Source organism: Haliotis cracherodii, unplaced genomic scaffold, assembly GCF_022045235.1.
Source record: "Haliotis cracherodii isolate W230 unplaced genomic scaffold, xgHalCrac1.p SCAF_11, whole genome shotgun sequence".
Taxonomy (NCBI): domain Eukaryota; kingdom Metazoa; phylum Mollusca; class Gastropoda; order Lepetellida; family Haliotidae; genus Haliotis; species Haliotis cracherodii.
In genome coordinates this window covers 19,199,686-19,343,864 of record NW_027266266.1, presented here as the reverse complement: position 1 = coordinate 19,343,864, position 144,179 = coordinate 19,199,686, and the positions used below count along the sequence as shown (strand labels likewise).

General features: G+C 40.7%; 4 protein-coding genes and 2 pseudogenes across 5 annotated transcripts; 5 read left to right on the top strand and 1 right to left on the bottom strand.

Annotated features, from left to right (window-relative positions):
* The first annotated feature begins 9,772 nt into the window (after positions 1-9,772).
* Positions 9,773-13,092, top strand: LOC139456298 (zinc finger protein 16-like). Of its 2 annotated transcripts, none has more exons than XM_071237926.1 (2): positions 9,773-9,795; positions 11,395-13,092. In XM_071237926.1, exon 2 carries the CDS (start codon positions 11,503-11,505, stop codon positions 12,733-12,735), a length of 1,233 nt encoding a protein of 410 aa, XP_071094027.1. In that variant the 5' UTR covers positions 9,773-9,795; positions 11,395-11,502; the 3' UTR covers positions 12,736-13,092. The 2 variants fall into 2 exon arrangements, with proteins under 2 accessions (XP_071094027.1, XP_071094026.1); XM_071237925.1 differs by having other exon boundaries at positions 9,779-9,881.
* Positions 13,093-20,254: 7,162 nt separating this feature from the next.
* Positions 20,255-41,494, top strand: LOC139456303 (zinc finger protein 585A-like). The gene is made up of 4 exons (XM_071237929.1): positions 20,255-20,287; positions 23,881-24,665; positions 38,776-39,244; positions 39,362-41,494. Exons 2-4 carry the CDS (start codon positions 23,906-23,908, stop codon positions 41,184-41,186), a joined length of 3,054 nt encoding a protein of 1,017 aa, XP_071094030.1. The 5' UTR covers positions 20,255-20,287; positions 23,881-23,905; the 3' UTR covers positions 41,187-41,494.
* Positions 32,138-52,223, top strand: LOC139454912 (zinc finger protein 721-like). The gene is made up of 4 exons (XM_071236516.1): positions 32,138-32,258; positions 44,260-46,139; positions 46,482-46,485; positions 49,896-52,223. Exons 2-4 carry the CDS (start codon positions 44,342-44,344, stop codon positions 52,096-52,098), a joined length of 4,005 nt encoding a protein of 1,334 aa, XP_071092617.1. The 5' UTR covers positions 32,138-32,258; positions 44,260-44,341; the 3' UTR covers positions 52,099-52,223.
* A 10,307-nt stretch (positions 52,224-62,530) lies between these two features.
* On the top strand, positions 62,531-128,756 carry LOC139454911 (zinc finger protein 721-like). The gene is made up of 7 exons (XM_071236515.1): positions 62,531-62,616; positions 69,177-70,713; positions 77,961-79,400; positions 80,394-80,412; positions 127,616-127,712; positions 127,902-128,199; positions 128,339-128,756. Exons 2-7 carry the CDS (start codon positions 69,203-69,205, stop codon positions 128,754-128,756), a joined length of 3,783 nt encoding a protein of 1,260 aa, XP_071092616.1. The 5' UTR covers positions 62,531-62,616; positions 69,177-69,202.
* On the top strand, positions 111,130-113,603 carry LOC139456302 (hemagglutinin/amebocyte aggregation factor-like; annotated as a pseudogene).
* Positions 128,757-129,475: 719 nt separating the features above from the next.
* LOC139454910 (uncharacterized) lies at positions 129,476-136,753 on the bottom strand (annotated as a pseudogene).
* Positions 136,754-144,179: the final 7,426 nt, after the last annotated feature.

Genomic DNA, 144,179 nt, shown 5'->3' with positions numbered 1-144,179 from the left:
GAACACTGATACAATGGCAGCCAAATTACCCGGTAGAATGTTACTTCTGCCAATTTCTCAGACATTTCTGCATTTTTTTATTATGTCATGTGCATTTATTATGTGGAGTTTAATATATTATCACTTTGTTATGTTATTTATATTTGGCACAACTGCTAACTTGGTTAACATAATTTTGGCCTCCATGGACAGAAATACTTGTAATCGTATGTAACTTAATGATCATGTATTGAGTGTGTCTGTTGTCTTATAGTTTTATTATATTCTTTTTTTATCCTTCTCTTATCTTTCAGATGTCATTAAATATTCCACAATAGTTTTAATGAGCCTTTTGCAGTCTCATTAGAATCAGACCTTAGTGCTCGCTTCTGCCTTACTGATCTGAGCTACACATCATGACCTTTCATGAAGCTTTGACTGACCAATGAAATTACGAAAAGAAGAAGTCTAAATTAGCAAATCAGAAAGCAGTTTTCTCCGGTTTTCAAACTGGCACCTTCGATTACAGACCATGCAAAATTTGAAAACTAAACAAAATTTGGAATGTCTAATAGATGGCCGAGATTGTATAGCAGCACTTCCCATGAGCTAGGGAAAGTCTATTCTGTTTCAAATGTGCATCCCATGTAAGAGGGATTTTGACGGAATCAGTTGAACAACCTGTAACTGCTGTTTGGAATACCCGATGTTAACCTGATTACAAAACACATTCTGACACTCACTTTCCCTGTCTGGTAAGCAACACTCGATTGGTCAGATGAAAGGTTGTTCTGACATGATATCCTCAAATCTTTGTTTAGCGGTAGCAAGTACAAAGATCTGATTCAGTGAGATTGAGCTTTTTGCTGTATTCTAGCATGTACATTTTATACACAAATTCATTCATTGTTATACTTATACCACTACAGCAGGGATGGAAATTAGCCCCACCAACCTAGCCCAGACCAGTCAATGTTAGAGGTATCCTAAGGGCTAGTAGAAGTTTATTTGTTTGTTTGTTTGTTGTTTTAACACCGCACTCAGCAATATTCCAGCTATATGACAGCAGTCTGTAAAATAATAGAGTTAGGGCCAGACAATCCAGTGATTGACATCATGAGCATCGATCCACGCAATTGGGATCGATGACATGTATCAACCAAGTCAGCGAGCCTGACCACCCGATCCCGTAAGTGCATTTTATGACAAGCATTGGCCTTTTACGGCAAGCATGTGTTGCTGAAGACCTATTCAGACCCAGAATCTTCATGGGTCTCATAGTTGAAGTTAAAACATTATGGGAGGGTATTGCTGTGATTACACTATCAATATTCAGACCAGTAGTTCTTGGTTTATTTCCATCCCTTCTACATGTAGAAGAAGTAAATGTTGAATGATCTTTTTGTGGACAATAGATGCATATATTTTAGAGGAACCCCATGGGAACTCTGGTTCTTTTTTTTGTTTTGTTTAACAGCACAGTATTCCAACCATATGACCATGGTCTTGACATCATTAGGATCAGTGGGAATTGATGTTATGCATCACATGACCACTTGATCCTGTTAGTCTCCTCTCATGACAAGCATGGGTTGCTGAAAACCAATTCTCACCCAGTTCTTCAAGGGGCTTGGGGAACTCGGGTAAGCAGGTCCCCAGCAGTGGATGCGTGACCTAAGAGACGACTAAGTAGGATTAGGTGGCCACGATTGGTGACTTGGTTGATTTTGTGCCCTCTTACTCCGATGGCATGATATCAATTTCTTACTGGATGCCATCATTTAGGGACAGACCTTTTGATATTCTTGGGGGTCCTTGGAATTTATTAAAAAATAAAGATTGTCCCCCGAAAATTCTTGAAAAAGATCATCATGCTTCAGACTGTTGAAAAAACAAAGAAATTGTCTGCCACAAGAATTACATTGTTGCAAGGTATTTTTCTTTTTATAAAATCAGCTTCATAGTTTATAATACCAAAATATCTGGTTTTGTAGCTAAACCCCACCGAATATCAAATTGTCTGCCCTTGAAAGAGGAATCAAATGGTGAATGGTCTATTTGTGGTAGATGTGTGCCTTTGATAGTAATATGAAAACGTGAATAATGTTTTATCAATAGGCAATGACTTGTCTATCTTGCTTCCACTTTACAAGTTGTGATGTGTTTCTCTATCAGATCTATCTTTTTCATTCATTGTACATTGTATTTAGATAATGTTTGTTTCTGATGTTTTATCATAACTCACTTTACATATATTGTATTGCATAATTTAAAGATAGAATAAAAAATTTTATACTTTGATCACTTTCTTGGTCTTTGTCAAAATCAAGTGTGCTTTGTTCAGGAAACAAAGAGTTAGTAATGGTAGCTTTGAAAAAGCTGTCAGTACTTGGTTTCCTATTCCATGGGAATGGGTTGTATCCATTGATGTGCTATGATCTGCAGATTGCAAAGTGACAATAATGGTGTCATCCTAGGTGGGAACTTGAGTCAGCTCAGCTTAAAGTGACCACAGCTACAAAACCATGTCTGGCCAAGTTGTTGATTGCTTGTTTGATAACTGTACAAGTGACAAGGTTATTTGTATTGCAGGCCTCATGGCCCAAAGAACTGCATATGCAAAACTTGTACAGTGCGCTATGATACACCAAAAAATTTAAGTTTATGGACACATTTCATGTCATAATGCTACCCAATAATTATATTGGTAAATTCAGGATACGATCACCTTTTCGCTAACACCTTGTATCATTACTAACTGATAGTGATTCTTAAACCATGGCTCCTTTGTCTTTGACCTTGGTCTAACTAACTGAATTTAAGGCCATCCAACAAAAGCCAAACTCATTCTCAAATGAAAGGAAAATTGAAATTGCTATCTCACCTCAGACTGGTCACAAAAAGCACTATGACAAGATTTGTTCATCTTGCAATCAGGCTGAAACAACTGCTCATGTGTTACTAGAATGTCAAGACCATGCCCCAGCCCTGGCTAGGTTAAAACAAGAATTGCAGTTAGATCCGCTATCTGTCAGCCAAGAGATGCAACAGCGAAGGCCAAACTAACTCTATTTCTGAGAGATGGACAGCTACTCGAACTTATATAAATAGAGCATCCAAGGATAAAAATGAAATCATATCAATATAAGAAAATAGAAATCATATCAATACAAAAACAGAAATTATGTGAATACCAAACTCACAATAGTTATGTGTACCCTACTCACACACAGGAGTCCCAAAGAGGGACAGGTCAGTCAAAATTTCTTTGGCAGAAGGCGACTTCTTAAACACTTAATGCAACAACACTGAAGGCTAACGAACGTAGTCTTCTGCCAACGCGACATGGGAGAAATGGTATAAAAATTAACAACTAAATATTTACTTACATCAGTACCAATTGCTTATCCGTTTATGAACTGCTAAATGTGTTTTATTTTATTTTTTATACAATATGTTACTCTATGCATTCTTGTAATTGTACGGTACTTGTGATTTTATAGCTTTTCGGATAGAAAAGAAATTACTTTTTTCTCGATCAGGGCTATATTTGCTCATAATAGGCCCATCAACATGGACAAGTTATATTTAGGTGATTGATAAATGTGCTCGAGTTGGTCCAAAATGAATGGTATACTTGCCCCGGGACATGCATTTCATAACCCAACTCGGCAAAGGGAGAGGTGCACGTGCGAAATCCTCGGGGAACACATTTCACGTGCTTCACGCTGAGCCGACTCACACAGTGTTTTCACAGTTGAACAATGTTTCTTTAAGCATTTTAGGTGCCATAAATGTTGGACATGGTTTAAGTAAGTTAGACCACTCGGACAGCTGCGCGCCTCGTCGTTTAATTAACCATTTCAACGATTAGACACTGGGCCCTCGTGGTCTAACCTATACATAAACCCATGCCCATGAGTCGGAATCGCAGTCGACTCTGCTCAGTGCAGAGATTTTTTATTGGATATGGAAAGGGTTTTGTCACTTTATTTTATAGATATAAGGAAAAGCTTTTAACGAGACAAGATTTTGTTGCTGACAAGCTGCAAAAATTGTCTCTAATAGGCTAATAGGTATAATAATAAAGTGGTGTAAGTTTTCTCTGATTGACTTATAATGCGGACATATCAGGAGGGAATTGAACTCGTCTTCAATACAATTTCTATTACAATGTGTGCATAACAAATTTTCGGATCAATCTACAATCGTTTCTGTTGTTTTTTCAACCTATGGGATGAGGAACGAAACATACAAAATAATCGGAATACATCGTTACAATTAAATAATTAAGTTACATATTTTTCAACTTCTAGCACAGACTTATACCCACTATACAAATTTCAAAAAGGAAGATCTTGAAATCTTATCATGCAAATATTTTAACTCTATATCCCTAGACATTTCTGGTGTCCCCCGCCGTGATGTTGCTGGAATATTTTGCTAAAAGCGACGTGAAGCCATACTCACTATATCCTCACATCTCTGCTGTATCATATTAAGAAAGATTATAACATTACCACAATCTTGAGTAATCTAGACATATGAAAACCCATCTCGGACCGTAATTTACGTATATGACGGACCCAGTTTATTCTCCCATTATCATCAAAGCGTTGCAGCATCTCACAACATGACTTTGGGTATCTATGCTTTTTCATTAGTACACCAATAAGTCTACACCAATAATCCATGAATGGACACAATAATGACTCCTCCCAATGTCCCGAATAACGACACTACTTGACCTGCGTTTAGAAACACCTAGACACCGGGATCTTAAAGAAATCACTTTGCCACATTTCTAAGGCCTCCCTAAAAGTGAATCCCCAGATGCCTGCTCCATACACTAATATTAGTAAAGCATAGAAAGGTAAATTTTGATAACTCCTCAATTATCTATGGATACCAGTGCTTGCCTTTCTGGCTTGAGTTAATTCACAAGCTTTTGACCACACTAATCTGGATGATTATACAATATTATTCCAATATTTACCCGTACTTTAATCATGATGACTCCTGAAATAGAAGCCGACCTCGGCAATGTCAGACGAGTCCATTTTATGCACAGGTGAGTATTTCTCGCATTTTCTCACAATCCTCAGTGAAGGACCATGTTACATCACCTGGTGTACGGCCATTAACAATATGCATACACCAGACCTTACATAACACTAGCAGATCGATTCCGAACGTGTTTGTTCTGTGCTGCATGTGCTGCACGTGCTTCACGAAATGTCGCTTTTATAGATGTCACAAGGCTGAAATTGGTCACTCCCGGACTCCTGATCGACAATAAAGTCTTCATTACACCTACTCCGTGCGTTGAAGTCACCAAATAACATAAGTTATATTTCAGACCCATATTCAGATATAATAACTGCAATGCGAGAGACAAGTTCATGTATACCGTTGTTATCATGAAAGCCGTACAGAGTGGATTTTTCGGGTGGAAGGTCAACAAAACGCACGATGAACGGAGTCGTGTTGCAAGCTAACGTCGAGACTTGAAACAACATACAACATGTTTTCTCTTAAACCAGTGTGAGAAGAATGTATACGGCAATTCCCTCGGAATAAGGCCCCCTTGTCTGTAGCAGTCTTGCCAAAGAAGTAAAACACGTCAAGTCTGGTATCAGGCTGTGGATATCAGTGCATTATCGCTATGCATGGTTTCATACAATCCTATCACATTGAGAAGATATAAAATCAACGAATGCTCATTCATGACAATGGATTCCTTGCATATTTCAACTATATATTAATGTTCCAATCACGGCGTCCAATGTTACTTACATTACATGGTAAAGTGTTTCCAACAAGGCGGTAGCCACGCAGTTTGTCGCCTTCTCGCTGTGCATATCCTGGTCTGTGTCCGCCCTCTGTTTTCTCTGTTAATCCTGTACTGCTTTTGGTTCCGATTTGGGCCTATCACTTTAATGTCATGCCCATTGTTCTTCAGGTTTTTGTTGACCTTGTCCTCGATAACCAATAAAAAGTTGTCTTTGCCATTCTCCCTGGTTGTAATCATGTTTGAGCTCACTTCTTAACTGACGAGCTCTCTGTGTGTATTCGTATGCAACACGTGGCCTTTCTCTGTTGTTCTCTGTTGTTCAGTTTCTCTTTCTCTGACTTGATTGATGCATGTCATCGATCCCTGTTGCATGAATCGATGCGCATGATGGCAATCACTGCATTGTCTGGTCCAGACTCGATTATTTACATACCGCCGTCATATAGATGGAATATTGCTGAGTGCGACGTTAAACAAACAAACAATACTATGAATTTTCACATTATTTCAGCGGTCTTGGGCATCTGTAACAAACCAGAAATGTTGCAGGGAAGGAATAAAAAAAGTTGAAATCAATGTCAACTCTTCTATTCACTGATACTAATGCTTCTAAAATGACACTCAAAATATTATTTTCTTCTCATCTCTGTGCTAAAAGGCTTTGTTCTAGACACAATGAAGATTCAGGCATGAGTATCGGGCTTCATTGATACTGGACGGTAAACTAAAGAAAGCTATTTCCAAATAGAGTGTCGGATGCAAGTGATTATAATTTGAGAAACTGCTCACAGCTGCAAACCACAAAGTGTAAATCAAATAATTATGCCAAATCATTTATTCCAGATAAGTTAATATTTGGAACTCACTACATATTGAATACACTAATGCCAGCAGCTTAGGAAGTTTTAAAAGGTTTATAAAAAGCAATGATAGGAATGGTATATACTTTGATACAAATTATGGATCAAGATTCTGTCAGGTTATACACTCCCGTCTCAGGCTTGGCTGCAGTGATCTAAACGCCGACAAATTTGCCAGATTTATATCCGACAGCCCGAGATGTTGTTATGGCTATCATACGGAAGACGCACTTCATTTCTTTCTTACGTGTCCCTTAAACAGTACAGTAAGGCAAAACATGTATTATTAAGTGAAAGGCTACGATTTAAATTCAATTCTAAATGGTAATTCAAATTTAACGACAGTAACAAATCTTGAAATTTTGAAATCGGTGCACAGTTTTATTCTATCTTCTTGCCGATTTAGAGATTTTGTCTGAGATGTTGGCTTTGCTATATATGATACTGCGATGTTGTTGTGCTGAATGTAAATAATAATGTAACTGTAGTTAAGGAAGATAATCCAGTAATTAAACACTTACAGAACAATACTTACCTTTAATGCCAATTATACAATGTATGCTATTTCTCATGTCACTTTCAATACATTGCTATTTGTATATGTATCATGTTTGGTAGAGGCATTCAGATAAGCAAAATTTGCTTGTTTGCCAATCCCTCCACGTTATGGAAATAAATATGTTTATATCCGAGGGGGAATTGGATATCCTTTAATTCACACCCGACAGAGGCCACCAACTCCCTTTGGTACGCATGATTCAGGGGTCTTTTGAGAGAGTATTCGGGACTTGGCAGTTTGGTACGCAGAACATAAATAAAATCGTACTTGGTACACCGATTCAACATTTGAAAACAATAATGGTGTACACTAATATGCCTTTATTCATCTTATTTATTCGATATTCTTTCTGTAATTTAACTTCCGATCGCACCCTTTTCTAAATGCTTTTGAGATTTATGTTAAGTTGAATTAAGGAAACGGGTGACCTATGAGGTGGGGTTTGCATCCTTCTGACACATTTCCTCCCTGTGTTCTTTCTTAGGAGAAAGGGGGCACGGGTGGCCCAGTCGTCTAAGGCGCCGCGATTCGCTGTGCAGAGTTGCGTCCCTTGGGCACGCCTGAAACCTATGATTGTGGGTTCGAATCCCGGTTCGCCCCGATAATGTTTCTAGGTTTTTCAGCTTCATACCCGTGCTCGTGGGTTTCACCGAAGTGGTAAACGTCTAAGACCTGCGTCACTTCGGGCTTTCCTCCCACATTAAGCTGACACGCCGCGATATAACTGGAATACTGTTAAAAGCGGCGTTAAATCCAACTCACTCACTCACTCACTCACTCACTCTTAGCAGAAAATTGAATGAAATGAAGGAATGGAAATGTTCAATCAATTCAGAATGGTACCGGTATACAACATCAACTGAATCACTAAACGGTTGTGTCAATATTAGTTTTGGTTTAAATTAATAGTTGATCTTTGCTTCATGTTATAGATGTATCGGAAATGAGTGTTGGTTTTTGTTCATTTGTTGTTTCATGCCGCACTCAGCAATATTCCCGTCATATGATGGCAGTCTGGAGATAATCAAGTCTGGGCCAGACAACCCAGTTAGTGGCGTCATGAGCATAGTTAAACGCAATTGGGATACAAGGACATTCATCAATCAAGTCAGCAAACTTGACCGCTCGATCCTGTAAATCACCCATCACGAAAAGCAAGGTTTGCTGAAGATCAATTTTAACCCGGATCTTCATGGGTGAGCATGATGCCGGAAAACATGCTCATCCCGACACAAAACACAGTTGCAGTGTGCCAGAGGGACATATGGGCGATGTCCTTCTGAAACATTATTTTCACACAAAAATATTTTACCCCAAGCCAATATTAAAAGCAAGCTGCCCCTAAACCCTGTACATTTCCAAATACGAAGTTCGTCTTTATACATTCAGATATGTCCTTTGGAGAATATCACCAAGTCCAGCGCGAGGTGAGGTGAGGTGAAATGGGGTTTAACGTGCACTTATACAGCGACATGCATGTACGTGTTTGTGTGGCTGCTTGTACTAGTCCGGACTGATGCCGATTTATAGTGCTAGCTCACTGAAATACCATGCTGCAGTTTAACATGAATAAACCACTCAGACACAGTATACTGACTCCGAGCTGACCAGTCCTTGTTTTAGCCCCTTAATGCCGAGCGCCAGACAGGGTAACAACAAGTACCATATTTTAACGTCGTTTGGTATGACGCGGTCGGGGATCGAACCCCGGACCTTCCGCTTTCCGGGCGGACGCTCTACCACTAGACCACGGAGGCGGTCTCCGGCGCGAGCAAGGTTGTGTGTGCCCAGCAGAAATCCGTCGATCCTTACTAGTCTGGCAGATGTCAAAACCACGCAGAATTTATTTGGTTGGTGAACTCTGCAGGGATGTTAATGGACCAGTAGTTTGTTTATTGTTTCTTTGTTTATTTGATGTTTAACGCCAAATTCAGCATTATTCCAGCTATATGACGGCGGTCTGTACATAATCGAGTCTGGACCAGACAATCCAGTGACTGACATCGTGAGCATCGATCCATGCATCAACCAAGTCAGTGAGCCTGACCACCCGATCCCGTTAGTCGCCTTTTACAAGCATAGTCGCCTTTTACGGCAACCATTGGTTGCTGAAGACCTGTTCTACCCCGGATCTTCACGGGTCCAGTGTTTTGTAATTTAGTGGACTGTACTGTGGCAATTATGCCCTTAAAAAGAGTGAATGATATAAGTGACTGTGACAGTGATAATCTTTTTTTGAAAGATGTGCTACATGTATTCTTTGTTAACAGCGAATATGTCTTGCCACAGTATACATTACTATATAAATCGTTCTTTTGTTTTCATAAATATTTGTTGCCGTTTTCACCAGATGGCAAATGGTCCCGTTTTGCAGAGGTGCCGTTTCAGCCTACACCCGTATAGGATAACAATAATGTGTTTATATATCTGAGTATTTGTAGGGTACGACACGTGTAGTTGACATTAGCATTTCCAAAAGTGCTAAATACAGCAAGTGTTTAAACCTTATGGTCAAATTACATCCCGATCCCCGAGACCTCAGCTTTTTTCCTTTTATCGATTAGTATTGCTTCCGGTTGTGGAAGGTCGGATTATTATTTTTGGTTAGTTTTCACAATGTCTGAACTAGGCTTAGTTATCAATATTAACGGCGAAGAATTTCTGTTCACAACACCATGTTACACACGGGGTAAGAGTGATGTAATTGTAACATTTGTTATGGATTTGAGGGTACTTCGGAAATTCCTGGGTTTTGTCCGATCGCTGTGATGTTTTATGTCCGTTTACGATATTCTTGGAATATCAACATTTTCATTGTCGACTAGATCTAGATCTACAATCTTGTGAAGCTTTACTGGTGTGTGTGGGCCCGATCTCAAATTTTTGTGGTGAACGTTTGTTCCTCTGCATTCTGAAGTTAGATTTCGGTGAACAAGTAATTAAAACGGCACCGCATCAAAACTGCCCCATATGTGGATCGCGGAAACGGCCTGTTTGTGCAACTACTGCATAATATAATCTACATCAACATGATATAGTCAGCATTTGAAGAAGTAATGTGTCATTCAAGTGTGTCACTCTCACAACCAGCGTAGGTGTATTTCTTTTTTTTCTAAGGTGTTTGTGAAAAAGAAAAGAAAAACACTTTTGAATATTTATTGTCCTGACATTTTGCTACCTCCAATCATGTACCTGTACTTAATTTTATCAGCTTTACTGGGCACTTTCAATTTTAAAAACTCAAATCCACCACAACAACAATATGCACACAGCCTTCTAATTAACCTGATGTTCATACAGTATCACTGTCAGTGAAAATAAAACCTGTTTACACTTGGTCTTGTCACTATTTCATCAACTCAAAATGGCTAGAATGTTGTAATGTAAAATGTAACATGCCTTATCATTGATCGTGCAAACTAGGTTTTGTACCAGTACTGTAAGATCAGGGTTGTATCAATCGGCATATTATAAGCATGTATTTATAAATCACTGTCACATAGTGGTGACACAGGTGTTAAAAACACATGCAAAGACCAGTCAATTGTTCACCTGAAAAAAACATGGGAACATATGGTACAAGTCAAAAAAGGAAATGCATCAGACATTTGTTTTGTCACAGATGTGTCTAATTTTGAAATGTCCTCATCCTGTCTACCATAAACCTTTTGAAAAGCTTTACTAAGGACCTGAATGTTGCAATCTCATTCAAATCAGATCTTAGTTCTCACTGACGCTAAACAAAGATCTGAGGACATCCCATTACAGGTCACGTCAGACAGTAATGTTTAGCGGTAGTGAGATCTAAGATCTGATTTCAATGAGATTGTGAATGTTGTAACCCTTATCAAACATCTTTTGAGCAAAGAGTCAGATTTCAATCTATGGCTGAAATCTTGCCGATGTGACATAAAGCACTCACTCACTCACTCACTCACTCACTCACTCACTCACTCACTCTGTTACACAACATTTTGCCATTCAGCTTCACCAAAGTGGTAAACATCTGAGACCTGCATCACTTCGGGCTTTCCTCCCACATTAAGCTGACATGACGTGATATAACTGGAATACTGTTAAGAGTGGCTTTAAACCCAACTCACTCACTCACCCACTCAGGCTTTGGTCTAGTGGACAAAGTGGCAGAATGCTGGTGTAAAACAACTTAACTTTTTCAAATTTCATTTGTATTTTGATTGCAGTGCTTCCTTGGCCTTGATCTGTGTTTTTCTGATGGAAACATGAAGAGCTGACAGATATTTAATCTTTATGGTTAACAGCCAAGGAATTATTGAATCAAGTATCCAAGTATGGAAGTACAGAACGAAATGCATGAGAATAACCATGACCTTATTAAAGAAGATCTGAACACTGGAGATGCTCGAGGTGAGATAGCAGCAAGTACCAGTGATAGCAATGTGTGTTACAGTGTGGTCAAACTGTTTCCATGTATCGAATGTGGGATAACATTTACAGACCTTGGCGACCTGCAGGCACACATGAGACGTCAGAATGGTGCCAAGCCCTATCAGTGTGGCGAGTGTGGGAAAGCATTTACTGAATCAGGTGATCTGCAGACACACATGGAACATCACAGTGGCGGAAAGCCATATACGTGTGGTGAGTGTGGGAAAACATATGCAACATCTAACAGTTTGCAGAGGCATATAAGGCTTCATAGTGGAAACAGGCCTTTTAATTGTGGCGAGTGTGGAAAATCTTTCACAAATTCAAGTGACCTGAAGAGACACATGATGGCTCACAGTGGAATTAAACCTTTTAAGTGCAGTGAGTGTGGGAAGGCGTTCACTACATCCAACTATCTGCAGACCCACATGAGATATCACAATGGTGAGAAGCCCTACCCATGTGGCGAGTGTGACAAAGCTTTTACAACGTCAAGTCACCTGCAGACCCATATGAAGTGTCACACGGGGGACCAGCCTTATCAGTGCAGTGAGTGCATGAGTACATTTACCACGTCCAGTTACTTAATGACTCACATGAGATGTTCTCACAAGATACTCAAGCCGCACCAGTGTAGCGTGTGTGAGAAAGCATTTAAACGTTCAAGTGACCTGCAGACACACATGAGGAGCCACACCGGAATCAAGCCCTATCAGTGCACTGAATGTGGAAAAACATTCACACAGTCAAATCACCTTCAGGCACACCTGAGGTCTCACAGTGGAGCCAAGCCTTACCAATGCAGTGAGTGTGGGAAGGCATTTTCAACGTCAAGTAACATGAATGCACACATGATGTGTCACACTGGAGTGCGGCCTCATCAGTGTTTAGAGTGTGGGAAGGCGTTTGCAACGTCCAGTCAACTGCGGACACACATGAGAGGTCACAGTGGAGTGAGGCCTTATTCATGTACCAAGTGTGAGAAGTCATTTATAACGTCAGGTCACCTGAAGAGGCACATGACCTGTCACAGTGGGGCCAGGCCTTATCAGTGCAGTGAGTGTGAGAGAGCGTTTTCACAGAAGGGTCATCTTCAGACACATATGAAATGTCACCGTGGGGTCAAGCCTGTTTAGCATTGTTTTCTGTATGTCTTTGGTGATGCAGCTAAAGAACTTAATTACTGACAAAGTCTTGTTCTAGCAGAGACCATAAGATGTTATTTTATGGTCTCTGGTTCTAGTAAGAAGCTTAGGATGTGACCCAAAAGGATGCAGACAGCCTGTGCTTCTCAGCAATGAAAATACCTTGAAAGTTCATTGGTAATTCACAAGAACATACATCAGCGTTCATGTCTGTATGTTGCATCCATTGGCATGACATTTGTTTTGGAAATAGCATGAGGACACACAGGTATAATCACAAATTAACTTGTTAAGGAATTCTATCTTGGGTGAAAGGATTCACAAAGAACCAAGTTTCGGAAATCAGTGACAGTCATTTCTGGTGATGGTTCTGTTGTTCATCCAAATAAATATATCCTTTCTCAAGCATGTCAAATGTGTTTTTGTTGTCATTGTGTTTGCGTTCTATACTCCTTGTTGGGATTCCTGAGTGAATATTGTCCCCAGTCACCTACTACATGACAGCAGTAGTGACCTATTGGTGTCATTGGAGTTACCTTGTGTGGATCAGGTTGCCCGATTGACTTGGCTGACATGTTGCTGCTGGTGTGGATTGTTGCCCAAACATTCACAAAGGTTTGTCTGATCCAGCTTTTCCAGAAGGGTGCAGGGATGTACGTCATCTTTTCACCTACATCCATGAAAGCACAAGAGGGTAACATGTGCCCAGTGTACATGAACTCGTTATTAGTCAGTTACAGTAATATATACGGTCGGGTACAGTATTAGACACTCATTTCACACTGTCACGTGGTTGTATGTTACACAAACCGACCAATAACAAGTTCCTGTGCTGAATGTGGGTAATAAGTGGATACCATTAAAACATTTTAAACCAAACTACAATCACATCATTTTGAGATATCAGCCATGTACAATTTTCACTTTGATGACTGATTGAAGTTACTTTCAAACGTACGAGGGGTGTTCATTAAAGATTTCCCCTTAACCACTTAGGGTTATCATATTTGGTTGAAATTTCACATGTGTAATGATACATAGAGGTTATCACACGAGTGTGTTTGGGGATATCCAAATATCCTGCATTAGGAATAAACATTGTATTTAGCGAGCCTTGGCGAGCTAAATACATAGTGTTTATTCCTAATACAGGATATGTACCATCCCCAAACACACAAGCGTGATAACCTCTTTATCATATAATGTCATTATTTAATTCTATGCTTGAAAATCGCTTTCCCTCTCTCACAAACATTACCGAAACATTGCGAGTTTTACTGCAATGCGCACATTAATATTTATGACGTCAGAGGGTAAGTGACGTTTCAGTCGGACAGTGACAGTAGCCAATATAGTTCCAACTGAAATCGATTTCTTATACAGTGGCGAAGCAACATAAACGCAAAACATCAATTGTTTTTAATTGCCTTTTGCGGCAATCCATCGGTCTGTTCGCTAGAGTAACTGCCCTTTGTCAAAGGGAAGCTACTCTAACCCTAGTCTCTGAGACGTCACGGCCATGGTCAGACCTTGTTGACAGTCGGTCTGTCCTGTCATAACGTTAAGAAGTGTAGTTCGATGTACACACAGCGACAAAACGAAACAAGGTAACAATTCACATATATTTCGGCCAAATCCAACTATTTTAATTTGTGGAGAAGGTTTCAAGCCGCAGAGATCTACAAGCACAGATATGGCTACTGATCCCGCTTGGCTAGGCCTCGTGCCCTCGCAAAATTGTTTCGAAATTTATATCTCCAAAGTTGCCAAAACTTATAAAAGCCTTATCTACGTCACAGTTAGACAATGATTTTCAGTATATAAGACTGTTCTTAATAATGAAAGCAATTATCTCTATAGTTTATCCAGATTCCCGATGGTTAGTTCTGACTCGATCCCCGAATGACGAGGGCGACGCCATGTTTGTTTATAAACAGTGAAAGTAGTCCCTACTTGACCTTTGATATTTGCATCTCTATCCGCATATGCTCACACCTTTCCAAAAGCAGGAACGAGTCAATTGCTCAAAGGATCTTTTGGACATGTGCCAAAAAAAACCCAGGCAAACGTTTTTAGCAGACTTATCACACAGGATGAAACATGGGTCCATCACTATGATCCTGAGACTTAAGTTCAGTCGATGCAATGGAAGCATGTGGAGTCACCACCCCCAAAGAAGGCACGTTTCCAACCCTCTGCAGGCAAGGTCATGCTCACGGTGTTTTGGGACCAACACGAAGTAGTGATGATGGATTTCTTGGCAATTGGTACCACAATTACAGGAGCTTATTATGCTTCACTGCTGCGGAAATTGCGGGACGCTATCAAGCTTAAGAATCGTGGCATGCTGACCAAGGGTGTCCGTCTCCTGCAAGACAATGCTCCAGTACACAACTCTCATGTTGCCCAGACAGAAGCGCGGTCCCGTGGCTATGGAATCCTTCCACACCCTCCTTACTCTCCTGACCTTGCACCATCTGACTTCCACCTCTTTCCAACCATGAAGGCATTTTTGAAGGGAAAACGTTTCACAGATGATGAAACACTGATTTCTGAAGTCAAGTCCTGGTTTGAGACGCAAAATGAGGGCTTTTACAAGCGAGGTCTCCATAGTTGCATAAAAAGATGGGAGAAGTGTGTAACTCTCAGTGGTTTCTATGTGGAGAAAGACTGTTACCTATGCCAAGTTTCATTCCACTAGGTCCATCGGAAGTGGGTCAGGGGAAATCTTTAATGACCACCCCTCGTATATCTGGTCATATTTTGGAAACAAACTGATAACCTTTCATGTTTTGTACATAACTTTTTGTGAGTGTTTGTGAAATGAGAGTATTTACACAGGTAATTCATATTATAAATGTTTGGCTAAAAACGGCACAACCCCGCCCTAAATATTTCACCATCGTGTTCTGCTACTTATACCCTCACCACGCATCATACTTCACCAGGAAACGTACAAAGCATGCAGTGGTTGGCATGGTAACACCACAGCTGGAATAAACCTTGCAGTTTCACGTTTTCGGCCATATGGTTTCCGGGGAGATGTAAATGTAAAGTTAACCACAGGCGGACAACGGACGATGGATAGAGCCAATAATTGTCTTCAACCCACGAGCCGCGAATAGCTGCAATACTGCTGGTGGGCTGAAGGAATATGCACTCACTCTTCAGCTCAGTTGAACTGAACGTTTAGATTGACTAAATCGCCGCGTGCTCACGAGGCATATCCAAACAAAACATCAATGCAAGTTGAAAGTTAGAACGAACTGGCGGATATAACGAACTGTGTTTTTTGGTCCCGACAATTTGTTTTATATTTTATCATATAATATATGGATATAACGAACACGTTTGTAACGAAATATTGTGATTGAGTATGGTTTTACGCCGCTTTTAGCAATATTCCAGCAATATCACGGCGGGGGAAACCCGAAATGGGCTTCACACATTGTACCCATGTCGGGAATCCCGGGTCTTCGGCGAGATGAGCGAACGCTTTAACCACTAGGCTACCCGATGTAACGAAATACGGACATAGCGAACTCATTATGTGGTCCGTGTTTACTCTGTCAATACGTTTAAATACAAAATATCTAGTAGCAAGGGTGCATATACATCGATCATTTTCATCTTTTGCTTTTAATGAGTGAGTGAGTTTGATTTTACGCCGCTTTTAGCGATATTCCCTCAATATCACGGAGGGGGATACCAGAAATGTTGTTTTTAATGAAGGTTATTTTATGCCATTAACGGTAGCGTAAGCATTGCTTCCCACAAGCCTAATAAGCCTTGCCCCATCTCTGCCATCACCAGTCTGTCGACCACCCACATACACTTAGTGGAAAACCGTTCATGGCGACGTCGGAAAACCTTGGCTCTCTCATCAGATCGATGCAGCATAAATCCTGTCCTAACGGGGTCGTTAACACACTGTCTGGTGAGATCTACATCACAATCCTGGAATTGCTGGTGTAGTGGATGCCGCGAGGTCAACCTGTTGAGACCAACACATTGATTGAGGGACACATTGCATTGAATACCTAGGCTTCAGCCGGCTGCGATTCTCACGCTTCCCCCAAAAGCACGCACAAACAGCCTTATTAAATTAAAAGAAAAAGTAGTTTGTTTATCTAACGTTGGTTGGTTGGGTTGTTGTTTAACGCCGCACTCAGCAACATTCCAGCTATATGACGGTGGTCTGTAAATAATCGAATCTGGACCAGACAATCCAGTGATTGACATCATGAGCATCGATCCACCCAATTGGGATACGATGACATGCATCAACCATGTCAGCCAGCCTGACCACCCGATCCCGTTAGTCGCCTCTTACGACAAGCTAGTCGCCGTTTATCTAACGATAAATATACTCACCAACTACTGGTGCTGATTGCGTCTTAGCTGATTCAATTAATCAACGCCTATGTCATAACCCAGACTCGATTATTTACAGACCGCCGTCATATAGCTGGAATATTACTGAGTGCGGCGTTAAACAACAAACCAATCAACAAGCGGTATGTCATGGCATGTTGAGATTTAGTGAGTTCTCACAAGTCAGAATGTTTCGAGAATCATAAAGTAATTATTTAGTTGCTTACCAATCTCAGAAAATTGTATGTTTGTATGAAATACATGCGAACGGTAATTGGTGTTTGTTGTCCTCACAAATTTTATTTCTATATAAAAAAAAAAAGGTGGTGTCGTTTTCGTTAAAGAAGTCTGGATCCCTTTGTCGACAGGTGCCGTTTTTGTTGATCCCGTCGCCAAACGACCTGGGTTTGTCCATTTATCGATTATATTGATTCCAGTTGAGAAAGGCAACTACAGTCGGGAGAATAATGCTGATCTACTTTGACATCTTGTTTCACCATGATTAAAGAAGTACTAAGCAGGTGCTTTCTCAGGTGACATAATAAATTATGTCTTTTATGTGAGAGAAAAGTATATCAATTTCAGAAAAAATGTAATGATTGATTAGGACAGAGACCAAATACCGGTTTATGGTCTCTGATTAGAGGTATTGTTTATGTAGATTATATTACTTTATCGATACTCGGAAATGTTGGATTGACCTATACTTCGTTGTTTTGTGTGCTCATGTGTTGACCAACTCTTGAATTATGGAGTTAACGTTTCTGCACATTTTTCATACGAAGTCCTAAGATTTCGGGGATCGTGCTAAAACGGAATCTCGTCAAAACGGAATTCTTCCTGGCCAGAATGGCTTCGGCATCCCGGCGAAAGCAACGCGGTATATTGTTAGTCAGTTGGGTTTAAAGCCGTTTTGAGAGTTCTAGTAATGTTACGGCGTGCCAGCATAATGTGGGAGGAAAGCCCGAAGTAACGAAGGTTTGGCTAGCCATGTCCACTATCCCACCGTTCGAATCTTCAGTTGTAGGAGATGTTGTTGCCCTCTATTCCACGGTGGAACATTTGGTTGGTTGATTGGTTGGTTTGTTTTTGTTGTTTAACGCCGAACTCAGCAATATTCCAGCAATATGACGGCGGTCTGTAAAATAATCGAGTCTGGACCAGACAATCCAGTGATTGACATCATAAGCATCGATCCAGGCAATTGGGATCGATGACATGTATCAACCAAGTCAGCGAACCTGACCAACCGACCCCGGTAGTCGCCTTTTACGACAAGCATAGTCGCCTTTTACGGCAAGTATAGGTTTGCTGAAGACCTATCCTACCCCGGAATCTTCACGGGTCTGATATTTGGTAACTGACGTCGCACATTTCAAGGATTTCCGGCGGATAACACTGCTAACGCCGCCCTCCATCTCAGCAGATATGCTCTATAATAAAGTGTAAACAAGTAAATTTTCAATGTTCTTTTTCTGCATATTTAGATCAAAATATATCCAATCAAAAAAGAGGACATAAGTTGATAATATGACAGCCGATAAACAATATCCAGAGGCAATGAAATAGACATTTATGGCCTCTGCAAGTATGAACAAAATCTACACGCTATGAATGAAATTAATATTTTTCACTACATATATACATATATACAACAAGGCAATTCGAAATTATATCAATCACCTTTTTTCTTATTGTCGAAAAATAATAAAGAAATTCTTGCTTTCAACTTGAAATGGTTTCTAGCAGTATATAGTATGTATCTACCCTGTGGCTACGAATCACTTGTGTTTTGTGGCCAGTTCCTTATACTATTAGCCGTCCACCAAGGCCGGAATCATAGAGCATGGTCGCCTCCGTCGCCCACAAGAAATGATTACTGAAGAAACCTTGAAATCCCCCTTGCAGATAGAACACCTTGCCTGAAATACAGGAAGTTACGTAGTCAATACTTTGCAAAAGAACTCACAAAAAACACTCCCTTCCTTCGCTATAATTATTCAATGTTATAAATCATATATTCATTCCATACATATCACTTTATCAAGACAGACATACAGATGACAGAACGCCAGACATATCGACAGTTCTGAGATACGAGGGCAAACATATCGTGGTTCATAAAAATAATTTATCATCCAAAACTGGCTCCCACAGCAGAGATCAAGCGATATGTACATTATCGATATCGCTGCAATGAAATTGCATCACAATGCTTCGCAGACCATTGTGACGTCATTGGTTACCATGACATCACTAATGACTCTGCTACTGAAGCTGTTTAGCAGTACTTTTTACACTTAAGACACTGCTTATTACTGTCTACAAAAAAAGTGGATGATGAATGATGTTAGATGATAAAAAGAATCTCACCCGAGTGTCTTTTGATATCAAATATATCAACACTCGTTAATAACAGAGGAAAAAAACTCATCGGCAAGCCTCGGGTTTTGTCTACTTTTATCAACTCCTGCTGATATATTTGATATCAAAAGACACTTGGTGAGATTCTCCATATGTGCCCTCGGACCATATCACGTCCGGAGACTACAGTGTATTGTTTCCGTTAGCCGGACGGCATTGTTGACGTCATTCGGATCTTATTGTGACGTTAGTCGGAATGACGTCACACCTAAAACGACGTCATAGCCGGATTGCTGACGTCGTTCGACAAATTGTAGTTCCGTCGCTGTTGCGACTTGCTGTAATCACTAAAATTCGTCTCTGTGTGTAGACAGATTCTTCGGTAATAAATAGAACATATTCGCTCTCGCCAGGGAAATACCGGAATTTAGACACATCAACACTTATATAATAGCCTCTATATATCCAGCATACAACATATTTTGTCTTGGCATCCAAATAATAACTCTTTAAATCATATCAATATACTTAAGTGGTAGACCTATTCTACCCTGGAATCTTCACGGATCGCAATAATCTTGGACGCGACTTTCAACCCCATTTCACCTAATATTCCCCTTAGTTGTTCTCCAATGGTTTTATGCGCACTCGTGACCATTCTGGCCAATGTGTCCGTTTTAACTTCGTGCGCACTAACTGTTTGCTACAAATGCCGTTTCGCGTGTGGTCAGCTCCAGAACAATTCGCCCTCATGCATATGTAGCACGCGAAGCCGGGAGGTCGCACACAAAGGAGACACTGGAATGTAAGTAATTGCAACAGATTACTAGAATACATCGCAAGCTACTTCGAAGGTAGACCATCAGATAACGTCTGCTTTCAGAGTTGCGTCACATTTGGTAGTGATACCAGCCATTTATACGTTTTATTGCACTGAACGAATCTCTATTTTTTAGTCCTGGGTGACGACCAGATATCGCCGAGGATTAGGTATCACTAAGGGTTATGGCTAAAACCGCACCGCGCCAAATCGGCTTGTAGCGGAAACTGAATCTTGACCTGTTGAAACTTGATATCATGTGTATACGGTTTTATAGTTATAAATATAAAACATTAGGTATGTCATTCACTGGAGTGATAGAGTAAAATAATGTTTTTTAAGGTATTGGAAATATTGGGAAACAACATGTTTTGCCATAGTGTGTTTTCACAAGGTTACCTGTACTGTTGATTTCGAGGTATATTCAGTTCATAAACAAACCTTTTCATACAAAACCTTGCATGTGAAACATTAATCTATCAGTAGCCAAATATGCATAGTTGCATTATTATAATGCCCCAAATCCATCCCCTTAAGCATGCTCAAAGTGCTACATTATTACCCAGGTCAATGGATCAGTGTGTGCTCGATTTTCATTCTCAACTCCCTGGGGAGTGTACTACCCAAACTGCCTGTGAGGTGCTAGCAGGTCATCATTCACATTACCACATTAGAGTGTGGCGTTAAACAACAAACATTGCCACATTTCCATCCCTTCCTACTGGGTATCCATTGAATGCTTGGTGAACAGAGGCGTATTTGGAACAATGTTGATGCATATGGCTATATATGACTGCCCATAACCCATTAGATATATGTTGCGCTGTCCTTGTTGTCGTAAAGTAAGCAGTGAATGCATAAGGAGTAATGCAGGATAAGTATGCAAATGTAAAAAATATTTAGATTTGACTAAATACACATTCTAGGGCTGAGACGAGTCCAATTTACTATCCAGGTACCCAATCCCCTATTATCCTGCGCTTCCCTGGTGTCTGCTGTAGGTCTCAAGAGATGGGTACAAAATGTCTGATTGGGAATAGATTGACTCGCCTTGGCAAAATGTGTTTAGATACACGTATAGAACAATCTGGTCATTCATACACTGAAGTTGACTGAAGCTTTATCTTTATTCAAAAATATAGAAGTCAGAAGGAAAGTGTGCATTGTGAGAAACTGCAAAGGTATATTTGGTAATGAGTCAGTTAATGATATTTGCAGTTGTTTACCTGTGATATTGTGAATGCAAGTGGCACTGTTGTTACAGAAACAAGGCTGACTGTGTAGCAAGCATTTTTGACAAATATGGTACAAAAAGCAAATTCAGAACTGACAAATATTATTGTATTTTACAAAGAAGGAGTTATCAAACAAACCAGAAAGTGATGGTTCAAAGGTGAGAACTTCAAATTGTATACAAATACTTGGGAATATATTTCACCCCAAAGATTTTTAGGGATATGGTGAGAAGTACTTTAGCACAACCTGATCAGGTGTGTGCATTTAGAAAACGGTCCAATCAGTTGCACACTAAGATCCTTAGAAAGTTATTGTCTGTAAACACAAGTGGAAGTAAGGCAGCTGTTTATGTAACCAACATTTTTAATGTGATAAATACTGGATGAAATTGTTATATGAATAACGCCAAGCATCATGTTATACCAGTCTGATGAATCTGGCAAAACCACATGGGCCACTTGTGTAGAATACCTGCTGTACACCCAGAGACCATATACCAGTATACTGTCTCTGGTGACAACTAAGGTTTTGGCTTGGCCTGGATAGAGCAAGATGTGGGTGATCAACCCTGTTCTCTCTCCATTGTTGGACGGAGAATGGAAGATTGATGGAGTCAGACATGATCTGAAAATGTAAACATTAGCAGCAAACTTGAATATTATAACCTTAGAAAATCTGCATCTGGAAAAATATCAGTCATGTATATATAATAAAAAGTTATGGTGTTCTTCAATAGGTGCCAATGTGGAAATCTCAAGCTATGTATGCATACTACTACTAGAGGCTGAGCAGGAGGAGATCTGTGTTGTCACATTTGTAAATGTTGTCAAAGTGGTTCGACCGCCTCCGTGGTCTAGTGGTAGAGCGTCCTCCCGGAAAGCGGAAGGTCCAGGGTTCAATCCCGGGGCGCGTCATACAAAAAGACGTTTAAAGATTGTACTTGTTGTTACCCTGTCTGGTGCTCGGCATTAAGGGGCTAAAACAAGGACTGGTCGGCTTGGAGTCAGTATACTGTGTCTGAGTGGGGTATTCATGTTAAACTGCGGTATGGTATCTCAGTGAGCTAGCACTATAAATCGGCATCAGTCCGGACTAGTACAAGCAGCCACACACACACATACACACATACACGTGCATGCACGTCGCTATATAAGTGCAATAATCTTGGACGCGACGTTAAACCCAATTTCACCTCACCAAAGTGAGTTTCAGTATGCAGTTGTAGAAGATTAAGTACATTAAAAGTGACCCGATTGTATGTCCACTTATATGAATATATGAGATGCAAGCTGTTGCCATGGACATCATGGATAAACAGACAAGCATCTAATGAAAATCACTTCCTCAGGGCTATGACAGATATTCACTTTGTAGATATGACTGCTGAATACATTATAAAGTGTACAAGGATCCGAAATTTTCCATGTACATAAAGAGAGTTAATATATGCATATTGTACTATTGATGCTGTGTGTCAGATGAGTCTGGTGAAAGGGGGAAATATTTTTGAGTTTCTTTGTTTAACATTTATACTATATTCTTTTATACTCCAAGTATGTTTACAGTGTTACACATAAAGTGAGTGTATAGTATGTTATATGAGGGTTTATACATTGTCGATCAGCCACTAGATCGGGATCATTGTGGATCAGGGTGGTCAGACTCGCTGACTTGGTTGATGCATGTCATCGTATCCCTATTGCGTGGATCGATGCTCATAATATCAATCACTTGATTGTCTGGTCCACACTTGATTATTTATAGACTGCTGTCATATAGCTGAAATATTGCTGAGTGTGGCGTTAAACAACAAACCAACCAACCAACCAACCCAATAAATGAAAGCGCAAAAACCTCTCCATATTCATAAGAAATCGCTGCTAAAAGTAGAGTCGATTGTACGATTCCCACTCTACCATGGACATGAGTTTATGAACCACTTAGACAATCCAGTGATTAATATGACGAGCATCGATCCACGCAATTGGGATCAATGACATGCATCAACTAAGTCAGCCAGCCTGACCACCCGATCCCTTTAGTTGCCTTTTACGGCAAGCATGGGTTGATGAAGACCTATTCTACCCCAGAATCTTCACTGGTCTATTTACTGGTTAACTGATACCAAGATCCATCACAAAAAATTTCAGTGTTTGACTGTCCTTTCTAAATCATCAGCTGGTTTCAATCTATTTGCAAATTAATAAGTATTTTTTGCCATGATACATATATCATATTATTATGTATGGTCCCAGCTGTAGTTATTTGTGGTGTTATGGTGGAAACATCTTCAGGAAAAGCATTAACATGATAGCGTTAAGTGACATCTCTTTTGTTTTCAGTGAACACCATCACGTCCACAAATTGATGATGGAAGCAGAAAGCCAACCCCAGAATCCTGACTCTGTTCCTGAAACATATGTAATCACAGACTACGATGAAGCATTGCTGGAAACAGGTGATTTTCAGAAACAATCTGTTACAGACACATTGGAAAGTAGTGATTTCCAGAACCACTTTTTGGCTGACACAAGTGGAAACACAGAATGTGATGAATCGTTGCTTGAAACAGGGAATGTCAAGAAACGCAGACGCCGTGGGAGGTCACCAAAACAGCCTCACATGTGTCGGGAATGTGGGAGAACATTTGTCCAATCAGGAGACATGAAAAGACACATGCTTCGCCACAGTGGAGTGAAGCCATATCAGTGTGGAGAGTGTGGAAAATCGTTTACGCAGTCAGGTAGCCTGCACACTCATTTGAGGATTCACAGTGGAGTCAAGCCGTATCAGTGTGTTGAATGTGGGAAAGAATTTACACAGTCATGTAACCTGCAGTCACACATGAGGAGCCACAATGGAATCAAGCCTTATCAGTGTACCGAATGTGGGAAAGAATTTACACAATCATGTAACCTGCAGTCCCACATGAGGAGCCACAGTGGAATCAAACCTTATCAGTGCACCGAATGTGGGAAAGAATTTACACAATCAAGTAACCTGCAGTCACACATGAGAAGTCACAGTGGAATCAAACCTTATCAGTGCAATGAGTGTGAGAAAACATTTACACGCTCAAGCCACCTTCAGGCCCATCTGAGAATTCACAGTGGCATCAAGCCGTATATGTGTCGGGAATGTGGGAGAACATTTACTCAATTGGGTGACATGAAAAGGCACATGATTTGCCACAGTGGATTGAAGCCTTTTCAGTGTGGCGAGTGTGGGAAAACATTTACACGCTCCGTTTACCTGCAGACACATATGCTTTGTCACACTGGATTGACGTCTCAATAAGTAATGAGTGCGAGAAAACTTTTTTTAATGTATGCACCACAACTGATAAATGATAAATCAATGACTGTGTTAGTTAATCCTTGGAAGACAGAATGTTACGTGTTTTTGTCATGCATGGGCTTTTGACACCAAGAGATGTGTGTATTCAATTTACTCCTTATAGTAATCTCATTAAAATCAGATCCTAGTTCTCGCTATCGCTAAACAAAGATCTGAGGACATCCTGTTACGGGTCACGTCAGAACGACCTTTCATCCGACCAATCAAAGCGTCGCATACCAGTTCATGAAAGTGACAGTCGGAATGTGTTTTCTAATCATGCAACCTCGAAAATGTTAACAGGGTGTATTCCCGACAGTTACGGCCCTTACGACTGATTCCGTCAAAATTATCATCTATCTCTCGCTTCCGTGGGATAAATATAAGAACGGAAAAGGCATTGCACAGTACGTGGGAAGCACTGCCATACAATCTCAACCGTATATTAGACATTCAAGAATGTTCGTTCGTTCAGTTTTCTAAAATTTAATTGAGAACTGTGTCAACATATATTTGAAGTGTAGTCTGAAATGAAAGTCGCCAGGATGAAACAAGTGCTGTAAAAGTCGAGAAAGCTGCTGTCTAATTGGCTGACATCTTGTTAGTCATTTCAGTGGTCGAGCAAAGTTCGCGAAAGTTCGTTCTGAGGTGACCCGTAATGGGATTTCCTCAGATCTTTAACGGCAGCAAGAACTTAGATCTGATTTTAATGAGAATGCTCTATATAAATACATATGTTGAAGAGTCCATATAAGACTTATTGCCTATATTTATGTTATTATTATCTTTAAAATGTTCATCCCAAAGGAGATTATCCATTACAAAGACATTTTTTAACAAGTTGTTACTCTATTTTGATTCAGAATCTTTGATTGTCATGCCAAAGGGAAATGGTTGCGAAAATCACACTAATTTGTACAAGTGTATCAAAGTTTGTTGAAATTAGTATTTATTTCAATACATGTATGTATAATATATACGTAAAATATTTTCCCTGATCATAAGGGGCCGGCTTTGGGCCATAATTTGGTCCGTTTCAGCCATAAACCTGCCCCAACTGCACGATGATGTCGGTAGAAACATTTCACTAAAATGTGACTTAAGTTAGAGTTTGTAGTTTTGTTTTTTCATGATTTTTCAGACTTGACGCATTTGCCAGGCTTTTGTGATACATGGCTCTATTCAAACTTGCATGGGGGGCACGGGTGGCCCAGTCGTCTCGCTGTGCAGAGTTGCGTCCCCTGGGCATGCCAGAAACCTATGGTTGTGGGTTCGAATCCCGGTTCGCCCCAATTATGTTTCTAGGTTTGTCAGCACCATACCCGTGCTCGTGGGTTTCACCGAAGTGGTAAATGTCTGAGACCTGCATCACTTCGGGCTTTCCTCCCACATTAAGCTGACACGCTGTGATATAACTGGAATAATGTTAAAAGCTGCGTTAACCCCAACTCACTCACTCACTCACTCAAACTTGCAAGGGTAAACCCTGAAGTGATAGGTGGAAGGAACTTAGTGGTGGGTGTCGTCAATACCCATGAGTTTGTATACACTACAATGAAGGAATGTACCGTGGAAACTTGACATTTATACCTGTAATCCAGTAACCTTAGAGTGAGTGAGTATGGTTTTACGCCGCATTTAGCAATATTCTAGCAATATCACGGCAGGGGACACCAGAAATGAGCTTCACACATTTTCCCCATGTGGGGAATCGAACCTGGGTTTTTCGGCATGATGTGGGAACACTTTAACCGCTAGGCCACCCCGCCACCAGTACCCTTTATGACATATAGGCATGTGTATGTTATACCATGAAGAATGGATGATAACTTAGTGATTGTTGTTATGTACTTGTCTGATAATTTCCAATGTATTTGCCTGAAACAAGAGCCATTTCTGGTATTGAGTGTATGAACTGAACTTTATTCTCTGGCGTTGACCTTCTGAATTTCATGTTACTAATTCTTCCTGAATAAAAAATGGTTGAAATTATAATGAAATGAAGTTTGAGAATGTAGAATATAGATGTATGGAACTTGATATCACATTCAAATGTGATAATAATGTAAACATGAAATATAAGAGGATATCAAAACGTAGAATATTATTGTGCATATTTCATGCATGCAGAGGTATTTCTTGTTGACAACGAATATAAAATAAATGGTATCATTTTTCCATGTACCGGTAGAAAAGCTGCAGTCACAGCTTGAATGTCAACAGGTGGTCAATGAAGTGCATGACAAATTTACTGACTTCCGCCCCAAGAAGCATTTGATCAGTCACCCTCTGGGAGCGAGCACAGGTGACTGGGAGCATGGGTGGCCCAGTTGTCTAAGGTGACGCTTTTCGCTGTGCAGAGTTGTGTCCCTTGGAAATGCCAGAAACCTATGATTGTGGGTTTCAAGGTGTCTGACTCCGGATCCCAAATGCTCAAGGTTCATCCTTTCTCAGAAGAATTTATATCGTTTTGAATCGGACCTACCTGATTTTGATAAACAATTTGTAACCATGAACGAGTCATGGGTCAATCGCTATCAGTCAGAGACTAAACAATAGTAAGTTTAGTTGTGGAGACATCTAACGTCTCCTCTGAAGAAGAGGGTGCTGTCGCGTAGCCTAGTGGTTAAGGCGTACGCTCGTCACGACGAGGACCCGGGTTCGATTCCCGACATGGGTACAATGTGTAAAGCCCATTTCTAGTGTCCCCCACCATGGTATTGCTGGAATATTGCTATAAGCGGCGTAAAACCAAAATCACTCATTCACTGTGAAGAACGCTTAGTCTGTTCCACCAGTTGACAAGGCGATGACCGTGTTTTGGATTCCAACAGAATCCCACCTTCGGAAAGGTCAGATCATTAATGGGAAACATTATGATAATATGCTCAGGCAAATGCACGAGAACATCCAGGCTAAACGTTGTGGAAAACTGGAGCTTAAAGACAATGCACCTGTCTACAAGTCTGTTGTCTAACTAATTGAACTTACTCCGTATTCAAGAGACCCAAGCATGTTTTCTCATGTTATACCGTCAGATGAGACCCCTGAAGATCCGGGGTAGAATGGGTCTTCAGAAACCCAAGCTTGCCGTAAAAGGCGACTATGCTTGTCGTAAGAGGCGACTAACGGGATCGGGTGGCCAGCCTCGCTGATATGGTTGGTGCATATCATCGATCCCAATTGCCTGGATCGATGCTCATGATATCAATCACTGGATTGTCTGGCCCAGACTCGATTATTTACATTCATGGGTCGATCACGATGTATGAAGAGAGGTCAACATATCGAATTGTATAGTAACAGCGCCTAGTATGCTTCTGCGGAGCCGTTCAGAAGTTGACCAGAAAAAATAAAAGACTTCGAGAAGGACACAAGTTCTAGACAAATTTCGTGGAAAGGAATGTCATACAGCTAATTTTTACGTATGTATATTTAATATGTGCATACAGATTTCTATAACTCATAAGCATAAAGAAATATAAAGTCAGAAGTGAAATCATTAAAGTAAACTCTTTATCGTCAAGCACAGTTGACACACTAATGTGAGTTAGTTGGATTTAACGCCAGTTATATCGCGGCATGTCAGCTTAATGTGGGAGGAAAGCCCGAAGTGATGCAGGTCTCAGACGTTTACCACTTCGGTGAAACCCACGAGCACGGCTATGCTGCTGACAAACCTAGAAACATAATCGGGGCGAACCGAGATTTGATCCCACAATCATAGGTTTCTGGCGTGCCCAAGGGACGCAACTCTGCACAGCGAATCGCGGCGCCTTAGACGACTGGGCCACCCGTGCTCCCTGGCGCGCTAAAGATGTTATCAGATAATTAAGAGGCACAGCTTCTAGCTTGAGAAACAGTCGGCCATAGCAGGACTGCAATGTTGTGCTGCCTCAAAAAGTATGTTGCACGTGCACGTGCTTTTAGGGCGATGATTGTCGTAAGCCAGTGTTAAGGTATGAGAGTTACGATCACCTTAGCGCTAAGATGGCTTTGTGGAACGGGGCCCTGAACATTTTCAGAATGTGTAAGGATGTCAAAAACAGAGTGAATGCTTTAAGCATTATTCGTTTTTCTTCTGAAGCCCTAACTTCTAATGACAGTGGACAAACGAACACGTGTTCTAGATTGCCCATTGTCTCGCTATCAGGAAAATGGACCATCGGCCTTTGTGCATGTACTGTCAAATATATATAGTGTATTTTCAAATGAGAGTGAATTTATAAAGAATGTTTGTTTCACACTGTCTGTTTGTTTGTTTGTTTGTTTGTTGTTTAACGCCGCACTGACCAATATTCCAGCTATATGACGGCGGTCTGTAAATAATCGAGTCTTGGAGCAGACAATCCAGTGATTGACATTATGAGCATCGATCCACGCAACTGGGATACGATGACATGCATCAACCAAGTCACCGAGCCTGACAACCCGATCCCGTTAGTCGCCTCTTACAACAAGCATAGTCGCCTTTTACGGCAAGCATGGTTTGGTGAAGACCTATTCTGATCTGGTTCTTCACGGGTACTTTCAGTTTGGAAGTCGATATGTACAGTTAAAAAAAGTTGAAATTTCGTGTTTCGTTGTGTCATAAACACCGAGTCAACAGTCCGTCAATATGGGAAAAATGTATGAGTTTTCACGTACACATCCCTAGTCCTAAAACAATTTATGAACCCTCCAAAAGACTGACAAGTCTTGTTGCTAGGACTGTATTTCGCATGTTTAAGCTGAGACCAACATAAGGGCTCAAATTAGATAAGATAAATTCATATCAACACGAAGTGTAGGCCTACCTTTAGAATACGGTACCACAAACTTTTCAAACACGTGATAATACACTATGGCGTAATTTGTAGTATTTTGTTGCCAGTCACACCGGCGAAACAATGCCCTGTGACGTCAGGGGTCATTGGGTGTGCATAAGCTCCTCCCAGTGATCTATCATCTCTACATGAAATGCCATTGAATACGCCAAGCAGTGTGGAGAGTTTTGAATATGTGTTTACTAAATATAGCCTGCGCCGGTGCATTTTATAGCAAGCGCTAGTTTACGAAAGCACTTTTATTTTTTATATATTTTTTATTTCGTTTTTCTCGTAATGCAAGTGGCTAAAATGGTTATAAATGGGAACTAATATACTTATATTATTTTTTCGGTTCATTAATTTTCATTATTATGCACAAGAACGCAGTTTATTAGGGATATTATATTGGCGCTGAACACATCCAAATATCGCTAGTGTTAGGGTAGGTTACCCCGAACTCTATCCTTAGCCCTTGGATCCCCTTTACGATCAATCGCCCCTTTACGATCATTAGGGTTAGGTACCCGTCTAGTGGCCATTAGATTACTCAAACTGTCCTTAGCCCTTGGATCCCCTTTACGGTCAATCATCCCTTTACGATCATTAGGGTTAGGTAAATCTACCCGTTTAGTGGCTACTGTAGATTCTATAGTGGCTCCTAATATTCTTCACACAAAAATGTCGAGTAAAAAGTATGAAATGGTTTCGTGTCGAATACTTTGGCTACTGGAAACTGTCCTGGAGCATTCACACAAGCCACTTTCACCGGCTACATTTTTTCAGTACTGATTCAAAAGCGAACTCACCGTTGTGTCGTCACTAGTCATGCTTATTCCTCCCTCTTTCCTTACTATTATCCACAACATCCTTACAGTGTTCCCTACCACACTTTTCTGTCACAAAAATCACCATATCATTCATGCGTACTCGCGAGTTCGACGTCTGACGTCTGACGCCTGGAGCCGTTTTCAGTTCGCGGCATATCGGCTCATTCCTCACCACTCGGTATCTTGTAGATTACGGAATGGGACGAGTGTGCCAAATGGCATCGGGATCATTCGTAAGTGTCCGTAGACTAAAGTCACGAGACACCATGCCTACCCGTAACCTTCGTAAGTGTCCGTCACCTATTCGACCCTTTTCGTTCAGTTCCGTAACGTCATAGGCATGACTAGGTAAATTTGCACTAAGTTTAATGGTGTGGACGTAGCTCAGTCGGTTAGCTGTCAGGCTAACAATCCGAAGGTCGTTGGTTCGCGTCCGACGGATTCTTACAAAAACTGGTTGCTTGTCTTGAGACATGTGACCTACGGCGGAGATCGTCCTCACGAGATGATGTGGTACTGCATTCTGAAGGTGCTCCACCTCAAAGCCACCTCATGATAAACATATATATGTTTATATACTGTAAATGAAAATAAATAGAGGTTATTACGCAAGTGTGTTTGGGGATATTTACCATCCCTAAATACACAAGCGTGATAACCTCTTTATCATATAGGCCTAATGTCATTCTTCAAGTCTGTGCTTGAATGCGCGCATTGATATTTATTGGGTCACAGGGTAAGTGATGTGTCAGTCGGACAGTGACAGTAGCCAATATAGTTCCAACTGAAATCTGTTTCTTATACAGTGTCGAAGCAACATATACGCAAAACAACAATTGTTTTTACTTGCCTTTCGCGACAATCCATCGGTCTGTCCGCTAGAGTAGCTGACCTTTGTCAAAGGGAAGCTACTCTAACCCTAGTCTATGAGACGTCGCGGCCACGTTCAGACGTTGTTGACAGTCGGCCTGTCCTGTCATAACGTTAAGTGCAGTCAGACGTTCACACAGCGACAAAACGAAACAAGGTAACAATTCAAACATATTTCGGCCAAATCCAACTATTTTAATTTGCGGAAAAGATTTCAATCACAGATATGGCTTCTGATCCCGCTTGGCTAGGCCTATAATGCCCTCGCAAAATTGTTTCGAAATTTATATCTCCAAAGTTGCCAAAACTTATAAACTGCCTTAGCTACGCCACAGTTAGACACTGATTTTAAGTACATTAGACTGTTCAATGTTTGAAGCCCATTTCTGGTGTTCCTCACCGTAATATTTATGGAATATTGCTAAATGCGGCGTAAAACCATACTCAGTCACCCACCCTCTGAAAGAAAAGCAGATTGAAATATTGGCATCCGCCAACCAGATAACATTTGATTTCATCCAGTGTACTGCACTGCGGCATTCGGGATTCCACCAGCAATTGGACTCAGCATCCAACGTATCAAAAGAGGGTTGTCACCCTCCCTATGTTCCCCTAAACTGTTCTCAAACAATTTCAACGCTCACTCTTGACCATTCTGTTCATAGTGTGTCCGGTTTGACTAACTGCGCACTAACCGTTTGCTACAAATGCCGTTTCCAATGTCATCAGCTCCAATGTCAACAGAGGGCGCTGGTCATTTGGCATTGCCAGCCATTTTTCCTGGCCTGACGAATCTGAGATATCTGCTGCTATTGCACCAAGAGTTTATTTGTTATATGAAGAAAGTCGGGATTTCCTGCATAAAAGCAATACTCGAATGTAAGTAATTACTACATATATTTACATCGTGAAATGACATCGTAGGTGCACCAGTATAGATCACCCCCAGTCGCCCCCTGAAGAAGAATAGTGATCGTCTGTTTCGTTTAATTAAATGGAAATGTGCGCATGTCATGTTCACAATACCTCCCCCACATTGCTCTGCAGTATTTTTTTCAGCTTAGCCAGTGAAAATTTCGCGAATGTGTAGTCATTTAATTTGAAAGGTGTCTGAAATACAGATTTAGAAGAAAGACTGTTTGAAAGGTATGTTTCGTTAAAGGGGCACTGATCTAACGCAATTCCCCGGGACTGGTTGTTGCCTTTGTTATTGTTTTTTCCCAGTGAGTACCCGGATGTAGAGCAGAAATCTAGACTAGCTCGCGACCTCTGTTGCGCCATTCGTAAGCGCATTAGTCACTTTTATGGATACTGGTAGTAATAAGAGCGTATGGTCACATTGATCAACAAAATGAAATACAGTTTTCGAGATAATAAGGAAATGTAGGCATCTTTGTGGGTAGCATCGGTAATGGTGACGAAGTTTTGATAAGTCACTTGCTTGGTAATTTTGCGATTTTCGTTTACACTATTTTGACTTGCAACACAAAGTAAATATTTCACTTGAGCATTGCTTTTTTTTTAGTGTGTATATTTTTTTACTGTCAAAATGTGTAACATATTTATTAAACGTCTAAATATTCAGTTATTTTACAAAGTGACTGAAAAACATTTCCATCTGTATTATTATGATAACGAATTCCAAACATTTTGATGTTTAATGTCATCACCAAGAGACTGAAAATGTTACGTTGAAAAGTACATTTCTATGTTGTTTGGCTTCTAATCCTACATAATAATCTGTTGTGATGTTTGTAGGCCCTTTTGATCGTCTTAATCAATCTGGACAGATTTTTTAGTCAAAATGACTGAAATATTTACACATTTTAAAAATTGACTGAGAGAATCACATTTTACAAATTGACGGTAATCTATACACGCTTACAAAGGAAATGACCTGTGAAAACAACGTCTATCGCGCATTGAAGAATTTCCCAACCAAGACGTAGAAAAACAAGAACGAATCGGTTCAAATGAAGGAAAACAAAATGGAAATACCATAATTACAACTTACCAAATTTATGTGTATAAATAGGCAGCTTCCTTATTCGAGGAATGTATCCGTGAATATCAACACAAAGGAATAATATCCCACTCGTCTGCAGCTATACAAAATAACTTATTTGATGTCACGTGTCTCTGTAACTATCAAATATTCTAAAAGATATATATCATTACGGGTGTCAAGTCTCAAGGGTCGGCTGAGAAAGGCCACGTGACAACTATTTTCATTACGTCGACGGTTCCTAAAAAATCCATTGAGTTTGATAACAATGAGCAACCAATCAACGTATTATCAGTTAACCCTTTGAACAAATTGTATGTTGTTTTTACATCGGCACTTCACGCCATGATATGAGTGTATTCCCTTTGTTTTAGAAAACCTAGACATGTAAACACTCACTTTTGACATATCCACTGTGCAAGATAACAGTGATTAATCAATCAACGTATTTTCTGTTAATCCTTTGATGACTAGGAACGATCCGTTGATTTACCAAAAAAAGTAAATCAACTGATCATTCATCTCTTGCTGGGCTGCCACGTGCATATTACATAACCTCACTTCAAACCTGGATTTAGATTGAATAATTACCCCAGACACAATAAATGCCAAATGAGAACCTTTGTCAGGTAATCTAAGTGGTGCTACCACTAATTGTACCTGTAATAAATTCATTAACTGAGCATCAAGTGAATGACGACAAATACACAAGTGTAGGGTTATACGAGAAAACGTGTATGACAACAAGGGAGTAGAAATCGTATTACACAATCCGAAATCCGAAAATGCTTTCACTGCATGGATACTTTTTTTAGTATTAAACTATAACCATCTGGGGTATTTCCAAATGACGACTTCCGATGAGCTCCGCCGTTCTTTTTGTCTGTTTGTTTAGGCTGAAGAAATTATTTAACATGCGCCCTTTGCCGAATCTTTATAGATCACAGTTAACCAATTAGTGTTTATGCAAAAATGCGTAAAACAAATATTGCCTCCAGCCTCCAAGTTTATTTAGCTGTCCTTGCAGACGGTAGCCCAGTCTCTGGTCACGCTCAGTTGCGTTGTGTATCATCCGGGTACTCACGGGGGAAAAACAATAACAAAGGCAACAACCAGTCCGGGGAATGGCGTTAGATCAGTGCCCCTTTAATAACTTTAAAAACACTAGAAGAGAGACATAATGTGAATAGTTTATCTGAAGATGCAGTAAAAGTTTGATTTTAATGCAGCAGAATATACCCTCCCATAAACTGTTTTGTGGTGTCTTTATTGCAGTATTTCTTTCGATACATCAAAGACATAGCACCACCGACAAGTTTCCTTTGATGTTGAGTTGTCCACTATTATGAGAGGCACAAAATGCAGAGAATTGTGGATATTGTAGTCCTTTTAGTTGTTTACATCTTGTGTGGTACAGTTTCCCGCAATATCTAAAGTACACATTATCTCGTTACGTCATATGATGACGTCATGTATGGATGCGATGTCTGAGTAAACTATGATGGCTTCCTTCCATGTTCTGTTGTGTTTGGCATGCACACGAGCGTGCATACTCCTGGGTATAAATGAGATATCGATGTCAGTTTACCTTAAAACTACTGAAAACAACACAATTAATGTCTTGTGCTAATGCACTTTTGATAGAGTTCAAATATCAATACAATCAAAGATATAAGTAAGGAACAAGTCTCCTGTCGTTGTCTGCAAGCAGAAATTCCCCAGATTAAATATCACGTGATGACTCTGGAATGTTGCTGACATACTTTTAAAAGTATGGAAACCTTTTCGGGCCATCTCATATTTATTCATTGCTTTCTGCACAAATTAGTACCCCAAATACACGTTTGATACCATCAATAAAGCATTCAGTGAGGTAGTTGACAATGAAACTTATGTCTTCAAGGCTGCACAAATGTATGCAGTGCCTGGACAGACTCTGAGATATCTGAGATATATTTCGACAACCAAGTCGGACCCCACCCCTCTTTTGAAACAGTTTGGGGAAAGTCAGCTGTCTGATCATATTTCTTTCATGGCCTCAATTGGTTATGGATACACACGATCAGAAGCTATCAGTCTTGCTGCAGACTGTCAACAAGTTTGAACAATAAACTCAATGATACATCATTGTCCATGCGTTGGTTTCACGGTTTTCTTGGACGTTGTCCAGAAGGTGACAAAGCAAAGATCACTGTCTGAGTTGCATGCTGATGCAACATGTGAAGAACAGATCCCAAATTACTTAAAAGTTTAGTATCTGATTCAGGATGGTCGATTTCAGAACATTTTTATTTAATGTTGTTTAAAACAGCATTTCTTAAGATGGGCGAATGGCAGACATGCTGGGAAGATTTGCTTCTTTATGATGGTCACAGGTCACACACATCCTTGAACTTGATTGAATAGGCGATATGATATAGCATAATCTTGTTTGTTCTTCCACCACACACTTCCCACAGACTTCAGCCAATGGACGTTGGTTGTTTTGGCCCATTCTCCAAGATTTTCACAGGGAAATGTCACAAGTGGCAGAAACCTAATAGGAGGGTTGTAAATTGCTACAACATATGTTCTCTTACATGTAAGGCTCACACTTTGGCACTTTCATCTAACATCTTAAGAAGCTTTCCAAAAGTCTGGAATATTCCCGTTTGACCTGTCGGCAATTGAGACGACTTACCTCCGTCTTCCTAATATGCCAAGTCTTCCGATACTGAAGATAATGGCAAATGTACACAAGACCAGGAAGGAACGACAGCAGCTGGAATCAGTGATATCAGGCCTCTTGCTTTTACTACGAGCTTTGCAAACCACAGCAAATCATCAGCAGACCACAGACATCAGGTTACTGTTTCACAGCTAAACAGCCAGATAAAAACCTTCAGAGAGAAGATCTATACCTAGAATCGTAGGTGTCAAGGCTGTTACTGAATCTGAAGTTTCTGCGGGTGTGTCTGACTATCTGGAGGCTACAAAACGGCCAACTGAAAAAAGAAACTGAAAGGAACACCCATAAAAAAAACCCTTTGAAATCACAGCCGAGAAAAATGCATCAGGAAAACCATAAAACCATGAATGCATGAAAGAAAAGCCAGTGAAGTAACCCTAGCACCCAGATTAAATTCTTCTCAGCTTGGTCCTTCTTGCCTTGACATCCTGCTTGTCTGTGACGACAATATCGGCAATGGAAATGAAATTCAAGATGAAGACAAATGTTGTCAATGTCATTGTTTTCAGCAACGAGAGCTTAGAAACTGTGTAGGGGCGGTCGGGTAGCCTAGAGGTTAAAGCGTTAGCTCATCACGCCGAAGATCCGGGTTCGATTCCCGACATGGGTTCAATGTGTGAAGCCCATTTCTGGTGTCCCCTGCCGTGATGTTGCTGGAATATTGCTAAAAGCGGCGTAAAACCATACTCACTCACTCACTCGAAACTGTGTACACCTTATGTTCACAGAATGGGGAGTGTATGTTTGAAGGATTGGTCCATCTAAAATACTGTTGTAATGTTCTGTGTCGCCATGACAGATTTTATTGTCCATGTCATGGCTTACCATGCAGACCAGAAGAATGAACGACTGACCACAGACCTGAAACTTTCTGTACCACAATATACGATTTGAAAAATTAAACATGTTTTCAACTAAGGCTTTGTTTTGTGTTTCATATAATAACACATGAGTAGTTAATTCATCAACAGTTTAAACTTCTTGTTACACTGTCCGACTTCCAAGAACCAAGTATCTTAAAATTAAATACTAAATCAACAATATGTCAACACGGCCGATTGAGTTGACTCAATTTGTTGATCCCAATGTTACTTGTATGTTTAAGTGGGAATGGCCTTTTAGTAGTCATTCATTGTCACTTTGCATTGATTGTTCATTCACCACTTATGAATGAATGTTTGAAATGTAAAATGAATTTTTGAAATTTACAATGAATGTTTGAAGTGTAAAATGACCAAATTTTGGAAATGTATTGGTGCTATCAATAAATTGTTGTGAAAGTGCATGTCAGAATATATGCATTTTTAGTGCTGAATAAATTATTAGAAACATGTTTGTTTTTGTTTTTTACGCTTCATACCATGTATACCAGTAAAAGCAAGCATGTTTCAAACATCATGCTTTAAGAAATAAATGGGTACGAGTCATTCAACTTTGGGTACAAGTCATCCAAAGTTTGGGGCAGGTCCTTCAAATCTTGGAACTGGACAGACAAAAAGGGTACTATTACTATGGCAATGATGAAATAGAGGCTTGTTTTCATAGGAATTATCAAACAGTAGCTATCATTGTTAATAATTTATAGAGTACTACCTCTATTACATGAGTAATTCCATCTGCATCTTTGTTGCTGATGTTGGAAAGAACTGAGGTTTTCATGCCTCACACATGCATAAGAGGCTTGGCAAGGGAAATACTATTAGTATCTCAACTAGTTATGGATAGTTGACAGTGACGATGATGTCAGTTGAAAAACTGAAGATTAATATTGTGTGGTGACATCCTAAATACAGGATAATGGCAATGACATATTGCAGAGCTATGATTTTCTCCATGTGGATTCATTTTCTTTGTGACATGATTTTGATAATGCGTTTTCAATGTTATGTAATATTTGGCAAAATGGCCCAAAAAATAAATTTAAATTGCTCTGTGTATTCAGGCATGAGATAATCAATGTCGTCGTTCAAGTTAAATTTCATTCAGTGTGTTTCAAGATAGTGAGTGAGTGAGTGAGTTAGGTTTAACGTCACTTTTAACATTATTCCAGTTATATCACAGCTTGTCAGCTTAATGTGGGAGGAAAGTCCGAAGTGTTGCAGGTCTCAGACGTTTACCACTTTGGTGAAACCCACGAGCACGAGTATGGTGCTGACAAACCTAGAAACAATTGGGGTGAACCGGGATTCGAACCCACAATCATAGGTTTCTGGCGTGACCAGGGGACGCAACTCTGCACAGCGAATCGTGGCGCCTTAGACGACTGAGCCACCCGTGGCCCCGTTTCAAGATAGACTTGAGCACAGAAACTCATCATGTCACATCAGTTGATTTTCATTGTGCATGGTGCCAACCCTAGCTGTTATTGGTGGTGTTCTTGTGGAAAAATCTTTAGGAAATGCATTAACAAGATAAAGTTAAGTGACAACTCTTTTGTTTTCAGTGAACACCATAACGTCCACAAATTGATATGGAAATACAAGAGCAAACTCAGAATCCTGGCTCTGAAACAAATTTAATCATGGACTGTGAGAGAGCAAGAAATCTCAAGAAAGAACCTGTTACTGACTCAGGTGGTAACACTGACTCTCAGAGAGCATTGCTGGAAACAGATAATCTAAAAAAACGCAAAGATTGTGAGGTTCCGGGAATTAACCCTTATCAGTGCACTGAATGTGGGAAAGAATTTACACAATCCAGTAACCTGCAGTCACACATGAGGATTCACACTGGAGTCAAGCCTTATCAGTGTACCGTATGTGGGAAAGAATTTACACAATCGGGTCACCTGAGGACACACATGAAGAGTCATAGTGGAATCAAGCCTTATGAGTGCATTGTGTGTGAGAAAAGATATAAACTACCAGATCATCTGCAGAAACACATGCGTGTTCACAGTGGAATCAGGCCTTATCAGTGTGGTGAGTGTAAGAAAACGTTTACACACTCAAGTGTCCTGCGCGATCATTTGAGGATTCACAGTGGTATTAAGCCTTATCGGTGTGCTGAATGTGGGAAAGAATTTACACAGTCATCTACCCTGCAGAAACACGTGAGGATTCACAGTGGAATCAAGCCTTATCGTTGTGCTGAATGTGGGAAAGAATTTACGCAATCATCTACCCTGCAGAGGCACATGAGTAGTCACAGTGTTGTCACCAGAACACTGCTGGATACAGATCGTGCAAAGCCGTCTCATGAGTGTGGTGAGTGCGGGAAGACATTTAATCGATCAGGAGACTTGAAAAGACACATGCTTTGTCACAGTGGCATTAAGCCTTATCAGTGCGATGAGTGTGGGAAAACATTTACACGATCAGGTAGCCTGAACATTCATTTGAGGATTCACAGTGAAGCGAAGCCTTATCAGTGTACTGAATGTGGGAAAGAATTTACCCAATTGGGTAGCCTGAAGATACACATGAGCAGTCACAGTGGAATTAAGCCTCATCAGTGTGGTGAGTGTAAGAAAACGTTTTCACACTCAAGTCACCTGCACACTCATTTGAAGATTCACAGTGGAGTGAAGCCTTATCAGTGTGATGAGTGTGGGAAAACGTTTACACGATCAGGTAGCCTGAACATTCATTTGAGAATTCACAGTGGAGTGAAGCCTTATCAGTGTACTACATGTAAGAAAGAATTTTCACAATCAGGTCAGCTGAAGATACACATGAGCAGCCACAGTGGAATCAAGCCTTATCAATGTGGAGAGTGTGAGAAAAGATATAAACTACCCGGTGATCTGCGGACACATATGCGGGTTCACAGTGGAATCGAGCCTTATCAGTGTGGCGAGTGTAAGAAAACGTTTACACACTCAAGTGGCCTGCACGCACATTTGAAGATTCACACTGGAATCAAGCCTTATCGTTGTGCTGAATGTGGGAAAGAATTTTCACAATCATCTAACATGGAGAGACACATGAGGAGTCACAGTGGAATGAAGCCTTATCAGTGTACCGAATGTGGGAAAGAATTTACAGAATCGAGTAACCTGCAGTCACACATGAGGATTCACACTGGAGTCAAGCCTTATCAGTGTACCGTATGTGGGAAAGAATTTACACAATCGGGTCACCTGAGGACACACATGAAGAGTCACAGTGGAATCAAGCCTTATGAGTGCATTGTGTGTGAGAAAAGATATAAACTACCAGATCATTTGCAGAAACACATGAGGGTTCACAGTGGAATCAGGCCTTATCAGTGTGGTGAGTGTAAGAAAACGTTTACACACTCAAGTGGCCTGCACGATCATTTGAGGATTCATACAGGCATCAAGCCTTATCGGTGTGCTGAATGTGGGAAAGAATTTACACAATCATCTGCCCTTCAGAGACACATGAGGATTCACAGTGGAATCAAGCCATATCGGTGTGATGAATGTGGGAAAGAATTTACACAGTCAGGTAGCCTGAAGTACCACATGAGGAGTCACAGAGGTGTCACCAGGGCATTGCTGGAAACCAAGAACCAATCTGTCACTGACACAGATGGAAACACTGGCAGTGACAGAGCATTGTTGATAACAGGGGATCTCAAGCAACAACCTGTTACTGACACAGATGGAAGCATCGGCTGTGAGGGAGCATTGCTGGAAACAGGGGATCTCAAGCAAGAACCTGTTACTGACACAGATGGAAACACTGGCTGTGAGAGAGCATTGCTGGAAACAGGGGATCTCAAGCAAGAACCTGTTACTGACACAGATGGAAACACTGGCTGTGAGAGAGCATTGCTGGAAACAGGGGATCTCAAGCAACAACCTGTTACTGACACAGATGGAAGCATCGGCTGTGAGAGAGCATTGCTGGAAACAGGGGATCTCAAGCAAGAACCTGTCACTGACACAGATGGAAACACTGGCAGTGACAGAGCATTGCTGGAAACAGGGGATCTCAAGCAAGAACCTGTTACTGACACAGATGGAAACACTGACCCTGTGAGACCATTGCTGGAAACAGATGATTTCAAGCCACAACCTCTAACTGACACAGGTGAAAACATGGTTTTCGTTGTGGTCCGTACAGGGAAAAACTTAGACATTCGTGTAACCTGCAAAGACAAATGAAGAACCAATATAGAATCTAGCCTCAAGTATTATGTGCCGTAAAAATGTACATCAAATTGCTGCAGGTGAACAAACTTGAGATAACAAACTTGGTCTTGCCAGATGAAGGAAGATCGCTAAAATCTACATGTGATTCAGTGGAGAAATACCCTGCACAATAACTTTTATAACGATGAAGAAAACTATCAGTTCATATTTAATTGTCAAACAGTAACAAATGTAACTTATGGCATTTACAATTTTTGTATCCTTTCTCCGTCAACTAAGCTTTGTTTAAAGGTGTTGATAATTGTAATATCTGATCATGGTTGCATTAAATTGGTGTGACTTGGTGCAGTCTGCCAGTCTGTTCTCACACGATTTCGCTGAAATTAATGTGAAGAATATTGAATAAAATTAATGAAATAGATTTCAGACAATCCAGTGATTGATGTCATGAGCATCGATCCATGCAATTGGGATACGATGACATGCATCACCCGATCCCGTTTGTTGCCTCTTACGACAAGCATAGTCACCATATTCGGCAAGCATGGGTTGGTGAAGACCTATTCTAACCCGTATCTTCATGGGTCCTTCCTGCATGTAAACATATACACAATTTATTATTTGTGTGATTTTTATTTTCCAAGGACATGGGTAATTACGAATCTAAAACTGTCCGTGAATCATGAAGACACTTTTTAATAACTTGTTACTCTATTGTTTTTCAAGTCTTTGGTTGTCTGCTCACCAGGAACAGCGGTGAAGGTACATCCAGCTAAGTTAGTTATTTCAATATAAGGGGCGATGGGGTAAAACCAGAGTTTGATTGCCTACATGAGTACAATGTGTGAAGCCCATTTCTGGTTTACCCCAGCCATGATATTGCTGGAATATTGCTAAATGCAGCGTAAACCAAACTCACTCACTATTTCAATAAATAATCTCCAAAATCATTATAGAATCATAAAATATTTATGCTGTGATCGTTCGGCAGGAAAAAGATAGCTTTTGAAAAATGACTGCAAAAAAAATTAGAATGTTTTCAGACATGTTCAGAACCACAACACACGAGAGGCTTTGTGTGTGGACCATGCAGTTCATCCATGTAGGTAGGGGTGTCATTGTTGATATTTGACTATTGCACTCTGAGCAATTAGAATTGTTCATTTTCCTTCTCCACAGTAACCATGGTAACAGGTAAGATCTCTACTCTTGCTTTAATGCAGTGTTTGTTATCAGATTGGGAGTGCATCATCTGCAATGTGATGAACACCTTGAACGGTTGTCACATGTTAAGATTCATTTCATGCCACCTACAAGACACTATAACCCATGCTGTTATCACCCAATCATTCAAATCCCTGTGGTCTAGTGGTAGAGCGGAATGTCCGGGGTTCGATTCCCGGCTGTGTCATACCAAAAGATATGTAAAGATGATACTTGTTGTTACCCTGTCTGGCTATAGGGGCTAAAACAAGGACTGGTGGGCTCAGAGTCAGTTTATTGTGTCTGAGTGGGCTATTCATGTTACACTGCGGCATGGTATCTCAGTGAGCTAGCACTATAAATCGGCATCAGTCCAGACTAGAACAAGCAGCCACACAAACACACACATGTACATGCACGTCGCTACATGAGTACAATAATCTTGGATGCGACGTTAAACCCCATTTCACCACATTCAAATCCCTGTACCGTAAACTCCAGCTTGATCATCTGATAGACTATATTGACAATATACTACCCCATATGAAGATTATGCAAGCACATCATGGAGGTGATGAGGAGTCTTGAGGCACCAGCAATTCCACAAGATGGGACTTTTGAGCAGTGCTCATACTTGATTGACACTAGAAGACTTGTTTCAAATGCTTCTTTTTAAAATTAAAATTGTCCACATTTGACCCCAGAGTTGGCAATGTATATGTTGAAGTCTTTGTGAACAAATACCTTGGCTTGAATGGAAGTGTCTTGGTTCTTATTTAATCTTCTATATATGTCAGTAAGGTCTGGTTTTGACCTCCCTGGATATAATTATAATGCCATATCTTCTACAGGACAAAAGGTGGCAATTTCAGAAAGGAGGACTGTACAAGCCCACGGTCAATTAATCAGAAACCAGGCTTCTAGAATTCTAGTCCAAACAACTAATCAAAACTCTGTTTACTTGTGCCAGGCCACTGGAGTTCAAGTCTCTGACCACACAATCAGAAATTGTCTACATGCTTGGGGACCAGATGTTGTATGACTGTTAACAAATTGAATCATTTTTGCCTGAAGCCAATGATGAGGGCATGACCAATTATTGATCAAATCATTTCAAACATTCATTATTTTACCACACAACTTGTCATCTTTCTTGGTTGTTTGCACCCCTGACAATACACTGATTCAGTTGAAGTTCATTGCATTGTATTTGGACAATGATAAGTTGTCAAGAATGTAGTACTATTTAATGTGAGCAGTGGTCAGGAAGTTATTATTTTTAGATGCCGGAATTATCTGTAAACTTCCGGAATAGCATGGATGTCAAGTATTATGGAAACATGTGGAAAGTGCTGGAAGTGGACTATAGAAGTGGAGCGTGCACATGTCTGTCCCGTCTCACATTTCATCTGCCATTACATCAAGACCAGCTCTCTTGTCATTATCTCTTTTTACCCTGGTGTTCAGCTTAGGCCTGTCTTGGATGCTTGACCGCTGTTGCAGATATGTGAATTTTATTATCACTGAAAGTTTGGCTATCATCACTGCATCATAGTGAGTAAGTTAAACTTTAACATCGCATCAGCATAATTCAGCAATACATCATATCTTGTATTTGATACTGCAATTGAATATTGTACCACCACTTTGTTGCATACTGCCATTGTAATTGCTGTGAAGTAATTTGTATTGATTTGTAAACCTAGTTAAGTTTGTAATACAATTGTTGATTGTATACCACTTGTTGGTTGTTTGTTGGTTTCACACTAAATTCTTTTACATACAGATTTCTGGGTTAACATATTGTTTCAGTTTGGGAAACCAAACGTAACAAAATGCATTAACATGATAGAGGAAAGTAAAAACTCTTTTATGTTTTCAGTTAAACCATAACAACCACAAGTTGATTATGGAAATACAAAGCCAACCACAGAATCCTGACTGCTACTGAAACAAATGTAATCATGGACTGTGAGAGAGCATTGCTGGAAACAGGGAATCTCAAGGAAGAACCGGTTTCTGACACGGGTGAAAACATTGACTCTCAGAGAGCATTGCTGGAAACAGGGGATCTCAAGGAAGAAGCTGTTTCTGGCACAGGTGAAAACATTGACTCTCAGAGAGCATTGCTGGAAACAGGGGATCTCAAGGAAGAAGCTGTTTCTGGCAGAGGTGAAAACATTGACTCTCACAGAGCATTGCTGGAAACAGGGGATCTCAAGGAAGAAGCTGTTTCTGGCACAGGTGAAAACATTGACTTCCAGAGAGCATTGCTGGAAACAGGGGATCTCAAGAAACACAAAGATTGTGACTTTCCAGCAAAGAAGTCTCATAAGTGTAATGAGTGTGGGAAAACGTTTCCCCGCTTGGATGCCCTGAACACTCATTTAAAGATTCACAGTGGAGTGAAGCCCTATCAGTGTACTGAATGTCGGAAAGAATTTACACAATCAGGTCAGCTGAAGATACACATGAGCAGCCACAGTGGAAGCAAGCCTTATCAGTGTGGTGAGTGTAAGAAAACATTCACTCACTCAAGTCACCTGCATGCTCATTTGAGGATTCACACTGGAATCAAGCCTTATCGATGTGATGAATGTGGAAAAGAATTTACACATTCATCCAACATGAAGAAACACATGCAGATTCATAGTGAAAACAAGCCATATCAGTGTACTGAATGTGGGAAAGAATTTAAACAACCATCTTCCCTGCAGAGACACATGAGGAATCGCATCTGTGTCACCAGAGCACTGCTGGATAAAGTTCGTGCACAGCCTTCTCATATGTGTGGTGAGTGCGGGAAGATATTTAATCATTCAAGCAACTTGAAAAGACACATGCTTTGTCACAGTGGCATTAAGCCTTATCAGTGCGATGAGTGTGGGAGAGCATTTACACAATCAGGTAGCCTGAAGACTCATTTGAGGATTCACAGTGAAGTGAAGCCTTATCAGTGTACTAAATGTGGGAAAGAATATACAAGTTCAGATCAGCTGAAGACACACATGAGCAGTCACAGTGGAATTAAGCCTTATCAATGTGGTGAGTGTGAGAAAACATTTACATACTCAAGTTGCCTGAAGTCTCATTTGAGGATTCACACTGGAATCAAGCCTTATCGGTGTGCTGAATGTGGGAAGGAATATACAAATTCATGTCAGCTGAAGACACACATGAGCAGTCACAGTGGAATCAAGTCTTATCAATGTGGTGAGTGTGAGAAAACATTTACACGCTCAAATGCCCTGCATGTTCATTTGAGGATTCACATTGGTATTAAGCCTTATCTGTGTGCTGAATGTGGAAAAGAATTTTCACAATCATCTAATATGGAGAGACACATGAGAATACATAGTAGAATCAAGCCTTATCGGTGTACTGAATGTGGGAAAGAATTTACACAGTCAAGTAGCCTAAAGTACCACATGAGGAGTCACAGAGGTGTCACCAGGGCATTGCTGGAAACCAAGAACCAATCTGTCACTGACACAGATGGAAACACTGGCTTTGACAGAACATTGTTGATAACAGGTAATTTCAAGCAACAACCTGTTACTGACACAGATGGAAACACTGGCTTTGACAGAGCATTGTTGATAACAGGTAATTTCAAGCAACAACCTGTTACTGACCCAGATGGAAACACTGGAGGGGCACTGCTGGAAACAGGGGATCTCAAGCAAGAACCTGTTACTCCTACAGATGGAAACATTGACTGTGAGAGAGCACTGCTGGAAACGGGATCTCAAGAACCACTCTGTCACTGACACAGAAGGAAAATTTACTGTGAGAGAGCATTGCTGGAAACAGGGGATTTCCAGCAACAATCCGTACTGACACAGATATGAACACTGACTTTGAGAGAGTATTGCTGTAAACGAGATTTCAAGAATCACTCCTGTTGCTGACACAGGTGAAAACATGGTTTTCATGAACACCTGGTGTCATCACTGATTTTCAGTGGTTGCAGTAACAAGCTACATTGTATTGCTTCGGGTGAATAAACTTGAGATAACAAACTTGGTCAAGAAAATGTGAAATTTGAAATAAGTCAACATGGTCAACTGCAGATTTACCATTTATATTGTATTTCTTGTACAGCTAGGTATTTAATATGCACAGATTAAGACTACAGTAACCATGATCTGATATTATCACACCTTGAAACAAAACTTAGTTGACAGAGAAAGGATACATATATCATAAATGCTATAATTTGAAAAAGGAAAAGATGTCAACTTCTTTATTGTGAGGAACACGACATTTCGGAGTACCAGTATATACTTACTACGAAAGTAAGTGTGGAATCATGAAATATTTATGTTATGATCAATCTTCTGAAAACTTATCGTTCGTCAGTAAAAAGATAGTTTTGAAAAATCACTGCCAGAGATAGAATGATTTCTGCTGACACAAAATGTTAATCCTTGGCCCCACACAGTGAGCCCTAGTCAATACAGCTTTACCTGGTTATTATTCCATCCAGGTTATATTGCCATGTTTTCCTTAGAACAGAGTCCTGCCGTGCAATATTCCCTGATTATAATGCCACACTTGTTATGATGCAAATGCCAATGTTTTTTTGTTTTTTTTCAGAATGTTCCAATTGCCTGGTTGTAATGCCAATTACTGTTTAATTTTGACAACAAAATGGCTGTGTAGTTAATCTCTTGGAAATAATTCCCTCCTTATTATAAACAAACTAATTGAATTAATGTGGGTTGTTTTCACAGCTAATCCTTACACGAAGAAGTTCTAATCCCAGATACATTTCCTGCAACCTACAAGACACCTACAACCCTTGATGCTGTTATCATCCAATCATTCAAATCCTGTAGTGTAAACTCCAATTTAATCATCTGATAAACTGTATTGACAATAAACTACCCCAAATGAAGATTATGTGATATGTTTTTTCCCCACCATTAACATCATCATCATGACACGGGCACGGGTAACCCAGTCGTCTTTGGCGCCTTGATTTGCTATGCAGAGTTGTGTTCCTTGGGCACGCCAGAAACAAATGATTGTGGGTTCGAATCCAGGTTTGCCCCAATTATGTTCGTAGGTTTGTCAGCACCATACCCATGCTCGTGGGTGTAGAACTTGATTCTGGTAGACAATGTATGTGATGTAAATGGAACTCGTCTTAATGAGGCAATGGAACATTAAAGCCACAGCATGAATTGTACAACTCGCAAGTCACGATTATCAACAGTGTCTAAGTGCATGGTCAGTTTACTGACATGATCAGCACCATGTAATGCATTCTCGACAATCAGGATTGATAACAAGGCCACTGGAAATGATGGCATCACTACCGTAAGTTTTGTCATGGACATCTTGGTCATGGTAAGACTAAGCTGTTGAGTTAGGAATTTGATGTAAATATTATTGTAGTTCTATGGACTTTTACATCATATTTGCTTATGTCCTCCACATTTTTTCCAAAATGAGGCCTATTGATGTGATTCGCTCCTATGTATACCTCATACTGATCAAAACAAAGGAAATGGAGTCAGTGTTCATGGTGTTGGAACCATTAGATGGCCCAAATGAATGATTTTATGATAGAAATACCCAAAAATGAGAGTTTGGCTTAAAGTTGTTGTGAACTTTCCAGGATGTCACAAGATGTCAGAACCGACCATTCCGTCTGGTATACTTTGTCGATGATGTGATGGAGGTTTTGTTTTCATAGTGTTATGCGTCTTTTCCAAATTGAAGACCGCCACCATGGTCTTGTGGTAGAGCGTTCCCCCGGAGAGCGGAAGGTCTGGGGTTCAATCCCCGGACGCGTCGTACCAAAAAGACGTTTAAAGATGGTACTTGTTGTTACCCTGTCTGGCGTTCGGCATTAAGGGGCTAAAACAAGGACTGGTCGGCGCAGAGTCAGTATACTGTGTCTGAGTGGGGTACAAATATATCCATACAAATTACTGCACTCAATTACAATGGCAGTAGACAATAGAATGGTAGTACAATATTCAATGGCAATACGTATGTTGACAGTTGTCAGTATCAAATACAAAAATACAGTGGTGATAGCAAAAGAGTGATAATAATATATTCACCCAGCAGCGACAGTGGTCAAGCTTCCAAGATGGGCCAAGGCAAGGAATCCAGGATGATCAGTGATCCTCACACGAAAGCTGGTCTTGATGTGATGAAATATGAGATGATGTGCGAGAGATGCAAGAGGCATGCTCTTTGCCCCTTATATACAATCTCACTAGCTTCTAGAATATTTCCTAATGCTCCATACTAGTCAACAGTATTCCGGAAGTTAACACATCACACTGGCACCTAAATATAGTTGGGGGCGGTCGTGTAGCCTAGTGGTTAAAGCGTTCACTTGTCACGCCAGAGTTTGATTTCCGACATTGGTACAGTGTGTGAAGCCCATTTCTGGTGTCCCCGGCTGTGATATTGCTGGAATACTGCTAAAAGCGGTGTAAAATCAAACTCACTCACTCACTCTAAATATACTTACCTCCTCACTGCTGATTACATGAAAAAGTACTTCATTCCTTACAACTAATCATTGTCCAAATACAATGAGGTTAAGTTTGACTGATTCTCAACAGAAACAATATAATACAGTTGCTATCATTGTATAACAATAGGAATTATCAAACAATAGTTATTGTTATAATGTACAGAATACTACCTCCATTACATTGCACCCTCCCCCAATAATCTGCATCAAGGTTGCTGATGTTTGAAAGAAGTGAGATTTTCCTATTTCATTCATTCGCAAAAGGCATGAAAAAGGGAAATACTATCAGTATCTGAACTAGGTATGGATAGTTGAAAGTGACGAGGACTTCAGTTGAAAAATCCGAAGATTATTATTGTGTGTTGACAACCTGAATACAGGATCCCTGGCAATGATGTAATTCTTGGAATTAATTATGATAATTATTGTTTGATTTTTCAATATTTGACTTTGCCCCCAATTATTTTGAACTATGAATTTTCATCTTCCATGATCACTAGCTGGTTTCTGCTTGCAATAAGTCACTTGAAAACACATATTCCATTTTGTGTGATATGTGGCAAAATGGCCACAACTTTGTTGTGGTTAGGGTTCGATACACATTCAATGTGTTTCAAAATGGACTTGAGCACAATAGCACGTCTTGCCTGATGTGTGTTAAAGTTTATGATGCATTATCATTGTGTATCAGTAAATCCTATCATCAAACTCTGCATGGTCCCAACCCAAGCTGTTATTGGTGGTGTTCTTGTGGAAACATCTTTAGGAAATGCATTAACATGATAAAGTTAAGTAAAAACTCTTTTATGTTTTCGGGGGCACAGGTGGCCCAGTCGTCTTCAACGCTGTGATTCACTGTGCAGAGTTGCGTCCCTTGGGCACGCCAGAAACCTATGATTGTGGGGTCCAATTCCGGTTTGCCCCAATTATGTTTCCATATTTGTACCACAATATGACTAGAATACTGTTAAAAGCGGCGTTAAACCCAACTCACTCACTCACTTTTATGTTTTCAGTGGACACCAGTTGATAATGGAAACACAAGACCAACCTCAGAATCCTGACTCTGCAACTGAAACAAATGTTCTCATGGACTGTGAGAGAGAATTGCTGGAAACCGATGATGTCAAGAAACACAAAGATTGTGATTTTCCAACAAAGAAGTCTCATAAGTGCAGTGAGTGTGGGACAACGTTTCCCCGCTTGGATGCCCTGAACACTCATTTGAGGATTCACACTGGAGTAAAGCCTTATCAGTGTACTAAATGTGAGAAAAAGTTTACACAATCATGTCACCTGAAGTCACACATGAAGAGTCACAGTGGAATCAAGCCTTACGAGTGCATAGTGTGTGAGAAAAGATACAAACTACCAGGTGATCTGCGGACACACATGAGGGTTCACAGTGGAATAAAGCCTTATCAGTGTGGTGAGTGTAAGAAAACATTTACACACTCAAGCGCCCTGCACACTCATTCAAGAATTCACAGTGGAATTAAACCTTATCGGTGTAATGAATGTGGGAAAGAATTTACACAATCATCCACCCTACAGAGACACATAAGGAGTCACAGTAAAATTGTGAAATATCTGTGTGCTGATTGTGGGAAAACATTTAAACGCTCTAGTCACCTGCAGGCCCATCTGAGCATTCACACTGGAGTCCAACCATATTCGTGTAAGGAATGTGGGAGAACATTTAAAAACCTAGGTGGCATCAATAGGCACATGAGAAGTCACAATGCAGTGAAGCCTTTTCAGTGCGGTGAATGTGGGAAGGAATTTACACTTTCATCGAACTTGCAGAGACATATGAGGTGTCACAGTGGATTCAAGCCATATCAGTGTGATGAATGTGGGAAAGGATTTACACAGTCAGGTCATCTGAAGTACCACATGAGGAGTCAAATTAGAATCAAACCTTACCAGTGTCATCAGTGTGTGAAAACATTTACACACTCGTGTGCCCTTCAGGCCCATCTGAGAATTCACAGTGGAGTCAAGCCATATATGTGTCAGGAATGTGGGAGAACATTCATTCAGTTATGTCACATGAAAAGGCACATGATTAGCCACACTGGATTGACGCCCTTTCAGTGTGGTGAGTGTGGTGAACAATTTAAACTTTCGTATAACCTGCAGAGACACATGAGGGATCACAGAGACACCAGTCCTGTCAGGGGAATCAAGCCTTATCAGTGTACTGAATGTGGGAAGGGATTTACACAGTCTTGTCACCTGAAGTCACACATTCGGAGTCACAGTAGAATCAAACCTTATCAGTGCAATGAGTGTGAGAAAACTTTTACACATTCATGTACCCTGCAGGCCCATCTGAGGATTCACAGTGGAATCAAGCCATATATATGTCGGGAATGTGGGAGAACGTTTACCCACTTGGATGACATGAAAAGGCACATGCGGTGTCACAGTGGAGTGAAGCCTTTTCAGTGTGGTGAGTGTGGGGAAGAATTTGTACTCTCAGGTAACCTGCAGACACACATGTGGAGTCACAGTGGAATCAAGCCTTTTCAGTGTTTTGAATGTGGGAAAGACTTTACTGAAGCATTTCGCTTGAAGTCACACATGCTCAGTCACAGTGGAATCAAGCCCTTTCTGTGTGTTGAATGTGGGAAATACTTTAAGAAAGCATGTCACCTTCAAAGACACATGGTGATTCACAGAGGTGTCACCAGAGCATTGCTGGAGACAGATGCTCTCAATCATTCTGTTACTGACACAGATGGAAACATTGACTTTGGAAAAGCATTGCTAGAAACAGATGCTCTCAATCATTCTGTTACTGACACAGATGGAAACATTGACTTTGGAAAAGCATTGCTTGAAACAGATGCTCTCGATCATTCTGTTACTGACACAGATGGAAACGCTGACTGTGGGACAGCATTGCTTGAAACAGATGCTCTCAATCATTCTGTTACTGACACAGATGGAAACACTGACTTTGGAAAAGCATTGCTTGAAACAGATGCTCTCGATCATTCTGTTACTGACACAGATGGAAACGCTGACTGTGGGACAGCATTGCCGGAGACAGATGCTCTCAAGAAACAATCGGTTACTGATACAGATGGAAACACTCGCTGTAAGAGAGCACTGCTTGAAACAAATGATCCCAGGCAACAATCTGTTACTGATACGGGTGAAAACATGGTTTTCATTGTACTGAATGTGGGGAAAAAAATCACGATCATGTAACCTGCAGCGACACTTGAGTCAAAATACCGGTAGCTTGAAATGTTATGTGCAGTAAAACTCCACATCAATTGCTTCAGGTGAACGCACTGGAGATTACAAACAAGGTCATGACAATGTGCAATATTCTATATAACATCACTATATACAGTGATCGCTCGCTATAACGCTACCAATGGGGTCCAAATAATTGGTGGGCGTTATAGACGATGAGCCGTTTAACCGAGGCCGAGGCGCGCGCTCGGAAAATCTCAAAACATCAATATGTGTTTATCTCACGTCACATCAAAATAGTATATATTTTTATGGACCTAGATCTACCTGTAATATCATTCATTTATTAAATCTGTCACATTTCACAATGTCTGAAATACGTATTCCATTTCAATTTATCATTTTTAATCGATAAATTAAAAAATTATTCACTATTTCCCGCGATGATTTACCATATTTTGTACTTCCTGTACTTCTAGATATTGTTTTATAGGCAGAGATTAAGATCACTGTGAGTACTTTCTTGTCAACTTCGCAAGAAATAGATAAAATTTCCATGATCTACATGTGATTCAGTGAAGAAATACCAAGTATTATAATGTTCAACAATTTTGATGCAGTGAATGGAAGAAATTGTATCTGTAACTCTATTTTTACTTGGAATTATATATTTCCATCTTGTGATATGTATTTGCAGCTCTTACAATATATAATTTTTAAAAATATTAACCATAAACGTAGAACTTTGTCATATTGCCGTATAATATTTATGTATGGAACAGTTTGGCCAGTCACTGCACAATGCTGATTAAATTAATGTAAAGAATATTGAATGAAATTTTGAATAAAATCATTAAAAGAGATTACAAACTTAAGTCCAGATATACAATGAATACTTTGTAACCAGAAAATGTCACACACAGCTCTTCAGGTTTTGAGGGGGAAAAAATCTGTAAATACTCCCTGCATATGATGTAACCTTAGATATCGGTCTTCTATCTAGGCAACTGACTCTTACCAGGCTTTAGTTTACTGGGTAATGTATTTATTATAGATTAAGTATATTACACAATAGGTCCTCCAATATATTCCTGTTGCCTGACTATTATATTCACAATAACCTGACACATGTCTGGATGATGCATTGAAGAGCACAGTAGTCATGGTGGTATTCCATTTAGAATCTGAACTTATTACTTTGAGTAATCCAAATCCAAGAATAGAGAGAACATTTCAGGTCAGCGGGGAAACTCCACTCCCTGACAACAAACAAAATATTATCATCGTAACTCTTTGTCCTCTTGGTCTTTTTCGGCACGGACGGCCCAGTCGTCTAAGGCGCAGCAATTAGACCCAACTCACTCACTCGTAGTCTTTCTGTTTTACCAGTACCAAAGCCAAAAATAGTCATATCTCTTTGTCTCTTTGTTTTAGTAGTCACAGCTGTGAAATGAGCCATAACTCTTTGTCTCTTTATCCCTTTGTTTTAATTTAATGTGTCTTTCACTAATTTGCGTTTTGTCAATTTATGGTTCAAAGAATACAACTGTGCTTCTCTTGACTAACCTGCTCCCATTAGCCATCTGGTCAGTCTTGCATTCAGAAAGTATCAGGAATATTCCATGTTCCAAAAGTTATTAAATAAGTATTTGCCATCACTTGAGTATTTTTACTGCTCCCGTATCAGATTAGAATAGAGTTATTTGTGAACATTACTCACAGGTCTTTGCTTTACCAGTGTATGGGGCAGTCGGGTAGCCTTGTGGTTAAAGCATTCGCTGGTCACGCTGAAGACCCGGGTTCGATTCCCGACATGGGTAAATGTGTGAAGCCCATTTCTGGTGTCCCCTGCCGTGATATTGCTGTAAAATTGCTAAAAGCGGCGCAAAACCTCACTCACTCACTCACTTCACCAGTGTACTGTTATCCTTTTATTACCAATCCTTTGTTACACTCTTGCAGCAACAAAATCCTATCAGGAATTCTGAGTTACAGAATTTCATACAATGTTTGTATTCCATTTATATGTATTAAAATACCCTTGTTATAATATACAACTTGTTCACAATTTTTACACTTTACATCTTCAACTAGATGGGTAATTACAAATCTAAGATAGTATGCTAATCCATCATGAAGACACATTTGGTGGCCCAGTCGTCTAAAGCGCCGCGATTCGCTGTGCAGAGTTGCGTCCCTTGGGCACGCTAGAAACCTATGATTGTAGGTTCGAATCCCGGTTCGCCCGATTATGTTTCTAGGTTTGTCAGCACCATTGCTGAAGACCAGTTCTAACCCGGATTTTCACGGGCATACTCTTTGTGCAAATACAGGGATGTAACGTAAAGTTGCGGCAGGATAATGCCCGCCCACACTTTCTGAGGCCGTATAACATTGCTGTACTGACTGTTTCTCCTTGCCTCTCCTCCATGAGGGGGGCACGGGTGGCACAGTCGTCTAAGGCGCTGCGATTCGCTGTGCAGTTGCGTCCCTTGGGCACGCCAGAAACCTATGATTGTGGGTTCGAATCCCGGTTCGCCCCAATTATGTTTCTAGGTTTGTCAGCACCATACCCGTGCTCGTGGATTTCACCGAAGTGGTAACCGTCTGAGACCTGCATCACTTCGGGCTTTCCTCTCACATTAAGCTGACACGCCGTGATATGAATCGAATACTGTTAAAAGTGGTGTTAAACTCACTCACTCACTATTGTTATTCAAAAAGCCTTGATTGTCTCAAGGTGAAAGGTTTTGAAAGTACATCAAGCTAGGTTAAATATGCTGTGTCAAAAAAGTAGAGGATAGTGGGAATCATTAAGACATGTCTTCTGATCTATATGGTGTTGGTAAATGAAAATAGTATCATATGTGCTGGAGAGTAAACGATCAGATCTTATGGGGTCTAACAGTTGGTGTGTTGAGATGGTGGAGCACTAGGGTGTTGAAGAAGTCGGGGATCCAATTCGTAATTTGCATTTTGCAGTCAACGTCTCAAATACTGGGTAGGGGCACGTGTGGCTCAGTCGTCTAAGGCGCCGCGATTCGCTGTGCAGAGTTGCGTCCCATGGGCACGCCAGAAACCTATGATTGTGGATTCGAATCCCGGTTCGCTCTGATTATGTTTCTAGGTTTGTCAGCACCATACCCGTGCTCATGGGTTTCACCTAAGTGGTAAACGACGGACACCTGCAGGACACCTGCATCACTTCGGGCTTTCCTCCCCCATTAGCTGACACGCCGTGATATAACTGGAATAATGTTAAAAGCGATGTTAAACCCAACTCACTCACTCACTTTTTAGGAGCATGAGATGATGGTGCCAGGCTGTGTTTGCATAATGTGGATCACATACACGCAACTGAAGGATTTTTTGTTTTGTTTTCGTGGTTTTTGTTTACGTTTCAGTTTTGATAAGATACCCTCATTTTGGCGGGTGATCTGATTCATTATTGATCACATGTTTTTTGTAGACATTTTGTGACAAATTTAGCGGCCCGTGATAGGATTCGAACCACGGACCTTCTGATCCGAAGTCAGACGCCTTGTCCACATGACCAGGTGTAACCCAATGAGCAAGCTGACAAGGTAAGGATGTCATCTGTGGGATGACTCAACGCCCTGCTACACAATGACAATGGACCTTTCTTCAATTCACATATTGTCTTTGGCTATTTCAAACAGATGTATACAATTTGAGGTATTACCATTTAAAGTGGTGATCCTTAGCTAACTTTGATTAGTATTTGTTATGATCGTTTGACAGAAAAAGATCGGCTTGAAAAATGACTGCCAGGGATAGAATGGTTTCAAAACCAAAACCAAAACCTAATGCCACAACACACCAACAGTATTGCATATGCAATTCATCAATATATTTTAGGTAGGGGGTCATTTGTGATTTTTTTACAATTCAGCGAAAGGTCAAATTGCTCAGAGCAATTCATTCATTTTCATTATCCACAGTAACGGGTAAGATCTCTTCTCTTGCGTTAATGCAGTATTTGTGATTAGATTGTGCGTGCATCGTCTATACAATGAGATGAACACCTTAGGGCTGTTGGCGTGATTCAAACTGGTAGAACTCAAACAATATGTCGAATGTGTCTCAGTCTGTGATTTGCAGACTTTGGAACTTGTTTCTGCAGACACAAATTGTTTATGATCGTCCCCACACAAGTGTGCCCTGTCGAACAATTAAGTCCAGGATCGATTAATCAGAAAATTTAGAAAATGAGCCCACAAAGCCAATCAAATTGCGTCCATATCCCAAGTAGCCTGAATACTTGACATATCAAAAAGTGTAATTTCTCGACTGGGGGGAGACAAGTACCGTCAAACGGATGGAATTGCAATGAGATTTATTTGTTTGTTGTTTAACGCGGCGCTTAGCAATATTCCAGCTATATGACGGTTGTCTGTAAATAATCGAGTCTGGCTCAGACAATCAAGTGATAGTTAACATGAGCATCGATTCGCGCAACTGGGATTCGGTGACATGCATCAACCTAGTCAGCGAGCCTGACCACCCGATCCCGTTAGTCGTGTAAACTTGTTCCCTTCCAGGTAGATGCAGAACTTGTTAAGTGCACAAACATGACGTTGATGCTTGCAAATCTGGAAATTCCAAGTTCTCACTCTAGAGTATAAGATACCAGGGAAACTATTAGAGGCTGGGTGTGATGGACGGATATTCTCAGCTTCCGAGAACACGTCGAAAGGCAGAATTGTAAATGCAGCTGGTTGTTCAAAAGTTGAAATTGAAGGGAATATTTGTGTGGTGAGATGCTAATGTTGTTGGATAATGGACTTCACTTAATTGTGATTAAAGAACATTTAGCAACTCAAGTGCGGGGGAAACGAGACCAAATTTCTCACCAAGGGCTGTTGATGGTGAGAAAATGTCAGTTGCGTTTGACTACTGACTTTAAGGTTGGCTCAAACTATATTGATGCACACAGATGCACAAGTCAGCCTATCAAGCAATGCTTGGAATGCATGTCATTTCCAAACTGGGACTTAAGTATACATTAGGGAATGATACAACTGATACTCTATGTGGAAGGAGAAATGATTCAAACAATGGTGCATCAAATGCACCACAGATCATCTTGATATATGCCACAAAAGATGTTAATTGTGGCCACGAGAGATTGATGTCGCACACGGTACATTTGGCAATGGAGATTCGGGGACAATGGGCCTCTTTGAATCTGCAGGATTTCGCGGTTCCGAAAGATTTAGGATAGGAGTGGTGGGGTGTTGTACAACGCCAGAGACAAAGGCAAAATGCTGTCCTCATAACAGTGGTATACATGCCACTGCAGGATCTGTGATAGGAACAATTGTAACAGATCTGGAAGATGATCCTGTGATAGCTCGCATTCCTGGGAAAGCATGAGAGACATCACATCAAATGGCAGATCAAAGTGATACAATGTCGAGACATGAGTGAGTGAGTGAATATGGTTTTACGCCGCTTTCAGCAATATTCCAGCAATATCACGGCCCAGAAATGGGCTTCACACTCGAGACAGCTGTCTAACAGCAGAGACAGCAGATAAACAGCAGATAAACAGCGTCGTCTGTACAACATCATTCGGCGGAAGTTAGATGTATTCTCATTCTTAGTAGCGCCACCAGTGGCTATTATGAGTTATGTCCCTTCTTCTATGGACCAATCCGATTCCATCACTTGCACTTGTTTCGAACAAAATGGCGGCGCCCACTCGAGACGATCTGATCGTTAATCAAGATCCATATTGTGATAAAACGGGTCTTACATCGCGAAAAGCATCAAATCACGCGAGCACCATGACTAAAACATGAAAAGGTTTGGAAAATATCTGTTGACAACGAGTTGGCGGTGCACATGCTTTGCAAATCCTGCAATCAACCGTAATCTGCACGACAGTTTACGAACCGGATTTCGATTTCGTTGCGAGATTTTGATTGGACTATGCATAGACTCGTTAGTCCAGCCAAAATGTAACACCATAATACCAGCCTAGTTCGGCAAGGGTGGAAACTGGACTTTTATAGTCAGTTAACTCGCTTGTCTCGGGAAGATGCTTCGTGGCCTGGCTCATGGGTTCCTGTAAGAACGTACAATGTTTTATCACCCTGAACATGGGTAAAGTTCGAACTTAATCATATTTAGATATCTTTATACATACTCTGCCAAAAAAAAAAGAAACGCAAAAGTAGTAAAATGGTAAATATCTGACAGAGTATTGCCAGACCGCCGACATCCAAACAAAATTAATACCAAAATGAATTGGTCATTTCTACATTAATTAGGATTGATTTGTGTGTATTTATTGATTTATGAAGTTCTGCAGACAATTGAAAAGATGGGGAAATTGCAAAAACACAACCACGTGAGAGCCTCACGCCGAAACACACCAACATAACGTGCAACATAATTTGTTGGGCTATAAAAACGTTGTATCTTGTTTGTTTGCATGCCATCACAATCTTACAGCAAGTGAACAGCGAGATCATGCCACAGCGCAACAATGCCATCGGCCGACTGCAAACAGGAGAATCATCCTTAGCTGTAGCCAGATTTCTCCACGTAGCACCAAGCGCCAGTATCAGACACACTGGACAACACATGACCCTCCCAGATCTGGTCAACCACGTATCACTACTGGAGCACAGGACAGTTCCATACGGCTACATCTCTTACGGGAAAGAACCACCACCGCCACCTCTACAACTACGGCAATTCCAAGATTGCGTGGGATTTCAGCCCATACAGTGTGGAACCGTTTACGCGATTAAAGGTATTCTTGCTCGACGGCCAGTTCGAGGTGTCATTTTGACGGATCTGCATCGTCGGCTGAGACGTCAGTAGTGGCAAGGTCACAGAGTAGGGCTACAAATACGATGAAGACAAGTTTGAAGACAAGTCACGTTTTATGCTTCGCCCTGTGGGTTGTAGACGCCATGTTTAGAGGACCGCGGGGAATGCTATGCAAGACATTGCATACAGGAAGTGAACAGATTTGGTGGTGGTAGTGTGATGATGTTGGCAGCCATCTCATTCACTGGTACAACAGATTGGTGCAAGTTCTGGGAAATTTAACAGCACAACGTTACACGGATAAGATTCTTCGGCCATAAGTCCTTCCCAAGAGAACGTCATTTTCCAACAAGACAATGCCCGGCCTTACACGGCAAGACGGACAACAGCCTTTTTGAGGAATCACAACAACCATCCAAGTTTGGTTGATGGTGACACTTGTGAGAACAACGGTTTCCATTACACAGGTGGTATCGCAAAGGATTACAAATCAAAAGGTTGCAGTTTCGCATCTCGCCGTGATATTTGAAAATGCATGTGTTCAGTATTTTGTTGTTGCTGTGTGACTAATAGTATTTCTCTAATACAGGAAGCTGACCATGAATGTAAATCTGATTACTACGAAAGACCCTTAACATTTTAGATACACACACGCACATCCAGCGAAACGCCCTGTTTTGCCGCCACGTCACCGTCAGCTTGGTGTAGACAGCATCTGAGATTCAGAAGACAAGTGAGTGAGTGAGTTGGGTTTAACACCGCTTTTAACAGTATTCCAGTTATATCACGGCGTGTCAGCTTAATATGGGAGGAATGCCCGAAGTGATGCAGGCCTCAGACGTTTACCACTTCGGTGAAACCCACGAACACCGGTATGGTGCTGACAAACCTAGAAACATAATCGGGGCGAAGCGGGATTCGAACCAACAATCATAGGTTTCTAGCGTGCCCAAGGGACGCAACTCTGCACAGTGAATCGCGGCGCCTTAGTCGACTGGGCCACCCGTGTCCCCACAGAAGACAAGACTGGGACAGTATACTGTTCACAGATGAGTCCAGGTTTCAAGATCGTGCAAGGGTTTACATACGCCAAGGAGGACGTGTTAGCGACGCTTGCGTTACTCAGCTTCATCAGTTTGATATGGAGGTGTAATGGTACAGGTGGGAGCACAACTCATCATTGTTAATGGGAATTTCAATGACGCACACTCTCGGGACGACATCATTTGAGATCGTGTTCTACTCTACACTCAGCAATATTCCAACCATGTGACGGCGGTCTACAAGTAACTGAGTCTGGCCCAGACAATCCAGTGTTTGATATCATGAGCATCGATCTACGCAATGGGGATACGATGACATGCATCAACCAAGTCAGCGAGCCTGAGCATCTGATCCCGTTAGTCGCCTCTTACGACAACCATGTATTGCTGAAGACCAGTTCTAACCCGGATTTTCACGGGCATACTCTTTGTGCAAATACAGGGATGTAACGTAAAGTTGCGGCAGGATAATGCCCGCCCACACTTTCTGAGGCCGTATAACATTGCTGTACTGACTGTTTCTCCTTGCCTCTCCTCCATGAAGGGGGTGCACGGGTGGCACGGGTGGCACAGTCGTCTAAGGCGCTGCGATTCGCTGTGCAGTTGCGTCCCTGGGGCACGCCAGAAACCTATGATTGTTGGTTCGAATCCCGGTTCGCCCCAATTATGTTTCTATGTTTCACATACCCGTGCTCGTGGGTTTCACCGAAATGGTAAATGTCTGAGACCTGCATCACTTCGGGCTTTCCTCCCAGATTAAGCTGACACGCCGCGATATAACTGGAATAATGTTAAAAGCGGCGTTAAACCCAACTCACTCACTCTCCTCCATGACTGGGATGAGATTGAACGACGCCCATGGCACGACAAGAACCAAATTAGTTGACATTTGGAACAACATCCCCTGACCGTTTTCAATCATCTGGTGTCGTCCGTGCGCTGCCGCTGCCTTGCCTGTATCAACGCAAATGGTGGTCACACACTATATCTACTAGTATACTATATATATACTAGTATATATAGACATTGTTAATTGGTTATTTACTCCAACCCTCTTTTTGAGCGTTTGGTTCTGCTTCCTTTAACTAGGTATGGGTATTGTCAATGAATGTGACGAATGACCGAATATTATGCTGTTATTTCAATTACATAACATAGACGCCACCTTATAGGAAGCGCAGTTACTTTTTCCGTTAGTTGTCTAGTACACACATAACCGGCGGTTATCTTTACTGTTAAAGTTGGGAAACTTGGTATGCATATGATCGTGCCCCAGTCCATTCCATATCCCTTGTCTTGGACGTCGCCCAATTTATGTAGTCTATCCTTTTCACAATTCCAATTATGAATAACATTTTATTTGTGTTATTTGCTTGTTATTCTTCAAAATCCAGAGTCGTTTCCTATTTTGCCATTGTGCATCCGTAGACCTGTTGATTTGCCATAAAATAGTTTCTTTGGTTTAAGACAGTGTCTTGCGTGGCTCGAGGTAAGAAACTGCCATGGCCATTAAAGTGTAAATTGTTTACTTCAAAGCCAGGGAATACCCTCTCTTGATTATTGCCGAAACAGATTTCTTTGGGCGTAATTTAAGCCGTAAAAATCCTGAAAATTATATATGAATAGATCACTTACAATTAGTGATGACACCAGGTGCTCGAGTCGTTGGTTAGTTGGTTTGTTGTTTAACGCCGCACTCAGCAATATTCCAGCTATATGACGGCGGTCTGTAAATAATTGAATCTGGACCAGACAATGCAGTGATTGACATCATGAGCATCGATCCACACAATTGGGATCGATGACATGCATCAACCAAGCCAGTGAGCCTGACCACCCGATCCCGTTAGTCACCTCTTACGACAAGATGCTCGAGTCGATGTCATCGGTCTGTTTACTAGGCTGGATAGTAGCGAGGGTATTCGGTAACGAGCATATGCAGTCAAACACTCGGACCTTTTCCTTATCTATGTTAAACGCTCAGTTCAAGATTAAAGTCTAAATGAACAGAAACAACGCTATGATGCTAAAGCTGGCTGTTCGTTGCCACAAGTGTAGAAAGTCGGCACGGAGAAACCAACAGGCTGTATCCAATGACTCTGGACAGATTGACAGATGACACTTTCACGACTACTGACTGAACGCAGTGCCATCCATGACATTCCAGAATATCCAATCAATACGTAAACTAAATATCAAAACAATAAATAAACTAAGTCACTACAGATCTGTGTTACTGTAGTTTAATTTCTCCAATATTCGGGTCAACATTTACTCCCAAATTTGGGGCCATTTTCACTACAATTCGGGGCCATTTTCACTACAATTCGGGGCCATTTTCCCCTGCACCCGTTTATCCGCTGCGAACGTCAGTTTCGCTGTTATGTTGCCGGCCTCTCGTAAACGTCACATTAAAAAGATATAAGCCTTTATATATGTCCTGAAATGATTCATCTTACTCCGTGAAAATCATGTCCGTTTTAACAATGTGCGCACAAGCCGTTTGCTACAAATGCCGATTTCTATGTTCTCAGCCATAAGCAATGCGCTCCTCACATCGATGTACCGCGTCCACAAGAATACAGGTACATATGTAGCACGCAAAGCCGGGAGGCCGTGCACAAAGGCGATGCTCGACTCTGAGTAACTGCAACAGATTCCATCCTGAAGTACTTCGAAGGTAGATCCTTTGAGTAATTCTGCTTATGGTGTTGTGCCTCGTTTGTTGGTGATCGTATCCATTTATCCGTTTCAGTGCACTGACCCAATATTCTAGTTTTCTCTCCTGGCTGGCGACCAGTTATCACAAAGCCCCACGGTTACATCTAAATCAGCAACGCGTCAAATCGCCATGAAGAAAAAACGGAATTTTGATATGTCGAAACTTCCAATAATGTTTATACGGTTTTGTAGTTATACATATATAATTTCAAGTTGTATGTCAGTCCCCAGAGTAATAAGACTAAAATAATATGTTTAGGTATTATCTGCTATTAGAAATCTCGAGAAACGATGTAGATCTAGGCCTATGTGTTTTGCCATGGTGTGTTGTCAATGTTAGAGCAAGGTTATCTGTATATTTAACCACACTTAATTCAATTTGGAACCAAACTTTGCCTTGCTGAGTCTGAGGACGTTTTGAACAGACCTACTCTGAGGCTATAGTTTTTAATTCTCTTTCTCACACAACTTCAGTCAATATATTTCACAGCACATATTTAACCCTGTAATGATCAGTTGATGAGAACATATTTTATCATCCAAAACTGGCTCCCACAGGAGATATCGCTTGGATGAGATCAAGCGATATCTACACTGTAGATATCGCTGCAATGAAATTACATCACAATGCTTTGCAGACCATTGTGACGTCACTGGTTACCATGACGTCACAATCAAATGACATCACTAATGGCTCTTCTACTGAAGCTGTTAGCAGTACTTTTTACACTGAAGACACTACTAATTATTGTCTACAAATTGAAAAAGTTGGAAGAATGATGTTGGATGATAAATAAAATCTCACCCTCCTGTCTTTTGATATCAAATATATCAACACTCGTTGATAAAAGTGGCAAAAATCCTTGGCAAGCCTCGGAATTCTTCCACTTTTATCAACTCGTGTTGATATATTTGATATCAAAAGACACTAGGGTGAGATTCTCTATATGTGTATGCTGTTAGTATGTTGGTTTGTTGTTTAACGCAGTACTCAGCATTATTCCAGGTAAGACTTTACGCCCGTATCCCTCCCAGAGTTGGAATAAACACTCTAAATGTAAATATATAAGGGATTTCTGATGATTTGATTGGTTTCTTTGCTGATCATATGTCCCGTTCATATTTCAACAAAATTAAAAAAGTGACGTTTTAACTTCATCTTTTGATGTTTACACGATTTTTAACCAGAATTGCTTTTCATGAGGAATCCCTAAGTGAAACAATTCTGTATTCTCTCCCCTGCTTACCACGATCGTGAGGATCGGCAAAGTTGGACAATAAATTAATGTTTCTTTTTCACTCAAGGTTTCATTAAACAGTTATTTACATATTCGCATTACCCCATTAAACAGTTATTTACATATTCGCATTGACAATAAATTAATGTTTCTTTTTCACTCAAGGTTTCATTAAACAGTTATTTACATATTCGCATTACCCCATTAAACAGTTATTTACATATTCACATTGACAATAAATTAAATCTTTTTCACTCAAGGTTTCATTTTTGACACATTACTAAATCACCATTCACTGCGTTATATGGTGTATGTTTTGAAATAAAAATATTAGATATTTACTCGGAGCATTGAATTTCAAAAATAGCACATCAGTGATCTCGGTTTATATATTCTTTTATCAAATTACCTATCATCATTTTGAAATGTCACCGACAACCCTACAATCGTTTAGAATGTTTTGGAAAATACGCAAACACAAACGCCGAAGTAACTTTCCGCCTTATTGGACAGTGTTTACAAAGTCACGTTAATGTATGCCAGTTATGAGACACCCATTACATCCACGTGCGTTTTTCAAACTCAGCTGCGATACATACATCCTTGAATTGCTCTTACATTTCAGAATGAAATGATAAACGGTCTTTGTCACCAATACAAACTGTCTAGATATACTTAAGCAACATAAATTAGGTGTGAAAATGAAGGCTGTGCTTGGAAAACTGCACTTGTTTGAAATGAAAAAGCAAAATTCAGATATTACACTGTATCATTTTCTCCTATTTTGAGAAATACAGTGGCTCTATGTTTTCAGAATATGCATGGGTAGTGTATTGTGGCAAGAATTAGGGAATTAGAAAATAGATACATTACAATGATTTGGTAAACTCAACAATTGTCAAAGTATCCATCCTTTGTGACGGCATGATTGATGCAAAATCACGCACAACAACATTTTTGGGGGCATTTCGGACCATTTCTCTTGGTTACAATGAAAAACGTAAAACAAGTAACAAGCCACAGATTGTCGGAATGCTTCTGGCTACTTACATGGCCCATTTATGTATGTACGATCCCTGAATCAATGAAAGTCCCCACAGGAAAATATTTGATGGTTTTATCTGTTTGGTATACAGTGTGTATTTACATAAATGGTTATGCCAGGAAAACATTTTTTTGGAAAGGATATTAAACAATTTATTTTGTTAACATGGTTAATGTGTTGTGGTTTAATGCGTCACTGTGCAATATGACAGGTGACCTGTAAATAATCAAGTCTAGGCCAGACAAACCAGTGATGTATGTTTTGAGCAACATATCTCACTCCATCATGACACACAATGAACCAAGTCCATGTACCAGATCATTCCAATCCATTTGGTTTCATCTTCCCCGTATGTTTGACTACTTGAACCCGTAAAGATCCGGGGTAGAATAGGTCTTCAGCAACCCATACCTGCCATTAAAGGCGACTATGCTTGACGTAAGAGGCGACTAACGGGATTGGGTGGTTAGGCTCGCTGACTTGGTTGATGAATGTCATCGTATCCCAATTGCATGGATCGATGCTCATGATGTCAATCACTGGATTGTCTGGGCAAGACTTTGTTATATACAGACCGCTGTCATAAAGCTGGAATACTGCCGAGTGCGGCATTAAACAACAAACCAACCAACCAACCAACCCTACCTTGAATTTAGAACCAAACATAGTCATGGTGATCTCTTGGTCTGAGTGCCATCTGAACAGCCAATATACAAGGCTTTAGGTTTGACGTGTATATACTGAGGGAAACAAATAAGGGAACACCACTTTATCACACTGTTCCTTTATTTATTTCCAGATTTTCACCCACAGAGCAACTCAAAGCATGCAAAGAAACCTGGAAAAGAATAAAGGAATGTGTACTTTCATGTGTTCCCTTGTTTGTTTCCCTCAGTATATGTATTTTACTAACACAACTTCAGTTTAAGGCGGGTGAATTTATATCACCTCAGATATATGTATAATGATTAATTGTGTGGTCACAACGCGTGATTTTGCTGATGAGGAGTAAACATGCCCTAATATAATAGATTGTTGTTCATGCTTTAGGAGTGTCAGGTAGCCGAGTGGTTAAAGCGTTCAATCATCACGCTGAAGACCCAGGTTTGATTCCCGACATGGGTACAATGTGTGAAACCTATTTCTGGTGTCCCCCGCCGTGATATTGCTGGAATATTGCTAAAAGAGGCAAAAAGCTACTCACTCACTCACTCACTGTTCCTGCTTTATTTGACTCCTTTCTCTGGTCCAGACTCACACATTACAGGTTGGCTTTGATGTTGCTGGAAAATGGCTGCCTGCAGCATAATCTCACTCACTCACTCACTCACTCACTCACTCACTCACTCACTCACTCACTCACTCACTCTGCTTTGATGTTGCTGGAAAATGGCTGCCTGCAGCATAATCTCACTCACTCACCTCAAAGACTGTTGACCTATTTAACCTATTTCAACTACAACAGACATGTTTGAACAGCAGTAGCTGTAAATGGTGTTTCCTTATCATGCTGGTCGGCTGATGTTAATGGTTATCATCAATCAGTAGCAGAAATTCCAATGTTAGATATTGTGCAAATTCAATTGGCTGAATTTGAGCAGGCAACAATACTTCGTATCTCTGCTGTCAGGAAATACCAGAAAATTGAATCATCTTGCATAGTGAGTAAGTGAGTTGGGTTTAATGCCGCTTTTAACAGTATTCCAGTTATATCACAGTGTGTCAGCTTAATGTGGGAGGAAAGCCAGAAGTGATGCAGGTCGCAGACGTTTACCACTTCGGTGAAACCCACGAGCACAGGTATGGTGCTGACAAACCTAGAAACATAATCGGGGCGAACCGGGATTCAAACCCACAATCATAGGTTTCTAGCGTGCCCAAGGGACGCAACTCTGCACAGCGAATTGCAGTGGTTTAGACGACTGGGCCACCCGTGCTCCCCACTGTTGAACAACCTCCGGACATCTTCAAGGATTGCATGACAAACAACACAATCCATAAAAGTTGTTTCTATTTCTTTCCACGAGAGGGAACGGGTGGCACTGTTGTCTAAGGCGCCATAAAGCACTTTGTAGAGTTAAGCCCCTGAGGCCTGCTGGAGCTATGATCATGGGTTCAAATCATTACCAAACAGAAAATTGAATCATCTCACATAGGTGAGGTGAGGTGAAATAGGGTTTAACGTCGCGTTCAAGATTATTGCGCTTTTATATAGCGACGTGCATGTATGTGGGTGTGTGTTTGTGTGGCTGCTTGTACTAGTCCGGACTGTTGCTGATTTATAGTGCTAGCTCACTGAGATACCATGCCGCAGGTTAACATGAATACCCCACACAGACACAGTATACTGACTCCGAGCCGACCAGTCCTTGTTTTAGCCCCTTAATGCCGAGCGCCAGACAGGGTAACAAAAAGTACCATCTTTTAACGTCTTTTGGTATGATGCGGTCGGGGATTGAACCCCGGACCTTACGCTCTCCGGACGGACGCTCTACCACTAGACCACGGAGGAAATGAACCTGTGTTGATTCTGGGATATAAGAAAGCCCCAGCTCTCGTACATGTCAAAAGAACCAATTATTATTGTTATTGTGTGGATTTAACAGGTGACATGGCTTCTTGTGTTGTTTCATTGAACTGTGAGAATTATTGTTCACAATGTGTTGTTTCGAACTTACAGTTGTCTCGAAGTAACAGCATGGTCCCAGTGTATTCCTTCTTAATTCATCCTTTTTGGTTGTGTCGAACCTCGTCTAACTCAAAGTATTTAGTATTTTACTCTCAATCAGTATATGTTTCCATTATGTCTCAATATGACCTACAAACTATCTTTGTCTTTTCTGTGGTGAGGGGGCACGGGTGGCCCAGTCGTCTAAGGCGCAGCGATTCACTGTGCAGAGTTGCGTCCCTTGGGCACACCAGAAATCTATGATTGTGGGTTCAAATCCCGGTTCGCCCCGATACCGGTGTTCGTGGGTTTCACTGAAGTGGTAAACGTCTGAGACCTGCATCACTTCGGGCTTTCCTCCCACATTAAGCTGACACGCTGTGATATAACTGGAATACTGTTAAAAGCGGCGTTAAACCCAACTCACTCACTCATTTTTCTGTGGTGCATACACCATCTTTTTCATAGGTAAGATGGCGAAATATCTGCCACACTGACACTTTACTTGCTGAGTGTGGCTTTAAACAACAAACTGACCGTTTACAGTTGGCAATGCTTTTATGCAGGACAATCTTGCTGTTGTCCTCAATACTGCATGCTGACAAACTAAACCGTGTCGGGATTGGATACTGTCTAGCCACTTAGCCAAACAAATTTTTGCCAAGCTGAAGCACTAGAATGGAGGTAACTCTGTGCTAAGTACGTTGATAAAGATATGCAGTCGTGTATATGTTAGTGTCAATTGAGGCACAATGGATGAAAATATATTTCAATCGTAATTAGCGTGTGTTTGGTGCAACAGTTATTAAAGGAACATTTAAGTAAGAATCAATGTTTGTAAATAAGAACGAATGATAATTCCAATCCAACCGTCAATTTATTCCATGATATGGTCGAGATATATTCAGAAGGATAGGATTGACCGCAAAATTAAATAAAACAACAATGTATATAGCAGTCAATGCAAAAATCATTCTAACAACACAAATTTGCTTTTCGATAAATAATCGATCAAAAACATAACATTTTACCAAAAATACAATTCTAAACGTTAGATATCATAATAACAACAATGTTCACAAAATTGTTTACACAAATAAAGTTTACATATCGTTTTATACGCTTCGCATTTCGACAAACAACAGACACGAGCTAGCCTCTCACTCAGCCACATAACAAAATACTAGAGTTATCGTTCTTGGCACGCTCTTCTCGTGCGCTCACACAACAAGCCTATAAATACGAACTTTAAACATAAACCTCATAATGTTATTTACTTTGTGTGTGACTTTGATTGATACTTGTGTTGGGAGGTAAAACATCTTGATGCACTGATGTATCATCCCAGCTCAACTTTTGGTGGTGTTCTTGTGGAAACTACTGAAGCCTTTTAGGGCCATTTGTTTTTTTGTTTTTTTCAATACCATCTTGAAATTTCAAGATACTAAGTTGAAATTTCAAGATACTATCGAAATAATTAAAAAAAACAAATGGCGCTAAAAGGGTTCCGTAGGAAACAGCTCTTGATAACGCAGAAACATGATAAAGGAACTCTTTTATGTTTTCAGAGAACACCACAACATCCACATTGATAATGGAAGTACAGGGACATACACAGAATCCTGGGCCTGTTACTGAAACAAATGTAACCAGGGACTGGGAGAGACCATTGCTGGACACAGGTGATATTAAGAAAGAACCTGACTCTGACATGCTGGAAACAGGTGATCTCAAGAACCACTTTGTGTCTGACACCGGAATAAACACTGACTACGACACACCATTGCTGGAAACCGGTAATCTCACGAAACACTCTGTTACTGAGACAGGAATAAACACTGACTATGAGACCGCATTGCTGGAAACAGGTGATCTCAAGAATCACTCTGTTACTGAGACAGGAATAAACACTGACTATGAGACCGCATTGCTGGAAACAGGTGATCTCAAGAAACACTCTGTTACTGACATAGGAATAAACACTGACTACGACACACCATTGCTGGACAGTGATGATCTCATGGAAGAGTCTGTTACTGACAAAGATTGCCGGGGTCATGCAAGGCAGTCACATAAGTGTGATGAGTGCGGGAAAACATTTATTCAGTCAGGTGACTTGAAAAGACACATGCTTTGTCACAGTGGAGTGAAGCCCTATCAGTGTGGTGAGTGTGGGAAAACATTTACCCAATCAGGTGGACTGCACGCTCACTTGAGGATTCACAGTGGAATCAAGCCATATCGGTGTGTTGAATGTGGGAAAGAATTTACACAATCATGTAACCTGCAGTCACACATGAGAAGTCACAGTGGAATCAAGCCTTATCAGTGCAAAGAGTGTGAGAAAACATTTACACGCTCAAGCCACCTTCAGGCCCATCTGAGAATTCACAGTGGCATCAAGCCATATATGTGTCGGGAATGTGGGAGAACGTTTACTCAATTGGGTGACATGAAAAGGCACATGCTTTGCCACAGTGGATTGAAGCCTTTTCAGTGTGGCGAGTGTGGGAAAACATTTACACGCTCAATTTACCTGCAGACACATATGCTTGGTCACACTGGGTTGATATCTCATCAGTGTAGTGAGTGCGAGAAAACATTTACAACATCATCTAACCTGAAAATACATATGAGATCTCACAGTGGAGTCCAATCCTTTCAGTGCAATGAGTGTGAGAAATCATTTACAAGATCGAGTCATCTGCAGGCACATTTGAGGATCCACAGTGGACTCAAGCCTTATAAGTGTCATGAGTGCGGGAAGACATTTACTCAATTGGGTGATATGACACGGCACATGATTTGTCACAGCGGAGTCAAGCCATATCAGTGTGAGGAATGTGGGAAATCATTTACACTGAGAGGTAATCTAAAGACACACATGAGGAATCACAGTGGAATCAAGCCTTTCAAGTGTGCTGAATGTGGGAGAGAGTTTGCACAGTCAGGTACCCTGCGGTCTCACATGAGGAGTCACACTGGAGTGAAGCCCTTTGAGTGTGAAGTGTGTAGGAAAGCATTTACAACATCCAGAAACATGCAGCGACACATGAGGAGTCACAATGAAGTCACCACAGCATTGTTGAGTGAAGCCTCATCAGTGTAACGAATGTGAAAATACATTTTCAACGGCCAGTCAATTGCAGGGACATGATTGGTGACAGCTTAGTGAAGCCTCATCACTGATGTAGCGAAAGGCATGTGCTACAGCCAGTCATCTGTGGAGACAGGCAGTGACACTGGAGTGAAGCCTCATCAATGTAGAAGCGAAAGGCATGTGCTACAGCCAGTCATCTGTGGAGACAGGCAGTGACACTGGAGTGAAGCCTCATCAGTGTAGAAGCGAAAGGCATGTGCTACAGCCAGTCTTCTGTGGAGACAGGCAGTGACACTGGAGTGAAGCCTCATCAGTGTAGAAGCGAAAGGCATGTGCTACAGCCAGTCTTCTGTGGACACGCAGTGACACTGGAGTGAAGCCTCATCAGTGATGTAGCGAAAGGCATGTGCTACAGCCAGTCATCTGTGGAGACACGCAGTGACACTGGAGTGAAGCCTCATCAGTGTAGTGAGCGTGAAAAGTACAGAAAACATTATCAACAGCCACCCATTTCTAGGCGCAAATAGTACAAGACTGAGTACCTATTTGTGGGAAGTCATTTTTGAAAATAAATCACCTGAAAGAACACCTAGTGTGTGACGAAAAATAATTTTGTAATGCAACTGGACATGTCTCTAATAAACTAATGATCTTGCCAGATGCTAGAGGATGTTGACGAACATTGTTGTTGAAAGATTTGTGCATCCCACTAAATGCAACTGCATAATAATTTTCAAGAACGTCTTGTACCAGTAGTATTTATATGTGTACATTGCATCATTTGGCATGATATTTGTTTTAGAAATAGCAAAAGGGCACTGAAGTAGTCACAGTCTGTAATGGGACAACCAGAACCTGTTAACTCTATCTTGGTAGAAAGGGGTTTTTCAGAACTCTGTCTAGGAAGTCAGTGTGCATCACTTAAAGTGATGGTTCTGTTGTACATCCAAATAAATTTACCTTACCTCAGCGGTGTTGTCTCTTGATTTTAGCAGGGTAATATATAGCTACATTCCTAAAGTACATTCCTACTACTACATACACACACGGGGGGCACGGGGGGCCCAGTCGTCTAAGGCGCAGCGATTCGCTGTGCAGAGTTGCGTCCCTTTGGCGAGCCAGAAACCTATGATTGTGGGTTCGAATCCCAGTTCGCCCCGATTATGTTTCTAGGTTTGTCAGCACCATGCCTGTGCTCGTGGGTTTCACCGAAGTGGTAAACGTCAGAGACCTGCATCACTTTGGGCTTTCCTCCCACATTAAGCTGACACGCCGTGATATAACTGGAATAATGTTAAAAGCAGCCTTAAACCAAACTCACTCACTCACTCACATACACACACCTGTGGATTTTCCAGGTTAGAATTATTCCAAGATTCCAATAGCTCTCATAAGGATCAGGCGTATAAATTCTGGAGTGAATGAAGCATTCAGGCAAACATACATTATACATTTATGCTCTCAAAAAAAGAAATAGGGGGCTCTTATTAGAATATGATTTTGGTGGAAAAAAACAGAGTTGAAAGATACATTTCGTGGTTTATGCTGACGGCCTGAACTGTTATACGACAGATATATTTTTCCTGAATTTAATTGCCCATAATTAAGGGTGTATATAACACACGCATGCATATTATACACGAATAAATAAGTCTTGTGTGCATTGATCAATCGGAATGGGTGCTAATTGGGATTGTTCACTTGCCAATATATTAGCTAATATCGCCGTGGGCGCTTATTACGTCGAATACGGTATATTGACTTGTATTTCATCGTGGCATTACTTTTCATACATAGACGCTACAATTTGCTCTGCAGAGTTGCCTCCTGTGGGTAGGCCAGAAACGCTACAGAATCCCGGTTCACCCCAATTATATCTCTAGTTTAGTCAGCACCATGTGGTGACTGTCTTATACCTGCATCACTTTGGGCTTTCCTCCTGCTCTGTCCACTGGACCACAGAGGCGTCCTGAGGTGAGGGTTCTGGGGACAGTGGTGGGTATCGCCAATACCCATGAGTTTGTATACTCCACAATGGAGGAACGCACAGTGCATACAAACCTGCATCAGCAGACTCAGTAGAGGAATGTGAAGAAAGGTAGAGACTGATACAGTCCCTACTGAATTTAAGGATTTAGGTTATGTTTATGCCATTACAATAGATGTTTTCTGACAGAAATTGTCATTTATACCCGATCATACAACTTTCCAGATGCCTGGTATTATGTTCCCAAACCCTAAAACATTAGAGCCTAATTAATTTCCAGGCGTATATATTATTAGCAATTAAGATGCATGAAAAAAGGTTCGTTTCTTATTTTGAATATTTGAACTGATTTTCATTGTTGCGAAACTAAGACGTAGTAGGGGCGGTCGGGTAGCCTAGTGGTTAAAGTGTTCGCACGCCACGCCGAAGACCCGGGTTCGATTCCCGACATGGGTACAATGTGTGAAGCCCATTTCTGGTGTCCCCCGCCGTGATATTGCTGGAATATTGCTAAAAGCGGCGTAAAACCATACTCACTCACTAAGACGTAGTAAACACTGAGAATAGTACCGTGACACTATGTAGTCAACATTTGAAACAGATCAACAAAAAGTCACTAAACGACAATTACTGTAAGCATTGCTGTGCATTCATTTACTGCATAACTGCTTAGGACTAAAAACTAACACCAAAACACAAGTGCTTTGAATGAAATATGTCATCATAAACAGAACCATACCCGCTACAGCAACCCCCTCCAGACCTCCTTTGTTGAGCCCCACTACGAAGCACATACGTTACAAATTTCATTACAAACACAAATGACTGCTTTTTAGCCATAAATAGATTTTTCAGTGTGACTGTCGTTGAAAATACGATTTAATCTCTTGAAAAATTTGGGGCGTCACCATTAGAGCTTCAACTTTCATTGGTCCAGTGGTTTTCGAGAAGAGGGTGTATGATTTTTTTTCGTATTTTCTAATATGGCTGCTGTCCATAAATATGGAACAACATATGGTGACCATGTCTTTCTCCAAGGTTCAGGCCACTGGCCCTTTATTTTTGTGGAGATTTTAAAAATAAATAAATGAAGATGGCTACTCGGCGGCCATATTGAAACTCCAATTTCAACCGAATCCATCAAGCAGAGAAAAAGAAGTAGAAAATGTTACAAGTTCATTGTAACCATGGTAACGCTACGGGTATGTTAATGTCAAGATCAGAGGTGAGGTGAAATAGTATAGGTTTGGGGGTCGCGTTCAAGACTATTGCACTTGTATAGCGACTATCATGCACGCACGCGCATCAGTTAAACTTGAATACCCCACTTAGACGCAGTATACTGACCCCGAGCCGATCAGTCCATGTTTTAGCCCCTTAATGCCGAGCGCTAGCTAGGCAGGGTAACAACAAGTACCATCTCTTAACGTCTTTTGGTATGATGCGGAGGGGGATCGAACCCTTGACCATACGTTCCCCGATCAGACGCTCTACCACTAGACCATTGAGGCAGTCAGATCAGATCAGAATTCTGTAAGCACTTTTTAGTGACACCATAGTCGCGTCTCGGATCATTCATACATTTCTATACATGAATAGGTAAAATAACGACTTCCTCGTTAGAAATGGCAATAAAATGAATTGGCGTACACAGAAATGTAAAATTATAGTGATTTATTGACAAAGAATGCTATTTAAGCAAGGCACTAGTGTATTGCATATCTGACTATTTGCGGTTTTGTTAGAAATTAATAGCCCTCGTGTCATAAATAGTCACAGAATGGTGAGGTGAGGTGAAATGGGGTTTAATGTCGCGTCCAAGATTATTACACTTATATAGCGACGTGCATGCACGTGTATGTGTGTGTGGCTGCTTGTACTAGTCCGGACTGATGCCGATTTATAGTGCTAGCACACTGAGATACCTTGCCGCAGTTTAACATGAATACCCCACTTAGACACACTATACTGACTCCGAGCCGACCGTTTTAGCCCCTTAATGCCGAGCGCCAGACAGGGTAACAACAAGTACCATCTTTTGAAGGTCTTTTGGTGTGACGCAGCCGGGGATCGAACCCCGTTCCTTCCGCTCTCCGGGTGGACGCCCTACCACTAGACCATGGAGGCGGTCTTATTTGAAAGAAGTCATTGTTATCTTTGAATGAAGTTCGAAGATAGAGATATGATGTCAGTGGCCATGCAATAATTGTGAAGTTTCGTGTTCCATAAATGTAAATAGTATCAATGTACTTTTTGTCATTATGTCAAAATAATACATATCATGCGTCTACAATCATGTCAATATTCTGAGACTGTACTTTGGGCATGTACTAGTGGAGTATCAAGATGGTGAGACTGCTTATGGTTTTGCCCCAATTGGGATTTGAGGTTAGGTATATCCAGCAGTATATGGTACTGTGTGAATGGGTCAGGTGGTCTTCGCAGGGTTGACTGGTCCAGACTGGATTATTTAGGGGCTGCCACCAATAGCTGGAATATTGCCGAGAGCAGCGTTTAAACAAACAAGCACATTTAGTTAAAGGGAAAGTTCGATTCAACTAATGCATGAAAAGATACCAATTGAATATATTAAAAGTAAAGGTATGTTTGGAGACTATTTCTGCTTAAACTGTAAATGAATAGAACTAGAAAAAAATGAATATCAAGTGGTAACATTTCAGTCTATTTCATAACATAGTTACTACTCAAAATATGTTCAAGAACATTCGACTTTCATGTGACTGTAGTTAATCTGTCTGGCCATTGCATATTAACTCGAGTGTTCCTTAACTTCTTTTGAGTTGTATATATCCGGCTCCAAACAGGATCTAATTGTTACTGTTAACACATGCCCACAGATAATGATGGCCTCAATCTCCACTTTTAGAACAGAACAAACCTGAAATAACAAAGCCTAACAAATAAATACGAGTTGTGTAATATCTGCTTGCCATGCCCATAACTTTTATTCATCATCCCAAACCTAATTTCAGTTGCACTATTTGCTAACCGTGTGGCTGTTTTATTCAATTGTGCTAAAACCGTTTGCGACGGGTTCCGTTTTATGTGTTACCCATTTAATTAGCTACGTAAACTGGTTCCACTGTTGGTTCGCACTACAAGCTCAGCGCTTTTAGCCTTCTCATTTTCATATAGACAAGAGCCCAGTCTATTAGTATGCTTCTCACAAAAGTAGCACGCGAAGTCAAGAGTTTTAGGTCTTTTGTCAGGGCATGATCACTGGTAAAGGCAAACGAGGGCGAAGGTAGTAAGTTCGTAAACTGGGCCGCGTCTCTCATCCATAATATCACAATATTGACGACGCGCAAAGGGATGATGAATAAAAGTTATGGGCCAGGAACCAGTTTAGCAAGCTCGTCACAGCGCACTCTCCTACCCAGAGTTCCATGCGAAGTTATGCAAAGTCGACAGCGGCGGAGTGTGGTCACAAGCTGGGCCTGACCCACTTTGTGTTAGCTTTGACCATCGAAGTAGATGTAAGTATATGAAAGAGAATACCAGTGTCGCGGGTGCCAGTCATTGCCTTGACGGTAAAAGTACATGATGGGACACTGAAACAATTTTGAGCTCCCGGAACCCGGAAGTGATTTTTGGCAACAAGTGCAGTTAAAAGCAGTGTCATAATGTGTTTTATTACTTGCCGGTGAAGAGATCACACGTTTAATAAACATACAGCTGTATTACACATTGTGTAATACCAAAACGCATGCTTATGCACTCTCGGAACACGTTTCACGAACAAATATTGAAAGCTCTCAACATCCCTTGGCTTATTCAACGACATTGCGTGCGGAGATGATAGAACACTGAGAGGAGCTCGATGACGCTCGATGACCCTAGCAACCTTGTTGCTAGGCTGACGTCACATGGCATTGTTTCGCTGAAGGATCTTGCAACAAAATTCCACAAATTATTGTGACCATATTGTAAACTTTGAGTTGCACGGCCCCATTCCACAAGTCATGCCCTGCTTATACGGACTTCAGATTTCCCGAAACCTCGGTTCCCGGACGATTTTCATTGAAAACGAAATAATTACTAGATAAATTAACCCGAATATACAGAAAATCAGTTTCCGGAACCGGATGGTCATTTTCATACACAAAACACTGAAATGCAAACAAAATTGTCTCACTTACCTGGAAAACACACTTCCGCTGGTGGTAATCCTTTGATTCGTGAGAAGTCAATTAACCAAGTGACACTGAGTTACGTTTGAGACGAGCCTGTTTATTGTACATGTAATCCCATTTGATAAATATGGCGTCTGTGGAGGTCAGAGGTCAAAGTTGTGACTTCAAACTGTGAGTATGGCCTGTGTGTAGGCGATCTGGGCAATTTGGAATTATTGTTTAAAATTCAAACCTCAAAATGTGGTAAAGTTCAAACTTCCATGACAGATTTTTTGAAACGTTTATGTCTTGAATAAAGATTGAGTGGATGTTTCTGTTTGCTCTGTCATCTGTCATGAGTTGCATAATTGAAGGGAAGTAACTCTTCCAATAAGAAGCTAGTTTCAGTTATACAGAAATTCGTTTATACGGACGAATTGTGAAATGATGCAAGTGTCCGTATAAACGAGGCACGACTGTATTACTGTGTTAATCTCAATTGGATTATGCCGTGGATCGTGTAGCTGTCAGCCTATTTACACTTGACAGTATAATTCTAAAAACGTTATAAATGGCAAGTAATAAATAAAATACTAAACTCGCTCCCATGTAAAACCAATTCGCTCGTCAGATACCACAACTATTCACTCATTTCATAAAATTGGTATTACACGGGAGCTCGTTTAGTATTCTATATTTATATTTGCATCCTATAACGATGATTTTCAACCAATAATTTGTTTTTGTATATTTTAATCAGTTTGTCTCATTCTTTCATATCATAATACATATATCTTTTCTTGACTTCGTAAAGTCATCGATCCCAATTGCGTGGATCGATGCCCATGATATTAATCACTGGATTGTCTGGTCCAGACTCGATTATTTACAGACCGCAGTCATACAGCTAGAATATTGCCGAGTATGGTGTTAAACAACAAACCAACCAACCAACATGACTTTGTCTGACATTGTGCATTTGTCACTGTCTTGGTTATTAGTTTGAGTGTGAAGGCTTTTTGGTAACGTCATGACGAAGATGCAGGAACATGATATTGATAAATATGATAAACATGATAAAGTTAAATGACAACTCTTTTATATTTTCAGTAAACACAATAACATAAACCTTGATAATGGAAGTACAAAGCCAGCCTCAGAATCCTGGTTCTGTTCCTGAAACATATGTAATCATTTACTGTGAGAGGGCGTTGCTAGAAGCATGGAATCTCCACAACCACTCTGTCACTGACACAGATGGAAAGACTCGCTGTGACAAGGCATTGCTGGAAACAGTTGATTGCAAGGATCACAACCATAATGCAAGTCCAGCAAAACAGTTTGAGTGTAGCAAGTGTGGGAAAATGTATAAGACGTCAGTTCAGCTGAGGAAACACATGGAGTGGCACAATGGAGTCTCGCTTCACAAATGTAGTGAGTGTGGGAAAGAATTTTCACGAACGAGTTACCTGAGCAGACACATGAAATGTCACAGTGGTGTCAAGCCATTTCATTGCACTGTGTGTGCAAATGGTAAATCATTTCTTTTATTATGTCAACTACAAGCTCATATGAAACGTCACACAGGAGTCAGACCTTATCCGTGTAGTGAGTGTGGGAAAGAATTCACAACAAATGGCCATCTGAAGAGACACATGAAGACACATGAGACTGGTCAGAGTGATGTAAAAGAGAGACCTTATCAGTGTGGGGAATGTGGGAAAGAGTTTGCCAGATCAGGTCATTTGCAGATACACATGATAAGTCACAGTAGCGTCAAGCCTCTTAGATGTGGTGAATGTGGGAAAACATTCTCACATCAAGTGTACTTGCAGAAACACAGGAAGTGTCACACTAGAAAGAAATCATATGAGTGTAGTGAGTGTAGGAATACTTTTACACGATACTGTGATTTGCTAAGACACAAGTCATGCCACCATGCAGTAAAGTCCCATCTGTGTAGTGAATGTGGGAAAACATTCACACGATCCAACAGCCTTCTGCTTCACTTGAGGCTTCACAGAGGAATTAAGCCTCATGCTTGTAGCAAGTGTGGGAAAGCATTTACAAAAAGAGCGGACCTTCAAAATCACATGATATCTCACACTGGAGACAATCCCTATCAGTGTGGTGAGTGTGGGAAAACATTTACAAGATCAAGTAACCTGAAGGCCCATTTAAGGATTCACAGCGGACTCGAGCCTTATAAGTGTAGTGAGTGCGGTAAAGCATTTACTCATTATAGTGCCATCACAAGGCACATGGTTCGTCACAGCGGAGTCAAGCCATATCAGTGTGAGGAATGTGGGAAAACATTTACACTTAGAGGTACTCTGAAGACACACATGAGGATTCACAGTGGAATAAAGCCTTTCAAGTGTGCTGAATGTGGGAGAGAGTTTGCACGATCAAGTACCCTGCGGTCTCACATGAGGAGTCACAGTGGAATCAAACCTTTTAAGTGTGATGAATGTGGGAAAGAGTTTGCACGATTAGCTAACCTTCAGTTTCACATGAGGAGTCACAGTGGAATCAAGCCTTATAAGTGTGATGAGTGTGGGAAAGGGTTTGCAACTGCAAGAACCATGAAGATCCACCAGAAGAGGCTTCACATTGGAATCAAGATTGGTGAAGGTGGGATGGCAGTTACAGAACCAGAAGCATGAATAAACATGTCCTCTGCACATCCAAACTGGGTTCAAGTATAATTCCCGACAATGCATAAGGGACTTGTCATGTGACCCCTTTTTTGATACCATACCATGTGTTTTTGATATATGGAAAGCTCGTGGAAATGTACATGCAGCAGTGTCAAAACCAATCTCATTAAAATCAGATCTTAGTTCTCGCTACCGCTAAACAAAGATCTGAGGACATCCGATTACGGGTCACGTCAGACCCTCCTTGCGCGAACTTTGACAAACCAATGGAATGACCAATCAGAAGGCAGCTTTCTCGTACTTTACGGCACTATTTTCAAATTGGCGACAACGCTTCGAAACATATTTTGACAAATTATCGATTATAAATTTGAAACCTGAACAAAAGAACATTCTGGAAACGCTAATAGATTGTCCAGATAGTATGGATTCTGTAGTTAAACCCGTAACTATCGTTCGGAACACCCCGTGTTAAAGTTTTCAATGATGCATGATTAGAAATCACATTCCGACTGTCACTTTCATGATCTGGTAAGCAACGCTCTGATTGGTCGGATGAAAGGTCGTTCTGACGTGACCTCCACTGGGATGTCCTCAGATCTTCATTTAGCGGTAGCAAAACCCAATTCCCAATACAAGATAAAACTATTCAAAATTTCCAACAATACTTTAAAATGGTTATAACATACCATAGCCATAGGTGAGGTGAGGTGAAATTGTGTTTAACGTCGCGTCCAAGATTATTGCACTTTTATAGTAAGTATTGCGGTGGTGTCAGATTGGGCATCTAATGATGGACAAGTCAGGTTCTTTGATTCCAGGCTGTCATTGTGAGACATGACTGGCATGCCACCAGAAGGCACAGATGTATGAACTTTATTAAAATGTGAGCCCAATGTTCTTTAAAAAAGGAGCCCACTTCATGTAGAGGTAAATTTTGGAACGATATGAAATCTTGCAACTTAAGATTTGCATAATTTGCTCCCCTGACTAAACACTAGAAGTCAAGTGAGCTTTTGTCGTTGCATATTTTCCGTCATCTGTTGATTCGTAATCTTTTTACATCTCTGCTTATACATAGCCAATAAAATCTTGCAACTTTGTTTGCTGTTTAGCTCACCTGACTGAAGGTCGATTGAGCTTTTGTTGTGTGTAGTCCGTCGTTTGTCGGTCCTTCATTTTGTCCATCTCTTCAGAATCTACAAGGACAATGAACATAATGAAGTCTTGTAACTTTGTTTGCTGTAAAGCTCACTTGACTGAATGTCAAGTGAGCTTTGGTTGTCACGTTTATTGTCTGTCCAACAGACTGACATTGAATAATAACATACATTGACCTATGAACTCTACTTCTGTCAAATAGCATCCTTATGTTTGATGCTGATAATTATATTATTATATTATAGATAAAAGCCACCCAATCAACAATCTTGCTCAATATCAGGGAACAAACAGCTCCCAGGCCTGAATTCTCCTTGTGATCTTTGCTCATGCAGATCCAACACTTTTCTTTGAACCCTCTTTACATTTTCTGATCATTCTCTGCAGCTATCATCACCGGTGTTCTCCCTAACTGGCCTTTGCTGTAGGCTATTAATAGCTGATGTGGAAGGTTGGAGATAATATCCCGTTCTTGCTGATTCTTCGAAACCGTTGCCAGACTCTATGATTTGTCGAACCTGGAATTTACCTTATGTTTTGTAACATTTACAGGTGGCACTGTTTCTCTAACTACCTTGTATGAATTCAGTGTAGAAACAATTCCAGTAGTATAGAAACTAATTGGCCATGGCCAATAGGCAGTGTCGTTATATTTTGCCGGGCAAACATTGTTCTTATGCAACCAGTAGTCAGTGTATTATAAACTACTTGACTGTATGAAGGGGACAGTGTAAGTTTGCTTCAGCAAGGTAAACAAGGTAGTTAACCTCTAAATGCCCATTGTCATCATAGATGGCAGGTGGCTTATGTTCCATCTTCCCGAGGCAAGCGAGTTAACTGCCTTTAAAAGTCCAGTTTCCACCCTTGCCAAACTAGGCTGGAATTCCTGAGCTTGATCGTAGCGCCACCAGTGGCTATTACCAGTTATGTCCCTTCTAAAGCCTCTCCTATGAACCAGTCAGATTCCACATCTTGATTGTGATAAAACATTTCTTACATAGCGAAATGCATCAAATCACGTGAGCACCTTGATTAAAAACATGAAAAGATTTTGAATATATCTGCTGACAACGAGTTGGCAGTGCACATGCTGTGCAAATACAGCAATCGACCAAAATCTGCATCACAGTACAAACTGGATTTCGATTTCAGTGCGCGATTTTAATTGGACTATGCATAGACTCGTTAGTCCAGCCAAAATGTAACTCCATAATACCAGCCTAGTTCGGCAAGGGTGGAAACTGGACTTTTGTAGTCAGTTAACTCTCTTGCCTCGGAAAGATGCATATGGTCATGAGGGTATCTTCCCAATGTATTTAATTTGAAACTACTGACACACTAGGAGGGTCAGGGGTATTAGTGAGCCATGCTCACTTTTGCTCTTTCGAAACAATTACGACAAAAGTTTTGGTGACAGCAATACATTCATCAAGTTGGAATTGTCAAGGCAGTCTTCCCCACTCACAGGAAAATCATAGGAAGTTATTTTCTTAATTTGATTAAGTGACCAGCCGCATTTAGGAACTGCATGGCTGTCTTTGATGGTCCTGCAGTCTCGTCAACCTGTTGTCCAGTCCCTGGTAGACACGTTTTCGGATTTGTGGAAGGGCTCCAAGGTCCAGTTGGTCATGCATTGCCCCATTCAGTGAGTCCCTTGGGCACGCCAGAAACCTATGATTGTGGGTTCGAATCCGGGTTTGCCCCGAGTATGTTTCTAGGGTTGTCAGCACCATACCCGTGCTTGTGGGTTCCTACGAAGTGGTAAACGTCTGAGACCTGCATCACTTTGGGCTTTCCTCCCACATTAAGCTGACATGCCGTTATATAACTGGAATACTGTTAAAAGCGGTGTTTAACCCAACTCACCCACTTATGTGGTTGTTGAAGGCCCCGACTCCGAGAAGGTCAGATCCTTCAATGACAACATGATATAAACCTTGGTTAAAGGATCTGAAGGTGTCTTAAGCTTGGTCACGTGGCAGTCTGGGAAGGGCTGAAGCTTACCTGACATGGGCTTGGAGTGACTGATTATCCTTGTAGGCGACAGAAAGGCCCCTCAACTGATCTTTTTACGATGTGTTTGCCACCCCATCGTTCTCATGCTAACATTGAATAGTGTTGCATATCTGATGTCTTCAAACACACTGGCGGTCGGGTAGCCTCGCGGTTAAAGCGTTCGCTCATCACGCCGAAGACCCGGGTTTGATTCCTGACGTGGGTACAATGTGTGAAGCCCATTTGTGGTGTCCCCCGCCGTGATATTGCTGGAATATTGCTAAAAGCGGCGTAAAACCATATTCACTCTTCAAACACACAGGGTCTATGGGTCCATATCACTTTTATTGTATGGTGTCATACAAGTACAATTAATTAATAATAAACTATAGGTGCATCGACAGACTGCAGTGGGATGTCAGCATCAGTTAACATGATCAATTGCAATGTTTTTGCCCAATATGATATTATATTTTTAAAATTGAGAAAAATCATATCTTTGACAAATTTTTACATAAAAATGAATTTACTTAATAGAATTTAGTATCCAAACCAGGTACAAGATTATCAAATTAAATATTTCAAAATAATAATAAAATTGGGTTACAAAATGTACATAACTTCCACAGCCATAATGTTGACCTCTTTAGTTGTCTAGAAGTGGTTGGGGGAAACCCAGTCATTTAAGGTGTGTATCGCTGTGCAGACATGTGTCCCTTGAGCAGGCAAGAACCCTATACTCATGGGGTCAAATTCCAGTTTGCCCTGATTATGTTTCTAGGTTTGTCAGCACCATACCCATGATCATGGGTTTCACCAAGGTGGTAAATGTTCACAACCTGCACCACTTTTATTTTTTGATGACATTCTTTTTTTTTCATGAAAACTTTGGCCGGTAGTTTTTAAAATTTAATTTTGATGGGTAAGGTGATTATTAAAAAGCTCCCACCAATTTATCATTTGATATAATTCTGTTTCAGTCATATGTGAATTCCTTGGATTCGGATACCAAGCACAGAAAATGTAAGATCATTTTGACAAATATGGTATTTTGTATCATCACCGGTGTTTCAAAATTGTGGTGGGGTAGCCTAGAGGTTAAAATGTTCGTTCGTCACGCCAGAGACCTATCTTTTTTATTCCCCACATGGGTACAATTTGTGAAGTCCATTTCTGGTATCCCCCACCATGATATTGCTGGAATACTGCAAAACGTAACATAAATCCATACACATTCACTCAAAATTGTGGGTTCGCAAACATACCGGTACCAGCAATGAATGTAAATTTTGTATTAGTGTTAATATTTGAAAACACTTTCAGTTGTTTGTTTTGTTATTATGAGTATTAATGAATGAGAAAGATCTCTGTTTTTGTTGAATACATACATGTATGATATATTCCTTCAATTATATCTGACATGAATAAACAGTGAACAAATGGATGTATTATGTTGTTCATGAAATACATTTAGAGAATAGCCTATGAGTAACCAGGAACTACCGACTATCCCTCAGGAGTGAAGTAACGCAAATAGCTGTCTCTCCAAATATTGACATTGTTAATTGAGTTGTGACACCAGCACTCTTTAGGGGAGTGCATCCATGGTCAAGTGGTAGAGTGTCCGAAGGTCGGGAGTTTGATTCCTGATCGTGTCATACCAAAAGACGTTAAAAGATGGTACATGTTGCTACCCAGACTGACGCTCGGCATAAAGGGGCTTAAACAAAAACTGGTCGGCTCGGAGTTCGTGTGCTGTGTCTGAGAGGGGTGTTCATGTTAATCAGTGGGTAAGCACTATACAATCGGCATTAGTCCGGACAAGTACAAGCACACACACACACACTCACTCTCGTCGCTACAAATGTGCATTAATCTTGAACGGGACATTAAACCCCATTACACATCACCTTTTACCGAGTTTGGGATTTGTCAAAAGTGCACATTACAATACTATCACGAAGAGCCTCCACGTCAATGAAACCATGCCCTCACATTAACATTGGTAAAAGCGATTGAGGGAAGAGGAGCGTGGTATCTATTGTCTGACATGATTTTTCGTGTGAGGGTGTCGGTACCCTGACAGGTACAGCATAAGTATTTGTGGCTTTGACTTCTTTGCAAGCGTTCTGTTCTTAACTCCAGATTTTCTTAAGGTCTACATTTGTACTCTGCCTGAAGCTTTTCCTTTGTTTGGACGTTATGGTGTTTGTACCTTACCTGCATGGGTCTGACCTCCACGAGATGGTCAATAACCCCTCCCCCAAGTTAACTGACTGATCCTCCCTCTTCTACCGTGTCTCGTTTCAGATGAAGAATGTTGCATTTGTCGAGTCCAAAGGACATGCCGATATCATTAGAAAAGGACTCGACAACACGAATCTATTTTTTTAATGTGGATCCTCCATTGGCAGTAAGTTCAAGGTAATCCATGTAAAGGACTTGAGTAAGGTGTGTTGGGGATCTGTGGTCCAGGATGATAACCTTTGCTAAGCAAAATGCTTAAAGGATCTGGTGACAAACTGAAAAGCTTAGTACTAAAAGAATTGCCGAGAATTATTCCTCTTCCAATAGAAATAGGTTCCGAAGTCACCACCTGCCCCGGCGATTACATCTGAAGTTGAACTGACCGCAATTCATAAAAGACTTGAGTGCAACAAGTAGTAGCTCAGGGAGGTCAATACATTCAAGTGACTTCAAAATCCATTCGTGAGGTACAGAATCACAAGCTTTTCTGTAGTCTATCCAACACATTGAGAGGTTATAGTGGTTATTTTAGCCTCTTTGAGTATCATTTTCTGAACCAGCAATTGATCCTTACAACCCCAACATCCCTTTCTGGCTCCTTTCTGCTCCATGTAGATAATGTCATTGGAAGTGCAGTATAATGACACAAGATCTGTTGGACACACGGAGAATATTTTGTACTGTGTATTCAGACAAGTAATAGGGGGGAAGTTTTAGGGTCAATCACTTTTCTTTGGGAGAAGCATTGTTCATCTTTATCTGGTGATTGATTATGCGGACTAATTAAAGCGGCGCCAGCGAGACGACTGTGAGTATTGGGTCCCTTTTATGAGTGAGTGAGTTTGGTTAAACTCCGCTTTTAACAGTATTCCAGTTATATCAGGGTGTATCAGTTTAATGTGGGAGGAAAGCCCAAAGTGATGCAACCCACAAGCATGAGTATGGTGCTTGCCAAACCTAGAAACATAATCGGGCGAACCGGGATTCGAACCAACAATCATAGGTTTCTGGCGTGCTCAAGGGACGCAACTCTGCACAGCGAATTGCGGCGCCTTAGACGACTGGGCCACCTGTGCCCCCTTCCCACAACCCTACCCCCTTCTGATACGGTGGGGTGTTTCGCAAAGAATGAATACAATGGAATAATTGGCAAGCAATAGACATGAAATAACAATTGTGATGATCAGTGAGTGAGTGAGTTTGTTTTACGCTGCTTTTAGCAATATTTCAGCAATATCATGGCGGGGACACCAGAAATGGGCTTCACACATTGTACCCATATCGGGAATCGAACCCGTGTCTTGGGTGACGAGCGAACGCTTTAACCACTAGGCTACACGACCGCCCCGATGATGATCAATGAGAATTACTACACATTATTTCACAATTATGGGTTATGTTCAATAATTAAGCATTTGTTGAGCTGTTATTACGATTGGTCACTTCACCTTTCAGCAGCATGTTTAGGGAAGTCACACTCATGACACTGCCTATCTATCACAAGGGTAGTAATGTGGCATTTGATTGGCCGACACTAAGGTCAAGGCATCGTTGATTATCCAGTGTATTTTTCCCCTTTATTTTTTTTATAAATTCAATCTCAGTCTCAATCAATCTCTATAGAAAACTGAACGTGTGTATTGTCGCTCATTAGTGTAATTTGATTTAACTGATTAAATCAAGTTTAAAATGAAGCAATGTTAGAAATTGCATCCAGAGTATGTATCGTGACATGATGAATCTATAATTCACTGGATGGTCAAGATTAAGGTCAGCGCCACTAAATATGCAATTTTCAGACAAATATACCGAAAATAAATATTCATGCTCAGATTGTTTACTCCTGAAGAACATAAAGGTTCACATTACGAATCACTGCACAAACGTGGGATATTGATTGTTTTTTATTTCCCAATAATCAAAAATCTAGTCACTGAAAATAAAGTATGAACATTTTTGTCAATTCTTCTCACACATCAAAATCCCTGATTGCTTTTTTTGGTTTGACCACGTCGTACATCAGCTGCAGGGTTTCATCAAAATAGAAAATGTCTGAGACTAAGTACTATCATTTGGGGCATTCCTAACATTAAGCCGAAGTGAAATACCCGATCGATAGCGGTAATCTGACCGTGGTTGCTGTTAATAACGGTGATTTGTGCGATCTTCCGATCGCTTCACACACGATTTCGCCGAAATTAATTAAAACAATATTAAAGGAATTTTGAATAGAATTAATGAAATAAGTTACAAAAATAAGTCCAGATATACAAAGACCACTTTTTATAGCCAGACAGTGTAATTAAATGAATAATTTGCGAACTTCAGCATGGATTTGTTGACATGGTATTTCCGGTGTTACGTGCTCACAGTAATGTCTTTACATGGGGGAAAAAACATCAAAACTCATTAATTCGTGTATAATGCGCACCCCCTTCTACACAGCTGTGTTTTTTTTTGGAAAAGAAAGTGCGCACTATACTCAAGAAAATACGGTAAGGCTTACTGATGAATTTACGCCAACTTGACTCTGAATTGGCGCCCACCCCTTCTGTCTATATTTTAAGCGCCCTGTGCGCTTATTGGGTCGAATACGGTAACTAAAATGCTGTTCATGAAAGGCTTCATAAAACGAGTGCCACATCAGACTGGAGTCGATAATGTTGGCCAGTGTCACCCGAAATGTCGTCCACTCTAAGGTTATTTCCTGTTTAGTTCCGCACTCAGCAATGTTCCAGCTATATGACGGCGGTCTGTAAATAATCCAGTATGGACCAGACAACCCATCGATTGACATCATGTGAGAATCGTTCTACGCAATTGGGATACGACGATGACATGCATCAAACCAAGTCAGCGAGCCTGACCACACGATCCTGTTAGTCGCCTCTTACGACAAGCATAGTCACCTTTTACGGTCATGTGTGTGAGTAGGGTACACATATCTATTGTGAGTTTTAGTATTGATAGAATTTCTGTCTTAGTTTTGATAAGATTTATATTTTCGTATATTGATGACTTCATTTTTAGCTTTGGCTGCACTGTTTATATACGTTCGAGTAGCTGTTCGTCTCTCAGAAATAGAGTTAGTTTGACCTTCTCTATTGCATCTCTTTGCTTTGGGAGATCTACGAGGGTGTGGTTTGAAGATTACTTATTTTTTCAGCTCCAGCTGCAAAACCAGAATTAAAAAAACAAAAAAAACAATGAGCCTTAATGTTTATTGAAGAAAAACACCTAGCATCAATGTATTTTTTGTGGCAGCAAGATAAGTTGTTGTTTTTTAAGACTTATATGGGACAAGTTCTTTTCTACGATAAAATCCTAGTTCGGCCTGAATAGGATACGTCGCTCATTGTTTATCAAATTCAGGATGTAAGTGAGGTACAGTAAACTACGGTTATAACGAACACGCTTATAACGAACTGACGGATATAACGAACTTACTTTTTTGGTCTCGACTATTTGATGTAGTTATGCTGTATATATGCTTATAACGAACTACGGTTATAACGAACTAGAATTAGTAGTCCCTTTGAGTTCGTTATAACCGTACTTTACTGTATTCGCAAAGCAGTCAAAAACACGGTCTGAGATGTAAAACAGGCAGTGAATTGAAACAATACTGTTCAAATTCTTATTGTTTTGAACATGCCCGTGTTAATTAAATATTTTGGAGAAATGATTTTATTGTAAATATAGTTTGACGAACACAAAACATTGTTCTATCATGACGTCATTTCTGGAGACTCGAACATGCGCTCGCAACTGATGACGTATATATTGGACGACGTTATTACTGAGAAGGGAGTGTCTAGTGAGTTGTGCGCGCCCCGAGTGGTGTATTCTCCATGCAGTGTTTTATTGGACCATAAACAACTCCTATGTCGTTTATGTCTTAAATATATACTGAACCTCAAAAGAAACGTCACCCCAAGTAACATTGCATGAAAAGTTGTCATTTAAATATCTGTGTAGTTTTTGTCAAAGTGTCTAAAATATATCTTGACCGGAAAAATGAAATTTGATGATCCAAAAACCAAAGCAGATGACAATAAAACCGATCGCCCAAACGCATCACGGCAACGTCCACGGTAACCCGATGCACGTGAGTTCCGTGCAAATTGAAAACACATGCGTTCCCCCATCTCTTGCCCTATAAAAATCCACTCAGATCGGATAACATTAACCACAGGCTAAAAATCAAAACACGCACACTAGGAACCCACACTGCACCTTCCCTGAAACACCACAACACGTACTCCTACATGGGCGGATACAGCTTTTTTGAAAAGGGGGTGGGGGGTGGTGGGGGTGGTGGGGGTGGTGGGGGTGGTGGTGGTGGTGGTGGTGGTGTGCGTGTGCGTGTACGTGTGTGTGTGTGTGTGCACGTGTGTGTGTGCACAATCACAATAGAATCAATCCTAAACCCCCAAAACCACCCAGATACTTTCAATGCCCCAGGCATCTACCTAATTAAAACCAAATTAATAAACCGCATCTAAACACACAAAAAACACCAAAAATTTATAAAAAATAATAATAAATAAATAATAAATAAATAAATAATATATAAAATATAAAAATATATAAAACCAAAATCATAAATCTCCATTCATTCCCTTAGACTACCACCTCCGCATCTTCCAAATCTCCCAATTTCAAAAACATTATATAAGCAGCCAATAAAGCCCCAACCGGCTGCAAACTCCATTTTTTCCCCTTTCTGGCTAATGCACTAAATGGCCTGGCCGGCCCGTGTGCGAAATACGCTGGAGTGGGAAAGCACACGTAAAATCTCCAATGTAAGTAAGTAAGTAAGTAAGTAAGTAAGGATAACATTCATTAACACGTCCCATTCTAATTCTGGAAACAGAAAGTCTACGGTTTTTGCCCAGTCTCGGTCAAAGGTATAGATTCGTTATTGAATTGCCACCACATGCTAAGATTGACAAGAAATCAGCGACACCAAGCCCTTGGACCATTGCAAGCTGGACAAACCGCCCAGCAAGTAGCCAAGTATTTCAAGTCCACGTAAGGACCATAAACAGACTCCAGCAACGGTACCAGACCAGCAACACAACAGATGACCGACCACGGAGTGTAAGACCAAGGGTCACCACCCGACGTCAGGATCGTCAGATTGTGCGACAGCATCTTCTGGGCCGCTTTGTTACACCTGCGGAAACTGCTCGACACACCATGGGGACACACCAGCGACACATTAGTGCGCACACCGTGCGTCGACGATTGACGAGCAGACTCTTCCACACCGAGGACCCATTCTGACACCACGTCATCGCCTGGACCGTCTTCAGTGGGCAACACAGCACCAGCATCGGCGCCACCAGCAGTGGAGAAGAGTCCTCCTCTCAGACAAGAGCCGTTACCATATCTCAACAGCAGATGGCAGAGAGAGCGTATGACGCCGCCGTGGGGAACGTTATTGGGATGCTTGTGTCGTTGAGAGAGACTCGTGAGGTGGTCCGAGCATCATGGTGTGGGGTGGAATTTGTCTTGCACAGAGGGTCGGTCCTGTGGTCTTCGAGAACATCGGTCCAGGGAGAGGCAATGGTGTCACAGCAGCTCGGTACATTGATCAAGGACCACACGCCATACCTCATTTGGCTCGTCGCCGCAACCACGAGTTTCAGCATGATATCGCCCGTGCCCACACTGCGAGAGCCACAAGAGACTTCCTCCAGCAGAATGGCATCAGAACCATGCAGTGGCCTGCCCTCTGTCCCGATTTAAATCCCATTGAGCACCTGTGGGACGAGATTCAAAGACGGCTGAATGACGTCCGACCAAGGCCGACAACTGCAGCTGAACTGCGTCAGGCGTTCCTCAGAGTGTGGGCTCAAGTGCCTATGGCCTTCATCAACCGCCTCATCTATTCCATGTATCGACGTTGCACGTCAGTCATCAATGCACATGGCGGACACACAAGATACTGACTTGTGATGCCATTTTCTCAGAGACTAGTATTGTGTTTCACTTAAGAACATTTGACACTTTAATTTCAACCTTGATGATCAGTTTTGCCAAGTTTCATCTTTTCAATATGTCTCAAAGTATGTTTACAGTGTTTGGACAAATAAGGTTTCTCATATATCTATCCATGGTGACGTTTCTTTTGCGGTTCAGTATATTTATATAATAGTTGAGCCCGGATCCTCCGCTTGGTGCCGCTGCAAGCTCCTCACAGCGATAGTACGTTCCCGGAGCTCTCTATGCTATCGCTGCCACCAGTCAAAACTCCCCACTGTGAACAGGTGGCCACAACCATGCTTGGAGTTGAACTCGCAACCGAATGACCGTTATGTTTACAAAACAAGTGACGACTGTCGTGACGCCGAATACACTTATCTCTGCTAAATTACTTTCTTCGTTTGTCAATTAGAATTTCTGTTTCATTAAAACTGTCGTGTTATTGATATAGTAAGAATGTAAGGGAGAAGTTGGTTTATTTTCCGTTAGTCTGCAATCTCGAACCAATCTGATTATCAAAACAACAAAGTAAATTCATCTGGAAAACATGGTCAGTCGTAAACCTTTTCAAATTGAAATATGATGGCATTCCCAAAGACATAAACAAAAGTATAAACGTTACTGCATATGGGGTTGGAGGGCAAATTTCAAGATTCTTGAAATGGCCGCGCCCACACTGGTGGCAGCGATGTTACCGAGAGTGTAACGAAGGTGTCACGCGCTGGGAAGGAGCTTGGTGCCGCTGCTCTTCCCCTGTCTTCCATGGAGTGATGTCCCTTGGATAACCACTACATTGGTTTGTCTGCCCAGGAGCGCTTGCGCTTCTAGCCACACTTTGTGCAGCCGCTAGAAGGACAAGGGTACCAGTCTACATAGTGCTGCTCCAACTTCCGGTAAAGGAGGTAATATATGTAAAATGTTAAAACCTTTAGGCTAACACTATGTCGGATATCGATTGATATGGGTTCGAACCTAAGCCTGTCTGTTTCAGTGGAGTTTGTAATGTTAAGAAGTATTCACTAGTGAATCTACATTATAAAAATACTCATGTAGATTCCATGAGAACATAAATGTGCAAATAGATAATATAATAATATTTAACACAATAAAGTGATTGCACAAAAAGGACTATATATATGTTCTAAGATCTGGTCCATATTCAGTCCAGTTCTAGACGTTTTTTAAAATATATATTGTGTTTCATCAAGAGATTTGTTAAACTAGTGTATTGATATATATTTCACAACACACACACGTACGCACGCACACACGCACACACGCACACACACCGCATCCGAGTAAATTTCTATATACATGTATGAGGTGTTTGAATTTATTGCCAGTTCGCTTTAGACTGGTCCCTCGAGACAATATCTCAATGACTCCATTGTCGCCAAAATTACTGGTTTTTCACTGAATACAGCCGGGTCGGGGGGGGAGCACAGTGGTTAAAGCGTTTGCTCGTCACGCCTAATTTAAGGCCCGGGTTCCACTCCCCACATGGGTACAATGATTGAAGCCAATTCTGATGTTCCCCGCCGTGATATTGCTGGATTATTGCTAAAAGCGACGTAAAACCCAAGTCTCTGACTGACTGACTGACTGACTCACACACTGACTGACTGACTGACTGACTGACTAACAGACTCACTCACTCACCCACTCTTTGACTTTAGTAAAGCTTTTGATTGTGTTAACCAGTCTTTTCCTGTGGAATAGCCTTCTTAATTATGGAATTCATGGACATTTTCTGACAGTGTATGTACAGTGTAGTACTCTAAACTTGAATCACTTGTAAGGACTGAAAATGGTATTACGGAGTATTTTAACTGTTGTGTCGGAACACGCATGGGTTGCTGAAGACCTTTTCTACCCCGGATGTTCACGGGTCGTGTAAAACACTGGATGAAACTACTTTCTACAAACACTAATCGATTACCTAAACAAACCTATCTAATGTTGTATGGACTGGTAGAAGTAGGTCGTATATCTAGGGCTAATAACACCAAGAACATTATTTTCAAATACGGATTATGATATGTATGGATCATAGAAGATGTTGGAAAGTCCACAATGTTTCTGTCCAAACTTAAACACCGGATTCTGGACTATGACTTCCAAGAACGACACAGCTATATATTTCTTAAACCGAAATGGGAATATCACGGCGAGGGAGACCAGACATGGGTTCATAGTACTCATGTGGGGAATCGAACCCGGGTCTTCGGCGAGACGAGCGAACGCTTTAACCGCTAGGCTACCCTACAGACCCCGTCGGCTCAGAATGGAGACAGGAAGACATAAAGGTGAAGACCCAGAAGAACGTCTATGGTAATATTGGGTTAATTTTGGATTGGACTATGTCGAAAATGAGTACCTGTTCTTGTTAGGGTGCCAACAATATTCAGAATTACGAACTCGCTATCTTGATCCGCATTATTTCACTAATCCATAAGTAATTTTGTAAATAGTATGTCTTCAACGTGGAAACGTACGATTAATGAGTGAGTTGGGTTTAACGTCACTTTTAACAGTATTCCAGTTATGTCACGGCGTGTCAGCTTAATGTGGGAGGAAAGCCCGAAGTGATGCAGGTCTCAGACGTTTACCACTTCGGTGGAACCCACGAGCATGGACATGGTGCTGACAAACCTAGAAATACTTTTTGTGTAGTTGTCTACCCGAAAATTAAATTATTTAATTACAAATGTAAAACCTTGAAACGTAAATTACTGCAGTGCTCTTCGGAAGGAAGGGCGGGCAACACCAAGGGCAGCCGTACGTATGTTAATCATCAGAACGCGTTCAAGGTGTCGAGCATTTATCCACATGCCCGAAATGGATTTTTCAGACTTTTATCTCCATTACGCCTTCACTATCTGTTCATCAGCTCTCTTTTGTTTCGTCGGAGTATACATAATGGTGTCAAGTTAGTGTTAGTTTGGTGTTTGCTTCTTCTTTGTAGATGACAGCTGTGTTCAGTAAAATCAAACCCTAATGGCCCTGTCACACTACAACGTTTTATAGTAACTTGCACCTAGCGTGTAAATCACAGTTAGTATGCTGTCATACGTCGAGCTTTCATCGAAAAGCCATGATTTTGGCGTATCCATAGCGTATACACGACGAGAGTTTACAGTATATGTAACGCATGTCTAACGTATTTGTAGCGTATCACTGAATTATACATAACTTATGACAGCGTATAAAAGCGTATTGTCAGAGTGTCTGGCGTGTTCAACGTATGGCCAGCGTATGCCCAGCGTATGAGTAACGTATGACTTGGGCGTTCAGCGTAGGGGAAAGTTAGTGAGTATGGTTTTACGACGGTTTTAGCAATATTCAAGCATTATCACGACGGGGGACACCAGAAATGGACCTCAGACATTGTACCCATGACGGGAATCGAACCCGGGTCTTCGGCGTGACGAGCGAACGCTTTAACCACTAGGCTACCCGACCGCTACCGTAGGGGAAAGGTGCCTAAAACGGGTCGTATGGGTAACGTATATCTGGCGTATGTAAACGTATGTAGAGCGTACCTCTATCGTACGCCTAACGTATAATTCATACCTGCATACGTTCCCATAGGCCAAAATTTTTGTGCAAGCACAAACATCTTTTTAAGCCTCGGCGTACTACAACGTACACCAGCGTGCTTTTAACATATACAACTTACACCTAACTTATCCATAGCGTGTTTCAGCGTTGCCGGCGTTTTGGCAAACATTCTCATACGTCGCCATACGTTACTACTATACGTTGTTGTGTGCCAAGGCCAAAGCTGATGTGCCTGCCTTGGTTTTGCGTGCCAACATAGCAGGATGGATACAATATGGACTATTAAATTACACCCTCCTATGTGCCGGATAAATTGAGCCCCCAAACTTCACATATTTTTTAACTGTTCCACACATTGGATGCCAAGAGAAGATACTGTAGCACACTTAACTATAGTGACATTGGATGCACAAAGTAGACACTATAGCACATTTAACTACAGTGAGTGAGTGAATGAGTGAGTTGGGTTTAACGCCGCTTTTAACAGTATTCCAGTTATATCACGGCGTGTCATCTTGATGTGGGAGGAAAGCCCGAAATGATGCAGGACTCAGACGTTTACCACTTTGGTGAAACCCACGAGCACGGGTAGGGTGCTGACAAACCTAGAAACGTAATCGGGGCGAACCGGGATTCGAACCCACAGTCATAGGTTTCTGGGGTGCCCAAGGGACGCAACTCTGCACAGCGAATCGCGTTGCCTTGGACGACTGGGCCACCCTTGCCCCCTGGTCACACATGTACTTCAGTCTGCAACAACTACACTTGTTGTCCTATGTCGCCAAAATTACTGCTTTTTCACCTACAGCAGGGGTGGTGGGAGAGCACAGTGGTTAAAGCGTTCGCTCGTCACGTCGTAGGCCCGGGTTCGATTCCCCACATGGGTACAATGTGTGAAGCCTATTTCTGATGTCCCCTGCCGTGATGTTGCTGGAATATTGCTAAAAGCGGCGTCAAACCATATCATTCTCACACTTGTCCCACCATAAACTTAATTTGTTCGTCAGCAGTATGGGATCTATGTTATACAAAGATCTTGTTGATGACCGTAAAATAAATATTTATTTTAAAGCACTTTTTCTACCAAACTGACCGGTAGACAACTTCAAATATTGATTATACTTCAAAATTTCGTGTTGTGGGTTCAAGACTATTTGAAGCAAGTTGGCAAGACATTAAAGACAGGCTGAATGAGTTTCTTTTACGAAATTAACAACGCTCTTCCTATCAATCGTCGATGCTCATGATGTCAATCACTGGATTGTCTGGTCCAGAGTCGATTATTTACAGACCGCCGTCATATAGCTGGAATATTGCTGAGTTCGGCGTTAAACAACAAACAAACACATCCTATTAATCCATTAAAAACTCACTTTCTCTTCCCACATATCCCGTGAAGGTCATACACATGTTATTCCTATAAACAACTCTCTTTCAGAATACAATACCCGTGCAAATAGGAAATGATATTCGTTTCCAAAGGGTTATTTTTCAATAAACGTCATTTCATATACAAAGTTAAAGTACAGATTAAGAAGACGCTACCTTTCCCTAAGCATAACCATGGAAACAACTTCGTCTCCTCTTCACAATCTCTCAAGCATTATGCTTGTATCAAATCATTGTTACAACCAGAAACATATTTAACTGTATTTCAAGGTAAATCTCTCAAAAACTTCAATGTCAATAAATGTCGTAGAACCACGGATATTGAATCTGTTAATTGTATAAGTACCAAATTTACCAACCAGGAGATTGAAGACGAGTTCATGTTCTTTCATTTGTGAAAAATATAAAACGTTGAGATCAAAATGTCTATTTAATTTACACACAAAGACAATCAATTAATGGTCAATTTGTTGAATTCCATTAACGAAGATGTTATCAAATCTTTAGCAATGTATATAAAAGATTTATTTACACAAAGGTTGGTTTTCATATATTTGTTAAAACTAAATTGTGCTTTGGGCCATATGGCCTTACACACTGAATAAACTGTCTGTCTGTCTGAAACACCTTAAGATGAAATCGTCAGCCTTTTACTATCTTGATAGAAAGGTGTATAAACTCTTGTAGTTTTGTAATGAAAGTCTTCAAAATGCATTTGTCTATTTTGCCAAGTGGAATCTTTTTCTCATGTTTGTCAGGACTACTTTAGCACCGAGTAAAAAGGTAAAAACTGTAAAACTAACATTATTCACTCACCGTGACGTTCCCAGCTGTGGCAAGTTCCTACGTGTAACATCAATGAGTAAACCTGACACCATCTCGCAGTTACGTGACACACTGTGTGGGTTGCGTCTGCAGCAAACATGTGCATGGTCATATGACTGTTGCCGTAGTGGTCTTGTTTCAAACTGGTAACTGATCATGGAAAATAATATATTTTTGCCATAGCTCGTTAGGTGATGAAAACCACAACTACGACGATGATGCTGTGTGCGGGCGGTGAGGTGCGGTGAGGTACGGTGAGGTGCGGTGAGGTGTGGTGAGGTGCGGTGAGGTGCGGCGAAGTACGGTGAGGTGTGATGAGGTACGGTGGAGTGCGGCGAAGTACGGTGAGGTGTGGTGAGGTGCGGTGGGGTGCTGTGAGGTACGGTGAGGTACGGTGGGGTGCGGCGAAGTACGGTGAGGTGCGGTGAGGTGCGGTGAGGTACGGTGAGGTACGGTGGGGTGCGGCGAAGTACGGTGAGGTGTGGGGAGGTGCGGTGGGGAACGGTGATGTGCGGTGAGGTACGGTGAGGTGCGGTGAGGTACGGTGGGGTACGGTGAGGTGCGGTGAGGTATGGTGAGGTTTGGCGAAGTACGGTGAGGTGTGGTGAGGTGCGGTGGGGTGCGGTGAGGTGCGGTGAGGTGCGGTGAGGTACGGTGGGGTACTGTGATGTGCGGTGATGTGCGGTGATGTGCGGTGAGGTACGGTGAGGTGCGGTGAGGTACGGTGAGGTGCGGTGAGGTGTGGTGAGGACCGATGAGGTACGGTGAGGTGCGGTGAGGTACGGTGAGGAGCGATGAGGTACGGTGCGGCGTGGTGAGGTACGGTGAGGTGCGGTGAGGTACAGTGAGGTGGGGTGAGGTACGGTGAGGTGAGGTGCCATGGGGCGTGGTGAGGTGCGGTGAGGTGCGATTGGGCGGGGTGAGGTACGGTGAGGTGTGGTGAGGTGCGGTGAGGTGCAGTGGGGCGCATTGAGGTGCGGTGAGGTGAGGCTAGGTAATGTGCGGTGAGGTACGGTGGGGCGTGGTGAGGTGAGGTGCGGTGGGGCGTGATGAGGTGCGGTGAGGTACGGTGAGGTGCTGTGGGGTATGGTGAGATGCGGTGAGGTGCCATGGGGCGGGGTGAGGTACGGTGAGGTGCGGTGAGGTGCAGTGGGGCGCAGTGAGGTGCGGTGAGGTGAGGCTAGGTGAGGTGCGGTGAGGTACGGTGGTGTAGGGTGAGGTGAGGTACGGTGAGGTGCAGTGGGGCGCAGTGAGGTGAGGCTAGGTGAGGTGCGGTGAGGTACGGTGAGGTGCGGTGGGGCGCGGTGCGATTCAGTGCGGTGCGGTGATGATTAGGTGAGGTGATGTGAGGTAAGGTGAGGTGGCGAGGTGAGGTTTTTAATAGTGAGGTAAGGTAAAATGAGGTTTAACGCCGCTTTCAAAATTATTGCACTTATATAGATGGAGATGATGATGATGATGATGATGATGATGATGATGGTTATTATTATTATTATTATTATTATCATCATCATTATTATTACAACAACAACATCAAATGTTACTAACCAGAAGGGAATCTCCCTGAACTTATGGTACAAGTTATTTTAATATAAGATCAATACAAGTAGAACGAGACCTTGTGTAGACGGCATGTGGTTTTGTAAAGCAGCATGTTTTCTTCACCCCCGTCGAATGTTATACTAATTTTTCCTTCAGTTTTAGAGGCTGAGAATTTCTTTCTTTACAAAAGAGAGCTGAGATTGCTTTTTAAGTCACATTTCGAATTCAACATATGGAGAAGAATGGTTAACACTTTCTCACTGTTCACTATTTTGTCACCCAAAGGAGAAATGCTATATTCCAGACATCTTATTGTAATGAAGCCATCATCTTTTATTCAGTATTTCAGCTGACAGACAAAATTCAATCCCAATGTTCACATTCTACTCTTGATAAATGATAACCAAAGGTTCTTTCTAAAAACGATTTGGAAGTATGCGGTCCTATCTCCTTGTGACGTGATCTGTGCCAAGACATAGACATGGACACAGAACATTCTGGTTTAAAGCAGCTTATGAGTTTTTGGACGCAGAAGCACTGAAAAACTACATTCCAGCAGCTGGGGATTCATGAAATGTACAACAATGTTAGAAAAGTGAGTAGACCGCCTCCGTGGTCTAGTGGTAGAGCGTCCGACCGGAGAGCGGAAGGTCCGGGGTTCGATCCCCGGCCGCGTCATACCAAAAGACGTTAAAAGATTGTACTTGTTACCCTGTCTGCCGCTCGGCACTAAGGGGCTAAAACTGGTCGGTTAGGAGTCAGTATACTGTGTTTGAGTGGGGTATTCATGTTAAACTGCGGCATGGTATCTCAGTGGGCTAGCACTATACATCGGCATAAGTCCGGACTGGTACAAGCAGACACATGCACGTCTCTATATTAGTGCATTAGTCTATTGGACGCGACGTTAAACCCAATTTCACCTCACCTCACCTAGAAAAGTGAGTGAGTTGGGTTTAACGCCGCTTTTAATATTATTCCAGTTATATCACGGCGTGTCAGCTTAATGTGGGAGGAAAGCCCGAAGTGATGCAGGTCTCAGACGTTTACCACTTTTGTGAAACCCACGAGCACAGAAAAGATAGAAACATAATTGGGGCGTACCGGGATTCGAACCCACAATCATAGGTTTCTGGCGTGCCCAAGGGACGCAACTCTGCACAGCGATTCGCGACGCCTTAGACGAGTGGGATATCCGTGCCCCTGTAAGAAAAGCACCCATTTGGAAAGAAAATGTAAAAATATCAATTTTGGTCAAATGTGGACCTAGGACCAACTTGTGTCCATGCAAGGGATTTCTATTCAGGTTGCAGTACCATTCTCACAAGACTCATGATTCAGGGGCTGTGGCCATCATGGTTTATTCTCCCTGCAGTGTGTTATTGTACGACAAATAACTCCCACTCGTCGTTTATTATGCGTCACTCCTACACCGTGACCCGTGATGATCCGGGGTAGAATGGATCTTCCATGCTTGCAACATATACGTTGAGATTATTCCCTAAACTAGGAAAGTAATTATGAAAAGAGAAAATGCATTACTTCGTATGTTTAATTACATAGAGCTACTTACAAATTTCTTAAAATCATTAATAATGTTTTACCTAGTGACAAAACCGTGAAGATCCAGGGTAGAATACATGTAGGTCTTCAACAACCCATGCTTGCCGTAAAAGGCAACGTAGATTTATTGTCTGAAATGAACATATTTTACAGAAAAAAAGTTGTTAAATTAGAGTTATAAAATATAATAATAAGAAACACAGACTTTCTTCAGTGCAGTAATCTAGACTTGCCAAACATTATACATGGGCTGTATCGGATATATTTGTTTCAGGGTCTGCATGTCAGACTAAAAGGCGACTATGCTTGTCGTAAGAGGCGACAAACAGAACCGGGTGGTCAGCATCGCTGACTTGGTTGATGCATGTCATCGTATCCCAATTGTGTGGATCGATGTTCATAATGTCAATCACTGGATTGTCTGGTCCAGACTCGATTATTTTTACAGACCGCCGTCATATACCTGGAATATAGCTGAGTGCGGGGTTAAGCAACAAACAAACAAACAAAATAACCTTGTGACAAAGATTTTTAGTTGCTTTAAATAAAACGCTTACTCGTTTTCAGTAATGTTTCAGTGATGTGTCTTATTAGTGTTCCCTCTGTAAGACAGACTTGTGCCCTATTTTTCTCAAGTTGATTATGATACAGTTTGTCTCAAGTACGCCAAGCATGTTAACTGGAATTTGGCTCATAATTATCTCACCGATGTCTGAACCCCCTGGACCCATCCTCAGGATCCGCCTGTGGCCATCTTGATTGACAGCAATGATGTTTTGTTTGTTTGTTGTTTAACGCCGCACTCCGGGTTGAAATAGGTCTTCAGCAACCCATGCTTGCCGTAACTGGCGACTATGCTTGTCGTAAGAGGCGACTAACGGGATCGGATGGTCAGGCTCGCTGACTTGGTTGATGCATATCATCGTATACAACTGCGTAGATCGATGTTCATGATGTCAATCACTGGATTGTCTGTTCAAGACTTGATTATTTACAGCCTGCCCTTATATAGCTGGAATATTGCTGCGTTAAACAACAAACAAACAAAATTAATTATCACGAACACAACTCCCCGAACATTGGTGTTCATAAAGGAAAACATTCGGATGTCAAAAGTCGAGTTGACCAGAATTTGTTACCAAGTTATTTCACATAGTTTGTGACAATGAATGTCATTCTGACCTGTCAAATCCGGTAATATTTCAGTGACAGACACGCGCATCTGTTGAATTTTATGTAGGCGTCACGCCTGTCACACCTGCAGTGGTTCACAATCATAACCGTAATCAAGTACAACATGCTGTATATCCTTAAGTGCACAGATGCAATGCTCATAAAGTGAGTGAGGGAATGAGCCAGTGAGTGACACCGTTTAGACCAGTAGTTTAGTTAAATCACGGCGAGTCAATTTCAGGGGAAAGGAAAACAAATATTCAGGTCCTTGTTATTTCTCTTTTGGGAAAATCAAACCAGCATCTGAATGGTGCTCACAGACCAAGCATCATAACTAGGGCGGATCTTGGATAAAAACCAGTGCAGAATAAAGTTTCAACAATTGCGTCTAGCAATTACTCTTTGCCCACCACCTTATCTTCCTCTGTCATAAATTCTTCTAAATTATAAAGCGAGTTAAAAGTGTTCGAACAAGAGGATTGTTGATGTAGAATATGGTTCACGAAGTTACAGTATCTTCAATGATAAAGCGAACAAGTGGAGTGTTGATGCAGATTTTTGTTCACGATGTTACATTATCTTCAAAGATATGGCGTGTTAAAGGAGTTCGAACAAGTTTAGTGTTCATAAGGATTATCGTTGACGATGTTACATTATCTTCAGTGATATAGCGAGATAAAAGAGTTCGAACAAGCGGAGTATTGATACAGATTATGGTTGACGATGTTACATTATCTTCAATGATATAGCGAGTGAAAGGAGTTCCAACAAGTGGAGTGTTGGTACAGCTTATGTCCGCTGTGTAACATAATCTTCAATGACATAGCGAGTTAAAGGAGTTTGAACAAGCGGGGTGTTGGTACAGATTTCGATGGACAATGTTAAATTATCTTCAATGATATAGCGAGTTGAAGGAGTTCGAACGTGTGGAGTGTTGATACAAATTATGGTTGACGATGTTACATTATTTTCAATGATATATCGAGTTAAAGGAGTTCGAACAAGTGGAGTGTTGATACAGATTACGGTTGACGATGTTACATTATTTTCAATGATATATCGAGTAAAAGGAGTTCGAACAAGTGGAGTGTTGATACAGATTATGGTTGACGATGTTACATTATCTTCAATGATATATCGAGTTGAAGGAGTTCGAACAAGTGGAGTGTTGATACAGATTATGATTGACGATGTTACATTATTTTCAATGATATAGCGAGTTGAAGGAGTTCGAACGTGTGGAGTGTTGATACAGATTATGGTTGACGATGTTACATTATTTTCAATGATATATCGAGTTAAAGGAGTTCGAACAAGTGGAGTGTTGATACAGATTATGGTTGACGATGTTACATTATTTTCAATGATATATCGAGTAAAAGGAGTTCGAACAAGTGGAGTGTTGATACAGATTATGGTTGACGATGTTACATTATCTTCAATGATATAGCAAGTTGAAGGAGTTCGAACAAGTGGAGTGTTGATACAGATTATGGTTGACGATGTTACATTATTTTCAATGATAAAGCGAGTTGAAGGAGTTCCAACGAGTGGAGTGTTGATACAGATTATGGTTGACGATGTCACATTATCCTCAATGATATATCGAGTTGAAGGAGTTCGAACGTGTGGAGTGTTGATACAGATTATGGTTGACGATGTTACATTATCTTCAATGATAAAGTGAGTTGAAGGAGTCCGAAGAAGTGGAGTGTTGATACAGATTATGGTTGACGATGTTACATTATCTTCGATGATATAGCGAGTTGAAGGAGTTCGAACAAGTGGAGTGTTGATACAGATTATGGTTGACGATGTTACATTATTTTCAATGATATAGCGAGTTGAAGGATTTCGAACAAGTGGAGTGTTTGTACAGATTATGGTTCACGATGTCACATTATCTTCGATGATATATCGAGTTGAAGGAGTTCGAACGTGTGGAGTGTTGATACAGATTATGGTTGACGATGTTACATTATTTTCAATGATATAGCGAGTTAAAGGAGTTTGAACAAGTGGAGTGTTGATACAGATTATGGTTCACGATGTCACATTATCTTCAATGATATAGCAAGTTGAAGGAGTTCGAACGTGTGGAGTGTTGATACAGATTATGTCCACTGTGTTACATTATCTTCAATGATATAGCGAGTTGAAGGAGTTCGAACAAGTGGAGTGTTGATACAGATTATGTCCACTGTGTTACATTATTTTCAATGATATAGCGAGTTGAAGGAGTTCGAACAAGTGGAGTGTTGATACAGATTATGATTGACGATGTTACATTATCTTCAATGATATAGCAAGTTAAAGGTGTTTGAAGAAGTGGAGTGTTGATACAGATTATGGTTGACGATGTTACATTATCTTTGATGATATAGCGAGTTGAAGGAGTTCAAACAAGTGGAGCGTTGATACAGATTATGATTGACGATGTTACATCATTTTCAGTGATATAGCGAGTTGAAGGTGTTTGAAGAAGTGGAGTGTTGATACAGATTATGGTTGACGATGTCACATTATCTTCGATGATATAGCGAGTTGAAGTAGTTCGAACGAGTGGAGTGTTGATACAGATTATGATTGACGATGTTACATCATTTTCAATGATATAGCAAGTTAAAGGTGTTTGAAGAAGTGGAGTGTTGATACAGATTATGGTTGACGATGTTACATTATCTTCGATGATATAGCAAGTTAAAGGTGTTTGAAGAAGTGGAGTGTTGATACAGATTATGATTGACGATGTTACATCATTTTCAATGATATAGCAAGTTAAAGGTGTTTGAAGAAGTGGAGTGTTGATACAGATTATGGTTGACGATGTTACATTATCTTCGATGATATAGCAAGTTAAAGGTGTTTGAAGAAGTGGAGTGTTGATACAGATTATGATTGACGATGTTACATCATTTTCAATGATATAGCAAGTTAAAGGTGTTTGAAGAAGTGGAGTGTTGATACAGATTATGGTTGACGATGTCACATTATCTTCGATGATATAGCGAGTTGAAGGAGTTCGAACAAGTGGAGCGTTGATAGAGATTATGATTGACGATGTTACATCATTTTCAGTGATATAGCAAGTTAAAGGTGTTTGAAGAAGTGGAGTGTTGATACAGATTATGGTTGACGATGTTACATTATCTTCAATGATAAAGTGAGTTGAAGGAGTCCGAAGAAGTGGAGTGTTGATACAGATTATGGTTGACGATGTTACATTATCTTCGATGATATAGCGAGTTGAAGGAGTTCGAACAAGTGGAGTGTTGATACAGATTATGGTTGACGATGTTACATTATTTTCAATGATATAGCGAGTTGAAGGATTTCGAACAAGTGGAGTGTTTGTACAGATTATGGTTCACGATGTCACATTATCTTCGATGATATATCGAGTTGAAGGAGTTCGAACGTGTGGAGTGTTGATACAGATTATGGTTGACGATGTTACATTATTTTCAATGATATAGCGAGTTAAAGGAGTTTGAACAAGTGGAGTGTTGATACAGATTATGGTTCACGATGTCACATTATCTTCAATGATATAGCAAGTTGAAGGAGTTCGAACGTGTGGAGTGTTGATACAGATTATGTCCACTGTGTTACATTATCTTCAATGATATAGCGAGTTGAAGGAGTTCGAACAAGTGGAGTGTTGATACAGATTATGATTGACGATGTTACATTATCTTCAATGATATAGCAAGTTAAAGGTGTTTGAAGAAGTGGAGTGTTGATACAGATTATGGTTGACGATGTTACATTATCTTTGATGATATAGCGAGTTGAAGGAGTTCAAACAAGTGGAGCGTTGATACAGATTATGATTGACGATGTTACATCATTTTCAGTGATATAGCGAGTTGAAGGTGTTTGAAGAAGTGGAGTGTTGATACAGATTATGGTTGACGATGTCACATTATCTTCGATGATATAGCGAGTTGAAGGAGTTCGAACAAGTGGAGCGTTGATAGAGATTATGATTGACGATGTTACATCATTTTCAGTGATATAGCAAGTTAAAGGTGTTTGAAGAAGTGGAGTGTTGATACAGATTATGGTTGACGATGTTACATTATCTTCAATGATAAAGTGAGTTGAAGGAGTCCGAAGAAGTGGAGTGTTGATACAGATTATGGTTGACGATGTTACATTATCTTCGATGATATAGCGAGTTGAAGGAGTTCGAACAAGTGGAGTGTTGATACAGATTATGGTTGACGATGTTACATTATTTTCAATGATATAGCGAGTTGAAGGATTTCGAACAAGTGGAGTGTTTGTACAGATTATGGTTCACGATGTCACATTATCTTCGATGATATATCGAGTTGAAGGAGTTCGAACGTGTGGAGTGTTGATACAGATTATGGTTGACGATGTTACATTATTTTCAATGATATAGCGAGTTAAAGGAGTTTGAACAAGTGGAGTGTTGATACAGATTATGGTTCACGATGTCACATTATCTTCAATGATATAGCAAGTTGAAGGAGTTCGAACGTGTGGAGTGTTGATACAGATTATGTCCACTGTGTTACATTATCTTCAATGATATAGCGAGTTGAAGGAGTTCGAACAAGTGGAGTGTTGATACAGATTATGATTGACGATGTTACATTATCTTCAATGATATAGCAAGTTAAAGGTGTTTGAAGAAGTGGAGTGTTGATACAGATTATGGTTGACGATGTTACATTATCTTTGATGATATAGCGAGTTGAAGGAGTTCAAACAAGTGGAGCGTTGATACAGATTATGATTGACGATGTTACATCATTTTCAGTGATATAGCGAGTTGAAGGTGTTTGAAGAAGTGGAGTGTTGATACAGATTATGGTTGACGATGTTACATTATCTTCGATGATATAGCAAGTTAAAGGTGTTTGAAGAAGTGGAGTGTTGATACAGATTATGATTGACGATGTTACATCATTTTCAATGATATAGCAAGTTAAAGGTGTTTGAACAAGTGGAGTGTTGATACAGATTATGGTTGACGATGTCACATTATCTTCGATGATATAGCGAGTTGAAGGAGTTCGAACAAGTGGAGCGTTGATAGAGATTATGATTGACGATGTTACATCATTTTCAGTGATATAGCAAGTTAAAGGTGTTTGAAGAAGTGGAGTGTTGATACAGATTATGGTTGACGATGTTACATTATCTTCAATGATAAAGTGAGTTGAAGGAGTCCGAAGAAGTGGAGTGTTGATACAGATTATGGTTGACGATGTTACATTATCTTCGATGATATAGCGAGTTGAAGGAGTTCGAACAAGTGGAGTGTTGATACAGATTATGGTTGACGATGTTACATTATTTTCAATGATATAGCGAGTTGAAGGATTTCGAACAAGTGGAGTGTTTGTACAGATTATGGTTCACGATGTCACATTATCTTCGATGATATATCGAGTTGAAGGAGTTCGAACGTGTGGAGTGTTGATACAGATTATGGTTGACGATGTTACATTATTTTCAATGATATAGCGAGTTAAAGGAGTTTGAACAAGTGGAGTGTTGATACAGATTATGGTTCACGATGTCACATTATCTTCAATGATATAGCAAGTTGAAGGAGTTCGAACGTGTGGAGTGTTGATACAGATTATGTCCACTGTGTTACATTATCTTCAATGATATAGCGAGTTGAAGGAGTTCGAACAAGTGGAGTGTTGATACAGATTATGATTGACGATGTTACATTATCTTCAATGATATAGCAAGTTAAAGGTGTTTGAAGAAGTGGAGTGTTGATACAGATTATGGTTGACGATGTTACATTATCTTTGATGATATAGCGAGTTGAAGGAGTTCAAACAAGTGGAGCGTTGATACAGATTATGATTGACGATGTTACATCATTTTCAGTGATATAGCGAGTTGAAGGTGTTTGAAGAAGTGGAGTGTTGATACAGATTATGGTTGACGATGTCACATTATCTTCGATGATATAGCGAGTTGAAGTAGTTCGAACGAGTGGAGTGTTGATACAGATTATGATTGACGATGTTACATCATTTTCAATGATATAGCAAGTTAAAGGTGTTTGAAGAAGTGGAGTGTTGATACAGATTATGGTTGACGATGTTACATTATCTTCGATGATATAGCAAGTTAAAGGTGTTTGAAGAAGTGGAGTGTTGATACAGATTATGATTGACGATGTTACATCATTTTCAATGATATAGCAAGTTAAAGGTGTTTGAAGAAGTGGAGTGTTGATACAGATTATGGTTGACGATGTTACATTATCTTCGATGATATAGCAAGTTAAAGGTGTTTGAAGAAGTGGAGTGTTGATACAGATTATGATTGACGATGTTACATCATTTTCAATGATATAGCAAGTTAAAGGTGTTTGAACAAGTGGAGTGTTGATACAGATTATGGTTGACGATGTCACATTATCTTCGATGATATAGCGAGTTGAAGGAGTTCGAACAAGTGGAGCGTTGATAGAGATTATGATTGACGATGTTACATCATTTTCAGTGATATAGCAAGTTAAAGGTGTTTGAAGAAGTGGAGTGTTGATACAGATTATGGTTGACGATGTTACATTATCTTCAATGATAAAGTGAGTTGAAGGAGTCCGAAGAAGTGGAGTGTTGATACAGATTATGGTTGACGATGTTACATTATCTTCGATGATATAGCGAGTTGAAGGAGTTCGAACAAGTGGAGTGTTGATACAGATTATGGTTGACGATGTTACATTATTTTCAATGATATAGCGAGTTGAAGGATTTCGAACAAGTGGAGTGTTTGTACAGATTATGGTTCACGATGTCACATTATCTTCGATGATATATCGAGTTGAAGGAGTTCGAACGTGTGGAGTGTTGATACAGATTATGGTTGACGATGTTACATTATTTTCAATGATATAGCGAGTTAAAGGAGTTTGAACAAGTGGAGTGTTGATACAGATTATGGTTCACGATGTCACATTATCTTCAATGATATAGCAAGTTGAAGGAGTTCGAACGTGTGGAGTGTTGATACAGATTATGTCCACTGTGTTACATTATCTTCAATGATATAGCGAGTTGAAGGAGTTCGAACAAGTGGAGTGTTGATACAGATTATGATTGACGATGTTACATTATCTTCAATGATATAGCAAGTTAAAGGTGTTTGAAGAAGTGGAGTGTTGATACAGATTATGGTTGACGATGTTACATTATCTTTGATGATATAGCGAGTTGAAGGAGTTCAAACAAGTGGAGCGTTGATACAGATTATGATTGACGATGTTACATCATTTTCAGTGATATAGCGAGTTGAAGGTGTTTGAAGAAGTGGAGTGTTGATACAGATTATGGTTGACGATGTTACATTATCTTCGATGATATAGCAAGTTAAAGGTGTTTGAAGAAGTGGAGTGTTGATACAGATTATGATTGACGATGTTACATCATTTTCAATGATATAGCAAGTTAAAGGTGTTTGAACAAGTGGAGTGTTGATACAGATTATGGTTGACGATGTCACATTATCTTCGATGATATAGCGAGTTGAAGGAGTTCGAACAAGTGGAGCGTTGATAGAGATTATGATTGACGATGTTACATCATTTTCAGTGATATAGCAAGTTAAAGGTGTTTGAAGAAGTGGAGTGTTGATACAGATTATGGTTGACGATGTTACATTATCTTCAATGATAAAGTGAGTTGAAGGAGTCCGAAGAAGTGGAGTGTTGATACAGATTATGGTTGACGATGTTACATTATCTTCGATGATATAGCGAGTTGAAGGAGTTCGAACAAGTGGAGTGTTGATACAGATTATGGTTGACGATGTTACATTATTTTCAATGATATAGCGAGTTGAAGGATTTCGAACAAGTGGAGTGTTTGTACAGATTATGGTTCACGATGTCACATTATCTTCGATGATATATCGAGTTGAAGGAGTTCGAACGTGTGGAGTGTTGATACAGATTATGGTTGACGATGTTACATTATTTTCAATGATATAGCGAGTTAAAGGAGTTTGAACAAGTGGAGTGTTGATACAGATTATGGTTCACGATGTCACATTATCTTCAATGATATAGCAAGTTGAAGGAGTTCGAACGTGTGGAGTGTTGATACAGATTATGTCCACTGTGTTACATTATCTTCAATGATATAGCGAGTTGAAGGAGTTCGAACAAGTGGAGTGTTGATACAGATTATGATTGACGATGTTACATTATCTTCAATGATATAGCAAGTTAAAGGTGTTTGAAGAAGTGGAGTGTTGATACAGATTATGGTTGACGATGTTACATTATCTTTGATGATATAGCGAGTTGAAGGAGTTCAAACAAGTGGAGCGTTGATACAGATTATGATTGACGATGTTACATCATTTTCAGTGATATAGCGAGTTGAAGGTGTTTGAAGAAGTGGAGTGTTGATACAGATTATGGTTGACGATGTCACATTATCTTCGATGATATAGCGAGTTGAAGTAGTTCGAACGAGTGGAGTGTTGATACAGATTATGATTGACGATGTTACATCATTTTCAATGATATAGCAAGTTAAAGGTGTTTGAAGAAGTGGAGTGTTGATACAGATTATGGTTGACGATGTTACATTATCTTCGATGATATAGCAAGTTCAAGGTGTTTGAAGAAGTGGAGTGTTGATACAGATTATGATTGACGATGTTACATCATTTTCAATGATATAGCAAGTTAAAGGTGTTTGAACAAGTGGAGTGTTGATACAGATTATGGTTGACGATGTTACATTATCTTCGATGATATAGCAAGTTAAAGGTGTTTGAACAAGTGGAGTGTTGATACAGATTATGGTTGACGATGTCACATTATCTTCGATGATATAGCGAGTTGAAGGAGTTCGAACAAGTGGAGTGTTGATACAGATTATGATTGACGATGTTACATCATTTTCAGTGATATAGCAAGTTAAAGGTGTTTGAAGAAGTGGAGTGTTGATACAGATTATGGTTGACGATGTTACATTATCTTCAATGATAAAGTGAGTTGAAGGAGTCCGAAGAAGTGGAGTGTTGATACAGATTATGGTTGACGATGTTACATTATCTTCGATGATATAGCGAGTTGAAGGAGTTCGAACAAGTGGAGTGTTGATACAGATTATGATTGACGATGTTACATTATCTTCGATGATATAGCGAGTTAAAGGAGTTCGAACAAGTGGAGTGTTGATACAGATTATGATTGACGATGTTACATTATCTTCGATGATATAGCGAGTTAAAGGAGTTCGAACGAGTGGAGTGTTGATACAGATTATGATTGACGATGTTACATTATCTTCGATGATATAGCAAGTTAAAGGAGTTCGAACAAGTGGTGTGTTGATACAGATTATGTCCACTGTGTTACATTTTCTTAAATGAAATCTTTTTCATGCACATTCTTTACGCCGAGTGTTAAGCTTAAGCCACACACTTAAGGGCAGGTTAGAACCTGACAGGTATTTACAGTAAACTACGTTGATAAGGAACACGCTTATAACGAACAGACGGATATAACGAACTATATATGCCTATAACTACGGTTATAACGAACTATAATTAGTGGTCCCTCTGAGTCTTTTATAACCGTCGTTCACTGCAGTTAAAACTTATTCAGAGTTGTATTTCTAGAATTAAAAAAATATGTGTAGTTAACTGAGATGAACATGGCCACCACAGCAACTCGTATTGTGACCAGTGTGTTTCTCGTTTCATATCAAAATGTTTTAATGAGACTGCGCCCTTAATATAACTACATTACTCAACAAACAGAACTCAAGATAATATGACACAATAAACTGAGGCATTTGTTCAGCACCACAAAGGAATATTCGTTTAGATGCGATCTGGTAAACAACTCTCTTGGGCTTGTAAGAATTACAATGCGATACGAATTTGTTTCATTAATACATATAAATTCAAAGAAAATATTAAAAAGTTAAAAACGAATGTTAGAATTGAATTCAATATTCAGTAAACTAATCCTTTCATAGTCACATATTGTGAAGATACTTTATTGCGCCCAGGATGTAGTTTAAACGTTCGTGATGATTCCCTCCAATCACTGGAGAAACAACTGTTCTGCGATGGGTGGAATAAGTGACGACCAATCACAACGCACAAGGCGTCGCAGTTACAGATGGTATACATGTATATATACTGGCGGGACTCATGTATCAGTGCATGTAGTCCACAGCGCTGTGCGTGCACACAAGGATGTTCCCTGTAAGTATGATAAGGCCCAATTCTTTCTTTGTGGGAATAATAGCAGTGGGAAATGTATTTTAAAGTTACCAGTCTACATCAAAGTAGTTTTCATTACCGAGTTTGATATTTCATTTATATATTCATTGAAAAGAATGTTTGTAACAAGATCATTTCAGAAATGAAATACTAAGCAACAATTAGTTTAAGCATAGTCGCCTTTTACGGCAGGCATGGGTTGCTGAAGACCTATTCCACCCTGCATGTCATCGTATCAAAATTGTGTGGATCGATGCTTATGATGTCAATCACTGGATTGTCTGGTCCAGACGCGATTATTTACAGACCGTCGTCATATAGCTGGAATATTGCTGAGTACGGCGTTAAACAACAAACAAACAACAAATCCTTCACTGCTTCCAGACTGCGTTTCTGCTGCTGTCGTTTGTTTCCGTCGTGACGTCATCATATGTCAACGACTTTGACAAGCCTCTTCTGTTCCAATGTCCTCCGGGGAAGTCCATTGCTTCCTGGGAAAGCTATCATCATAACCACTATGAGGACAGACGCTACCGCTTCACCTGTCAGAAGACACCGGGACTAGTAGGGGAATGTCAATGGCATGGTAAGTGACATATGCACAAATCATCTTGAAACAGAAGCCAGAGTGAAATCCATACATTTGAATAGCACTATGGTGGTAGGACACTTTGACCTTCACATACGACCTATAATCTTTGACCGTCATATATCGCCTTTTTTTCTATTATCGATGTACTTTCAACGTCGCTGGAAACTTCTTATTTTAAACATGACCGTAATGGTCTATAAGGATGTTATTCGACAAAATCAACGTTTCAAAGGATTTGCAGTTTTTAAAAACAGACGCTCTATCCACCAGATCAGTCGGAAATACACGAACGCTAGCTGCATGTTGCACCAAAAGCACTGCAAAGTAGGATTCGCTTGAATTGTGAAGACGATTATCTTGTTTGGGGTTGGTCTCAACTCGTTAGGAATTACATTTTTTATATCCTGCTTTGAACATTTGAACTGCTACCTTATCCAATGATTAGACAGAACTGCTGATAAAAGCGGCATTAACCCACAAATCATCCAATCACTCTTTCAGGCTATGTGAACCAATTTGATAAACCGATATCTTTCCAATGCCCCCACGAGGGCGTTATTAGCGGCGTCAACAGCTATCACAACGACCACTACGAAGACCGACGATTTAAGTTCTACTGTTGCTCCCTGAAAGGTACGTCAGCACACGTCTTTAAAAAAAGAACATGATCTCACTTACATGTAACTGGTCAAAATTCAAGTTTCTGTAAAATATGTTCTTTAACACAGTTCATACAATTCGTTGATCTGATTTTTCGTTATGAACACGTAAATGTAATCATTGCGGGGCAAAAAACCTTATGGTCGTGATAATAGGCCTGTTAATAATAATCGCTTCTGGCAATTGGAATGGCTGGCGAGAACAATAATGTTCATTTGGGATTTAAATACCAGAAATAGTTGTCAACGTATTGTTTACATAACATTATTGCGACATATCTGTTTCAGGTAAACATTTGAAGGGTTGTGACAAGACCGGCTTTGTCAACACTTGGGATGAGAGGTTCACCTTCAGAATGCCTGCTTTACACTTCTTGAAGGGAGTCTTCAGCATTCACCACAACCATCCCGAGTAAGTGCATTACTCTGCATGATGCGGTCTCACATATTCTGTCGCTAGACACTCAGCAATATTCCAGCTATATGGTGTAAGTACTCGAGTCTGGGTCAGACAAACCATTGATTGATATTATGAGCGACGATGACACGAGCTTAACGACCCACCCGTTAATCTCAAACGACCAGCAGCACAGGTTGGACCTAGGACGAGTGTACACTGATACTCACTTGCCCACAATTAAATTGTATGATTTCAAATCTTTTGTCTCTTATCAATCAACAATGCGGCAACCCGTGAAGATCCGGGGTAGAATAGGTCTTCAGTAACCCATGCTTGCCGTAAATGGTGACTATGCTTTTCGTAAGAGGCGACTAACGGGATCGGGTGGTCAGGCTCGCTGACTTGGTTGATGCATGCCATTGTATCCCAATTGCTTGGATTTATGCTTATGATGTCAATCAATGGATTGTCTGTTCCAGACTTGATTATTTACAGACCGCCGTCAAATAGCTGGAATATTGCTGAGTGTGGCGTTAAACAAAAAAATAAAAATATATGAAATAACACAGTGATACATACGAAACCCACTGAACAAAGGGTGAAAATGACATTGTCTCCGTCACGGCCATTTTGAAAGTTAGGACAGAATTTGGTGGGCAACTTTAGAGACAGAAGTTTTGGGATCATATGCATAAATTTTCAGCTTCATATATTCTGTTGCAGAGACAGGCGCTGGAAGTTTGAAACCTGCTTCATCCACTGACGGAAACGTCGTGCCCACATGTAACCAGTCAATACATGCTGCTGTAAAAAAACTATTTTTGTTATATATTTTTTCACATTGAGTTAACCGTCAGGTTCTTCCCTTGCGTCAGCATAACACTGATACTTTTTTTATGATGAGTGTCCGACTGACGGTTCGTTAGTTTGTTGTTTAACGCCGCACTAAGCAATATTCCGGCTATATGACGGCAGTCTGTAAATAATCGAATCTGGACAAGACAATCCAGTAATTGACATCATGAGCATCGATCCACGCAATTGGGATCAATGACATGCATCAACCAAGTCAGTGAGCCTGACCACCCGATCCCGTTAGTCGCCTCTAAGGACAAGCATAGTCGCCTTTTACGGCAAGCATGGGTTGCTGAAGACCTATTCTACCCGGGTTTTCATGGGGAAGTACATGCATGTATATGCATGTTGTTGTGCAGTGTGGTGTGCCTAGGGCCAAGATTATCGAAACGATCGTAGCCCTAAAATCATCGTAAAGTTGTCGTAAGGAAATCGTAGGCTATTTTCGAAACTATCGTAGCCCTGAGATATCTTAAGTTTGTCGTAAATCTAAGATAGCCCCATACCCGTCGTAAGTTTATTTGATCTTAATCCAAGATGGCGGCATACTTTCCCATAGATATTTTGCCAAACAATTATTTTGCTTTACGTTCAAAGATTGACATTTCATTTTGTTAAACTATGTGATTCAAATTGACACTTCGAAAACACGAAGAACGCATCAATTATTTCACGTCAGAAATTGTCTCAATCGCGATCCAAATAATTATGGAGTCGATAGCATAAAATATATTTCTATCCAAGTCCATGCTGAAGAAGTATGAAACAACGTACCTTTTCGATAATTTGGGAAGGATAAAAATGGAAGGTGTCGGCAGGCTATAGTAATGACCGTGACCTTATTGATCAAGCTCCTTCCCAGCGCGTGACACCTTCGTTACACTCTCGGTAACATAGTATATAGAGAGCTCCGCGAACGGACTATCGCTGTGAGGAGCTTGTCGCCCGTAGAGACTTTATTTAATTTAAAAGGTTAGAAAATGACTACATTATATGTATAACTTGACAATTCCTAAATTATCTCTATTTGCGATCGAAAATTAGTCTTACGTTTAAGTTTTGAAAAGAATTATGGATCTAGATAGATGCGCGTTCACGTGAGGACCATTTGAAGGGAAAGTAGAGAGGTATCTTTTGGCACATTATTTCAATTCTAATAGCTAAAGTGTGGTAATAATCGAGTCCGGACCAGAAAATCCAGTGATTGACATCATGAGCATCGATCCACGCAATTGGGATACGATGTTATGTATCAAACAAGTCAGCGAGTCTGACCACCCGATCCCGTTAGTCGCCTTTTACGACAGGCATGGGTTGCTGAAGACAAATTCTACCCCGGATCTTCACGGGTGTAGTGTGAAATGTTATCTAAAATATTTCTTGTCAAAGGAAACTTTAATTCTTGTGAGTGAGTTAATGCTTTACGTCAGTCACATCGGCAATATTTCAGCCATATCGTGTAAATAATTGAGTCTGGGCCAGACAATCCAGTGATTGACCTGAAGACCTATTCTACTCCGGATCTTAACGGGTCGACTTCACTTGTATTGAAGGGAGTCTTTGATAAAGCTGATAACTGTCTGTGGGTAAAAACTTTTTACATTGTTTTGGAAAAAAAATGAAAAGAAAAACCGAGCCTGACCACCCGATCCCATTAAATCTTTAAATTACGACTAGCGTAGTCGCCTTTTACGGCAAGCATGCTTTACTGAAGACCTGTTCTACCCCGGATCTTCACGGGTCATCAAAACGAGAGGTGGCATGAGCGTATGCATGCCCAACATGCTCTACAGGAACAACTTTTGTAGTTTCTTGACAACAAATTATTCAAATAAGATCATCACCAAATGAGAAGGGTCTTTAAGAACTGCCACAGTAGGTCGGCCACAATGACATCGCGTCGTAATACATTTACATCACGTACAAGACGTCAAAATGGCCGACACGATAAACGTGACGGAAGATATTTCCGAAGTTGTTAATGAACCTGCAGCTAATACAAGCGTTAGTTACCACTGATCAATTGGCTGAACATTGAAAGATGATAGCAGCACACGTAGTCCTGCAGCATTTCCCAGTGGTACATCTGTTGTGTGAGATACAGTCGTGACTCGCGTGTATGTTCGTAGATTTATACATACGTGCGACAGGTCGGAATGAAAACAATTCCACAAAACAGATACCTTCTATAGGATTACCTGTCATGCTATATATTATTACCCTGTCCCGCGACCAGTACAGATCTGGGTTATATGTGATCTTCAGCAACCCTTGCTTGTCTTAAGAGGCGACTAACAGGGGAAGGTTGGTCAGACTTGCTGACTTGGTTGATGCATGTCATCATATCCCAATTAGGTGGATCGATGCTCATGTTGTCAATCACTGAATTGTCTGGTCCAGACTCGATTATTTACAGACAGCCGTAATATAGCTGGAATATTGCTTAGTGCGACGTTAAACAACAAACAACATGTGAAGGTGTTAGACCTCTCAACCGTACAGGTTGAAAATATACAGAAGAAATGTTTATTAGCAGTCGACACACAGACAAGAGTGCGCGCTGCAATCTGATTGGCCAATTCCTGCAAGGATGGTTTGGAGCGAACATAATAGAGTTGCCTCCCTTAGGCCGTAAATCTCAATACGCACCTTTCACCACAATCTTACATCCACACCGCCTAAATAAATGTCGACTCGACATTTCACAAAATGCATGTGAACAATATTTTTTACCAACAGTATATTAACTAACTTGCAATGAAAACGACTCCTACTTGTTTACAAACCGACTGTGAAACAGAAAAATATATAATCTTTGGCTGAAGAAAACACATCACACAATCATACTTGTACACAGCAAACAGGCAATACCTGCAACATGTGAATAAAGCTTACAGAGCTTTGAAAGATGGCCAGTCATACAAAGTCATACACTACACAGTTTCTAACAATAATGTTAACACATGAGCTAGATTATTCAGCCTTGTACAAATTCTAACAATTTGTATCACACATTTGTTTCACAAGAAATAAGAAAACTAGAGGAGTTTACACCACATCAAGAACTCACACATTCACTCTAAGCTCTATGGTGAATAGGATACGTGACTGGGTTGACAACTGCCTGAGGTATCATCATCTGGAACGGTTGATACAATGGGTTTGGTGGCATTGGGTGAGTATGGTTTTACGCCGCTTTTAGCAATATTCCAGCAGGGGGGACACCAGAAATGGGCTTCACACATTGTGCCCATGTCGTGAATCGAACCTGGGTCTTCAGCATGACGAGCCAACGCTTTAACCACTAGGCTATCCGACCGCCCCCAATCGTATTTAGAGTTACCCTGGGTCTGTACATTGAATGGTTCCCGATGGTGTCTAATGTCAACCTCGCTGGTGGAAGTCTGCCACGTCTCCTTCATCGCTGATGAATTTCATTACTCTCGTAATCTCTAAGTCAGTGTCTGCTGAAGTCTGAGTAACAGCATGTTGAGGGTGTATCTGACAACTGTCAGTCTCGGGTTTAGCATTGGCGTCACTTGCACTATCATCTTCAGCATTTCGCCCTGTTGCTGTTCCCTCACTGTTGTCTCTATCATCCACAGACTCCTGAGTCACTCTCATCAGAGACATGAGATTCTTTACTGTCACTGCTACTTCCTGCACCATTTTCCTGTACATCTTTGCCACATTCAATAATCATTTTTGAGGAGTTAGTGTCACTTTCATTTATGGGCACTTTGGGAGGTTCTGTCTAGGCTAAGTTTTTGGTCTCACAATATCGAGTCTAGGACCTTTCAACTTGGTTTGCTGTGTCTCCTAGATCTCTACTGATAACCCATTACAAGGCAACAACATATTCCTGTGTAGGACTGTGGTGCATCCATTACCATACACAGGTCCATCCTCTGTTGCTAGTTTCACCCCTACATGGATCTTTGGTTCCCAATACGATCTGAGCATACCAGGTCCTCCTCGTTCCGACATATTTCTTACAAGTACTTGGTCCCCTGAACTGGTGCTTCCCTTGACGAGAACTCTTTAATGCCTGTTTGTGAGCTTGTTCGTATGCCTGTGTCATACAATGTTTCCATTGTTCTACATACTTGCTAGGTTTGGCGCCTTATATGCCCTGGCCCAGTCCAAACATCAGATCAACTGGCAGTCGTAGTGAGCATCCAAAGAGGAGGTAGAAAGGTGATAAACCAGTTGCGTCGTTACGAGTACAATTGTAACCATGCACAGCTTTATTCAAGTGATCCTTCGAGTTGGTCTTCATTTGGCTGGGTGGGGTTCTCAACATACTTAAAAGAGTCCTGTTGAAACGTTCAACTTGTCCGTTTCCTTCCTGGTGATAGGGTGTTGTTCACGATCTTGCCATCCTGCTATATTTCTGAAGTTGATGGAAGAGATGGTTCTCGAGCTCTGTAACCTGGTCATGATGGAGCTCTGACGGAAATCCAAACTTCAGCACAAAATCATTAAATATCTAAACCGTTGCTGTTTTACGAGATTTGTTGCTTGTGCCATAGGCTAGAGAAAAATTGGTAAAGTGAACAGAAACGACGAGGATGTATTCACAGCCACCTACACTTTACTCTAGGTGGAGGAAGTCAATAGAGACTAACTCGAAGGGAGCTGATGTAGATACAGGTTGCAATGGAGCTCTAGTGAGCTGATTGTGTTTGCGATCCCTCAAGCACCTGCAATCCTCGGTTAGGTATCGTTCAATGTCTTTCTGCATATGTGGCCAGTAGAACTGTTCCCTTAACAAAGCCATGACTCCCTCTGATCCAAGATGACCCATTTCATTATGAAGTTCGTGCAACACCAGTGGTCGATACTCACGAGGCAATACTATCTGAATCCGTTCCTCAGTTCCTAACAGCAAAGACTTTCTACAGAGGATTCCATCTTTATTGAAGAACATCTTCTTCCATTCTCTGAATAAACCAGTAGTCGCCTCATACTTACATTCTTGTTTTGGCTTTGGTGGTCGTTTGATCCTTTAGAAATACTTCCAAATTTTCTGGATAGTCGTGTCAACCAACTGTTTCTCCTGAATATCTTGTGGACTGAAACAGTGGAAAGTTGGTCTGACCGCGTTTTCATCATTATGACATTAACATCATCAGTTATAGAAGAAAGCCAGATCATGTCCTCTTCATTCAGTGCATCATCAACTTGTATTGACATGTAAATGGCATCTTGACATAGTACTTTCTCGGTCTCATGACAGCTCTTCAGTGTAAATGACAATGACATATAATATGACGTCATACTTATGATGACGTCATAAATTACAACTGTGACGTCATAATGTATTTACACTCTCCAGCGACGACACCAAGTAATTTAACGTAGTGAGACATTTGAATTAAAATATGCAGTATTTGTCAAGTAACAGTGTAACATTTACGATTGAAATGACAAATCTATAAATACATTCTAGAGTTCAATTTGGGTTTCATCAATTGGATAAACATTTGTTCTTTTTCCAGTCTCAGCTGCTTGTTACTTGTATACAATTTATAAAACGGAAAAATACTAAATTTCTCGTTTCCGCAATCATCAATGTGTGTGCTGGCAAATATGCATCGAACATCAGGGTCTCTAATCTGCTGTTTGTGTACAGTGACTCTATCTATGTAGTTTTCGCCACATCCCGAACATCTCATAACATACACCACATCTTTGCTGCGGCAGTTGGGGGCACGGGTGGCCCGGTCGTCTAAGGCGCCGCGATTCGCTGTGCAGAGTTGCGTCCCTTGGACACGCCAGAAACCTTTGGTTGTGGGTTCGAATCCCGGTTCGCCCCGATTATGTTTCTAGGTTTGTCAGCACCATACCCATGCTCGTGGGTTTCACCGAAGTGGTAAACGTCTGATACCTGCATCACTTCGGACTTCCTCCCACATTAAGCTGACACGCCGTGATATAACTGTAATACTGTTAAAAGCGGCGTTAAACCCTACTCACTCGCTCACTCACTGTCGGCTTTCACATTGAAACCCTTGCCATTTGCAAAAAGGAAAGTGGCACCTTCACTTATGATGTTACACGTGTCGCATCTTGGTGTGTTGCATCTACTTACACATGGTACACTCCCTGTACAAGAATATTTGGATGGACAAAGAATTTGCTTGAGATATTGAGTCCTTGTTTCATTTTATCACTACTTTGCTATAGAATTGGGAGGTTGTCCCTTATGACTGGCATGATATCACAGTTATTAGGATTAAAGGTTGACACAAACGGTATAATTTGATCGCCCACAGATTTTTCATTGGGTTTCAGTAGAGTATGTCATGGATGGAATTTTTAACGACTTTTCTATAACGTCATATATATATATATATATATATATATATATATATATATATATATATATATATATATATATATATATATATATATACTGAAAAACAAAAGTTCCTGTGACATTGAATAAGATTTAATGCAAAGTTGTTTTTTACCGAATCTGAGACAATTTCGGTTTGTAACAGATAAAAGACTCCTGCAAGTGTTCAAATGGTATAATTTGCCACACTGACTTCAGAAAATGCGTGATTTCATTAAAAATATGAACATGCCAAAATGTAATTTACAAATCAATAGCATGGGCGATGACGACGCAAACACGGTAGAACAACAGGGCTTTTGATCTCGTCGCGGTAGCGCTATTCATTGAGATTTCCCTCTGCCACTATCAAACGGGTCCTCTGTCTTGCTGTAATCCATCCCCATACCATAACGCTAACGTGAAAACGAGACTCGTCAGTGAATAGAACTTTTCCCCACTGCATGGCCGTCCAGCGTAGACGCTGTCTGCACCACTGTAGACGTGCGTGACGGTGGTTTCCTGTCAAAATGGGACGTCTGGTGGGTCTTCTTCCTGCACATTTGAGGCGACGACGTACGGTTTGTGAAGATATTCGTCGAAGGCCAGGGATTGCTTCTTGCAGTTACTGTTGCTGGCTGGAATCGATTTCGTAGGTGTGTTGTTCGAATCCAGTTGTCTTGTCGATTATTGGTTACGCGTGGCCTGCCACTCCGAGGATGGTCTCTGACCGCATTCGTCTGTTGCCAACGTTGCCATAAACACCAAATGGTGTTTTCTGGTGACGTTACATTGTCTTGCAACATCACGTTGACTCGATCCTGCTTCAAGCATATCAATGGCTCGCAGACGCTCATTTTCGGACAGGCGTGACATTTCGTAATGTTGAATAATTGCATAATTTTGTCGTTTTTCTGAGTGGTTGTCAGCACGATGCTAAACAATGCACGTTTTTATACCCATTCTTGGGTAGTGAATTCATGGGGCTTGCATAAAAGTAAACTTTTGCATGGAATGCATGCTTTTCAGTAGCAGTTGCGTTTTTGTTACTTGATTCCATACATGTACTACCATATTGTTGTTGAATATACATAAACTGACGTGCAAAAGAACTTTACCAGAGTTTGAATTCACTCTTGCTCAAAAACAACAAAACATACATGCATGAAGTAAAGTGTATTGAGAAGATCAATATATCAACATAATCAACACTGAAAATGACAATCATACCGCGACCGAGAATGACGTCACAGCCCCCCAAAGTTGGGTGTGGTACAAAACTCGAGCTTTCAGAGTCATGGACAATAGGCAGAGTACATAAACAATCGCTCACGTTCAATAACAAGTCATTAGTAGCGTGTGTGGCCACCAAATACCTCAATACACGCAAAAACTCTTCGACGCATAGAAAAAGTCAGTCGTCCGATGAGGTCACGTGGGATTCTTCTTGGAGGGCGCGATCAGTTCTTGCCTGTTGGCTGGAGAGTGTGTCGAACACGACGATCCCTCAAGTCCCAGAGGTGTTCTATGGGGGACATGTCGGGTGACCGTGCAGGCATGACTACCGTCTGAATACAATATATGACGCCCGCCACGCCTAACATAAACATATAAACGACATGATCACTCAACTGACGATATATGCGCTGATAAATATCGGAAAACTGATGACATGTCCTTGTATCCAAGTGTCATAAGCAGTCGTAAAACACACGAACTTTCTGACTTTAATTGGTTTGTTAACATTAGACGCGAATTGGACAGTTGCGATGAGTTGTCTCCCTTGAAAAGTGCGATAGTCGATAAAACTAACGCATACACACGGTCTCGAAAAGTATGTAAAATAGCGACGACCCAGCGAAAGTCCCTGCGCGGGGCTTTTGAGGTCCTGCTCTTGACTGTGTAACATGTGCAATGGAAGTGTCACGAAGGTGCAACATGCTGGAAAGGAGATTGTCATTTCTGAAGCCACAGTGCACGAAAAAAGAATGTGCTGGCCATAGCCAAATCATTTGCAGAATTGTGTAACTTCCCAGTTGCTTACCCGACTAAGAGCTATTTCACGCAGAGGTAAGACTTTTGTCGAGTTTAGAAAAACATAGGAAAAAAAATCCCTCTTGATATGACACATTAATCAGAGCAAAGACGCTTATAGACAGGCTAAGCAGCCTGCTCTGATTGTCTTCACTTATTCGAGTCGCGCTAATTGCCACAGAAGAGGTTCATCGGCCGGCTGTGGCGCACTAAGCATCTTGGGTAATTCACTACCTTAGGGAAGACGTTTTATTTGGATTTTTACAGATTGCAGCATCAACGCAGCACGTAATGTGACACAATATTTGAGTTTTTCTTCTTTATTTTCTGTGTGGCCGTTATGACTTTTTTTGTTGTAGCGTTTTGACATTTTTCTGTGGCCCTTTTGACCTGCTCCCGAGGAACCGAACAAAATGGTTGACATGCAGTCTCCAAAATTGTAGGTCCTCGGTTTATGAAGCGGAGGATTATTAATGTCCTTAGTTACTTTATTGAGATGAAAGAGCAAAGTATTTTATTAATTAATGAGGATTTGTGTGGTCAGAACAGGATTTTTTTAACTGAAAACATGCATCAGTACTGGCCTTTTAAATTATTCATGTTTATGGAGCACCTTTAGGACGATCTGTCGTAGGTCACATGTCTCAAAGAGAAGCAACCAGTATTTTGTGAGAATCTGTCGAATGGAAACTCGCGACATTCGCATTGCTAGCCAGACAGCTTACCGACTGAGCTACAGACACTTACGAAGGTTACGGGTAGGTAGGGTGTCTCGTGACTTTAATCTACAGACACTTGATCCCTATGCCATTTGGCACACTCATCCCATTCTGTAATCCACAAGATACCAAGTGGTGAGGAATGAGGTGATATGGCGCGAACTGAAAACGGTGTCAAATGGCGAACTCGTGAGTACGCATGAATGACATGGTATTTAATAATTCGTCGGGTGATTTTTGTGACGGTAAAATGTGTGATAGGGAACACTGTAAGGATGATGTGGATAATTGTTTTAGAACGCGGAAGGCGTGAGCATGGCTAGTGACATCACAACGGTGAGTTCGCTTTTGAATCAGTACTGAAAAAATGTAGCCAGTGAAAGTGGCTTGTGTGAATGTTCCAGGACAGTTTCCAGTAACCAAAATATTTGACACAAAACCATTTCATCCCTTTTACTTGACATTTCTGTGTGAAGAATAATAGGAGCCGCTATAGAATCTATAATAGTCTCTAAATGGGTACTTAATCTTAATGGTCGTTAAGGGTGATTGATCGTAAAAGGGATCCAAGGGCTAAGGACACAGTTCAGGGTAGCCTACCCTAACACCTGCAATATTTGAATGTGTTCAGCGCCAATATAATAACCCTATAGAACTGCATTCTTGTGCATAATAATGAACATTAATGAACCGATAAAATAATATATGTATTTTGGTTCCCATTTATATTAGGAAGAAAACGAAATAATAAATATAAAGGCTTTCGTAAACTAGCACTTGCTATAAAATGCACTGTCGCAGGCTATATTTAGTAAACAAATATTCAAAACTCAACACCTGGACTTATTCAGTGACATTGTGTGTAGAGATGATAGATCACTGTGAGGAGCTTATGCACACTTGATGACCCCCAACGTCACAGGGCATTGTTTCGCTGGTGTGACTGGCAACAAAATTCTACAAATTACGTCATAGGCTATTGTCACATGTTCGAAAAGTTTATGGTACTGTATTCTAGGCCGTGTTTATTGACAACATGACCCATGAACTCTGACATGGACAAATACTGTTAATTAACGCATAGTGGACACTGGAAGACTGTCCTCTCAGGTGTAGATTTATCTGTGCTGTTCATCTGTCTTAAAAGTTTAAAAAGAGTTACTCAGAGTAATCCTTCTCATACCATGAATCGGGTACAAGCTAATACGTCACCGATTTCTCGGGTGAAAACTGCTACTAATTGTCGGGCGAAAACAGCACCTATTTTTAATAACGGTAAGAAGGATTTATGTTGTAGTATATATGCTTTATTTACAGGCTATATTATGTTGTGTTGTACATTTAATAGCATATGTTTTCCTTAGGCGTGGACATGGTCTGTCATGTGCAGAAACGTTCATGCGATGTCGTCTGCTGGCAGAAAGGAGAGATATATACGAAATATTTATAAAATTACTATTTATTTCCTACTTACTAAAATAAATATTAAATATATGGTATACCTGTAGTCAAGTTTCTTGTCATATCCGCCAGACTCAGTTTAATGTAAACTAATGTAAACTTGTTTTAACATTTCAGTTATTTGTGTTTGCAACTGACAATGTGAGTTTTATTTCAAGTTTTTCAGCAACAAGGTAAATATAAAATAAGGTGCTGTTTTCTCCAAAATAATCAAAGCAACAGACTGAAAATAGTTTTCCTTAATTGTCATTTACTAACTGATAAAAAAAATGCCTGAGAAAAAGACTGAAATTGAAGGTGAATCATTGCCAACATTGACCTTTAGCAGTTTGTGTTTACCATGTTTACAGTGGTTAACTGTGAAATGTTACATTAGCATTTAAATCTGGAAAAGAATTGAAAAAAATGAAATATGAACCTATTTATACATCTGATATCAGTTCTGTTGATAATAAAAGTGCCAGATTAACAACATGAACAAGGCAAAAAAAGATAAAGGAGAATTGAATACAAATTACAAGTAATATTGTTCTGTGAAGTTGCTATTAAATAAAACAGGATCTATTTCATTTCAGAATATACCTTGATTATTTTAGTAATTCCACATGTGCGCTGTCTGCCAGCATGATGGGCCATAGCAGGATACGTAAATACTAAATTCTGTATCAAAATTAGAAATAGGGGACTCTTATTAGAATATCATTTTGGTGAGTTGAAAGATAAATTTTGTTTGTATACGACAGATATATTTTTCCAGAATTTATTTGCCCATAATTAAGGGTGCATATAACACATGAGTGCGTATTATACACGTATAAATAAGTCTTGTGTACATTGATCAATTGGAAGGGGTGCTAATTGGGATTGTTCACTAGCCAGTATATTAGCAAATATCGCTGTGGGTCTTATTAGAGCGGGGCGCTTATTATGTCGAATAGGGTAGTCCTTTTATTATCTTTATACACATCAGCAAAATTATGGCTGATCAAACAGATAGTTTACCGGGAAAAGCAAAAAGTGTGGTGTGGAGTTATTTTGGGTTCCACAAAAATGACATAAACTCAACAAAACATTTGCAGTTTGCAAAGAATGCATCAATGGAAAATTGTGAATTATGTTCTGCAACACATGAACTTGCTGGACATCTATATGATTCTCTGAAAACTTCAGTAGGGAACTGATATCAACCTTTCACCCATGTAACTGACAACGTTGTCAAAGCCGCATCAATGTTTGACAATTCAATTTACGTTCTTTCTGTTGTCCATATGTTAAACTTGGCAGCAATCTCATTAAAATCAGACCTCAGTTCTCGCTACCACTAAACAAAGATCTGAGGACATCCCATTTGGGGTCACGTCAGAACGACCTTTCATCCGACCAATCAGAGCATCACTTACCAGATTATGAAAGTGACAGTCGGAATGTGATTTCTAATCATGCAACTTCGAAAACTTTAACACGAGGTATTCCGAATGATAGTTACGGGTTTAACGACTGAACCCATACAATCTAGACCATCTATTAGCCATTCCAGAATGTTCTTTTGTTCAGGTTTCAAATTTTTAATCGAGAATTTGTCAAAATATGTTTCGAAGCGTTGTCGCCAATTTGAAATTAGTGCCGTAAAGCACGAGAAAACTGCCTTCTGATTGGTCATTCTATTGGTCGGTCATAGGTCGATCTGACGTGACCCGTAATGGGATGTCCTCAGATCTTTGTTTAGCTGTAGCGAGAACTAAGATCTGATTTTAATGAGATTGAACTTGGCAGCAAAGGCTGTTCTGAATTCTAACAAGACAGTTAGATGGACACTCAGTAAGTCCCCATGCGTCTCAACTAAAAAGTATCTTCTTTCATCCTGTTCAGTTTATTTTAATGTCCACATAGTATGCAAACCTACAGCCACGAGTGTGCAGTAAGAAATATACTGCCACTTGCACATTAGCCACAATATATGTATATATTTATTCTGTTGGAAATGAAGAAGGAAACGCTTAGTCTCAGACACGGTAGAATGATCTGCCATCATGTGTTCCCAGCCTTGTCCATCCAATACACACTGGAAGCAATGCCTGCAAACACATCTCAACATCTGATATCTGACATGGGCTGAATTTGTATGCACGCTAGTTCAAATGTACTGACACTCCGACAGTAACGCTTAGTCTCAGACACGGTAGAATGATCTGCCATCATGTGTTCCCAGCCTTGTCCACCACATACACACTGGAAGCAATGCCTGCAAACACATCTCAACATCTGATATCTGACATGGGCTGAATTTGTATGCACGCTAGTTCAAATGTACTGACACTCCGACAGTAGAGCTTACGTATTTCACCATTTTTTTTTTACTGTTTAACAGTATAAACAGTGTTAGAAATTAGCACTAGTCTGTAGTCCTTGCCAAATCACCCAATAGTTAAGGTATCATGAGTACCAAAAGAAACTTGTCATTTTTATGGGTTTTGCTATGTGTTATCACAATAAGGACTAGTGGACTGAAACTGTTAGTTTCTACCGCTGATAACATGAATGTATAGTTCATGTTGTGAATTTACTGAACACAATTTCTTTCTCAATGTAAGATGTTATTAAAGTAGATATTATTTGGAGGCTTAAACCTTTTTGCTGAGAAGATAGTTGCGACTGCCTATGCTGATGTTAAGTATTTGTTTTGGAGTACATGAGTGAACTTGCGTAAACAACCAGTGCACCACACAGTAGCAAAACACAATAATCATATGACAGTCAAGTCAAGTTTTAACTCACTAACATGATCGGGTGGTCAGGCTCGCTTACTTGGTTTATACCCGTCATCATATCCCAATTGCGTGGATCGATGCTTGTGATATCAATCACTGGATTGTCTGGTCCAGACTCGATTATTTACAGACCGCTGTCGTACAGCTGGAATATTGCTGAGTGTGGCATAAAACAACAAACCAAAAAATCATAATGCATGTATCTATATTTTCTTGATTTGTGACATCGTGTGTCATCCCAGCCCTGGTTGTTACTGTGAGTTTTTTGTGGAAACAACAGAAAATGATACGTATGATAAACAAGATGAAGGGTACTGACATCTGTTTTATGTTTTCAGTGAACACCATGACAACCACAAGTTGATGATGGAGGTCCAAAGCCATCCAGAGAATCCTGGCTCTGTTACAGAAACAGATGTAATCATAGACTGAGAGGGCATTGCTGGAAACAGGTGATATCAAGAGACACGATTCTGCCAGGAAAACAGGATAAGTGTAGCAAGTGTGTGATAATATTTAAGATTTCAGTAGCACAATGGAGTCCTGCTTCAAAAGTGTAATGAGTGGGAAAGAATTTGCACAAGCAAGTTACCAGAAGAAACACATGAAACGTCACACAGGAGTCAGACCTTATCAGTGTAGTGAGTGTGGGAAAGAATTCACAGAAAATGGCCATCTGAAGAGACACATGAAGACACATGAGACTGGTCACAGTGATGTGAATGGGAAACGTCATCAGTGTGGGGAATGTGGGAAAGTGTTTAAAACATCAGGTAACTTGCAGACACACATGAAGAGTCACAGTAGAATAAAGTCCCTTGAGTGTGATGTGTGTGGGAAAGTATTTACGAGATCAAGGAGCATGAAGACCCACCAGAAGAGTCTTCACTGTGGAATCAAACCTTTCAAGTGTACTGAATGTGGGAAAGCATTTTCACGAAGAGGTACTCTGGAGGGACACATGAGGATTCACAGTGGAGTCAAGCCCTTTGGGTGTGATGAGTGTGGGAAAGCATTTACACAAAGAGGCACTCTGAAGACTCACATGAGGCTCCACAATGGTATCAAGCCTTTTAAGTGTGCTGAATGTGGGAAACATTTTGCACAAAGAAGTCATCTGAAGACACACATGAGTATTCACAGTGGAATCAAGCCTTTTAAGTGTGATGTGTGTGGGAAAGAGTTTGCACAGGCAAGTACCCTGAAGAGACACATGATGCATCACAGTGGCATCAAGCCGTATGAGTGTACAGAGTCCGCGGAAACATGAACACAAAGAAGTCATCTGAAGACACACATGAGTATTCACTGTGGTATCCAGCCTTTTTAAGTGTGCTGAATGGGGAAAAGTGTTTGCATATTCTGGCAACCTGCAGTCACACATGAGGAGTCACAGTGGAATCAAGCCCTTTGCGTGTGAAGTGTGTGGGAAAGGGTTTGCAAGATCTTGGAGCATGAAGATGCTCCAGAAGAGGCTTCACAGAGGAATCAAGATGCCATTTACAGACTCTGAAGCATGGAGAAACATGGAGTCCTGCCATGAAATCATGGAGAACATTCACAGCATCAAGTTTTCTGAGGGTTCAGAAGGGGCACAGTCATGGAGTTCTGCCCTGAACATTGAGTGTACCGTATATAGTTGCCGGAAGACACACATCATAGTGGCAGGTATTAGTGAAGTCAATCCTGAATACAGTACAGAACCTCATGCCATGAGTGTTGGCAATCAATTAGTTTAGTGACTTAGGTTTTTTAGCTATCACTGGTAAGTCTTTTCTTTGTTGAGTGAAAACGTTGACCAAACAGCTGATAAGATGTTGCCTCCCCTTGCCTCACCGAGTAAGGGAGGCGTCCACCCGGAGAGCGGAAGGTCCGGGGTTCGATCCCCGGCCGCGTCATACCAAAAGACGTTAAAAGATGGTACTTGTTGTTACCCTGTCTGGCGCTCGGCATTAAGGGGCTTAAACAAGGACTGGTCGGCTCGGAGTCAGTATACTGTGTCTGAGTGGGATATTCATGTTAAACTGCGGCATGGTATCTCAGTGAGCTAGCACTATAAATTGGCATTAGTCCGGACTAGTACAAGCAGCCACACAAACACACACACGTACATGCACGTCGCTATATAAGTGCAATAATCTTGGACGCGACGTTAAACCCCATTTCACCTCACCTCATCAAGTAAGGGAGAAGTTTTATGAACGTACTGCCACTTTTGCCTGTTGTATCTTTCTTTCTAACTCACAGTAACCTTGGGATAGGTACAACTTTCAAGTGAGACCTGCTTGGCGGTATTTCTCTATTGTTTCAGTATAATGCTGTGTAAGCATGTTAAGGTATCCCAATGTTTCTATATCGTGGTATTTCTTGGAGTCCTGTTTTAACCATGACTTTAATATGAGTCGATCAGGAGGCAACTCAGCTCGCCATTCATTTGTGCTCATGATGCATTACATGGTTACCTGCAACAAGAGAATCATAAATCAGTGTTTTTCAAGGAAACTTGCCATGTGCATTCCTCATCACCTAGACTGGTGCCTTTTGCTTTTTTGAAATTTTTCTAAATTATATATTTTTTTTTTTGGAAGCAATTTCAACTTAATCTTATATGAAGGCCTGGTTCTATGAAATTTCCCATGTGCATTTGTCATCAGTTTAACTGAAGCCTTTTGCTGTGTTATTCTTTTTTTGTTTCCCTAACCATGATAACAATTTGAGCTTCGACTGAAAACAACACTAGGCTTCGTTTCCGAGCCATAACAGGAGGCACGGTAGGCCCAGTTGTCTAAGGCGCCGTGATTCGCTGTGAAGAGTTGCATCCCTTGGGCATGCCAGAAACCTATGATTGTGGGTTTGAATCCCAGTTCGCCCCGATTATGCTTCTAGGTTTGCCAGCACCATACCCGTGCTCGTGGGTTTCACCGAAGTGGTAAACGTCTGAGACCTGCATCACTTCGGGCTTTCCTCCGACATTAAGCTGACACGCCGCGATATGATTGGAATACTGTTAGAAGCGGTGTTAAACCCAACTCACTCACTCTGAGCCATAACTTTCAAACTAATGAATCTCATTGCCTGAAACTATACATGTACATTGACCAGATGCTCTACTATTGCCTTTTCATATTTTTCAAGTTTTAATTTTTCTAATATCTTGTGTATCCATGGAAACAATTTGGAAATACTTAAGAGTCTTTCTACTTACGATAAATATACTGCATACAGTCTATCATCCAAACTGCTGTTACAAGTTCAATTGTTTTATCTGCCATAAGGAGTCATCATTGCATCAACTGAAATGCATCTTCCCAAGGCAAGAAAGTTAACTGACTATGAAAGTCCAGTTTCCACCCTTGCCGAAATAGGCTGGAACTCTGTGCATCGGGGCATCCGCCTTCCAATCTTCACATACCCTATTTTTGAAGCTGTTAAGACATGTCAACATGTCCCTCTGGACTGGATACACTTGAAAGTGTACACGTCGAAGCTAGCGACCAGTTCACACAATTCTTGTTATTTCTGTCATATTCCGTGTATATATACCCGGGCCTCGTGGTACCGCGGCATTTGTGATTTCCGGTCGTTCACGCGGGACACGCCTTTTAGCGGCTGTCAGTAACAAGGAAGTGCTCGCTCCGTAAACAATTTCAATTTCCTCGTAATCTTCCGTTTGATGCAAGTGATGGGTCATTAACGCATTGCTACTTCTGGGATCTTTTTATTATTGCCTTACCCCCAGTTGTCAGTGGACAACGATATGACTGACTGTTTCCCTAATAAACATTCTCTATCGACCTGAACTAGATAATCTGCATATTCATTGCGACTAATAAGGTAACGGAAGGTTACGGAAGTTACGTAGACCTCACATTTTTCCCGCTCTCTGGCTCTTATCCATTTCTGATATTTTGTTGTTTTGGGATATTTGTTCTTACTTTTTAGTTACTTTTCAGAAAATATGCATTGAATACCTATCAACGATAACACATTCAGAATTTTATGTGTTGTCTTTAGACAAATCACTGAAGTCTGACATCACCATACTTAAACAGGAGTAATCATAAATGTTCGTGAGTGCATTTTGTTCCGTTTAGCGTACATGACAAGTGCTGCGAAACCCGACGCTGCGGGCTACAACGTTGAATGTTCCAATAACTTGTGAAACTATGAGCATATGCGCTTTGTTGAATAAGAATCAGTTGATTTCGGTTATAGCGTTACGATGTCTGTCTGTGCTACGATAGGGGAACAGTGGAAAATCTCCTGGTGACTTATTGTACCAGTGTGTTTGTTGTCGATTAGTGATACACAATCATTATCATATTATGCGCAGTATCCTTTATTTTTGTTTTGCTTGGCATTGTTTTATATGCATATATTAAAATTACCGCATGTATTTTTTCGTAAATTATCATGATTATAGACCGGAAATAGCAAACAGCTCACATCTACCTGTTCGTTAGCAGTTATTTGACCGTGTTTCTGGAAATAAATCCGTTCATTGATGCACGATTTTGACACAATTCACATCTGAGTATTGAATGGAATATTGTTAATAGTATTAACGTGTAGAAAGTGTTGTTCACTGAAAATCATTAAATCAGTCGATGGGATAGCAGTATTGATTCTTAAGTGAATAACGCTATTGATTATGTTAATTTGTTCAGCTTTAAGCTGGACACAATAGAATACTAAATAACAGGTATAGCGAAAACCCGTGTGTACTATCATCAACAGTATGGTTGTTAATACGCTTGGCTGCTCACGTGTCAACGATCTGCCTATCAAATTGCGCGTCTGTCAAACGACAATAAACAATTGAAGGCAATTGGTGCTGACACCGTGTCCTCAAATTACACCCTCAATTACTCAGGAACAGTGATTAGCCATAACACACATAGCTTTGCCCCCTCCCATATATATATATTTTGTAACTGGTGATGTATTGACAGCAGACCAAATACATTACATTTGTGTATCAACAGAACTGAAAAAGCAATGATAATGTATAGTATTTCGTATTTAATACCGAATAATAAGCAACATGAAAAAATATAAATATAGACGAGTGCATATTTTAACACGATACAGTTGTATAATGATCGATCAGAAGGGGATTAGCCAATGTGAGCCAGTCGGCGTTTAAATAGGCCAGGGCGCATTTTACGTCGAATACAGGGTTTACATACGGAGAAACAACAATCCAAATGACCGGTCACGTGATATACAATTCGGGCTGGTGCCAATGGAGAAATGCTTTGTCATTTTTTTGTTATTAATGCGCCTAAAGGCAGTTCAGCGCTATTCTCGCTGAGCCCCAGCGTCACCTATCGGAGAAACCGCAAGATTGAGGTGTTTTTTTGTTGTCAGTGTGTGTACACGTTCCTTATCATATTATGCGCAGTAAAAAAAACAACCCCGTATCCCTTATTTTCCTTTTGTTGAATGATAGTGTTAACGTGTAGAAAGTGTTGTTCACTGCAAATCATAAAATCTATAAGAACTGAATGAACTTGTGAAAACTGTTTTCAGGTGCTACGGTATTACGCTAATTTGCATCTTGTGATTATTGTTGCCATTTGTGCATATCATAAGATCATTTAACCCACGCTGGCTTGTATATTGCCAAGGACAGATTCACGATGATCCCGCGTTTAAGTGCACACGTGACCCAAGGTACCAGTACCAGATATTGCGTACCCCGTACATTCGAGAGTGATCATCATAAGGGATCATATTTGTCCAGCTTATAGCTATCTCAGACAATGAAGACGTTAAACAAATTTGCGGGTGAAACGGGCATGTACTGGGTTATGTCAACAACAATGTTGATGATGATCACTGAGCGGAGCTGCTCACGTGCCACCAATCTGCCTATCAAACGCATGGCTGTTCAAAGCGGCAATAAACAATTGAAGGCAATTGGCGTTGACACATTGTCCTCAAATTACACCCTCAATTACACAGGAACAGTAATTAGGCTGTGGTAGTATACTTGCTGTAAGAAAACAAACTTTAAGGCACCCGAACGCAACCATTTGTTACCACTCATTCCTTGCATCTAAATGTAAGACATGCAAGGGGCGAGTGGGGAAATATGTGAACCAATATGCAATGAGTTGACAATTGTTTTAGGTTTGCCCGTTTGCGCTAAGACGGAACCCGGTCGATAAAATGACCATGAGAGGGGCACATGTCTCTTCGACTTGTCCCGGATTAAAACGAGTTGGTCATGAGTGGAACACGACTGTGGTGGTATATTGGCAGCAGACCAAATACATTATAGTCGTGAATCACGAGAACAGAAAACAGAAGCAGTGATAATGTATAGTATTTCGTATTTAATACCAGATGTCTGTAATAATACTAAGAAAAAGGGTGCATAGTATACACAAATGCTTATTTTTACATTTTTTTTTATGAAAAGATCTAGATTACAGTGTTTACAATTTACGGAGATATGTACATATACAAATCTACAGCAAGTTCCTGAATTCAGCATAAACGCGGGAACCAGAAATCCATGTTTCTGGCGCCGCCAAAACCTTTTTATGTCTTCCGTGTTGATTGTGTCCCTGTCGTCCTGCTCCAGGAACCTCCAGGATCCTTTCGTTTTGTTGGGCTGGAGGTACTTCACCCTGAGTGGGTCCTCTGAAGTAACCTAGTAAAGAAAAAAAATCAGCACATGTTTTTCAGGTAAGATTTGGTGTGGTAAGTCAAAATTGATGTTCAGACTTGCCGTACAATGGTATCAAGTTGTAATGGGTATCTCGAAGACGATGTAATATTTTCGGAAAATTTAATAAGCTACGTTTTTTATCTGGCTAAATGTGTACTAATAGGCGCGGAAATAATTTGTTGAACAACCTCCGCGACAAACGGCACGGCTCTGTTTGACTGAGTCGGTACAGAGACATACAGGAATGTCCCGGGTCGTATGCTGGCGACACTGAAACACATATAATTTTACATATTAATAGTTAAGATGAAATATATCTTGTTTCAAATCTTTTCTGTTGCAAGAAATAATCTCTTTCATGTCTCGTAAACTTGTTACTACCTCATGGATCCAGTCGGCTCTTGAGCAGAAATATCCTGGGTTTCGGAAATATGAAAGTGAATTGTTTAGAAAAGGAAAAGGAAATGTTTAATAAAATATCAAAATAAAAATGACCAAAACCAGTGGGAAATGTGGTGGTGTGAAAGTACTCACGCGGTGCTTGGACTTCCGTTCTGACGTCCAGAGCAGAGGCTCTTCTCCTGGTAGTCCTGGTGGCTGCAATGCATTAAGGGTATTGTATGAATAACCTGCTAATATGTATGTTCTAGTATGAATCTAATGTCGTTGATATCCACGGAGGGGTCGACATTAGTTACTATTTTAGTAGAAAATCTTTTGAAATGAGGCACATTTTCGTTCGTATTAACAGGAAAATGAATAGGTTTACGACAACAGGAACCATGGGAAATGTGGTGTCAAAGTACTCGCGTGATGTTTGGACTTCCGCTGTGATGTCCCGAGCAGCGGCTATTCTCCTGGTAGTCCTGGTGGCTGCAATGCATTATAGGTATTGTAGAATAAGTTGTGTTGTATTGTATAACCTGCTAAACGTATGTTCTAAAATAATTTGGAGTTATTGTTATTGTGAGGAGGATGTAAGGTTACTCACGTAGAGGTTACTCACGTAGAGGTTCTATGCCGCTGATGTTCTCGCCTGGGGTGGAGACGACATCGTGAGCTTTTACAAAAATAAAACAAAATAATTACTATATAGAAAACGTGGTTTGGCTATATAGATGCTGTAGTCCATATCTGGAGCCAACAAAATAGTAACTAATGGTAGTAGTACGAACCTTTTTGACTCTTTTCAGATCCCTTGCTGCTGGTTCACTGTAACAGACAACAGGATATGATTATAGCCTGAGAAAGGTTGGCTAAAATAGTTTAAATTCATGTCGATGTATGGTAATGGTTATCAAAACTTACGGGTTATTATCGACATCCAGTTAGGGGCTTTGTTGGACATAAGGTATTAATCTGAAAGTAAAAATGTTCAAATACCTTTAGTTGGCTGACTGGCCGATAGAAATGCAAAGCACGTGTCGTAATTACGAGAGAATATACAGTACATGTGTATGATGCGGAAAGCTCTGATAAAAAACCGGACATGTACATACGAAACGACGTCATGCTTAGCTTTCTTCAATATGCTTTAATGTGGGGAAAAGGGTCAGACATTGCACGCCTGTCTTGAACTACTTTTGTAACTGGACTCTTTATACTTACTGTCGTCTTACGCTGTTTTACATCTCCTGTAGCTGTCCCAAGACACTCTGGTGTGGCCACTTCTATGAAGGGTGGTGTTGTTTGTACATCAACAACTTCGCTTTGGGTGTCAGCGGTGAAGTTGATCCCGGATGGCTTACCATCTGTTAAGGGCTCTCCATTCTTGAAGCTATCGAGCATTGCTCCCGAGCCAGCAAACTTCATACTGCCTGGGTATGAGAGTACAACTCCATTGCGGGGACTTCTTTCTTAAAGTTTTTCCGCTGCACGTAGCTTAGCCTTCATCCTCCATTTCCTCTGTTTGAGGGCGTTCTGAGCATTCTTCTCCATCCGCCTGGCGTCTTCGGTAACTACTTTCACACCCGGCTTCACACGAGTGTTCACTGTCCATTATCTAAAAGTGTAATAATACAAGGGAATAAGGAAGTTGTGAAGGGATGTGAAATCCGCATTATTTATATGTTATTAGTCTTGTAGTTTATGAATAGGATATGTTATATTCTATATGTGAAATATCATGCAAGACATTATATTATCGAGCTTTATCAATTTGAAATGTACGAATATCGACAGATCAGGGTCCCTGAGCACAATGCACCCGACCGCTTTCATACAGGATTTCCCATACATTCAATGGGGATCCCGGTCCGAGATTCAAAGAAACCAAATTTCTTTTTATAATGTTTTGAGCTATAAATGCCAATGTTTGAGCGCAATCAGGGGATATGGGATCTTCACATGTGAGGAATCCGGGCGTGACCAAGGTGATTAAAAACTTTAATGTACTAATATATACATATGTACATGTTATTGATATGAACAAATACAGACATCTTGAATATGAAAACGAAGCTTTATTTACCATATAATTATATTACTTGCAGCTGGAAAAAAGAACAAAGCATTATATGATGTTAGTCGTCCAGTAGGGCATGTATCTCAATGTAAATAGTGAGGTGTCTCCTTCTTCTGTCCCCTAGCCTTAAGTCTCTGGTCGAAGGCCGCACGATGTGACTGGGTCAGACGAGGCATCAATTGTTTGATTTCTCGCTGCAAGTCCCGTACTATCAATGATTCTGGCTCAGAGTGCAGAATCCTCTCATCGCCAGTGATAAATACTGGCTGTCTGAGCTGGGGCAGTATGTCTTCATATTCCCCCAATACCTTAACCTAAATGTAATACTGCCGCCTCAGGTTTGCTTGTTGAATGAAGTTGACCAAGTAGGGATCGAGTGCACAGCCGGTTATACTTGTATGCACCTCGGTGCCCTCAGTATACTGGCTTTGTCGGAGACGTAGACGCCAAGAAGCAATGGCGTTCTCAAAGTTGAGTGGTCTCAACCGAGGGCCAGTTTTGGACATGTCCAGCTCCGCCAGCGTCTTGTCGCAAATGTCGGTCAGTAGAGCCTCAATGAGACATGTCGTTGGCCAAATATCATCAGTTGGCATGCCCTTTGGAATAAGATCCTTAACACATCCGTTATTTTCTTCTGAAATGAAGTCACTCCCCCAAAGATGGATGGCCGTTTGTTGTGATGGAGCTAAACTTAACAAACAAATTTTTCACTTCCAAGGGCATATGCATGTATTGGACTTCGACAAACACCTCAATATCCCTATATTTTGGGTTGTTCATGGAATAATTCTTTAGTCATGTATTTTGCACTGTGAAGAAGTGGATGGTGATTCCTATTGACTGCCATTCGAAAGTATATTATCCCTTGTCCAAAAGAAAGCTAGCATTTGGGGAAGTGTATTCAGACTTTGCATAATTTAGGAAACCTAGGGCGGAATGGGGGTGACGAGCTCATGGAGAGTGCCAAGATGGAAAGCAAGCAACAAAGCCCAACTTTTGTGATGGCAGTTTTTTAAGCTATTTCAGTTTTGAAGGCCATTATTTCACAGAAGTACTCCCGAAAAATGGCCTTCTAAGATTCATCTCATAGTGGCCAGACCCAATTTTTAGATATACCCAATCAAAATCTAATTTTGAAAATGCATTTGCACAGGCATTTTTGTGAGTTTCGAACAATTTCTTGTTTAAGAAACTGCTGTGGCAGGCCTGGTGCACGCAAGCTTCATCCTTCAATTTCTTGATGATCGAAAAGTGCAAACCATCACAGCATACTACAGTCCAATGTCTCTTGCCCCCCATCGTACTGAACTAAATTGTTTTCCCTACCTACTTCCCTAACTGTCTCGGTGCCGTTAGGGTTCATGTACATTGGGTCAGCGAGAACAATGTGGTGCGTGTCTTTGTTTCCGGATGGAATGTCTGTACCCCTCAGCCTCTGTGATAACCGTGGACTTGGTCAAGGATCATTTCGGTTGCTAAGGGTCCCCCCTCTAAATTGTTTGATGGGGCCTTAGCGTTTCTGGCTGTTCCTTTCCCCCTTTGTAAGCCCTCCCAGGCACCACACCCAACACATTTGTTTTCTTGAAGAATTTCGAACCCCACACCCCTCACAAATGACCTGTTACTGTGGTAAAAGCTTGTCTAAAGCTACGTGTATAAAATCCCCATTACTTCTGTGTTCCTCTTTAACCACCTTGTTGGCCTTATCTATAAACAAATGAAGTTGTTCCATGTGTAAAACCTCTTATTCCCTGCATAGCAGATGCGGACACAATGTCATTGACCAAATCGCAAATGCGTTTGTGATCATCAGGTTTCAAACTGGGGTGGGACAGGTTCACTGTTGCTGGCTTTAAAGTTGGGTCATTTTGAACGGTGGATGTCGCATCCAGTAAAACATAACCCTTGTTGGTGATGACGGATAGGGGAGTTGCCTGCTTAGGGGCAATCCTATTATTTTCCGTGATAACTTGCTCATTGTCAAAAACATTAATGACAACACTATCCGGCACCAGCTGGATACCAGGTCCATGCTCTTTAAGCCACCGCTGCTCCATCTGGTAGCAACCAGCTGGACCTCCATGACCTATCACATCAACTGCAAGGTGACTGCCCATCACTGTATGGACTGCCAAATTTTGAAACAAAGGGGAGATCAAAGTTTGTAGATTTGTTCTACTGCCCTTGCTGTAAAAAATGTTATTTTTTTAGACGTTGATTGCCGTTTCTAATAAAGATACCAATATTGGGTTCCTGTCTCCTATCCATTTCCTAGTGTTAACATTGGCCAAAATCCATAATACTGGTTTGCAAACGACCTAGCATCACTCTCAACATCTTTCTTATGAATGTACCCAAACACTTTGCAACTTGATTCCTATCATCTGCGGAAATAGCGGTGACTAGACTTTCGAAGAACTGATGACGCGTTTGTACGTCAAGACGTAATATCTGAAGTATTGAAGTATCATTGTACGTGGATGATGCCTTCAGTGGGCGACCCTGTAACCCATACTTGCCAGCGCATCATGGACAATCTTCGTGAGCTACTTGGGGTTGTAAATCGAAAAGTTTCGTCACAGTCCAATCTGGTTTTGTTGCTCGAGTTGCTCTGGTTGCTTTATGTGATGTTTGTATATCCCGACTATTTCCAATGCGTCCATATGCATTAGTATTCGAGCCGGGACTAATTAGCTCATGGCAAGCCCCTGCACAAAATACTTACATGTTTATGTGATGAGTGTATATCCCAATTGATGGTTGGGTTTGATCTGGTGCTTCCTCCCTACTACTTGTTTGTTGTTGAAGACATTGCACAACACAGAGGTACAGCTGCTGGAGTGTTCTTGACGTCTGCAATCCAAGAGGTTATGGTGTGATACCCACCTGATGTACTGAACTGCATCATCGACAGCAAACTTTCGCAAAGAGGCTCAAAGGGCCAAATAAGAGAAGGGACAGAAAGTTTATATGTTGATTTGACGGTGCAAGTGAGTAGTCTGGAGAAGAACTGATTTGCCTGAGAAAAGAATTTAGTGTTGAATTTCAAGATTAGAGCCAAACGTCTGAATTGATTTCTGAAATGTAATCGATATCCATGTACTGCCTGGTGAAGGAATCGGCATCTTTTTTAATTTGTGGGGAGAGATGCTCACCCAATAATGAACAAATTAAATTAGCCACGCTTGGAGATTGGAGGAGTTGTCTGTTCAACTCTGTACGTTCGACAACAGAGAGCGACAAAATGTCGTCAAGAACAGTTTGATTGTCAGTTGGAGGTGGGTGTTTGGTCTGATTGGTTTCACAGCTGTCATGCTCAAAAGGACCAACAAAACAAATAGGACAAGATGCGGCATGTGGCACGAAACAAATGGGTTTGAAGTCTGTTTTGTATGTTTTTCCTGTGCCAATTCGCTTCCGACACCGATACAGTAGCTGCATGTGCTGTTGACATAGCGGAGGTGGGCGAATGTCAATCTCGTCAGCTGACAAATCAATTTTTAAAAGTCAGAAAAGGTCGACTTTGTATTTTTGTTTATCTTTGTGGCCTTGTGCGCTTCACAACTTTCAAGGCTGCTGCACATTGTCCCGGTGTAGTTCCTGAAAAAAAGGTGTGTTGAATGAGTATGTCGTTTATATATCTGCATATACCTGTGTCGCAGGAACAACAAAATCGAATCACAACCATATCAAATGGCCATGTTAATCATAAATCAAGAATGAACGTATACAAATGAAATCTTCACACCTTGCTGACTAGAACAAAGGAACATGCTGACAAAAATGTCAAGTAAACGTAATGAAAAGTCACATGCTGACATCAACAATGTCAAGAAAGGTAATGCAAAGTCACGAAATCCCAACAAAGAAGAGTCACTTACACATCAGTGAATATGGTTAACAGAAAATTAAAGCACAAAAGAAAAGAAAAAAAGACAACCAACATGACAACGCAAGTGTGCACACGATGCCAGCAATCATGTCACATTTAGTACAGGCCCTACCACATCCAACTGAAGATCTCGAACACGAGGAAAGAAGACCTCCATCGATGCCGAGTCGGCAGGTGCTGTGACTTCACCACATGGAAACTTGAAGACGTCATGGCCACACATGCCACAGGTCTTAACCCAGGGAGCCCCACGCTGGGTGCCAAAATGTCGCAGGAACAACAAAATCTGTGCACTGGGCTTACGTTTTATTAGGCGATTGAAGAGTCCTGTGAATATAACAAGTCAAATGTTATGTGGCCTGGTGGTCCGGCATGGCAAATGTTTACGCTGACCATGTAGTTATTTAAACTAGTATATTATATATATAATTATTTCAATAATTAAACGGGTATCTGGACCATGGGTCCAGAAAATTTATAATCCCAATCGGACACGGACCCCTTCAAATAGGGTATTTTAGTACAACTTTTCACACACATTACAAATAAGCAATATAAACACCGATATTAATGTTGTTTCATTTACGTAAATATAAATATTAATAAAAAAATAACAAGGCCATATTTACAACTTTTCCCGTATCATCTATGGACTGATAGGTTGTGATATCATGACAATCGATGTGTTGCCGCTGTATAAATGTCTGTTTCGCCTGTCCTTCCAATGTCGCAGCGTCGGGTCTAGGGTCAACGTCGTTCAGTCAGATCTGAGATGATGTTCATGAACTCCGACGCTGCCGTATTCGCTGTAAAGCTTGGACGTGATCTTCGCTTCGTGTAGTTCAATAAGGTTGTTCAGGGATTCGAACTTCTGGAGGGGCAGGTTTTCTGTAGCAACGTAGTTTACATTCCTCAGAAGGGTGAACACTGCTTCGTCGGCTTCCTCTGTACTCTGTAATTTAAAAAATATTTGCAAAAATAATCATGTTATGAACGATTGTTTATGAATTATTTATAAAAATTGAAAACGATAACAATTATCATATTATAATGTTAATATTAATATATGTTTTTGTGCATATGTTTTATAAATATTTTAAAGACAAGTATTATATTATATATAATCATTGATAATATAATTCACATATAAAAAATGAGCCTATCGATCTCAATTTAAATACAAAGATTAAAAGAGCATTCACTGAACTCATTCAACATACCTGTGAATACAACAAGTCAAGTGTTATGTGGCCTGGTGGTCCAGCATGGAGTATGCTGGGCTTCCTGCACATGCAGTTTTTATAGAGGACAGTCATGTGATCTGCCTCTACATCAGTTGCAGGGACTGCATGTGCCAGGGCCCAGGATGTACCTGGCAGACCACAGTTAAGGTGGGCTGTTCATGCCAATATCGGGTATGGAAAAAAGTTGGTGACATAATTGATTAATAACAAACAGATTAGTAAAATTGAATTTGTAATAAAACTGTGTTCCCATCGACCTTTTATGTGGAAAAACTCCAGCATATTAATGCACAATCAAGTGACAATAGTATGAACGGAATACATCACCCATTGCAGATGTAGTTTAGTGTGGTAGCAGAATGCCAACCACCAAATTAGGCCAGAGTTGAAGAGCCAACCGAGACACGACTGTCCCTGACAACGACGAGCAGTAATATAAATTGGATGTGACATCACAATCTGTCACATGACAGTGGCAGTGGTCCTGTAAAAAGCAGACAAGTTGAAAACAGCTTTTTCTTTTTTTTACCCAGGACCATTGCAAAGTGCTGTCTTCTTTGTCGTGGGGTAAGCAGTAAATGCATTAAAGAGTGAAATAACTAATTTTACTAATATTATATGATATAATTAATAGTAGCGACCCAATCAGCAATCTGACTCAGTATGTGGGGAAAAACAGTCCTTGCCTGATTTCTTGCCCTTGCTGGGTCACTATCTATGATTGCCAAACCTCAGATGACTTTACTGTAGAACATGAATATAACGAACTACAAGGACTGGGGTAATCAGTTTCTTATATATGTTGTTCGTTGTATATGTTTTCTCTCAGAAATGTCCGCCATCTTGGTAAAACAAATCACAATAATTGCATCATTGACTGTGTGAATTCTTGCAACTTCAAGCTTGCACTTTAGCCCACCTGACTGAAGGTCGAGTGAGCCTTTGTTGTGTGTTGTCCGTTGTCTGTCAGTCCTTCATTTTGTACTTCTCTTCTGAATCTACAAGGACTATGAAGTCTTGTAACTCTGCTGTTCTTGTTACATGTTTCTTGTAAACTGTCCAACTGACTGGCATTGAACATGTATGTACATTGTCCCTTGAACTTCGCTTCAAGTCCTGCCAAATAGCATCCTTATGTTTGATGCTGATATCAACTATCTTACTCAATATATGGGAACAAAAAGCTCCCAGGCCTGTATTCTCCCTGTGATCTTTGTTCAGCTTGCAGTTGAAAGACTTTCTTCTGATCCTTCTCAGCTGCTGTCATCACTGGTGTCCACCCATGTCGCCCTCTACTGTCAGCTACTGGTGTTTACAGCTGGTGTGGAGGGTGGGTGACAGATAATGTCTTGTTCTTGCTGGGTCTTTTTCTATGATTTGGAATCTGGAATTTACCTCCCAATCAACAATCAAATACATGTATCTCAAATATGACTCAATATCTGGGAACATTCAGTTCCCAGGCCTGAATTCTCCATGATCTTTGCTCATCATGCAGATCAAATACCTTCTTCTTACCAGTAGCTGATGACTTTATTTTAGTGACATATACCAGTGGCAGATGTTTCTCACTGTTTCTCTTCCAACCTTATATCCCAGCCGATGAAACAATTTCTTCTGATCCTTCTCAGCTGCTGTCATCACTGGTGTCCACCCATGTCGCCCTCTACTGTCAGCTACTGGTGTTTACAGCCAGTGTGGAGGGTGGGTGACAGATCATGTCTTGTTCTTGCTGGGTCACTTTCTGTGATTTGGAATCTGGAATTTACCCTGATTACTAATAGATTAGTGACATTTACCAGTGGGAGATGTTTCCAACTTTGTGTCCCAGGTTTAAATATTGCAGACTGAGGCATTGAAAACTAACTTGCTTTTGTCATTACATGTTTCTTGTCTGTCCAACCAGACACTGATTATCTACATACATTATCCTTTCAACTCAGCTTCATGTCCTGCCAAATAGCATCCTTATGTTCGATGCTGATAATAATAATTATATTATTATATGATAATTAATAGCCAACCAATCAACAATCTTACTCAATATCTGGGAACAAACAGCTCTGAGGCCTGAATTCTCATGCAGATGAAAGACTTTCTTCTGATCCCTCTCAGCTACTATCGTCACTGGTGTCTACCCATGCACCCCTCTACAGTCAGCTATTTATGGCTGGTGTGGGGGAGGGGGAGACAAATAATGTCTTGTTCTTGGAATCCTTTGCCCTATTCTCCTTATCTATGATTGGCCGAAACCTGGAATTTACAGGATTGGGATGTTATCACCTCGACAGTGCAGGCAGAAAGAGACAATCTAAAAGTTTGGAGGTCCCACGATGGCTCCTGAGCCCCCAAACCCTAGTCTACAATTAGTAAAGAGGCAAAAGTAAAAGTGGCATAAAACCACACTGACTCACTCACTGTTCTTGTCTCTGGCATGTTGTCGCCACCCGGCATCATATAGTTATCAGCAATGACATGAGGCGCCGGGCAAGGGAAATGAGTTTCTGGTAATGTCCGGGGCAGTTCGACATCCAATTGAGCAGTGTGTCCCTGGTGGAAGGTCCCATGGCAGGGCTTTAAGCTTCAGCAGAGTTGAGATATCTTGATGGGTTGTTGAGACACTCCTCATACTCTTTGAGCAGGGGGGGGCAGTGGGGTAGCCTAGTGGTTAAAGCGTTAGCTTGTCACGCTGAAGACCTGGTTCGATTCCCGACATGGGTGCAATGTATGAAACCCATTTCTGGTGTCCCCCGGTGTGATATTGCTGGAATATTGCTAAAAAAGCGGCGTCAAACCATACTCACTCACTCACTCACTCACTCTTTGAGCAGATATGACTCATCCCTCAGACAACAGTTTAAAGAGGGACCTGAGGATAGTGGA

Excerpts from the sequence above, each read along its gene's own strand:
- LOC139456298 (XM_071237926.1), top strand. The coding sequence starts at position 11,503 with ATGGAAGTACAGAACGAAATGCATGAGAATAACCATGACCTTATTAAA.
- LOC139456303 (XM_071237929.1), top strand. The coding sequence starts at position 23,906 with ATGATGGAAGCAGAAAGCCAACCCCAGAATCCTGACTCTGTTCCTGAA. Across the intron at positions 24,666-38,775 it reads CAGTGGCATCAAGCCGTATA|AGTGCACTGAATGTGGGAAA; the intron begins TGTGTCGGGAAT and ends TTAACCCTTATC. Across the intron at positions 39,245-39,361 it reads CAATCATCTACCCTGCAGAG|ACACATGCTTTGTCACAGTG; the intron begins GCACATGAGTAG and ends AGACTTGAAAAG.
- LOC139454912 (XM_071236516.1), top strand. The coding sequence starts at position 44,342 with ATGGACTGTGAGAGAGCATTGCTGGAAACAGGGAATCTCAAGGAAGAA.
- LOC139454911 (XM_071236515.1), top strand. The coding sequence starts at position 69,203 with ATGGAAGTACAGGGACATACACAGAATCCTGGGCCTGTTACTGAAACA. Across the intron at positions 70,714-77,960 it reads TTGAGTGAAGCCTCATCAGT|GATAATGGAAGTACAAAGCC; the intron begins GTAACGAATGTG and ends AACATAAACCTT. Across the intron at positions 127,713-127,901 it reads TCTGAAGAGACACATGAAGA|TTCACTGTGGAATCAAACCT; the intron begins CACATGAGACTG and ends ACCAGAAGAGTC.